Source organism: Marmota monax, unplaced genomic scaffold, assembly GCF_021218885.2.
Source record: "Marmota monax isolate L192 unplaced genomic scaffold, Marmota_monax_Labrador192_F-V1.1 WCK01_AAM20220418_F8-fsc00155, whole genome shotgun sequence".
In the NCBI taxonomy this organism is placed as follows: domain Eukaryota; kingdom Metazoa; phylum Chordata; class Mammalia; order Rodentia; family Sciuridae; genus Marmota; species Marmota monax.
Genome location: NW_026694554.1, coordinates 2,430,278 through 2,574,456, shown reverse-complemented (window position 1 = coordinate 2,574,456; position 144,179 = coordinate 2,430,278). Strand labels below are relative to the sequence as shown.

The 144,179-nt window shown below is 38.6% G+C and overlaps 2 protein-coding genes across 2 annotated transcripts; both read right to left on the bottom strand.

Moving 5' to 3' along the window:
- Positions 1 to 50,396: 50,396 nt before the first annotated feature.
- On the bottom strand, positions 50,397 to 53,559 carry Zcchc12 (zinc finger CCHC-type containing 12). The gene is made up of 4 exons (XM_046420929.2): positions 53,319 to 53,559; positions 52,922 to 52,978; positions 52,673 to 52,761; positions 50,397 to 52,246 (listed from the first exon to the last, which is right to left on the bottom strand). Exon 4 carries the CDS (start codon positions 52,136 to 52,138, stop codon positions 50,933 to 50,935), a length of 1,206 nt encoding a protein of 401 aa, XP_046276885.1. The 5' UTR covers positions 52,139 to 52,246; positions 52,673 to 52,761; positions 52,922 to 52,978; positions 53,319 to 53,559; the 3' UTR covers positions 50,397 to 50,932.
- A 25,563-nt stretch (positions 53,560 to 79,122) lies between these two features.
- Positions 79,123 to 137,531, bottom strand: Il13ra1 (interleukin 13 receptor subunit alpha 1). The gene is made up of 11 exons (XM_046420930.2): positions 137,379 to 137,531; positions 125,796 to 125,935; positions 120,429 to 120,567; positions 118,530 to 118,650; positions 108,736 to 108,923; positions 106,197 to 106,348; positions 100,785 to 100,832; positions 100,357 to 100,489; positions 97,113 to 97,209; positions 95,142 to 95,226; positions 79,123 to 81,614 (listed from the first exon to the last, which is right to left on the bottom strand). Exons 1-11 carry the CDS (start codon positions 137,455 to 137,457, stop codon positions 81,522 to 81,524), a joined length of 1,275 nt encoding a protein of 424 aa, XP_046276886.1. The 5' UTR covers positions 137,458 to 137,531; the 3' UTR covers positions 79,123 to 81,521.
- Positions 137,532 to 144,179: the final 6,648 nt, after the last annotated feature.

Genomic DNA, 144,179 nt, shown 5'->3' with positions numbered 1-144,179 from the left:
CCCTCATCCATAATGCCTGGCTCATTTGCCAAACAGTGGGCTTTTAATAAAGTCTGCCACTCATCTGGTATCCTTGCCAAAGTTTGCTACCACACCCTTTTCAGTATCTCCCCTGCTTTTTCTGGGCAGTGCTACTGAGAGGTGATGGGAGAATTATTCCCTCTGCTGTCACCCAGAGCACCTGCAAGAGAGTAAACTGAGACTAATATGTTTAGTCCTAAATCTCACTGCATTATGGATGCTTAGCTTGGCTGCTCTCCCTGGGATTTGGTGATTAAAATTCCAAATGAGACTATAATAACTCTTTTTTAAAATTTTTTACTTGTAGTTGGACACAATACCTTTATTTATTTATTTTTATATGATGCTGAGGATCTGACACAGTGCCTCTCACGTGCTAGGCAAGCACTCTACCGCTGAGCCACAGCCCCAGCCCTACAAAAACTCTTAATCTTGAGCCCCATAAGTCTGTCCCAAAATAAAAATTTCTAGAAGCTATGTACCTCTATCATTACCATCTTTTCCTATCCCCAGGGTGGCTTTCAAAAGAAATACATGAATAACTATTTCACCCAAGGAAAGGATCAGGTAAAAGGAGACACAGATAGAGGAAAATAAAACAATCTAGGAAATGGACCAAAATATTTCCATCTGTATGAACAGAATGGAAAGTTTAGCACTTAGACCTTACAGATCATCTAGGGTAATCTTGCCGCCCACCCACCTCACCTCTCTGGGCAGATTAGTGAGAGATTTCTCCAAGATTACACAGCAATGGACAGCTGACCCAGGACCAGAACCTGGGTTTTCTGACACCCATTCCAGTGCTCTACCACATTTTAGTGCCCTATTTAGTAATTCTATAGCTGTAAGAATTACTGCCATCGAAGGTGGATATAGTCAATTTCCCAATTAGCAGCCATCCCTTGGTGAAGCATGTTAAGGGCCAGAACAGGAAAGGGCAGTAAAAGGGAGAGCCAAAGCATTACAATTGCAAGGGCTAAGTGAGACGTGTTTGACTGCTTTATGAGCTCTGCAGCCTCCTTGCTTCTTTGCTAGGAGCCAAGTCAGTTATACTCTGTGTCATGGCATGGGGGTGGGGGGCATCAGTGAGAGGAGTGAATAAAGCAGACCTTCTTTCTGGCAGAGATGCGTGGCCAGACTATTAATCAGCAAGCAAAAGGAGGGAGGTAATTACAGATGCATGTGACGGCAGCAGAAGGCTCTGGCCCAACCAGCATTGCCCTATGCCCAGCGCCTGCCAGTTCACAGCAGCCGGTCAGAAAGCTCATAGCCATGTGAACAGAAAAGGCTGCAACAGTGGAATCTGAACACCAGCCTCTGTGCCCTGCCCAGGCTTCTGACTCAGAGGTGCTGACAAATGGGCCAGGCTAGTTCAACTACCAGCATAGTGAATGTGAATTTAGGCAACAATCTGGCAGGATCTTACCTAAGGATTGAAGCAGTTTCCTGCTTGGGGTCCCCAACCCTGAGCTGTACACCCCCACAACTTGGGCTTCCATAGAAGATCACAGTTGGCTCCTAGGCCAATGGAAGAAATATGATGAAAAGCCTATGGGTAACTGAGGATGCCTCTGAAGAAGTCTGACATGTGACAGTTCTAAGGGTGCCAAATCAGGGAATGAATGACTTCTGCACTCAAATCACATTTTTTTTTGTACTAGGGGTTGAACCCAGGGGGCATTTAACCTTTTATTGTGTTTTTGAGACAGGGTCTCACTAAGTTGCTTAGGGCCTTGCTAAATTGCTGAGGTGACTTGCAATCCTCCTGCCTCAGCCTTCCCAGTTGCTGGGATTACAGATTATGGGCATGGAGCACTGTGCCAGGTTCAAATCACATTCTAACACAATACCTTATCACTCTCACAAAACTAATTCATTCTAATTTTTATAATAAAAAATCATTATATTGACATTATATTAAACAGTCACAATTCTGGTTTAGATAAGTTATGATAGAGTTAGAGATACTTGTATTTGGACAGATAAGGAACTCATCCTTTAAACACTAAAATTTTAAAACACTATTTTGAGGAAATGTGAAATATGCATATTTATATTACTTGCTTCTCAGATTTCTTAACTGACTAAAAACTTTATCCAGCTAACTTAAGATAATCATAATCACATCCTTTATTATGTTATGCTCTTCTGGTTTTTCTGCCTTTTTTCAGGATAACAGGCCTTCAGCGGCAACTCTCCCTATCAGTTTGAGTGGGTATCTTCCCTCCAACCCTCACTACAGTATCTCTTCCTGTTGCTTCTAATCTGTACAGCTAGAAATCAGATTACAAAACTCTTTAGAGCTTTGTTATAAAAAAGACACTAGCAAACATCTGAAGAATAAAGTTTGTAACTTCAGTGATATTTCTGTATGTCTGAGGGAGTTTCTGATTGTTTCTTCCTTCCGTGTTTAAGGGCAAATCTTCAGAGAACAGAGGATGTCAGAAGCGTGGCCTACGGATAAGGGCTATGCTACTTAATATCTCCCTGATATCCAACCATGCCACCAGCTCCCTTCCCCATCCAACTCCCTGGCTCAGATAGCTATTTGTAATAGAAAATTGGGAAGAACAATTAAGAATAAACATTTGGCCAGACCAGATTCTTCTTCTTGCAGAAAATGAAGCAAGTTCTGACAAAGCAGGGGTGACATAGCTTGGGGAATTTCTATAACCTTCCACAGATGAGTATCTCTGTGCTGCTCCCAGGGGAACTATAAGTATTGAAAAAAATGTTTAAAAATATTTTTAGTTGTAGATGGTCACTGCCTTTATTTTATTTATTTATATGTGGTGCTGAGGATCAAATCCAGTGCTTCACAGATGCCAAGAAAACAATCTACCACTAAGCTACAACCCCAGCCAAGTGTTGAAGAAATTTAAAAGGAGATTTCTCAGGCAGACACTGAGGGAAACCCAATGACATAAAAAAATGCATTAACTGGAAGCTAAATTAGGTAAATTTTGAAGCTTCATGATTATAACAATATTTGAGATCTTTGAGGTCTTCCTTAAAAACCTTTGGGGAAAGCAACAGATAGCAGTGACCACCATGTGTCCCACTGTTTTAGAATTTAGAAGCCACTTTCAAAGTCACTGTGTAATATTTGATAAACTATGCATCTCATCCTCAGCCATCAGTTGCTACATTAAGAAGAATTATTTGAGAGCTGGGGTTGTGGCTCAGTGGTAGAATGCTTGCCTAGCACATGTGAGGCCCTGGGTTTGATCCTCAGCACTATATAAAAATAAAATAAAGGTATTGTGTCAAACTACAACTAAAATAGAAAATAAAAAAGAAGCAATACTTGAGCCCAGGTGCCCATCAACAGATGAATGGATAAAGAAAACATGGTATACATACACAATGAAGTATTACTCAGCCATAGAGAAGAATGACTATGGCATTTGCTGATAAATGGATGAAACTGGAGAAGATCATGCTAAGTGAAATAAGCCAGACGCAGAAAGTCAAAGGTTGAATGTTTTCTTTCCTATGTGGAAGCCAGAGAGAGAGGCAGATAAAAGGATTAAAGAGATCTCACAAAAATAAAAGGAAGACCAATAGAGTAGAAGAAGTGAATCCAGAAGGAGGAAGCAAAGAAGGGCATGAGGAAGTACTGGGGAATGAAATCCACCAAGTTACACTATGTCCATGTAGGAATAAACCACAATGAATCCTATTTAGATATATAATTAAAATGTATTAATTAAAATAATAATAATGATAATAATAATAATAGAAGGGAGATCAGTAGAATAGAGCAAGAGGATTGGCAAGAAGGAACAAGGGTGGGAATGGAATGATACTTGGGAATGAGGTTGATAAAATTATATTATGTGCTTGTACAAATATGGCATAATGAATCCCTGTACTATGTGTAATTATAATACACCAAAAATAAATAATAAAAAGCAACACTTAAATATTCCTATGCTTCTATTGTCAGTAACATTCTCTTTTTTAAATATTTATTTTTTAGTTGTAATTGGTCACATTATCTTTATTTCACTTATTTATTTTTTTTATGTGGTGCTGAGGATCAAACCCAGGGTCCTGCATATGCGAGGCAAGCACTCTACCGCTGAGCCACAATCCCAGCCCATATTGTCAGTAACATTCTGGGAAGCAAATGCCCACTATGTCCACATCCTCTGTAGGATTCTACTAGGAGAGCTGAGCCAGACCTCAGACCTCAAATGCCCAGCTATGCACAGGATATTAAAGGGAGTTTTCCCATATACAAGGGTCCCTGACTTCAAGGGATCTCTAATTACGAGCTTTCTGCCTCTTCCAGACCATTCACCCACATGCAATACACAGCAGTCTCCATCTACCTGTAAATGTCATTTTTAGCCCAAGAAGGAGGTAATAATGCAGAATTAACAGGCTATCACCTTATTATTTTGATCTGAACATCAAAAACTCAGCAGGGTGATGATTAGGAAAAAGTTATTTTTCTTCTCTGAATCTTGATTTGTCCTCTTGCTTTCAAACTTATTTATTTGACAGATAAAATTGTAGGTATGTATTGGGTACAACACAACATTTTGAAGTATATATACACTGTGTTCATTTTTTTAAATAGGAAGGATAAAACTGACCCTAACAGATTTTTGGAGATGATAAGTAACATACAATGGAGTATTTTAGTTTTCAAGGTGAATTACTAACTGAAAGTTAGCAAAACTTAAAAGTTTTCCTAGACAATTAGAGAAATGAAAATTTTTTTTTAAAATTTTTTTTATTGTTGGTTGTTCAAAACATTACATAGTTCTTGATATATCATATTTCACACTTTGATTCAAGTGGGTTATGAATTCCCATTTTTACCCCGTATACAGATTGCAGAATCACATCAGTTACACATCCATTGATTTACATATTGCCATACTAGTGTCTGTTGTATTCTGCTGCCTTTTCTATTCTCTACTATCCCCCCTCCCCTCCCCTCCCCTCCCCTCTTCTCTCTCTACCCCCTCTACTGTCATTCATTTCTCCCCCTTGTATTATTTTCCCCTTTCCCCTCACTTCCTCTTGTATGTAATTTTGTATAACCCTGAGGGTCTCCTTCCATTTCCATGCAATTTCCCTTCTCTCTCCCTTTCCCTCCCACCTCTCATCCCAGTTTAATGTTAATCTTCTTCTCATGCTCTTCGTCCCTACTCTGTTCTTAGTTACTCTCCTTATATCAAAGAAGACATTTGGCATTTGTTTTTTAGGGATTGCCTAGCTTCACTTAGCATAATCTGCTCTAATGCCATCCATTTCCCTGCAAATTCTATGATTTTGTCATTTTTTAATGCAGAGTAATACTCCATTGTGTATAAATGCCACATTTTTTTATCCATTCATCTATTGAAGGGCATCTAGGTTGGTTCCACAGTCTTGCTATTGTGAATTGTGCTGCTATGAACATCGATGTAGCAGTGTCCCTGTAGCATGCTCTTTTTAGGTCTTTAGGGAATAGACCGAGAAGGGGAATAGCTGTATCAAATGGTGGTTCCATTCCCAACTTTCCAAGAAATCTCCATACTGCTTTTCAAATTGGCTGCACCAATTTGCAGTCCCACCAGCAATGTACAAGTGTACCCTTTTCCCCACATCCTCGCCAGCACTTGTTGTTGTTTGACTTCAGAAAGGCTGCCAATCTTACTGGAATGAGATGGTATCTTAGGGTGGTTTTGATTTGCATTTCTCTGACTGCTAGAGATGGTGAGCATTTTTTCATGTACTTGTTGATTGATTGTATGTCCTCCTCTGAGAAGTGTCTGTTCAGGTCCTTGGCCCATTTGTTGATTGGGTTATTTGTTATCTTATTGTCTAATTTTTTGAGTTCTTTGTATACTCTGGATATTAGGGCTCTATCTGAAGTGTGAGGAGTAAAGATTTGTTCCCAGGATGTAGGCTCCCTATTTACCTCTCTTATTGTTTCTTTTGCTGAGAAAAAAAACTTTTTAGTTTGAGTAAGTCCCATTTGTTGATTCTAGTTATTAACTCTTGTGCTATGGGTGTCCTATTGAGGAATTTGGAGCCCGACCCCACAGTATGTAGATTGTAGCCAACTTTTTCTTCTATCAGACGGCATGTCTCTGATTTGATATCAAGCTCCTTGATCCATTTTGAATTAACTTTTGTGCATGGCGAGAGAAAGGGATTCAGTTTCATTTTGTTGCATATGGATTTCCAGTTTTCCCAGCATCATTTGTTGAAGATGCTATCCTTCCTCCATTGCATGCTTTTAGCCCCTTTATCAAATATAAGATAGTTGTAGTTTTGTGGATTGGTTTCTGTGTCCTCTATTCTGTACCATTGGTCCACCCGCCTGTTTTGGTATCAGTACCATGCTGTTTTTGTTACTATTGCTCTGTAGTATAGTTTGAAGTCTGGTATCGCTATACCGCCTGATTCACACTTCCTGCTTAGCATTGTTTGTGCTATTCTGGGTCTTTTATTTTTCCATATGAATTTCATGATTGCTTTCTCTATTTCTACAAGAAATGCCCTTGGGATTTTGATTGGCATTGCATTAAACCTATAGAGAACTTTTGGTAATATCGCCATTTTGATGATGTTAGTTCTGCCTATCCATGAACAGGGTATATTTTTCCATCTTCTAAGGTCTTCTTCTATTTCTCTCTTTAGGGTTCTGTAGTTTTCATTGTATAAGTCTTTCACCTCTTTTGTTAGGTTGATTCCCAAGTATTTTATTTTTTTTGAGGATATTGTGAATGGAGTGGTTGTCCTCATTTCCATTTCAGAGGATTTGTCGCTCATATACAGGAATGCCTTTGATATATGTGTGTTGATTTTATATCCTGACACTTTGCTGAATTCATTTATTAGCTCTAATAGTTTCTTTGTAGACCCTTTTGGGTCTGCTAGGTATAGAATCATGTCTTCTGCAAATAGTGATAATTTAAGTTCTTCTTTTCCTATTTTGATGCCTTTAATTTCTTTCGTCTAATTGCTCTGGCCAGTGTTTCGAGAACTATGTTGAACAGAAGTGGTGAGAGAGGGCATCCCTGTCTTGTTCCAGATTTTAGAGGGAATGCCTTCAATTTTTCTCCATTCAGAATGATGCTAGCCTGAGGCTTAGCATAGATTGCTTTTACAATATTGAGGTATGTTCCTGTTATCCCTAGTTTCTCTAGAGTTTTGAACATAAAGGGATGCTGTACTTTGTCAAATGCTTTTTCCGCATCTATCGAGATGATCATATGGTTCTTATTTTTAAGTCTATTGATGTGGTGAATAACATTTATTGATTTCCGTATATTGAACCAGCCTTGCATCCCAGGGATGAATCCTACTTGATCATGGTGCACAATTTTTTTGATATGTTTTTGTATCCAATTTGCCAGAATTTTATTGAGGATTTTTGCATCTAGGTTCATTAGAGATATTGGTCTGTAGTTTTCTTTCTTTGAAGTGTCTTTGTCTGGTTTAGTTATCAGGGTGATGTTGGCCTCGTAGAATGAATTTGGAAGTTCTCTCTCTTTTTCTATTTCCTGAAGTAGCTTGAAAAGTATTGGTATTAGTTCCTCTTTAAAGGTTTTGTAAAAATCTGCTATATACCCATCCGGTCCTGGGCTTTTCTTAGTTGGTAGTCTTTTGATGGTTTCTTCTATTTCCTCAATTGATATTGGTCTGTTTAGGTTGTCTATATCCTCCTGACTCAATCTGGGCAGATCATATGACTTAAGAAATTTATTGATGCCTTCACTATCTTCTAATTTATTGGAGTATAAGGATTCAAAATAATTTTTGATTATCTTCTGTATTTCTGAAGTGTCTGTTGTGATATTGCCTTTTTCATCCCGTATGAAGGGTCTGTCGATTTTATTTATTTTTTCAAAGAACCAACTTTTAGTTTTGTCAATTTTTTCAATTGTTTCTTTTGTTTCGATTTCATTAATTTCAGCTCTGATTTTAATTATTTCTTGCCTTCTACTTCTTTTGCTGTTGTTTTGCTCTTTTTTTTCAAGGATTTTGAGATGAAGTATGAGATCATTTATTTGTTGTTTTTTTCTTTTTTTAAGGAATGAACTCCAAGCAATGAATTTTCCTCTTAGAACTGCTTTCAATATGTCCCATAGATTCCGATATGTTGTGTCTGTGTTTTCATTTATCTCTAAGAATTTTTTAATTTCCTCCTTGATGTCTTCTATAACCCATTGATCATTCAGTAACCTATTGTTCATTCTCCAAGTGATGCATGATTTTTCCTTCCTTCTTTTATCGTTGATTTTCAGTTTCATTCCATTATGATCAGATAAGATGCATGGTGTTATCTCTACTCCTTTATATTGTCTAAGAGTTGCCCTGTGACATAATATATGATCTATTTTTGAGAAGGATCCATGTGCTGCTGAGAAAAAAGTGTAACTGCTTGATGTTGGGTGGTATGTTCTATATATGTCAATTAAGTCTAGGTTATTAATTGTGTTATTGAGTTCTATAGTTTCCTTATTCAACTTTGGTTGGAAGATCTGTCCAGTGGCGAGAGAGGTGTGTTAAAGTCTCCCATGATTATTGTATGGTGGTCTATTAGACTCTTGAACTTGAGAAGAGTTTGTTTGATGAACATAGCTGCACCATTGTTTGGGGCATATATATTTATGATTGTTATGTCTTGTTGGTGTATGGTTCCCTTGAGCAGTATGTAGTGTCCCTCTTTATCCCTTTTGATTAACTTTGGCTTGAAATCTATTTTATTTGATATAAGTATGGACACGCCTGCTTGTTTCCGAAGTCCATATGAGTGATATGATTTTTCCCAACCTTTAACCTTCAGCCTATGTATGTCTTTTCCTATCAAATGTGTCTCCTGTAGGCAGCATATTGTTGGGTCTTGTTTTGTGATCCATTCTACTAGCCTGTGTCTCTTAATTGGTGAGTTTAAGCCATTAACATTTAGGGTTATTATTGAGATATGGGTTGTTCTTCCAGCCATATTTGTTTATTTATGTTACTAAACATGGTTTGTTTTCCTCTTTGATTATTTTCCCCCCTTTACCGTCCTACCTCCCACTGTTGGTTTTCATTGTTATTTTCCATTTCCTCTTCCTGTAATGTTTTGCCCAGGATGTTTTGAAGAGATGGTTTTCTAGCTGCAAATTCTTTTAACTTTTGTTTATCGTGGAAGGTTTTAATTTCATCTTCCATCCTGAAGCTTAATTTCGCTGGATACACAATTCTTGGTTGGAACCCATTTTCTTTCAGTGTTTGAAATGTTATTCCAGGATCTTCTAGCTTTCAGAGTCTGTGTTGAAAGATCAGCTGTTATCCTGATTGGCTTACCCCTAAATGTAATCTGCTTCCTTTCTCTTGTAGCTTTTAAAATTCTCTCCTTATTCTGTATGTTGGGCATCTTCATTATAATGTGTCTAGGTGTGGATCTCTTATGATTTTGCACATTCGGCGTCCTGTGGGCTTCTAGGATTTGGGATTCTGTCTCATTCTTCAAGTCTGGGAAGTTTTCTCGTATTATTTCATTGAATAGTTGCTCATTCCTTTGGTTTGGACCTCTATACCTTCCTGTATCCCAATGACTCTTAAGTTTGGTCTCTTTATGTTATCCATATTTCTTGGATGTTCTGCTCATGGTTTCTTAACAGTCTTGCTGAGCTGTCTATGTTCTTTTCCAGTTGAAATACTTTGTCTTCATTGTCTGATGTTCTATCTTCTAAGTGTTCTACTCTGCTGGTAGTATTCTCAATTGAGTTTTTAAGTTGGTTTATTGCTTCCTGCATTTCTAGGATTTCTGTTTGTTTGTTTTTTATAACCTCTATCTCCCTGTATACTTGATCTTTTGCTTCCTGGATTTGTTTGTGTAATTCATTGTCGAAGTGATCTTTCATTGTCTGATTTTGCTGTCTAATGTCTTCCTTGAGACTGCAGATCATCTGAAGCATGTATATCCTGAATTCTTTATCTGACATTTCATCTGCTGCAGCTGTTACCTCTTCTAAAGTTGAGTTGACCTGCATTGCTTGTGGTCCTTTCTTTCCTTGTCTTTTCATACTGCTTGCGTTTCTTTCTGCTTGGTGAAACTGTTGTGTTTTTGAAAATTTTTCCCCCTATACATTTATATTGCTCTTGTATAGTTGAAAAGTCTCTCTTGCAGGGTCGGGTGGCGGTCTGCCTACCTTGCAGGCGCGGGCGGCGGCTCTGCTCTGCCCCTCCTCCAATTGGTGTGACGTGTCTACCAGGCCCGCGAACCCCTGGGCCTGTTCTGCCGGTCGGTCACAGGTCTGCCTACCTTGCAGGCGCGGGCGGCAGCTCTGCTCTGCCCTTACTCCAATTGGGGTGATGTGTCTACCACGCCGGCGGGTCGCTGGGCTTATTCCGGGCACGGGAGGTGGCTCTGCTCTGCCCCTACTCCAATTGGGGTGACGTGACTACCGCGCCGGCGGGCCGGTGGGCCTGATCCGCCGGTCGGCACTTGACCACTGAGCCACATCCTCAGCCCTATTTTGTGTTTTATTTAGAGACAGGGTCTCAATGAGTTGCTTAGCACCTCACAGTTACTGAGGCTGGCTTTGAACTCATGAACCTCCTGCCTCAGCCTCCCGAGCTGCTGGGATTACAGGCATGAGCCACCATGCCCAGCTTTGGCAGAACTTTTTCTTATTCATTTAATTTTTTTTTAATTTTTAGATATACATGAGAGTAGAATGTATTTTGACATATTATATATACATGGAGTATTGATCTCATTCTTATGGTTGTACATAATGTGGAGTTTCACTGTCGTGTATACATATATAAACATAGGAAATTTATGTCGGTCGGTTGCAGGTCTGCCTACCTTGCAGGCGCGGGCGGCGGCTCTGCTCTGCCCCTCCTCCAATTGGTGTGACTTGTCTACCACACCCGCGGACCGCTGGGCCTGTTCCGGGCGCGGGCGAAGGCTCTGCTCTGCTCCTACTCCAATTGGGGTGACATGCCTACCACCCCGGCCGGCCGCTTGGCCTGTTCCACCGGTCGGTCGCAGGTCTGCCTACCTTGCGGGCACGGGCGGCGGCTCTGCTCTGCCCCTACTCCAATTGGGGTGTCGTGACTACCACGCCAGCAGGTCGCTGGGCCTGTTCCGGGCGCGGGCGGTGGCTCTGCTCTGCCCCTACTCCAATTGGGGTGACGTGTGTACCACACTGGCAGGCCGAGAAATGCAAATTAAAACTACACTGAGGTTTCATCTCACTCCAGTCAGAATGGCAATTATCAAGAGTACAAGCAACAATAAATGTTCACAGATATGGGGGAAAAGGTACACTCAAACATTGCTAGTGGGACTGGAAATTGGTATAACCACTCTGGAAAGCAGTATGGAGATTCCTCATAAAACTTGGAATGGTACCACCATTTGACCCAGTTATCCCATTCCCTGGTATATACCCAAAGGATTAAAATCAGCATACTACAAAGATGCAGTCACATTAATGTTTATAGAAGCTCAATTCACAATAGCCAAGCTATAAAACCAACCTAGGTCCCTTTCAACAACGAACGGATAGATATTGTGGCATACATACACCACAATGGAATATTATTCAGCCATAAAGAAGAATGAAATTATGGCATTTGCTGGTAAATGGATGGAACTGGAGACTATCATATTAAGTGAAATAAGCCAATCTCCCAAAACTAAAGGCCAAATGTTCTCTCTGATATACAGATGCTAACACACAACAAGGCTGGGGGAGAACAGAAGTTCATTGGATTAGACAAAGGGGAATTAAGGGAAGGGATGGGGATGGGAATAGAAAGGACAGTAGAATGAATTGAACATAAATTTCCTATGTTTATATATGTATACACGACAGTGAAACTCCACATTATGTACAACCATAAGAATGAGATCAATACTCCATGTATATATAATATGTCAAAATACATTCTACTCTCATGTATATCTAAAAATTTTTAAAAAATTAAATGAATAAGAAAAAGTTCTTCCAAAGCTGGGCATGGTGGCTCATGCCTGTAATCCCAGCAGCTCGGGAGGCTGAGGCAGGAGGTTCATGAGTTCAAAGCCAGCCTCAGTAACTGTGAGGTGCTAAGCAACTCAATCCCCAGTAACAACAAAACAAAAAGTTTTGCTAGAAATCATACCCACCAACTCTAATCAAAAACAAGGGAAGGATGTTGAGGAAGGAAAGAAAACTCAGCAAGGAAAGTCTGACCATCAACAGTAGGGATATGAAATAGGAAGCACACAGCTAAGTTTAAAGGGCTGGGGTTGTGCTCAGTGGTAGAGCACTTGCCTAACACATGTGAGGTACTGGGTTTGATCCCTAGCAACACATTAAAAAACTAAATAAACAAAATAAAGATATTGTGTCCATCTACAACTAAAAATATTTTTAAAAACAACTAACTCAATTTCTTTTAGGCCCTGGCTCAACCCACTTTTTCCCCCCAATATTTTTTAGTTGTAGATGGACACAATATCTTTATTTTTTTTATGTGGTGCTGAGGATCAAACCCAGTGCCTGGTGCACATGCGAGACAAGCGCTCTACCACTGAGCTACAACCCCAGCCCCTCAACCTACTTTTAAAGTTTAGAATAGGAACAAGAAGAACTTTCCTCACTCATTGTTCTAAACTAAAATTAAGCTTCTGGATCTATCTCAGTAAGCCAACAAGCCCAGCATAAGAGAGGAGGTACAACACATTAAACCCTGAAACAAAAGTGCTGGGGACAACTTTGGCTTGGCACTCTTCCCAGAAGAGGAAAGACTTCTTGCCTATTTTTACTATAACCAGTTGAAAGCTCTACCTTTCAGAGTATCTACTTACTGAGATGACAGGGGCCCCATGACCGCTTGTTGCAAATGACAAAACTATGTCTTTAAAAACATTTCTTTCAAAAGCAGGTCACATTACCAGTGCAGGTTTGAAAACTTATATACACACAGAAATATTTTTCTTGGGATAGGGATTGGATGAAAATGTCAAAGTTTTCAACCCCAAAAGAAAGCAGTGAGGAAGCCTGACTAGTGGTTAGGGGGCCATCCAAGGGCCTTGGCCTGGGCCCTGTATACAAGCTTGCCCCTTACTCCACAGCTGGAAGCCAGTTCTGTTTGGAGGAAAGAGTCAGAGAAGCCCTTACATCTCTGACCCAGAAGGCCTCTTCTGAGCATTGCCCAATGCTCCTGTTATACAACATGCAAAATAAATAATCAACCTTAAAAGTCAGGCAGCCAAAGCTGTACTCAAATAATAAGCCCTTTTACACGCTGCTTATCATCTGCCAAAATCAGCTACAGAGGAACACCAGGAACTCTAAATTCTATTGTTCTCATTAACTACTTGGGGGAACTACACAAGCTTCAATGGCTTTATTGGTTTTCTGAGAGACAGAAGACATAAAGGTTTTCCTCTACCCACACCCTGTCCTTGAGCTCAATAATTTAAATATAGCTCTAGCTCCACCATTTCTGAGAGCCCCTATTAAAAGCATGAACTAGAAAAGGGCCCTGGCCTTTTCTTGGAAAACATGCCACTCTCTACTTCCCTCCTGCCTGATTGTTGGAGTAAGGATAGGAAGAATCTAAATGTCAATGTTTTTAGAAAATTTATTGAGAGGAAGGGAGTGGGCAGGATAGAGACATTTGAAATGGAGTCTTCTGCCTGTGAGGCTTCTCTGGTTAACTACAAAAGGAAATAGGAGCTTTGCCCAATGAAAACTATTTGAAACCATGTTTGCAACACTTAGGAAGGCCTAAAAGTGGGACGTTGGTTCAGAACAGCTTCTCTGGGTTTCAAAACACAGGATGAGGCCTCTTGTTAAGTGGTTTTGTTAAGGAAATCTGATGGGATAAATCTACTATAAAACTTATTGCTCATAAACCACAAAAGGGATTTTAATATTTACTCAATATTACATCCCAGAGCTGCCAACACATAGACACGAAGCTGAGAAACTCCCTCCTGTATAAAATCTTACTACTCTCTCCTATAAATTCAGTCTCTTCATATGATAAATTCTATACATACCAACTTAGTTATACTTGTTTCCTTCACTAGCTTATGAGTTTTCTCTCAGCAGAGACTATGCTCATTCATCTCTGCATGTCTATTGCTTAGCAAAGTCTTGGGAACATCGTAGGTGTTCATTAAGTCATTTAATTAATGATAGGATTGATAATAATTATTGTTAATATTCAAGAATTCAGCAACTCCATGCTGAACTTCCTAAATCTGTCCTAATTTTCCAGGTGAGGAAGCTGAGGCACTAAGAAATTAAATATCCTGCCTACTCTGATCCAACTAATAAGTGGTAAAGCCAGTATACAAAGTAGATAATTGGGCTCTAGAACTTTCATTCTTAACCATTAGAGAGTGGTATGCAATAATGAATGAATAATCTCATAAGAGGCCACACATATATGAAACCATTAAACACAGACTTAAGTTGGTTTGGTTTAGAAACCTGTTTTTTTTTTTCTCAAAGAAATTGAGTAAGCACCTAGTACTCTGTGTCAAGTCTAGTGCTAAGCATTAGTGGTACAAAGATAAAAATGTGGTCTTATTCCACAAGAAGAAGATAGATAGACAAATAATAAAAGCTTATTGAGCAATTACTCTGGGCTTGGCACTTTTCTAAATATTTGACATGTATTAATTTCTATCATCTTCATACATCTCCATTACAAAACTCCTTCAATGTTATTATTATTAAACTGAGATGAGACATGAAAAACCAAGGTACAGGGAGGTTAGAAACTTGCAAGAGCCACTGTTTGAACACAGAAGCTACATTAGTCAGTTTTCTAGCACTATGACAAAATATCTGAGATAATCAACTTAAAAGGATGAAAGTTTTATTTTGGCTCACAGTTTCAGAGGTTTCAGTCCATGATCAATTGGCCCCATTGTGTTGGGCTTGTGGTAGGGCAGTACATTGTGGCAGGAAGTACAAGATGGAGGAGGCTGCTCAATTAATGAAGGTAAGCAAAGAAAGAAGGAGTCAAAGTCCCAATTTCCCCTTAGAGGGCATGTTCATTTCTATGAGCTAACTCCCTGCAATCAAGCCCTGTCTCCTAAAGTTTCTACCTTCTTCAGCATTGGGGGGACATCTAAGATCTGAACCATAACAGCAGCCTAACTCCAGAACCCATGCTCTTACCCACTACACTGTACTGCCTCTTCAGTTCTCATCCACACACAACTCTAACACAATATGATATTTTCTAGGGAAAAAAAATGATATGGAAATGCAGGGAGGAAATTGTTTATTTTGCTTGAAAGGGGACTTTAAAAGATGGTTCTGCACAGCAGGTGACAGACACATAAGCTGGACCTTCAAAGCATGGGAATAGAAAAAAAAGTCATACAAAAACGCTACATGGAAAACAGGAAAAATGATTTATTTTCAAAGCCATCACTACTAAAACATAAAGCTAAAATATCTAATCTGGAATTACACTCTCTTCTACTGCTGAGGCCACTTCTTACCAAGTAATGGAAATAATTAGCAGAACTAGGACCTAAGTTTTTATGCCAGTTTTCCCACTTGGTTCACATGCTAGCTGGGATTTAGTCATCCTCACAGTGTCTATACAATTTTTTTTTTCCATTTTCCATACACCGATAATGTTTCTAGAAAGACTACCTTCTTTAATGTAATTGAGGCCAGAGGCAAAGGGGCTAGAATCTTTGTGGATGAGGATTACAGCTTCACCTCACTACTCCAATTTCTTAGCATGTGAAGATACTCTCTCTTGCTAAGTGCAGAGGTTCTGAGTTCAGTTTTATTAAAGGGTATCCATGGGTTTCCTTAGGGTCCATTCTACTCAAACCTGTTGATAATATCTCCTCCAGTTTCCAAGTTTTAGTTCTTGGTCCTCTACCCCCAAAACTGTATATGAATAAGGACAAGTGAATTCCAACTCCCCATGAGGACTCCTGGGGCAAACTTGTGATTGCCTCTCACATTCTAAAGGCCCCTCTTCATCCACATACCTGCCACTCAATTATTGACTTCTTTCTTTGCTTCTACTTACAGTAACATTCTTCAGAAGATTTGTGTAAACTAAGAAGATTTGACCAGAAGATTGAAAGAAAACCAGAAAAATGGTATCCTAAGCCAAATGAAGAAGTTGCTTGAAGGAGGAGGGAATGATCAACTGTGAAGAATACTTATGGGGGCTAGGGGTGTAGTTCCTTGGTAAGGCACTTATCTATCATGTGTGAGGCCCTGGATTCCATCCCTACCACTGCAAACTACAAAAAAGCAATCCTCCTAAATTATGATTGGCCAAGCAAAATGAGGGCTAATAATTATTTATAGAATTGGCAACATAGAGATCATCAGTTATCTTGATAAAAGCTGTTTCAATGGACAAAAGTTTGATTGGAATATTTCAAGAGGAAAAGAGAGGAGATAAATTGTGGACAGAGAATTCTTAGCCCTCATCTTGTTTGGCCAATCAGAAGTGTGGGAGGATTGTTTGTTTTTTTTTTTTAGTTTGCAGTGGTGGGGACAGAATCCAGGGCCTCACACATAATAGATAAGTGCCTTACCAAGGAACTACACCCCCCAGCCCCCGGAAGCATTCCCTCCTCCTTCAAGCAACTTCTTCATTTGGCTTCTGGGATACCATTTTTTTCTGGTTTTCTTTCTATCTTCTGGCCAAATCTTCTTAGTTTCTTTCATTTGTTCCTCCTTATCTTCCCACCTCTAACTGTTGGAGTGTCCCAGTATTTGGTCCTTGGTCCCCCTACTCTTCTCTAACTACAGTTATTGTCCTGATTTCATGCATATAATACTTTAAATACTGTCTAGATACCAATTACTCAGAAAGTTTTATCTCCAGCCCAGGCCACTCCTTTAAATACCAGGCTTATATATCCCATGAATTATTCAACATCTCCACTCAGATGTCTAATGGTGGAATCATCTTGGACAGAGATGCTGTGTTACACAATTTCAAGGGGCACCAGTCACATTTTCATCAATATGACTGGTGGTGTACAATATAGTGGCCCTGCTTTTCTTGATTTCTCTCATGTCCCATTTCTGAGTTGTTCATATATTCAGTTGACTTGTACCTTTGAAACAAATCCCAAAATTCACTAAATTCTCCCCAATTCCACTTACACAACCTGGCCCAAGCCAGTATTTACTTTCTACAAAATAATCCTGAAATATAAGTCAGATCACATCATTCCTTTACTCAAAATTCCCCAATGCTTTCCATCTCACTCTAAGTGAAAGTTAGACGTTCTTACACTGGCCTACAAGGTTCAGTATTTTTTTTATGTTTCAAGTTTATCCCTATCTAATAAGACTACATGTTTTGTTTATATATCTTACTTATTGACTATTATCTAAAAATGAGTATCAGTGTCATGATTTCAGGAAGCTAGCCTGTTTCATACACAGATAAAGCCTTAGCATCTACAAAAATACCTGACACTATGCACTCAATAGATAGATAGACAGACAGGCATAAATATATAGATATATTTGTAGATGAAATGAATGGAGTAGATTAGGAGGGGGAAAATCTTGACACACAGGCCAGAAGCACACCGAAAACAATATAAATGAAATAGCATTTGAATAAACAGCTAATGCTGAGGTCAAGTCAAGCTATAGGAGAGATGATCGGTTCCTACTTTTCTACTCTTTATTTTCCCCTTGCTTTCAACATCCTCTCTGGGGAAGTTATCCTTTCTTTTACTTTCTAAAGTGATAAATCTATATGTAGTAAGGAGCTCCCTCTAGTGGAAGAAACTCCACCAAATCAATGGAACACAAAGGAATAGGCAGTTGCTTGAAGTTACAAAGGAGATCACTGGAGACAAAGGAAGTGACCACAACATTTCATAGGAAAAGTCTCCAGTAAAAACAAGGCAAAGTAAAGATTTAATTTGAAGCACATGGGGGAGAATTTATAAACTTATTTTACTGTGGAATCTCTTTGGCATGTGATGTCAGGAAAAAAAAGTCATTTAAAATGTAACATGTATGTGTACCTACCCTCAAAGAATTTAAATCTGGTAGAAAATAAAAGTCATGAATATAAATAAGTTCAAAGCAATGAGTAGGACTGTAAATGGATTAATGTAGGCCAAATAAGAGAAATAAACTAAGAGGCATGACTTACCCAGGAAGGATGGATTACTTTAGGAAGAGTAAATCTGGGAAGGTGTCTTGGAGTGGGGTAGTTCTTGAGCTGTGCCTTAAAAGACAGAAAATATTTTAATTAGAGTGTATTCTAGGTAAATATTTAAATGTAGGAAAGGGCATATCACATGGAAAAAGAAGGAGACCAGAGGGTTTTGTGAAGTATTGGGAGCCGCTCTGAACAGGAGCTATGTATGTGGCAAACCAGCTATGGGCTGTGTGTATGAGCTGTGAGCATCTTGAGCACACAAAACAGACTGGACTGACAATGCTGCTCTGTCTGGCTGTGCACATTTGTATCCCTTTTGCTTGCTTTGCCTTTGATCATCACACAGCACATGAGATAGGCGTGGCCTTCCAAGACATCTGTCAACCTGCTGACCTGCATGACATCCTGAATCTAGACTTAACACCCTGAAACCTGACTCCTTGCCTCATTTGAATGGCTTCTCCCCAATAAAACCTGGGTTCAAGGTGTGCTCTTTCTCTTTTCTTGCCTGCCTTGCCTCCTTTGTCAGAGGGTCTGTCACAGAACCTAAAGAAAAAGGTATTTCTCTGTCTGTAAGCCATTATTTCGTGTCACCCCAGTTCTCCTGGAGTGACTCTGACCAGTTTAGTTGTGTGTCACGACAAAAGATGGCCCATACAGGGACTCCAGGGTGAATTTTAGAAACTTAGTGAGTCTGAAATTTCTTTCCAAAAGTTAAGCGTGCTTAGCTTTTCAGAGTATTGTGGTGAATTGTAGAAAGTAACTGAATTAGAAGAAAAGTTTGTGACGTTCAACTTACAGCATCTGGGAATTTTTTGTCTTTAGAAAGACCAAAAAATTTCATTTTTTGATATTCTAGAGACCTTAATTAAATGTAGAGAATCCTCTCCCATGGGAAAAGCGCTTTGATGGATCTTTTTTGGATTCCTTTTGTTAATTTTTGTATTTTGAAAAATTAGGTAAAGATTTTTGGGGGTTATATGCTAGGAATCCGTGCTTGGAGTGTGAGACAGCAAAGGCAAAGATTTTTTATGGTGAAATTTGATATGGAGGGTTTTTTCTACTTCTAGAGAGACATTTTTTTTTCTGCTGTTCTGGGACAGATGCAAGGCTCTAACCTGCCCCAGCAGTACTTTTCACCCTTAGGCAACCTAATCTATAACGCGACTACCTTAAGATTTGGTAACAGCATGGGTGTTGACCGCTAAAGCCACTTCTGGGGTTACCAGCATGCTTTGAGAGGGCCATAAGCGCAACTGCTCAGCACCACCTGCCAGGAACACGGGGAGGCAAACCAAAGCCGCAATGGTGCCAGCCACACCCACTGGCTCCTCTCTGCCTCCTGCTGACTGGGTGGGCGGAGAACCCTGGGACACAGAAGTTGCCAAGCACAAGCCCTGCCCCAGCAGGACAGACACAGGTGGGAGAAATGGCCAAGCGCTGTGTCAGCCGGACCAGGGACTTTCACCTGGGAACCAGGTGCCCTTGCTGGGCAGGCAAAGATGCAAACAACCAAAGGGGGCCTCCTGGCTTCCCTGGTTGCTAAGGCAACTGCTCGCGGAAAAGCAAAGTGAATGATGCAAGGCTATAGGCACATGCCACCTGGTGCTGCAAGATACAACCAGGACTGCTGTGATCAGAACAAGCAATGCACGAGATAAAAATCCCAAAATGTCAGGCAAAACCTTGGACTACAGAGAACCCAAAAGGATTCTCTAGCCACATGGCCAGGACGACAAGGCAGATAAATTCCACCTCCCACATTTTTGCAGGTTTCCTATTGGTCCTTCATCTGTCACTCAAACGGGCTTCTGGGCACTCCTTCCAATTACTAACCCCTACCTTCTGCCTCACATAGGCTGGCAACTGGAATTATGAAACCTGTGCCCAACTGTTAAAAAAAATTCTTCATGATTTTAATACATTCTCATAAAAAGACATCTTTTTCAGGCAAAATCGGGTTTTACAGGTTTCTATGTTGCTGCCCCGATCCTGCCATATTCTCAAAGCTAAGTAAATCTGATTTTTATCCCTCAACAGGTTCCCTTGGAAATTTTCTATGGCTATATTATTAAGAAAAATTGCAGAGGTAATATAACAATTATAAGAGCTACATATGCTTGCTTGTATTTTATTTTTAGAGATTATAAGAGTACATTCGATCATCATGAGATTAAAAAAAAGCCAGCAATCTGAGATAGTTTTCTCTCAACCTTTCATGACAATCAAATATCCTTATTCTTCTTGGTCTCTATGTAAATACAGAATATAGACAGATATATGCACAGAAATTTTGTGATGTCACCTAGAGAAAAGAGTGCACTGCTAGTTAAAAATAAGTTAAAATAGATTCAAATATTTTAACAACCATATGGTTTCATAAGATAATTATAAGCTATACCTTATTATTAATGCATATTTTTCCAGGTATTTAAATAATCTATAATCCATAATTCATAAAATAATTAACATATATATGTCTATTTGCTTCTAATTGTTTTTCCTCAACAGGAAGCACAAATTTATACTTTTACATATACATTTATCTAATGCTCTGCCTTTTATAGTTTTAAATATTTAAGAAAATGTAATTTACTATAAAATACCTATATAATTTTATAAACAGAGATGTCCAAAAGGCATTTCATTTAAAGTACCTCTTCTAATTAAAAAATAACAATTAGGGCTGGAGTTGTGGCTCAGCGGTAGAGCACTCACCTGGCACGTGTGAGGCCCTGGGTTTGTGGTGCTGGGGAGCACCACATAAAAATAAATAAATTAAATAAAGGTATGGTGTCCATGTACAACAAAAAAAATTAAAAACAATTATTAAAATTCTAATATTTACAGGAATTATCCCAAATATATCCCAGGAAGAATTCTAAAAGGAGAAGAAAATACTTCAACAGAGAGGAAACACACTTTGGAAAGTCATAAGAAAAAGAAGAAATCATCTTTGGGTAAAAGAAAAGGATCATTATATGTTTAAGACTTTTACAGTAAAAAAGATTTTCCTTAATAAAGAAATCTTTATATGATTATCTAGACAATGAGGTAAAAGGCCAAAGTAATTAAAAGACAGATTTATATGTAGCTGGATTGACTATAAATATATAAATGATCAGTTTTAAAGATGTTTCATGCTTTTTCCCCTGATTTTATTATACTGATACAAACCAAGATTTTATCCATATTTTGACATGATAAAAATCTATTGAAACATTATTTTCATTAAGTAAGGTCGTTATCTTTTAAATTTTTTTTTGGTTGTAGATGAACAAAATAACTTTATCTTATGTATTTGTTTATTTTGTGTGGTGCTGAGGATTGAACCCAGTACCTCACACATGCCAGGCAAGCACTCTACCACTGAACTACAACCTCATCCCATAAGGTCATTAATTGCCTAGTGATTCTTAATGTTTAAGACAAGGGCCAATTTTTAGTGAATCCAATTCACACACATCTTTGATTAAACAATAATTATCTTTGAATACTACCTTGAGTTCCAATTTTGATACTTCTCTCTAAAAATTAAAACTGACTAATTAAAAAATTTAATGATTATAATAATTTACTAATTCTTACATATTAATTTTATGTTTACTAGATATATGGGTTTTGGGGATATAAAATTTAAGAAAACTTTGTGTTAGAATCAAAGTACTCAAAACTAAAGTTATATATCAAATTCTGATCTATAAAGATTGCAAGGTTTGGGCTGGGATTGTGGCTCAGTGGTAGAGCACTCATCTAGCACGTGTGAGGCCCTGGGTTCAATCTTCAGCACCACAAAAAAATAATTAACAAAATTAAGGTATTCTATCCAACTACTTCTAAAAAAACAAATTTAAAAAAGATTGCAAGGTTTATTAAAAATTCATTTATATAATTTGGGATTCTCTGACTGAACCTATTATAAGACTTGTATGTCACTCCCTACACTGGGAAATAACCTTAATCATATTTTTTTAAAAGGACAATTAAGAGACACCTATTTAAGGGATAATATTCTAAAATACAGGGGTATTTTGAGGCCTTCTCTCAGGAAGGGATAAGTTCCTTAAATTTGTCCATTCACATATAATATCAAGATAAATTAGCTAGTCTATATACTAAAAAATTACAATGATTAATAAAAGATGTCTCAATTTTATATCTATCCTCAATTACTATCATCAAAGAAGGCCTTAAAAATTGCCCACTGGAAAGAAAGATCAAAGGGAACCTCTCAGACTTGATATAGACAAAAACAAATTCAGAGAAATTTTTTTAAAAGTCCAAATACATGTATTGTAGTGTTTAAAAATTTATGTCAAATGTCTGACCTCACCTAAAAAGATATTATGCTATTACTTAGCTAAACTTTAAGAGATCACCAAAAAAAACAATTTTGGGGAAATTTATTTTAACCATGTCCCAATAACACAGAATAAGGACAAGCCTTATAGTCTGTCTGGAGCACAGACAACTCCTCAAAACAGATATCCAACAGGTAAACAGAATGCCTAAAAATAATTTTAGTAAGCCTTTACAAAAATCCTATTGTTTTCATAGAGAGACTCAAAAAGACAGTACAACATCCTGGATTTATAGGGGGCCACCCATTTTCAAAAGATGAGTTTATCATCCAGTTAGCCCTAGACATTCCAAGGGATTTACAAAGGTTAACATAGTCCTAGCCAAGTTTGAATGTTACACCATAGTCAAATGGAGACCAAATGAAGAAAAGGAAAGACAAACATACAGGCAGAAAGAGATTAAAATGCTAATCTTACCCCAAGAAAAATAAGCTTCCTGGTTAAAAATTTTACTCCTCTTCTAAGTTATAAACAGATTTTGGAAGCTCTAAACATTGAAACAGGGCCTTACTTTGAGCCCCTGTCAACACTAAACTGTTTTCTCAGTGATAAATCACTGAGAAAAATGACTCTGGAAATAGTTATCCCTAAAACATTAGACAGACATCCATAAATAAAGCAGCTCAACAGCTGATAGCTTATTTCAATAAGAAATTTAACATGATAGACTTTTCCTCAACTTTAATAATATGAGACAATACCTACATACATTGATATTTTTTAAATTAGTAAAGTTATGGATTATGCATGGGTTTTGGAGCTAATTTTGCTACATTGAGTGAAGTTGTTAAGTATGTTCATGCAGCTGTTTCTTTATATGCAAAGATTGTTTTGACACAGATCCCTCAAAATGTCATTACTAGCTCAATATCATATAAAATTCTAAATTAGATCACTATCTTAAACCACACTGTTGACGTGTTTTTATTCATTAATATTTGAGATACAAACTCCCCCTACTTAGGTCAACACTAAGTTTGATAACAATAATAACAGTTTTTCATTGTTTGGTAAATAAAAAACTATTCATTTTTCTATTTCATTTTTTATTAATGGTAAAAAACAAAACATCTTCTCTAGGCTTATTTAACATATTTACTTCCTATTTTGGAAAGTTGTATATATTTCTCATGCCCCTAGTAAAGGCCACAACTCCTAAATTAAAAATTCTATCTCTAGCCTCATCCCAAATTAAGATAATTATTTAATATTATTTAAAATTATTTTATATTTCAAAATATAAAATATAAACTTTCTTATTATTTAAATACTTGTACTATTATCTATAATTTTAAACTAATGATATTATGACTTATACCAGTCTTTTAATCAATTTATTAAATAAAGAAAGGGGGGAAATAGGACCCTATATGCACACACTAGATCTTACAAATATTTCAAAAATTTTCTTAAATTGTACCATTAAGAGTCTTACTGCTGCTGAACATAATTCAGTAAGTTAAACCAGATTTCAAAGAAGAGTTTAAACCTGTAATTGTGAAAATGACTGAAAAATATGGCACAGGAAGGTAAATTTTCAGCTGCAGAGTTTACAGCCATGTAGCTTCACAAGCTTGACAGGTAAGGAAAAATTATGAAGAGACTTCTGTGGACCCATCTCTCAAGTCTATCTTTAATGTGCATTGCTGTGTGGACTAGAAAGTCCACCAATGTAACTAGATTAATTGTACTGACTGTAATGGCTATCTGGGAGTATCTTTTGAGAAAAAGATAGCATATGAGAAACTTAAACCAGCCAATCATGCTGGTCCTTAGAAATTAAGACTATATATCTGGACAGTTGTCAAAATAGAAAAATTGTTGAAATAAAGTTTTCCTATACAGGACAATTATTTACAGACTGGCTTCCTAGAGTTGAAAACAATTACATGAGGGTGCCATAACTCCTAGAAGCTTTCAACCTCAGTGAAATGGCACTCAGAAAGATGTTTGACTTCTGCCTCCAGAATTTTTACATTACTGACAGACCTAAAAGACACTTAAATGTGAGAATTGAGAGAAAGAATAAATACCCTGTAACCTATAAAAATGCAACTTGCCTAACTTCATCACTAGTTATAATAGAGAAAAAGGACACTGATCCTTCATCAGTGTTCCTTTGTCCTATTGCCAGCTAGCATGCTGAAGTTAACATTCAGGCTTTGAAACAGGTGCATGTCACTTAACAGACTTAGGCAAGGTCTCGATCTCATAATCCTTGAAGTGACTACATTAAAATTATTCGTTGTTTCTACAATTACAGCCTTTATGGCTGTCTTAAAACTTACAACATGTGAATTTTCTTAATAATTTGATTTTAATTACTTCCAACTCCATAGTCAGACAAGTGCTGATGGAAGGATTGGAATGAAGTTGAACACTCTAGAAGCCACTATAATGTGTAATGCAAATGAGCCCTCTGCTCTATGGTTTTAGGAAAGGTTTGAATGTCATGCTGACTATAAATATGTCTTTGTCACTGTGGCCAAACACAATGCTTCCGAATAAAATTGGGAAAAGATTAAAAAATTTCTGTTGAGTAATAATAATAACCTGGACCTTTTGAAGTTAATTAAATGACCTTAATCCTAAAAATATGTTGAAACATTATGTATGATATTTTATTGGAATAAAACGTTTTCTACTAATTCCTTTTCTGTCTCAATAGTAGGTCATGACTACCTGTGATCAAGAATCCAGTGACTGGAAGATATAATTCCCCAATTACCTTTTTATATTAAGAAAGGGGGAATATGTCAAGAGCTGCTCTGGACAGGAGCTACGTATGTGATGAATCAGCTATGGGCTGTTTGTGTGAGCTGTGAGCATCTTGAGCTCACAAAGCAGACTAGACTAAGGATGCTGCTCTGTCTGGGCTGTGCACATATGTGTCCCTTTTGCTTGCTTTGCCTTTGATCATCACATGAATGATCAACACATGAGATGGGCATGGCCTTCCAAAACATCAGTCAACCTGATGACCTGCAAGACATCCTGAAGCTAGATTCAACTCCCTGAAACCTGACTCCTTGCCTCATTTGAATGGGTTCTCCTCAGTGTGCTCCTTCTCTTTTCTTGCCTGCCTTGCCTCCATTGTAGGAGCTGGGTCAGAGGGGCCATCACAGAACCCAAAGAAAAAGGTATTTCTCTGTACATGTGTCATTATTTCATGTCAGCCCAGTTGTGCTGGAATGACCCTGACCGGTTTAGTTGTGTGTTGAGACAGTAAAGGTCACTATTTAGATGACAACACAGAACTCAACCCCCTCCTTGAAGAGAACAGAGGTGTATTAGCAAGAGAAGGTCCAAAGCAAAAGTAAATACAAGGGCTGGGGTTGTGGCTCAGTGGCAGAGCACTTGCCTAGCATGTGTGAGGCACTAGATTCGATCCTCAGCACCACATAGAAATAAATAAATTAAATAAAGGTTCATCAACATCTAAAAAATATATTTTTTAAAAAAGTAAATATAGGAGGAAACCAAAGAAAGTCTCTTTCCTTGTCTTACCCTGGATGAGAAAACACTACTAAAACTCTGAGGGGAAAAAAATAAAGAAAAGCCCAGTTGTAAACAGTCTAGCTTATATAATAGAGGATTCTGAATCCACAAATATCTAGCCATGTAGAATCTACTCTGTTCCATGTTTTATCAGAAAATAATTCATAGAGAACCAGCTTTCAAATAATTCTATTTTCCTTTCCATTCCTTCTGATATAATACCCTTCCTGAGGAAATGCCAAAATGCATCCTGAATCTATCTAACCCTCTCCATCTCCACTACCATCATTCCTATAGGTCAAGCCACCATCATCTGTCCCCTGGTGCAGTGAAATAGTCTTCTGACTGGTCTTCCAACTTATATTCTGGCCCTTTGCAACATTTCACAGAGAAATCAGATCAGCCAGGTATGCTTTGTGGGGAGGTAAATAATTCACATTTTCTTTTCAATTTTTCATTTTGAAATAATTAGAGACTCACCAAAAATTTGCAAAAGTAGTGCAAGGGATCCTCATCCATGATTCATCCAGATTCCCCAAATGCTAACATCCTCCATAAGCACAGTATGGCATTGTAAGCCAAGAAATTAATATTCAAGCTATAATGTAACCTAGTCTACAGATCACATACTATTTTCTCCAATCTCCCCACCAATGTCTTTTTTCTGGCCCAGGATCATACATGCCTCTTTAGGTTATTTAAACCTAGAGCAGTTCCTCAGTCTTTCCTTCCTTCCTTCCTTCCTTCCTTCCTTCCTTCCTTCCTTCCTTCCTTCCTTCCTTCCTTCCTTCTCTCTCTCTCTCTCTCTCTCTCTCTCTCTCTCTCTCTCTCTCTCTCTCTCTCTCTCTCTCTCTCTCATTGCTATAACATTTTTTTTAAATATTCACCAATTTGAATTTTGGATCTGTCTAATGGTTCTTCATAACTAAATTCAGGTTATGTGTTCTGGTAAGAATACTACAGATATGTGACAGGGTGTCTGCAATGCATCATATCAAAATGCACATGATGTCGGTTTGTTCCATTGCTAGTGATGTTTACTTTGATCACTTGATTAAGGTGGTATCTGCCAGCTTTCTCCAGAGTTACTATTTTCCCCTTTGTAATTAATATGCAGGGGCTGGGGATTTAGCTCAATTGGTAGAGTGCTTGCCTTGCATACACAAGGCCTTGGGTTCAATCCTTAGCACCACACAAAAAAAGAGGAATTAATACACATTATATGGGGAGATACTTTGAAATTATATAAATATTTGTTTCTCAATATACTTTTGTCCATTAATTTTAGCATCCATTGATTTTTTTTTTTTTTTGTATCAGGAATTGAATGCAGGGGCGCTTAAGCACTGGGCCAAATCCCCACTCCTTTTTTTTTTTTTTTTTTTTTGAGACAGGTCACACCAAATTGCTTAGGGCCTCGCTAAGTTGCTGAGGCTGGCTTTGAACTTATGATCCTCCTGCCTTAGCCTCCCAAGCTGCTGGGATTACAGGCATGCACCACCATGCCTGGCCATTGATGATTTGTGCCTAAAACAATTATTACTATGGTAATTGCAAAATGATAAATTTTTATTTCCATTATTTTTCTACATTAAATGGAATTCTCCCATAAAACCCTGCTTTCCCTTCTTCCCCATTTATTTATTCAGCTATTTCTTTATATTAGTATGGACTCATGGATTCTTATTTTATTCTGTGGTTTACAATTCATTACTATTATTTATTTTGTTATTTAAATTGTTTCATATTTCACCATCAGAAATCCTTTCAAGTTGACTTCTGTGTCTTTTTGATAGGTCTCCATTATTCCTTCAGCACTTTCTTACTTTCCAGCAGAAGATATTCCAAGTTCATCTTATACTGTCCCTCCCCCAGGCCTGGGATCAGACATTTCTCCAAGGAGCCCCAGTTCCATTTATTTGGAGAATGGTATTTTAAATCCAATATCGTGGAGGATGTAGCTCAGTGGTCAAGTGGTCAGTGCTCAGCACACATGAGGCCCAGGTTTCAATCCCAATAATGCAAAAAAATACAATAATAATGTATCTGGCATTTATATAGCAGACATGAGACTCTGGGTTCAATCCCCAGCACTATAAATAAAATAAAAATAATTAAATAATTAATTTTTAAAATTAAAACCCAAGATCTGAGCACTAGGTATGCTCATTGGTATTGGGATATCCTTGCTTCTAGACTTTCTCCACAAAATTAGGAAATATATGTATATACAGAAATGTATGTTTCTATTTCTGTATCTATCTCCATGAGAGTGTGGGAGAGAGTGGTATGTGTGTGCACATAAAACAATGTATTCATAGTCATACCTCTGATGACACAAGGTTCGTATCTACTCTTCTGTCTTACTTATAACTCCTTCCTCTGACAGAGTAAAAGCTGGCTCTCATTATTTGTAATATATTTACTTATTAGCTAAATATTAGAATATATGTAGATTCAGATTTGCTAACCCATACCCCCATGGAGAACAACCCTGTTAGTTGTAGTATGTAATTGATCCAGAGTCTAGACATATAGAAATAAAAATATACATTTGTTTATAGACATAGGTTTACTAATTCTGTCTGCCGAGAAAGCCTAGAAGTAAGAATATCCCGATACTAATTACAGTAGGTAATTAGGCTTTAATTCTGAAGTGTGGACCCAGACCAGCAGCATTAGTATCACTTGGGAACAAGTTAGAAATGCAAGTTTTTGGACCCCAACCCAGTCCTATGAAATCAGAAATTCTGGGAGCAGGAGCTAGAAATCTGTGTTCTAACAAGCCCTCTATATGACTCTTATGCATACCTTGGTTTAAGTACCACTATCTAATAGTTTATAGTCAAAACATTGTTCACCAAAATTACTTAGTATATTAGTCAGCCAGGGCTGCCATAATAAAATATCACATATGTTGGCTTAAACAACACAAATTTGCCAGGTGTAGTGGTGCATGCCTGTAATCCCAACAGCTTGGAATGCTGAGGCAGGAGGGTCAAAAGTTCAAGGCCAGCCTCAGCATCTTAGGGAGGCCCTCACCAACTTAGCAAGACCCTGTTCAAAATAAAAAATAAAAAGTTCTGGGGATGTGGCTCAATGGATAAGCACCCCTGGGTTCAATCCCTGGTACCAAAAACAAAAACAAAAGGCAGAAATTTATTTCTCACTGTTGGGACAGGCCCCAAATGGGTGTAGTTAGGCTCCCTCATCAAGATGTCCAGTGGGTTATGTTTTATTTTATGCTATTACTATGTGGCCAAGGCCATGTATTGGCTCTCATATGGTTAGTGTGTAGTCTAAGTCAGAAACACTATGATTCTGTGTACACGCTCAAGGTCATAAACATTTGCTTATGAGCATGCATCCACTAATATAACCTGTTGGGACTGTACATTCTTTGTTGTATAAAAAGGGCCTATGGTAAAGAATCAGGGCCTAAATGGGGGTAAAAATAAAACTGGCTGGGGGCTAAAGCTGAAACGGGATTCTGGAGGCCATTGTCACCTCTGAATAAATCATGTGTACTATCCTAACTGTGTCTTATATCTTCTTCCATCTGCCAACCCCTGAACTTTGTTTCCCAGGTCTGAGTCCCCAAACAACAGTTGGCATAGCCAGCAGGATCTTCCACAGGTGAAAGATGCCTCAACCCCAGTGGATGGGAGAGACCTGTGGTCACCAAGCAGCATGTAGCACTTGGTTGCCAAGGTCCTATTAACATAGACTCCTGTATAGAGTTGGGGTGTAGTGGATGGGTTCCCTGTGAGCATACAGAAGTCTTCTGATTGTCCTATGGGGAACATGGGCCTAGTAGAGCAAACTGAATTGAGCCACAGAGCCCAGTTGCCAGCCCACAGCCAAGGACAAAGATGATAATGGCAATGCAGATGAGATTAAAAAACAAAAAACAGCCTGATTAGCTACGTGCAGAGCCACTGGGCTGTGGGATGAATATTACTTTCAGCTTTGAGAGCAAAAACTGATGCAGCTTTACCAGAGATTGCCAAGATGAGGGAGTTGCAAGATAAGTAAGAGGCCTTGAAAGCCAGAGTACCCGTCACTGGAGGAGGACCTCTGTATCTTGAAAATACAGCTTGGCCTGCCCCCATAGAGCTCGTGGCATCCCAGGAAGAGGAAGATTATCGCTTGTAAGCCCAGTCAGTGGTAATGCAAAAAAAAAAAAAAAAAAAGAAAGAAACAGCAGTAGCTGATGGCTCCAATGAGTAATTGCTGGTAGGGTTAGCCCAGATGACCAAGTTCACCACAATCTACCAATAAAGCAGAGTTGGTGACTTGGGAAAATAATGTGGACAGAAGCCAAGAGAGCTCTAGCTGCTTTGTTGTTATGCCTGTGAGATTTAGGGGTTCTGGGAGCCAACAGTGGCAAAATACCCCATCTTCTACATGTTATTGATCCTGCACAACCTTGTGACTTAAGTGTGCCAGGAGCCAGCAGGAGCCAAGAGAGCCCAAGTGTGCTAGAGGCCAGCAGAGACAAGAGACTTCGGAAGGTGCTAGGGCCTGTTACCTATGTATGTGAACCAGAAACAAGCCCATACCTTGAAGGTAAATCACCTATACTGCTCAGTGTTTGATACACTGATGACTCCAGTTGTGGATAACTATCTGTTGGATGGCAATGGCTGTGGAGTCAGAAACAAACACTGGTTTGGGACCAGTTTAATACAAAATAGCCATTGGCTGAGCTGAATGGTGATAGCAAAATGAAGCATCACCCATAGTGATATGGGTGTAGTACACCCCTAGTGTACTACAGTATACAGTAGTGCTGTGTACTGGGGACAAGTTCTGTGCAAAGAGCTCTAGGAGCTGGTCCACCAAGAACAGGTGACTATCAGACATGTTACTGGCCATGGCCCCCTGACTAGCCCAGGGAATGATGAAGTAAATGCTTTGGCTAGGGTGTGGTGGTTAGAGCGGGTGTCTTCAACTTGGTGGCTTGGCTAAATCGCTGCGTACTGCATGCAAGTGTGAAAACTATGTGAAATGTAGTCAAACAAGGGAGTCTGCCTTTAACAATAGAATGTCCTGGTAGGGACCTAAATCAGAAAGTACCATATTTGCCTTGATGGCCATGGATATAATTATAGGCTTTTTGTTTGCCTAGTCCAGTGGTCAAGCAAATCAGCATACTATGATTCACACCATGACAGTGCCCATGACCTTGTACAGCCACCCTATCACAATAGAGAGTGACCAAGGTACTCATTTTACAGGTCAGTATGTGCAGTGATGGGCAACTCAGTTACAGATTCAATGGAAGCTACACATTCCATACCACCCACAGGCTGCAGGCTGTGGAATGAATGGTACTTTCAGCTTTGGCCTGCTTAAGCACTGATTTAGTGTGGAAGATTTCAGATGTATAAATTGTATGGCAAGGAATCCTAAAGGGGTGGATCATTTGGACAGGTCCAAAATGACTATGGTTAGGATCCCTCACCGAGACTTCCAATGGGCTACATTATGTTTAATGTTATGTTTTTAGTATGTAGCCAAGGCCATGAATTTGCTCTGTTATAGTGTGTAGTCAAAATCAGAAATACTGATTCAGTGTAAGTTCTGGAGGTTACAAACATTTGCTTGTGAGCATGTGCCCACTGATGTAACCTGTTGGGAATGTACCTTCTTTGTTTGGCCTGCATATAAAAGGGACCTGGAAAAGACTCAGGGTCTAAGTGGGGGCAAAATGGAACTGGTTGGGGGATGAAGGCCACTGCCACCTCTGAATAAATTCTACTATCCTAACTGTGTCTTGCATCTTCTTCCACCTGCCAAACCCCAAACTTTGTTTCCTGGGTCTGAGCACCCCCACATGACACCATTCTAGAGGCTAGAGGTCTAAAGATCAAGATGTCAGCAAAGCTTGTTTCTGGTGAGGCCTCTCTCCTGGGCTTGCAGATGGCTACCTTCTTGCTGTATCCTCACAATGTCTTTTTCTGGATGTATGCACCCCTCCTGTTTCCTCTTCTTCTTGTAAGGACCTTATGACGTCATTTAATTTTAATTACCTCCTTAGAGGTGCTATCTCCAAATACAGTCACACCGGGGATTAAGGCTTTAAGGAATTTCAAGGAAACACAATTTAGTCCATAATGCCTTGGTTATTTTCTACTACTCTTTCATTGTGGTTGTTATTCATGTCCATTATAGTTAAGTGACTTTGTTTCTGTTTGTGTTCTGTTTGTTTCTGTGTTTGCCCATATTGTTAGCAGATGAAATAAACATGATTTTAAAAATCAGTACTATACACTAAAAAAAAGTCCCTTCTCACACCCTTACTATTCCCTTATCCTTTTACCCTGTTCCCATCAACCCCAGTATTACTCTCATCAGTTTTTTATTTATCTCTCTCTCTCCCTGTAAATACTTGTCACAAAGTTAATGGCTTAAAATATTGTAGAATTATCATATTGCAATTCTAATGGTCAGAGGTCTGAAATGGGTCTTGCAGGTCCAAAGTCAAGATGTCAGCAAGGCTTTATTCACTCCCGAGGCTCTGGGGAAGACTGTTTCTGTACCTCTCTCAGCATCTAAAGACCACCTATATTCCTTAGCTTATGTCCTCTCCCTCCCCTTCTAGCATCTTCCATCCAGCATAGCATCTGCAAATTTGTCTCTATCTATAATCCCTGCTTCCATCATCCCATCTCCGTCCACTGACTTTGACTCTTGTGCTGTCTTCCTCTTATAAGGATCTTTGTCATTATATTGTACCCACCCAGATAATTCAGAACAATTTCCTTGTCCCAAGATCCTTAACTTAATCACATCTCCAAAATTCATTTTTTGTCATATAAGGTAACATATTAACAAATTCTGGGGGATTAGGACATGAACATCTTTGGAGGCCCCTTATTCTATCTACCAGGTTTTTTTAAAATTTTTATTTTTAGGTGAAGATGGATACAACACAATGCCTTTATTTTTATGTGGTCCTGAGAATCGAACCCAGGTCCCACTCATGCTAGGCAAGCACTATACTGCTGAGCCACAATCCCAGCCCTCTACCAGTTTTTTTTAATTGACATTTTTTTAAATTTTAAAAAAACAGTGACAGATCACGTCAGATCATGTCACTCCCTTAAAACAGTTAAATGGGGGCTGGGGTGATAGCTCAGAGGTAGAGCGCTCGCCTAGCACGTGTGAGACAATGGGTTCGATCCTCAGCACTACATATAAATAAATAAATAAATAAATAAATAAATAAATATGTCCATCTAAAACTAAAAAAAAAAAAAAATTAAAAGCCTGTTAAATAGCCTCCCTCTACTTCTAGAATGAGTCCAATTTGTTTACCCTTCTAGCTTCTCTGGCTGCTTCTGTTCCTGGACACACCACATCTTTTTTAACTTTGGGGCCTTTCCACTTACTATCTTTGTCTAGAATACTTTCCCCCAGATCTTTTCATGTTTGGTTCATTTTTCTACTCTCACCTTAATTCTAACCTCTTCAAAGAAGCTCACTTGTCACTAGTTATAAAACAATCTTCCTCAATTAGTGTAATTTAGCCTATTTGTTTTCTTTATCATTTATCACAATCTGTCACACATTATTATTTGCCAGTTTACTTGTTTATTAACCTGTCTTTTCCACCAGAATGAAAACACCAAGAGGGCAGAGACTGTGTATATCCTGTTGTGTCTGCCATCCCAAAGGTATTCGATAAGTGTTGACAGAAACCAGGCACAGTGGCATACACCTATAATCCCAGCAATTCTCTGGCTGAGGCAAGAAGATCACAAGTTGAAGGTCAACCTCAGCAACTTAGTAAGTTCCTAAGCAACTTTAAAAGACCATGTCTCAAAATAAAAATTAAAAAGGACTGGGTATGTAACTCAGTGGTAAAGCACCCTTGGGCTCAATCCCCAATACCAGGAAAAGAAAGAAAGAAAGAATAGTATGTGTTGACAAAACAAATGAAATAGGAGCTAGGGGTGTAGCTCAGTGGTACAGCATGTGCTTAGAATACACAAGACCCTGGGAGGAGGAGAAATAATGAATGATGCTCTAGTCTGGGTGGGAAATGAAAGAAAAGTATATTTCCAATCTAAAAAGGACAAACAAAACTACTGCACATTACTTTTGGTACTGCTGATGCAGATTTTCACAATTCCCAATACAATCCAACTTCCTGTATGTAAGTCATTCACTCATTCAACAATTGTTTACTGAATAGCTAACTAATATAGTCTTATTTAATTCTCACCAAAACAGTATGAGGGCTACTACTATTATCATTCCCATTTCACACATGAGAAAACTGAGGTTCAGAGAAATGACATGGCCAAGGATATACAGCTAGTAAGCTACTGTATGTGAGGCTTAGAGAGACATACTAAGGAACAAGTGAATATGGCCCTTGCTTCTTCAGTGGAAAGAAAGAAAGAATCTGTTACCAAGCATCATATTCAGTGTTATTATGATAGAGAGTCTGCAAGGGATGCAGACAGTGAAATCAGGATAAGGAATCAGAGGAGGCTTCATGACAGGAGGTGACACTTGAACTAAATTAGAAGGATAATCAGATCTTAGATGAATAGAACATCAGCTAACTAGCTATTGATAAGGCTCACAGGGGAGCAGTTACCTTAATGAATTTGTTCTGATGTGTCATGGTCTGGCATCACCTCAACTTTCAGGATAAGAAACGCAACCTGTATTCACCTGAAATTAAGAATACTGACACATGCTAATAAAGTGAATAAGGGTTATAAATCAGAACACCGATTTTTAAAATGTAATCATTAGTGGGCATTCTCTTCCCACAGAAATGCCTACTGAGACAGTTTTCTGCTGAGCTAGAACAAGGATCTGCAAACATTTTCTTTAAAGGACCAGCGAGTAATTATTTTCAGCTTTGTGGGTTATATACAGTCTCTGACACAACTATTAAACTCTGCCATTGTAGGGAAAACACAGTAATAGAAAATACACAAACAAGTAAGTGTGGCTGGGTCCCAGTAAACTTGGTTTATAAAGTTTTGTTTGTCCTTTTTAGATTGGAAATACACTTTTCTTACATTTCCCACCCAGACTAGAGCATCATTCATTATTTCTCCTCCTCCCAGGGTCTTGTGCATTCTAAGCACATGCTGTACCACTGAGCTACACCCCTAGATTTGGTCCACAGGCTATAGTTTGCAGACCCTTGCCTACAATAAAAATAAAAGGAGTAGTTGCATGATTCAAATAATTAATTGCACCAGGTTTTGGTGGCCTGATGTGTTCATTGGCGCAACAGAGATACATTTATCTCCAGCTGAATTAGTTCAGGCCGTTCTCAGGCAGGGGCCTCTTTCCAGAACAGTGCTTAGATGGACACTTTCAAGGATTGCCTCTAAAGTCCTTCTATTTAAACTGCTGGCCATCCTATAAACTCCCACCCCATTTGAAAGTCTTGGATACAAGAAAGATTACCAGGAACAATCCAAGGAATTGCCAGCAGTGTCAAGTTAACATTCTGCAACTGTTTCGCAGCAGATCCTTGATCATTCATTACTGGCAGTATAATTCTTGAGAAGAGAGAGAGAGAGAGAGAGAGAGAGAGAGAGAGAGAATTTTAATATTTATTTTTTAGTTTTCAGTGGACACAACATCTTTGTTTGTATGTGGTGCTGAGGATGGAACCCGGGCCGCACGCATGCCAGGCGAGTGCGCTAACGCTTGAGCCACATCCCTAGCCCACTGGCAGTATAATTCTTATATGCATTCCCCAGAAAATTGACAGATTTAACAATATTAATACCTACAAGAGGCAAACATGTAAAACTCCTTGAACAGATATTATTTTTTAAATTGCAAATCATTTATTTTTCTTACAAAAAGCAGCATATGCTCATTGTAGAAAATTAGAAAATAAAAAAGTCAACTGAAATATTGGAGTCTCACCACACAGAAATCACCACCATTCACAGCTTGGTATATGTCCTTCCACATTTTTTCCAGTACTAGAAATTAAACCCAGAGGTTCTTTACCACCAAGCTACATCCTCAGCCCCTGTTACTTTGAGACACAATCTTGCTAAATTGCTAAGGCTGCCTCCAACTTGTAAGCTGCCTGCCTTAGCCTCCTGAGTTTTGGGGATTATAGGTATTCACCACCCGTGTGTGTGTGTGTGTGTGTGTGTGTGTGTGTCACTGGAGATTGAACCTGGGGCCTTGTGCATGCAAAGAAAGCACTCTACCAACTGAGCTATATCCCCAGCCCTGGACCAGATCTTTTTCTAAGAATATATAATACTCATGTGCATTTTCTCCCAAATGAGATAATATTTTGCAAATACTTCCAAGTTAATGACCTTTAACATCCCATTTTAGGTAAGTTTTCATCTCATCTAATAACCATCCATATTAAAATTTCCCTAGTTTTCCCAAAAATGTTCTATAAACCTAGCTTTTTCAAAGTCAGGATCCAATATTAGACCACATGTTGCATTTAAGTCTCTTTTCATTTAGACTAGTATTCCTTTTTTCAGGACAGGAATTTTGTTTCCTGCTTTATTCCCAAAGACTATAACAGTTCTGGCACATAATAGTACCTCAAGAAATATTTGTATAATTAATTATTCAAAAATTTAGGGGATTGCATCTAGTGTTTATCTCATTGGTATATCACCCTTTATCTCCACTTTATAATGAAAATAAAAACCACAGAAGTGAAGCGGTTTCCCAAGGTCACACAGTAAGAATGTGGCAATTGCTTTCTGTTCTTTTGTTCTATTAAATTAGGAGTTGGTAAACATTTCTGTGAAGGCCAGATTGTTAATATTTTAGGGGGAAAATCAAGGGCATTATATAGGCATTTATATTATAAGAAAAATATATTTCCACAATTTTTATTAATAAAATTTAAAACATAACAATATTGACAAGGTTTTTAAATACAGGCCTATTGATGAAAGGAATGTAATTCGAGAATAATACTTCACTTACTGGGGTTGAAAGCTAGTGTTACCAATCAGCAAAACTATTGTAAATGTTCATCTGCAAAAAAAAGAAAAAGAAAAAAAAATCCATTCTTAGCCCACAGGTCATAGTTTGCCAATCGCTGGACTATATCATGCTGCTTGTTTTTCACTTTGCTTTTGTTTTAAGGGTTTGAATGAAGTCAGGTATGGTGGCACATGCCTGTAATCCTAGTGACTCAGGAGGCTGAGACAGGAGGATGGCAAGTTTGAGGCCAGTTCAGCAACTTAGTGAGACCCTGTCTTAAAAAAAAAAAAAAAAAAAAAACTTTAAAAAGGGCTGGGAATTTTCAGTGGTAGAGCACCCCTGGGTTCAATCCCCAGTACCATCACCCCCTCCCAAAAAAGTATGAATGAAAATAAAAACCCTCTTAGTTGACAGTTGCATATGGGTGCTGGATTATTGAAACTACATGATACTAAGTTACCAAGAATGAAAACAACTCCTCAGCCACTCCTTTAAAATGTGTACATTGTCTTGCTTCAGCTAGTGCCTAATTGCCAAGCATACCTGTCTTCTTTTCACTTAGATTGACAGAAGGTAGGTTTCATTGTGAAGTGATTTTCATAATTAACCAAGGGTTAATATTTACCAATTTAAAAAATCAGTGCATGTGAGAATGGTGACAGGCTTATTTCAGGGATGATTTTTTTTTGTCTCAAATAAAAATATAGTCTTTAAACATATAGAGGTAAATAACCAAAAAAGCTAAAAGAATAGAAAGTGTTTGCTTTTGGGGCACAGAAAATAGGGAGTAAATCAAAAGATTCCTTTAATTTAAAAAAAAATCTTGTAAAAGTATTTGACTTTTTATAACTATGTGCATGTATAATATTTATAAAAAATAAATGAAAGAGGGGCTGGGTTGTGGCTCAGGGGTAAAGCGCTTGCCTCACTCGTGTGAGGCCCTGGGTTCGATCCTCAGCACCACATAAAAAATAAATAAATAAGTGAAATAAAGGTATTGTGTCCAACTACAACTAAAAAATAAGTATTTTTAAAAAAAAATAAATGAAAGAAAAACAGGCACATTAAAACTCCGTCTAGAAAGGGCTTCTTTAATCCATTCCAGCATCTCCTGCCCAACTATATCTGAGCACTTAACACACTCCACTCTAATAATCTGTTTCTCTGTCTCTCTGAAAAAACCAAAAGCTCCAAATTTTTACAACATTAAAAAGGCATTCATTAAGGTGAAGTAAAACCAGATAAACCAAATACAACCAACACCCTCATTCTGGGCAAATTAACATCACAATGAGATGCGATTAAAAAGACAAAAAAGTATCAGTGTTGTTGGGAAGAAATTAGGACCCTTGACACAATTACCAGTGGGAATACAAGGTGGTGCCACTACTTTGGAAAATAATCTTTAAAAAGTTAAACATACTATTACCCTATGATCCAGCTATTCCACTCCTAGGTATACAACCGAGATCTCTGAAAACATATTTTCACACAAAAACTTATACAGGAATGTTCACAAGATTATCCATAATAACTGAAAAAAATGAATACAACTCAATCTTCTGACAACTGATTAATGGAAAAACAAAATGTAGTACATCCATTATATGGAATATTATTCAGCTAGAAAAAGGAATGGAGTACAATGAACATTGGAAATATCAAGTTGAGAGAAGCCAGTCACATATTGTATTATTTCACATGAAATATCCAGAAAAAGCAACTATATAGAGACAAAAGGCAAATAAGTGGTTGCTTAGGGCTAAAAGTGAAAGAAAAGATTGCCTGCAAATAGACGTAAGGGACTTGGGGAGGGGAATTAATAGAGATCCTTTAAACCTGGATTGTGGTTATGGCTTCACAACTTCAAAGATTTACTAAAAACAAATAACTGTATCCTTTAAATGAGTACATTTTATGATATGTAAAACATAAGGCTGGGGAGGGGGGTTTGGAAAGCCCTCAATTTATGACATTATTCAGTTTTTTTCTAAAGTAACATTTGCACCCAGATAGGTGACCCCTACAAAGAACTGTGATGAATGAAGTTTGAAGCTTTTTTTGTTGGGTGAGGCTTATGGTTGTGTCCACAAAATCATCAAAGTCTGCATCTCTGAAATTTTAAGTTGACTTGAGCTTCCATTTGGGTTCTCTTCATACTCTCTGGCCTGCCGGTTTAGGTCTTTGTGTGCCTGAAGTCCCCTACTCCCAGCAAAAAAAAAAAAAAGCTATATGGCATATCAGGGAAAGTGTTGATTGGCTTGGGGTGTGTGCCTATTGAACAAGGATGTGCCTTTTGAACAAGGATGTCCTGGCAGATCAGCCGAGATGTACAGAATACACCCGCGTCCCCCTCCACCCCGCCCAGGCTCCCACCGAGTCCTCCAGGGAAAGCTCATGTCTCCAAGGGCCGTGGGAAGGTGCAACCAGACATAGGGCAACTCTCGGAGTTAGGAGAAAGGCTGTGGCAAAGTCACTCATTCATTCATTATCTCGCGGGAAGGACAAAATGCGCCACGCGTCAGGGTGAAGTGTCTCCTCCTGTGCCTCCGGTGCCTCCGAGTGCCAGGGAAACACACATGGAGGCTCCGCTGCAGCCCCAACCTCTGGCCCCGACAGAGCTATGAGGGCCGGTGGTGAAGGAAACCAGCCTGAACCGGCAGGGCCTCGCCAAGTCACTTACATCCTTACAGCGATAGGGGTCTTCCCCCGCAGGCCTCTCGGCCCCCAACCCTGTGCGTGATAACAGAGGGCGTGGCAAGAGCCCCGCCCTCGATACGCCATTGCGCGGTAGCGCCCCCTGGTGGCCGAAAGCGGGCAAAGCTGGCGCCGCGGAAGCACGCAGAGCGCGAGCCGGGAGCGCCCCTGAGTGGATGGGAGACATGACCTCTGCCTCTGTGAAAGAAATGGCCACGAGGCTGGCGGGGTGGAATTAGGGCTGGCACCACAAGGCCCAGGGAAGCAGCCCCAAGCCCGAACTGGAGGCCCAATGTGTCCATCCTTTCCCTTCTTCTTCCCAGAGGGACGAAGACCACCCACGATGACAGAACTTCCATATAAGTATCTTGAACCAGGATCTCAGCTCCCTTGTGCCAAGAAAAAAAAAAATCACTACGGAAGAGATTAGGGACGTTTTGTGTTTTGTTGTTATTGTTGATGTTTCTGAAAACATGTATTTCTAGCTGAGATGACGTAAGCTGATTATTACTTCTCTGAGCCTCAATATCCAAAATATAGATAATAATAGTGCCTACTTCACAAGGTGATTATGGGGAGTAAATAAAATAACCCAAGGGTTTAACAGACTGATCAAAGGTAGATGTTTGATTTGTTTCTCAGGGCTTAGCAAACATCTAAGAATAGGTATCCTTCCTCAGGAATCAGGAAAATGAAAGTATTTTGACACCATAAAATACATACTTAAATCTATGTATATGAGAATTAAAACCATCTCTCCCCACATTCAGCCTAGACACTGAGAAACAAAACCACACCATAGCATTCACATACACAGAACTTTGCTAGTCCACTGTCCTCCTTTTCATTACTTTTTTCAGGACTTCACTGTTCAGGTAAATAGTTCCTTCATTACAGAACCCCCATCCCAAGCACATCGACTTTTCAATGAAAAAACATCAAGAACTTGCACCCGAAATTTCTTTGAATGCCTCTCCTTAAAATCTTCCTGTCTCTTTTTATCAGTAGTAGGCTGTTAGTGTCATGATCTTTGATTTAAAAGACACAAATCCCTGCTTTTAAAAGACCCACTACCTTAAACTAAACTGTCATTTCTCAATAAATTCTTTCCCTTCCTCCCTGAATCACTGTAAAGGCTTTCTGAAGTAGTGTTCTCGCTTACTGAGATTAGCAATGAACTCAGCTTTGTCATAGCAATAGGTGCATTGACAAGACTCAGAAGCCAGCAGGACAGTTCTGAAAGCCCCACAGAAATCTAGTGGAAGCATAGACTTCATTTACTACCTTGGCTCAAGACCATCAATTTGGAAATGATGTGTTTGCTTTTCTCCAGTCGCTTGAACCCCCAGCTTGAGGCTCTCTGCCACAATTGTAGGATATGTAAGTTTCACATTGGTTGGAGCTCTGATGGCTTTCCTTGAGCTCCCACTTGCTAAGGATAATAATGGGCCTGCAGCCCACATATCATCTATGAGAAGCCATTCATGATTCCCTGGATTATAGGGCTCTCCTCTGTGTTTCAACTGTTCCCTGGCTCACCCTTTCATAGTTCTCACCACACTTGATTCATTCTCAATGAATCACTGCACATACCAAGTCTAGTAGGGTAAGGGTCCCTTGTATTGTAACTGTGAGGTGGGCCAGCAGTATGGATGGTGCCCAGGTCATTCAAATCTTCAAATAGTGCAGTCAGAAGAGATTTTATTGTTTTCTTCTGTCATTCAGATTTTATATTGTCTCTCATTATTTTATTTTCAGATGTTGTCATCAGTTCTCTTGCTTTTTTTTAGGAAAATAATCATACAATTTATGATTGGTACTTTTCAACTTAATAACAACAGTGTTTATTTCTTGTATTTTTATTGGTATTACCCACTTAGTTCTCTTTTTGCCAAATAATCTTTGTTATTTGTTCTCAGAATTGTTATACTTATTGCTGAGTGTGATGATATATGCCTATACTCCCAGGATGAGGCAGGAGAACAGCAAGTTCAAGGCCAGACTCAGCAACTGAGCAAGACCTTGTGTCAAAATACAAAATAAAAACAGGTGAGATGTAGCTCAGTGGTGGAGTGTCCCTGAGCTCAATCTCCAGTACTGGAAAAGAAACAAATTATTACACTTATCATTAGAAAATGAACAAAACTTTTTAAATGTTTTGCCATATGTAAAATTATATAGAGAATACAATCTCAAAAAAGTAAAGTATGCATGTACCTACACTCACGGTTAGAAAAAAGCTTTAAAAGAAATAAGCCAAAATGTTCAGTGTTCACTTGTGGTTTTCTTTTCCCTTTCTGTATACCTTTATGACTGTTTAACTATTAACCATATATAATCTTTTACAAAGTTTTATGATATTGTAAATATTCTATGGTACAACAAGCCTACAATTATTTAACAAATAATTTAACAAAATATTCTAGCTGGGTGCGGTGGCACATGCCTGTAATCCCAGCACCTTGAGAGACTAAGGTAAGAGAATTGTGAGTTCAAAGCCAGCCTCAGCAACTTACAAGGCCCTAAGCAACTCAGTGAGACCTGTCTCTGAATAAAAATAAGAAAAAGGGCTGGGGATGTGGTTCAGTGCTTAAGTGCCCCTGAATTAAATCCCAGGTACAAAAAGTATATATATTCATATATAAGTATGTATATATATATACATATATATATATATGCGCGCGCGCACACACACACACATATCTATATCTATCTATATATATATATATATATATATATATATATATATATATTCTAGCATACATAGAAAAGTTATTTTGTAGGTTTTTGTGGTATTGGGTATGAAACCTCTGGGCTACATTCCCTGACTTATTTATTTATTTATTTATTTACTGGGGTACTGTGGTTTGAATGCAGGTATACTCCACGGTTGACCTATTTTCCAGCCCTTCTTATTATTATTTTGTTGTTTTTGTTGTTGTTATTAGTTTTTTTGAGACAGGATCTCATTAAGTTGCAGAGGCTGGCCTCAAACTTATAATTCTGTCTCAGCCTCTGGAATTTTTGGGATCAAAGGTGTGGGCCACTGCCCCCAGCTTTTGTTTTATTTTTGAGACTGTCTCACTAAGTTGCCCAGGCTAGCCTTGAACTTCTGAACTAACTGCATCCTCAGCCCTTCTGGTAGCTAGGACTTATAGGCACACATCACGCCCCCCAGCTACAAGGGAAAGGTGTATTTATTATTCCATGAGTTTCAAATATCAATGTTATATAACAGTTTATTTTCAAATATGTTTTCCTGGGCCAAAATTAGGTCTTGGTCCATCCAGAGCATTTAAAATCAACCTCCATCATGTTCCCACTAGTAAAATTTAATTTCCTTTACTCATAAGTTTTCAGATAGCTTTATTTTGTTCTTAATGAACAGGAAATTGGTCAAGTATTCGTATCTACCCATTACCCCTGCCCCAATAATGATCTTCCACTATGATTCAGTTTTTCTCAGCAACACCAATATTTTTACTTGAAATATAGGATAATTTACAGAATTTGAAGTCCAATTTATCTACATCTTCCTGGTTATATAACCTTAGTACTGTTAATATATCTTACTAAGACTCATTTCCCTCCTTTAAAATGGGATTAAGAATTCTTAGTATATTGTTGATATGTTTAATACATACCAATAGAAAAATCATATTACTACTCTTGATTATTTCTTAATAAAAGGAAAATAATAGAGTACCCTAAATATTCATTTTTTTCAGGGCAATTATTTTTAATATTTACAAATGCATGTGAGATGACTAGGAATTTCAAATAATTAAATTTCGATGATATGACATATAAACCTCTCTCCCACTTTCTGTATGGCAAGAATGAATGGCCCAACTAATAAGTAACAGGCTGGGGGAGAGAGATGCAAACAATTAATCTAGAGAATCTCCAAGGTTTCTGATCTCAACAAGTAGGTTCAGCGATGGCCACTGTTCTCTCATTGTCTTCTCCTCTCTAGCAGCACCATTTCCAGGTAGGCAGCAGTGACAAAGGCGGCCATTCAGTGAGCAACTACTGTGTGTCAGGCACTTCATTCATTCCAGCCACAAACATATGAACCAGCTATTTTCCAGGCAGTGTTTTATGAGATGAAGGTGCTCCAGCAAACTAAGCAGACTAGGATGTCTGCCTTTGTTGAGTTTATATTCTTGTGGGGAAAGACAGCAATATATAATATAATAAGTCAATAAATTATGTAGTACAGTATAGTAGAAGAGATGCATGAAATAGGAAAACAGAGAAGGGGGAAAGAGAAGGAAGGGAAATGAGAAGACCAGTGCCAGATATGCAGGGTTTTGGTTTTGGTTTATATTTTGTTTAGAGACAGGGTCTTGCTAAGTTGCTTAGCACCTCACTTTTGCTGAGGCTGGCTTTGAACTCATGATCCTCCTGCCTCAGCTTCTCAATCTGCTGGGATTATAGGCATGTGCCCCCATGCCCTGCCCCAGTCCTTTTTTAAATTTTATTTTTTAAATTTTGAGACATGGTCTCACTAAGTTGTTGAGGATCTCACTAAATTGCTTAGCTGGACTCAAACTTGGAATCCTACTGCTGCTACCATCTGAGCCACTGGGATTACAGGTAGGAACCACCATGCTGGGCCAGATATGTAATTTTAAATGGAGCAAGCCTCACTGAGAAGATTTGAGCAAATACTGGAATATCAATGAGGAATCAAGTCACAGAGCTATATGAAGGAGCAGTGAGAACAGCTGGCACACACATGTGAGGTGGGTGCATGAAGTATGTGTCAAGATACCCCAACAATACTGTGCTGGGCATGGGTAGTATGAATCCAGTGGGGAAGGCAGACGATTATATAAGCAATTGTAACAAAATTAAAATACTACCTATAGTATAGGGAAAGAGTTTTAGCAGAGTCAGGGAAAGTTGGCCCACAGGACTGCCAGGTAAAATGACAATTGAAGTTTGATGAGGGTTTTGTCATGTGAATGGGAGTGTTCAGAATGATGGTGCAGAACACTGAGGGTCAAAGAGAGCACAAGTGGCCTGGCAGAGTAGTGGTCTTGTAAGTCCTTTCCTAGAGAAGCCACACATCATTTTTCCAGTGAGACCCAATGATCTGAAGGCACACCCAGAGTTTTTAATGTGAAGCATTCCATTGCAAGCATGGAGCCAAATCTTACTCATGTTCTTTTAAGTTGTTTCCAATTTTCCACTGTTCCAAAAAAGAAAAGGCTAGGATAAATATTTTTGTTCATAAAATCTTTTACATGTGTCCAGCTATTTTCTCAGCATCAATTTCAGGAAGTTAGACTGCTGGATCTTGGGATTTTCATAATTCAACCTTTGAAATGTTTCCCAGTTGGCCTATCCGTAAAAATGTGTCAATCCTCAGTCTTACCAGCAGTGTAGGAGAAAGACTATTTGCCTACATCTTCACCAACAGTTTGTCATTTTTATTATCATATCCCATGTATATGAGAAAAAAGATGGTTCCAGACACTGAAAAGGAACTTGACTAAACTGATTGTTTTTTCAGTCTTAATTAATAAAACAAACATGACTGAGGCCATGCTACTGTACTGACCTGGCAATTATATAAGGTACCAGGATGTAGCCAGTAGAATGATCAAATATTTGTACCCATTACATTAGGAAAATATAGCACAACAGTAATGACTTCTGGCTCCTCTGGGAAGAAGCAGATCTGAAGTTCAAATTACAGCTTTAGCCCATAGTAGCTGTGTGATCTTAGACAAGTGCCTATACTGTGTGTGCCTTGATGTGCTTGTCTGTAAAGTGGGGATAGTGAACATGGTAGATATCTGAGGGTGCAATCCTGAGGGGCCACACTAAGTTGTCAGCTCTTTTCTGAGATGACCAGATGAACTGCTATAGCTGGGGATTCATGAATCCTGTTAGGATGAGAACACAAAAACCAGCCCTGCTAGGATAAATGTCTTTGTTCATAAAATCTTCTTTGTTCAGAAAATAGCTGATCAACACTCTACTTTTTAATATTTATTTTTTAGTTGTACACAATACTTTTATTTTTATTTATTTATTTTTATGTGGTGCTGAGGATCGAACCCAGGGCCTCGCATGTGCTAGACGAGCGCTCTACCGTTGAGCCACAACCCCCGCCCCACTCCACTTTTGATAATATAAAAGTTACAGTTTTATTTCTTTTGTATCAGTATAAAACATCACAGAAATTTTTTTATCAAAATAGGAAATAAGAACAATGACATTACTATAATTATCTTATATACTTTAACTGATAATGATTTCTTTCCTTTTTTTTTTTTTTTTTTTTTTTGGACTGGGGTATAAACCCAGGGGCACTTTACAACACTGAGCTACATTCGTAGCCCTTTTCATTTTTTGTATTTTGATGCAGTGTCTCCCTATGTTGCTTAAGCTGGCCTCAAACTTGTGATCCTACTGCCTCGGCTTTTCAAGTCTCTGAGATTATAGATGTGTGGCACCATCCCCAGCTACAATGACATTTTAATTGGCACCATCTTTCCTAGATGGACGTTAACCCTGACTTTAGGCCTGAGTTAATGAATTCATATGCTCACATACCTTTCACAATATTTACAAAACTATTTTCTTCCTCTGTTTTATTCCTTCTTGCTTCCTTAGTTAATGCCTAAACACAGAGAGTTCTTTCTGTACCACATCAAGTCATGTGAGCCTCCAAAATATTTTGGTCACACTATGCCTAGGCTAGCTAGGACTCTGTGCCTTTTTATCCTATCCAGGACATATCTAATAATGGCAGAATTATAAGGTTACCTGCATTTTAAAGGATTCCTCAGACCTCAATCATGCCTTTTCCCATGATGCACAGAGGCCTGTTACACCGAGATCAGCTTCCCTCACCCCTGTTACTAAGAGAAATGGTTTGGCTCGTCTTGGGCTATCTGAAAGGATAGGGGTGCCTTTAACATGTAGGGGAAAGACAAATTCTCTGGGGACACACAAACCATGCATAGGGGCTGGCATTAGTGCTAGGGTCATTTGTGCCCACAGGCTACACTGTGGCATTCAACATGTGTTCCCTTATCAGCTGAACATCATCATTAAACTTTCAGGCCTTTTAAAATCCACCCTTATGCCTGTCAGAAGCCACGCTCAGTGTAGCTCAAGGAGGCAGACTGTCACATCCTCAGATTAATGTTAAATAAGCACTGTATGCATGGTAACAGACAGCATTATTTTTTCCTTTCCTTCCTTTTGTAGCAGAACATTGCAGTCTAGCCTAGTACCTGCCATTTCTTTTTTTATTTTTATTTTTTAATTTGTTCTTTTTAGTTATACATGACAGTAGAGTATATTTTGACAGATTTATACAAACACGTAGTACATCTTATTTTAATTAGGACCCCAGTCTTGTTGAGATTCACTGTGGTGCATTCATATATGTACATAGGAAAATTACATCAGATTCATTCCACTATCTTTCCTTTTCCTATCCCCTGCCCTTCCCTACATTCTCCTTTGTCTAATCACTGAACTTCTATCCTTCCCCTGCTCCCTTGTTGTGTGTTAGTATCCACATATCAGAACATTCAACCTTTGCTTTTTGAGGATTGGCTAATTTTACACAGCATGATAATCTCCAAATCCATCCATTCACCAGTGAGTGTCTTAAGTCATTCTTCTTTATGGTTTAATAATATTCCATTGTGTGTGTACAATTTCTTTATCTATTCATCTGTTGATGGCCATCTAGGTCAGTTCCATAGCTTAGCTATTGTGGATTGTGCTGCCATTTCTTGAGAGCCTGCAGTGGAATTCCCTGTGCTAATCACTCATACATAGGATACATACACCTGCAAAAGGCAGGCCTTATTCTATATTTACAAACATCAGTTTCCTTGCACGTCATATGTGAAGAGTAGCACTGCATGATAGGGTTCCATGAACACATGAGAACTAAGACATAGAAGGAGTATAAAGGCTCTGGAGTCATCCACCCACTAACTAGCTGCACAACCTTAACATGAGTCTCTTCTTTTTCAGTCCATTTCCTCATCTGAAATATATGATAATAGTAATGCCTACCTTATGGGGCTGAAATGAGGATTAAAGGTGTTAATGTGTTTAAAGGGCTTGATACAGGGTGCTTGGCACACAAGCTCTTAAGGATAACAGTCGTGATGATTTGTATTTTTATTACAATGATGCAAAGATCAGAAAGTGGGAGAAAATAGAGCAACAGAGGCTGAGAAGTAAGAATCAAAAATGACATGGAGGGGGGAACCCTGAGAGAAGGGTGTCATGGAAACCAAAGGAAAAGAATCCAGAAAGGAGGAAGTAATGCAAAAGGGCACTCAGAAGCCAATTTCCTCTGACGAATGATTTTCATCCCTTAGTGACCAATGAGAATGGAGCAATAAGGAAGAAAATAAGCTCAGAGCCTGAAATGAAAGATATCAGACATAAAATTTTCTAGAAGCTGCCTTTTGGCTAATCCAATTAGTCTGATCTGTATATCTAGGTACCTGATTAGAGAAAATACATATTTCTTCAGTAAAGGAAAAGCCACTGTCATACAAAATTAAGTAAAAAAGAAATGTCAGTTCACATCAGGTTAGTGAAATAAAATTTTTGATAATTTCAAATGTACACAACAGAGAAGGAGGACGTAGAGGAAACATCACAGAACATGTTTTCCAAGTAGTAGTCAATACTGATCACCCCAGCAAACCCCAGTGAAAAGGAGGTGGTGGTATGAACAGGATTTATTTATTTTTCCATTCTCTTTTCTTATCTACCTGGTGCCAGAAAGAAATGATGGCAGCATAATCTATGTTTTTTGGGTAAAATATTCAACAAGCATTTATAGAGTGGAATCAAGAAAAGGTGAGTTTGAAATAGAATAATTTTCTAACCTGGGCTAAATATGGGGGTAGATACCCACCAAGAGTAGATTTGAGGAGGGGTAGGGAGGAATTAATGGTTAGAAACTATGCAAGCTGGGGGGAAATGTTGGTGGCTCCTGGGGCTCTGGGAGCCTGAGAAGAGCTGCCTTCTTCCTGGGGTTCTGACATGTGTCGCCATTGGCTTAAGAGTCCCAACCAGGGACTCAAAGGTGCCCTGGAGGAATGCAAGGAGTGGTCCTCTTGAGTCTTTGTGTCTGACCCAGTTCTTGGCTAAAGCGTCAGGGGCACAGGAGTCTCCCAGTTTCTTTATGACCCTGAGGGTTTAGGAGACTGAGGCTTAAAGTAAACATTGAATGCTGGGGGAGGAAGGGCTAGAAGGCACAGAGTACAGGAAGCTAAATCTTCACACCTGTCACCAAAAGGTGTGGCTCCAGGGGATGGGATGGGGATGGGGAAGATTGTAAAATCAGATTGTGGGGATATGCATAGAGCAGGAGCAAGGAGCCAAGGAAGCGCTGAGGGCGTGTTCTGTAAAGAAACACTCCCAAGTTCAAGGCAGGTTCTGGGTGTGACAACCCAGGGAAGGCTTCACTTCCAGTAGCCTGTCTCCCATTCCTACCTCATGGCCTCAGTGTGTGCCCCGTTTGTCCTTACTGAGCATGTCATTGGCTGCTAACATAATTAGAACCCTAATCACTTTTCTTGAGACCCCCAAACTGTGCCATACCTAATACAACACAAACCAGGGTTCTGCACAAAAACCCCGCAGTCTCTTGATTCCTACCTGTCTCCTTGTCCCTGTCAATCTCCATGTAAGCCTCCCTGGTTAGAATGCCCTCACACCTCCTCCCTGACCCATGTGGCTCTATCCTTTTCCCCTGACACACCAGCCCCATGGCTGCACACTGTGTCCCTGTTCTGTGGAGCCTGTCTCCTCCATGAAAAATCCCCTCGGGGCCTCAGATGTGAGCCTGCAATTTGCTTTCTACCTTACACAGGATCATCTTCACCCCCACTACCAAGCCTGTCCAGCTTGCAAAAATGGGAACATAAGGACTCTCAGGTCTGAGATCACACATGTCCTCTTTTATCACCCTTCAATTTGAGGCCAGATGGGACAGCTCCTGAGAGGCAGGTTCCTGGAGAGCTCCCTTTTTAATCTCTCCCATGAATGTCCTCCACTCTGCTAAAATGGTGTGTAGGGCTTAGTGGCTTTCTGATTGCCACGTTCTATTGTGTGCCCTGGTGACTTGATTGCTGCTCATCCCTCTCTACAAAGGGGTGGGAGTGGAGGTGAGCAGGAGTTGGAATGGGGTTAGTTTTGGAGTCCTTGGGCTACCTGTGCTCTACAGCTGTAGCATGAGCTTACAGAATGAGGTTTGGGTGCTGAGCTCCCAAGAGTAGCTGCTCTCTCCTTTCCTTAATCAGGGAGTGGGCACAGGGTGTTTAGGTCACAGAAGAGAGTCCTTGTTATGACCAGAATGTTGTCTGGAAGCAGCAACAGCAACTTAAGGAATCCACCCAGGAAGGAATACTGCCCCTCTCCAAAATGAACAGGGATGGAGCCCCTGGAGTCCTCATGTTGGGCTGTAACCTCAGCATACATTAGAGAAGAAAGCATTGTGATGTTGTCAAATAATACAGGCTAAAATTGGCTCAATGAGGTAGGAGACAGTTCCGTTGTGATCAAACGACCCTTTACCTTTGAGCAATATTTCAGCCCTTCTTCCCTTTTCCTCCTCTGCAAAATAAGGACGATAAAAACACAACCTCAAAATGACTCCCCCACTTTATACTTTTTCACTACATTTTACTTTTTCCCTTTACTTCTTAAAATACCACAGAGATATTAAAGTAGATGCTGATATATTTATTGACATAGAAGCTCACAACATATATTGTTTGGTGAAAAAATACAGCATATAGAACAGCACTTATATTTGGTCACTTTTATCTATACATATATCTATCTGGGTTCATAGGTACAGGAAAATATCCAGAAAGACATTCACCACAAGGGCTGACAATGGTTAAATAAGGGTGGTGAGTTCGGGGGTAACATACTTTACTTTTTGAACTTTTATCATTTAAAGATTTAGCAATGAATTATACAACTTTCACAAAGAGCATAAAGCCATCAAAGAAATGGGCACACACAGAAAATAGACTCTTAGGCAGTGGGAAAAGGAAGCAAGCCTAAAGGTCAGGACATCCCCTTCCACTATACTGGTAATATGAGATCCCTTCTCCTCCGTGACAAAAGAAAGCCGCTTTGTAGATTAACTCATGCAATTAGAACTCCCCCTCTCCTAATTTTCCCATCATCAAACTCTGAATATGGGAAAAGGTTCATTTAAGGATTGGGGGGGGGGGGGGGCTAGCACCTTACTGTGGCTCAGAGGAATCACTGGATTCACCACGGGCCTCTCTTGACCCCTCCTCCTCTGTATGTGTCAACTCCTGCAGGGTGATGATCAGATTCTCAAAAACCTGGGTCTTGTTGCTCTCATTATCACAGGTTTCTTTTGAGTGTCCTTCCTCCCCACAAAAGGAACAGCGAGTTGTGTGTTTTCGCTTTCTGGCTCTGCGCATATCCCTAGGACCATTAATCTTATGTCCAGAACCACTGCTGGTGGAAGGAGCCTCGGTTCCAAAATTACTGGGGGGATCAATGACCAACACTTGGTCCTGAGATCTGGCCCTGCCCCTGAAGGGAGGAGCACCTGAGGATGACAGTGGAGGGTCCCCAGACTCCACTAGGATCACATCCTCATCTGAGTCATCAAGGGTATCATCTATTTCTATCACACTGCAGTCGTCACTGCCAATTGCTACAGGCAGGGAGCCCTGAAATGCTCCGGGGCTGTCTGCCCCCTCCACCACTGACTCAGATCTCTTGGGCCGCTTCCGTTTAATAAAAGTGTCATCCCAATCCTCTTCCTCCCTTATCATCCTGATTAACTCCAGGAAATTGGGAAGCTGCTCCTGCTCATTTGCATACATCCTGAGAAGACCCTGAAGCCTGAAGCGCAGATTTCTATTCAGCTCAGCTCCTATGAGGAGCTGGTGCAGGCGAGTCTGGTTGGCATCCTTCTCAGCTAAGATGCCTGCCTGAATAGCATTCTGGAGCTGCACCTCCAAACGGATCACGTAAAGGGAGGCTTTCTCCCCTTGGGCCTGCAAGGTGTTAAAAAAATTACCATGCGCGGTCACACTGCTCTCAGATTCCCCAAACACCAGTTTCATTGCTCGCAAAAAATCTGCCACACTTAGGTTGGGGTTGGCAGCTTGGAGCAAACGCATGACCTCTCGAGCAGGGCCCCTAAGGGTTTTCATCAAGCGCTTCAGCTTTTCCTCCTCAGACATATTCCAGTCTGGCAGGACCCCATTGACTTGGGTCAGCCAGTTTTCAAAGGTTTCTTCCCCCTGTGCTGGCACCGCCCTCCCTGAGAAAAACTTCATATTTCTGTCTGCCATGCTGGCCATCAAAGGCCCAAGACTCCTGCCCAGGGACCTCAGCATGGAATGGGCCCAAGGCGGCAACGGCGCATTCTGCCGACGGCTACCCACACGTGCAATAATACTAGCCATGCCTAGCAATGATAGGGTATCTGAATATACGATGCTCAGGCTTTTTAGAAATAAAAGCCTAATCTGCAGATGTTGCGGTACTCTTCCTTCTTCCGATTTCAGTGGAGGCTGTAAAAAAGGAAAAGGGGGGATTAAACAGAGAGCAGGCTGCAGCTATAGACTCTCCCTACCTCAGTAGCGTGCATTACAGTTTATATCTATCCACTACCCTAAAAACATCCTGCAGGAGACTGGCGATTACAGGTTCTCAGGGCTGGCTGGTGTCCCCACGCTACCAGGGTGCTTTCTGCAGCCACACAGACCCCCTCCCGCCAAGTTCTTCGAGAGGAACTGCAACTTGCTTCGAATTCCAGGTTTTACAGCATAATGCAGCTGATGCTGGGCTCTCAACAGAGCACAGTGCTTAAGGATTTGTGGAAATAAAATAAGATCTAATTAACTTCATGATCTAGCCTCAACCACCCGCCCTTCTCAAAATCCTCCCCCCTCTCTCATTTTTTTGATTCTTACAGGGGCTCAGAAAATAATGCTCACCTTTTTTCAGGTTCAAGCTCTGCAACCGGTGCCCTCTATGAGAAAGCTCACCTCCGGGTTTGTAGAACCCTGTGCTCAGGGCGTCAAGACTGCGCCACAGCAGGGGGAAGGTAAGGGTCAGAAGCAGCCTCAGCCTCAATCTCATCCCGCCACTCCCCGCCCCCACTCCCCGCACCACGCCGCTTCTCCCACCTTCTGAATACAAGCCAAAATGCACCCCTGTAACCCCCCGGGAGACCACTGACCTACCAGCTTATCAGTCAACTGCGCAGAATTAAAGTTCAGGTTTTCGTCTTTGATGAGCTGCTATGGAGAAAAAAAAAACACAGGAGTTGGACACACCCACCCACGTATTCCTCCCCAGGAAGAGGTGAGGATATGCAAAGAGGGTTAGGAGCGAACACTACTCTTTACCCCTCGTCCTGCGCATACCACCCCCCACTCCCCTCTCCCCAATCCAGGCAAATCCTACCCGGTCGGAAGCATCCAGGTTGAGCCCTACCTCCTTCCTCCGCGTGGCCGGGCCTTGGGTGCTCCTTCCCCTGCCTCGAAGTTACCAATTCTCCACACTGGGAGCCGCCCAGTACTGGGGACGATGTCCCCCACCCCTCTTCGAAAGAGGGAATCTTGCCCCCATGTATTTTACCTGCAACCCGCTGCTAACGGTGTGCTCCGGCGTCCACAGCTATGGATTCCGCCTTCCAATCTCCGCAGCCCTGTAAAGGAAAAAGACGAGCGCCTCTTCCGCAGCTAAGCGGCCCAGAGATGCCCGATGGAACTGCCTCGCACGGCCACCCAACGAGGGGAAGCCGAGACGCGGCAGCGCAGTTCCCGAGGCAGCTGCGGCTGCTTTTATCCTCTGCGGGCTGAGACAAAAGAGCGTGAGGAGCGAGCCGACGCAGCCAATCAGTGGAGCGCGGGGGCGGGTGCCGGCGCGGAGTCGGCCGGGAGAACCTGTGTCCCAGGGGCAGGTCCGTAGGGCGTCACGTGCAACTCCGCAGGTCTCAGAGACCGGTTTGCGTTTTACCCGTGAGTCGGCTTCTTTCTCCCTCCGCTCTTTCTTTCCTCACCCCTGGCTCAATTCCACGTCTTCAGGGCAGGTGTATTATAAACCTGAGGCAGGACCAAAATCAAAACAATAGAGGCTCGTCACTTTGTGTTAGGGGAATGGGAGGAAGCATTAGTGCTTCCTTTGTGGAAAACAGTTTCCTTCAGATGTTTCCTCTTTTATTGTGAAGGAGGTGGCAGTATGTCCACTTAATGGAAGATTTGGAGCACCATAGCTCCCTAACCAACACTCAAGAATAGGTTCAAAGTGGACTGCATGAGAATCATTTTTTTTTTAATATTTTAGTTGTTGATAGATCTTTTTTAATTTATTTATCGTGGTGCTGAGAATCGAACCCAGTGCCTCACACATGCCAGACAAGTGTGTCTACCACTGAGCCACAGCCACAGCCCCGTATGAGAATCATTTTGAGGAGCTTGTTGGGAATGCAGATTTCTGGACCCCAGCTCTAGGGGATTCTGGTTTACTAGAGTAGGGGTTTGCAGTATAGTTTTGTATTTTTAACCAACGATGTTAGTTGATTTTGTGGTGTAGAGAGGTTTGTGAATAGGTAAATGGGCCTGACTCCTATGTTACCTATGCATAGCATATTGGCGGTGAACTGCAACTCCAGGGCATGTTCCTGTTCCTGCCTGGGGGACATGATCTTCCTGAAACTGTATGCAAAAATCTGGGACTATGAAGAAGGCTGAGTAATGGCCACCCCAATATATCAAGCCCTAATCCCTAGAATCTGTAAATATTACCTCATGAAGTAAAATGGTCTTTTGCAGATGCGATTTAAGGATGTCGACTTGGGAAGATTAGCCAGATGGGCCCTAAATCCAATTGTAAGTGTCCTTATAAGAGAGAGGCAAAGGGAAAGTTTATGCACACGAAAGAGGACAAGAAGATGAGAATACAGAGCAGAGACTGCAGCAGAGCAATGGGGCCACAAGCCGAGGAAAGCGAGTAGCTACCAGAAACTGGAAGAGGCATGAAAAATATCTGGCTTCCAGGGCTATGAGAAAATGCATTTCTTTTGTTTTAAGGCACACATTTTGAGGTAGTATGTTATGGCAACATATTAGTTTGTTCAGGCTGTTCTAAAAAATGCCACAGACTGGTTTTTAAACAATAGAAATTGATTTATCATAGACCCTGGAGGCTAGAAATTACAAGATCAAGGTGCTGGCAAATTCTGTATCTGTTGAAGACCTGTTTCCTGGTTTATAGATGGCACCTTCTTACTGTGTCCTCATGTGGTGGAAGGGACAAGCTACTGTCCAGCTTCTCTTATGTTAGTATATTAATCCTAATCATGATTGCTTTTCCCTTGTGATCAAATCAAAGGTCTCACTACCTAATGTGAGAAAGAAAAGTCTGGTTGTCCATTTTCAGAATATAGTATTCAGCTTTAATTGGAACAAATTGGATCCATTTTAATTATAGCTCTTCCCCTTGCCTGCCCCAATTTTAAAATTAGCCAATCCCATAGATCATTAGGCCAAGTTCCTCCAATCAGGGTGGTGAACCCACTTTCCCGCTAGTGTTTGATTTCTTATGGCACCTCAGTAATACCATCACTTTGGGGATTGAATTTCAACATATGAATGGGGGTGGGGTACACAAACATTTAGACCATAGCAGACAGCCACAGAAAACTAATACAAACTGTATTTTTCTAAAATCCACAGCTTTGTAGATTTTTAAATGGGTCCTTGGGCCAGTAATGATTAAAAACCACTCCCCTTCAACTTTTCTTCATTAATATCTTCCCACCCTCACTGGTACTTGAGAAAGTACATGAAATGAAACTCAGTATGAACTAAACCCCTTGATGACAGCTCTCTGCCACTGATACAGACAGTACTTCCATTTCTTGGCTTGAGGACAGGTTGCTAGGTTGCTCTTCCTAGAGCTCTGGAGGGGACTTCTCTTTTGCTGGATTTGGCATCGCTGGCCCCAGAGAATAAGCTACTTGCTGGTGAAGGTTGGTGGAAGTACAGAGAAGAGGCAGGTTGCTCACCTTGCACAGTCAGGGATGAGGCTGACAATGGTTTATGGACTTTCTTCAGACTTTTGATTCTGCTCCCCAGTACTAGGATATCTGATCCTGACTTCTAAACATTTAAATTGACTTCATCACCAAATCCCATAATCTGCAGTGGGATCTAGTGGCATAAAAAAAAGACAAAGACTTAATCCCAGTGACTTGGGCTGAAGCAGGAGGATGTTGCATTCAAGGCCAGCCTTAGCAACTTAGTGAGACTCCATCTCAAAAAATAAAAAGAACTGGGGATGTAACTCAGTGTTAGAGTGTTCCTGGGTTCAATCCTCAGTGGTGGGGGTGGGGGTAGAGACAAGGACTAAATCTTAGAACTCTGACAAAAAGTTCAATTATATAAGCCCAGTGCTGGGTTGAATCATCAGAACAAAATCAAGGTCTATTTATGTAGGGCTAAGAGGCATATTTGCTAAACTGCCTCAAGTTGGATAAAGTGTATATTATCTCTGGCCTCATGTTGTAGGAAAAGGATTGGGGGTGAAAGAGTATCTAATTTCAAGAATTCCAGCACTGATGGCTCTAAAGAGGCCATATTTTATTTTTCAAATGTAAAAATTAAACCTTAAAATCCTGAAGGTTAAGAGCTAAAGCTTCCAGTTGAAACATTAACTACCTTTGACTGCTTTCCTCCTCTATGTCAGTTTTCCATACCTTACCCCATTTAAGGATCCCAGCAACCCTAGTGAGATAGGCATTGTTATCCCACCAAAGGAACTGAATATAAAGGGGCACTTCACACTAGGAGTTTCACCCATCCAAAGTGAAAGCCTGGATGGGGATGCTTATAGTAGCCCTGCTTATGTTAATTTGACATATCCAAAAAGAGAGTAAAGCCCTGTGCAGTGCCCCACACCTATAATTCCAGTGGTTTAGGAGGCTGAGGCAGGAGGATCTTAGCCCAAAGCCAGCCTCAGCAACTAAGCCAAGCCTTAAGCACTTTAGCAAGACCCTGTCTCAAAATAAAAAATAATAAAAATATATTTTTAGCTGAACAATTATGAAAATGCTCATATCATAACTTGTGAGATACAGCTAAAGCAGTGCTTAGAAAGAAAGAACATCTATTAGCAATAATGAAAGGTCAAAAGTTAAAGAGTTAAGCCTCCATACCAAGATGTAAGAAAAAATAAAGCAAAAAAATATATTTTTTGGTACCAGGAATTGAACCCAGGGACACTTAATCACTGAGCAACATCCCTAGCCTTTTTTTTTTTTTTTGAGACATGGTCTCAGTATATATGTGTAATAAGAACTGTAATGCATTCCGCTGTCATTTTTTTAAAATCAATTTTTAAAAGAGAAAGGTTCTCCTTTGGCTGTGGGACACCCAAAGGCCCACACTCTTACTGATGGCGTATTTATAGGAAAATTTGCCTTCCTTTAAATGTCTTGAATCCATGGGGCTGGGGATGTGGCTCAAGCGGTAGCGCACTTGCCTGGCATGCGCGCAGCACTGGGTTTGATCCTCAGCACCACATAAAAATAAAATAAAGATGTTGTGTCCACCCAAACTGAAAAATAAATATTAAAAAATTCTCTCTCTCTCTCTTTCACTCTCTCTCTCTCTCTTTAAAAAGATGTCTTTTTTGAGTCCTAACGAATAAGTATTTCATCATCTGCTCATGAAAAAAAAAAGAGACAGGGTCTCATTGAGTTGCCTAGGGCCTCACTAAGTTGCTGAGGCTAGCTTTGAACTTGTGAACCTCCTGCCTCAGCCTCCTGAGCCCCTAGGACTACAGGAATGTGTTAGCAAGCCCAACATTTTTTTAAAAATGATATAAGAATAAAAATTAATGAAATACAAAAACATTAATGAACTATAAAGCAAGCAAATAATAAGTCAAGAATGCCCCCTCTTGCCACTTCTATTTAACATCATATTGGAGGCTCTAGCCAAGATAATTATGGAAGAAAAAGAAATCAATGGCATCCAGATTGGAAAGGAAGAAGTAAAAACATCTCCCATAAGTAGGTGATATGATTTTTTTTTTATATAGAAAATCTTAGGGATGTCATTAAAAATCTACTGTAACGGGTAAATGAATTACCAAGAGTGTAAGATACAAGATCAATATACAAAAATCAGTTGTATTTCTATATACTAGCTATATATGATCAAAATATGAAATTAGGACATTTATTTTTACAACAGCACCAAAACCCAGACATTTATGAACAAATTTAACAAGAGAAGTACAAAGCTCATAAACTGAAAAATCACAAAACAGTGTTGAAAGGAACTGAAGATTTAAATAAATGGAAAGACATTTCATGTTCATGGGTTAAACACTAATTATTATTACTAAAAAAATGATCTACAGATGGATGTATAGGTTTAATGTAATTTCTACCATAATTGTAGTGGGCTTCTTTGTAGAAATTGGCAACGTGATCCTAAAATTCATATGGAAATGCAGGAGACATAGAATAACCAAAACAATCTTCAAAAGGAAGAACAAAGTTGTAGGACTCATACTTCCCAACATGAAGTCCTACTCCAAAGCTATGGTAATCAAGACTCTGTGGTCCTGGCATAGGGATAGATATACATATCAATGGAAGAGAATTGAGAGTCCACAAAAAAAAACACATACATTTATGGTCAATTGCTTTTTTTTTTTTTTTTTTTTTTTTTTTTGCAAATGGACACAATACCTTTAATATGTTTATTTTATTTATCTATTTTTATGTGGTTCTGAGGGTCAAACCCAGTCCCTCATACCTGCCAGCAAGCACTCTATCACGGAACCATAACCCCAGCCCCTGGTCAATTGCTTTTTGAGAAGGGTAACAAGACCATTCAATAGGGAAAGAGTAATCTATTCAACAAATGGTACAGGGACAACTGAATATCCACATGCAAAATAATTGATTTGGACTGCTACCTCACACTGTGAAAAATTAACTCATGATGGATCATAGACCCAAATATAAGAGCTAAAATTATAAACTTCTTAAAAGAAATAACAAATATAAATCTTTGTGTCCTCAAATTAGGGAAAACATTCTTAGGTATGACACTAAAGCATAAGTAATAAAGTAAAACATAGATAAATTGGACTTCATCAAAATTTATAGCTTTTCTGTATCAGATGACACTATCAAGAAAAACAAAAGGCAATTCATAGAGCCTGTTTTGGTGACATCCACCTGTAATCCCAGCTACTGGAGAGGCTGAGGCAGGAGGATGCAAATTCAAGGCCAGCCTGGGCTACTTAGAGAGACCCTGTCTCAAAGTAAAATTTTATAAAGGGCTAGGGATATAGCACAGTGGTAAACACCCCTAGGTTCAATACCCAGTACCACAGGGGGAAAAGAGTCCACAAATGAGACAAAATATGTGCAAATCAGGTATCTGATATGAGACTTTTATCTAGAATACATAAAGTGTTTTTATAACTTGATGATAAAAAGAAAACCCAATTTAAAAAATGGCAAAGGATCTGAATAGACATGTCTCCAGGGATAGTACATGAATGGCCAGCAAACACATGAAAGGATGCTCCACATCATTAACCATTGGGAAAATGAAAATTAAAACCAAAATTAAATACCATTTTATACCTACTAGGATGGCTCTAATAAATAAAATAACAAGTTTTTTGCAAGGATATTGAAAAATTAGAATCCTCAAATATTGCTGCTGGGAATCTAAAGTTGTATAGCTTTTTTGGAAAACAGTATGGAATAGCCTCAAAAGGTTAAATATAGAATTACAATATGATTCAGCAGTTGCACTCCTAGATGGACACCCAAAAGAAATGAAAACAAATATCTGTACAAAACTTGTACACTGAAATTCATAGCAACATATTATTAATAATAATAGCCCTCAAATAGAAACAAACTAAATGTCCATCAGTTGATGAATGGATAGAAGGAAATGAGTACTGATTGATGCTGCCACATAAATAAGCCTTGAAAGCATGAAAGAGGACAGGCACAAAAGGCCACATATTGTATTATTTTGTTTACATGGAGTGTTCAGAAGAGGCAAATCCATAGAGACAGAAAATAGATTAGTGTTTGCCAGGGACTGAGAGAGGAAAGAAAAGGAAAAGAGAACCACTGCTAATGTATAGGGTTTCTTTTTATGGAGATGAAAACATTCTAAAATTGATTGTAACGATACAACTCTGAATATATTTTAAAAACATTAAATTATAAAATTTACAAGGATGAATTTATGGATATGCACTGTATCAAGATAAAGCTTGTTTTTAAAAAAGGAAGACATTTGTATAAAGCTTACACACAGATAGAGTCTATATTGTTTAGACATGCACATAGAGATGATAAAACTAAAACAAAGCAAGATTTATTACCATAAAAATCAGGATAGGGGCTGGGGCTGCGCTTGCCTAGCACATGTGAGGTCCTAGGTTTGATCTTCAGCACTAATAACCAAATAAAATAAAGGCATGCTGTCCATCTACAACTACAATTTTTTTAAAGTCAGGATAGTTGGGAGTAGGGTTGGGAGTATAGCTCAGTGATAGATTTGATGTGTTAGCTTTTCGTCACTGGGACAAAATACCCAAGCAAAACATCACAAAGGAGAAAAGATTGATTTTGGTTCACAGTTTCAAAGGTTTCAGTCCATGATTGGCTCACTGCATTGCTGTGGATGAAGCAGAAAATTATGGCAAAGAAAGTTTGGTTGAGAGGAGCTGCTCACTTCATGGTGGCTTGGAAGCAGGGGCGTCCAGGGAGAGGAAGGGGATAAGGACAAGTTTTACCTTCCAGAGCATGGCCTCAGTCACCTACTTCCTCCAACTAAGCCCTACCTCCTACAGTTTTTACAACCTCCCAATAATGCCATCAAACTATTAATCCACTAATGGGTTAATCCACTGATGAGGTCAGAGCCCTCATGATCCAGTCACTTCCTAAGAGCCCCACCTCTGAACACTCTTTGCATTGGAGACAAAGATTTCAACACATGAGTCTTTGGGGGAACACATCATATCCAAACCATAACATTTGCTTAGCATGTTTGAGGCCTTGGTTTCAATGCAAAGAATTTTTACATACATATATATGTATATACATATACATATATGTATATATAAATCATTAGCCATTTGGGAAATGCAAATTAATATATATGCAAATTAATATATGTATGTATATATGTATACGTATGTATATATATGATCAGATAAATTGGACTTTATCAAAATTTAATATACGTATATACAAATATGTTATATATACATATACAAATATGTATTATATACAAATATATGTATATAAAATTTTGATAAAGTCCAATTTATACATATATATATATATATATATATATATATATAAATTTCTAAACAAATTTATAAAATTTATAAAATAAATTTATTTTTACTTTTCTGGGGCTGGGGATTGAACCCAGGGCCTCACACATGCCAGGCAAGCACTCTACCACTAAGCCATATCCCCAGTCCCTTATTCTAGATATTTAAAGAAAAGGATTGCTAAATTAAGTGTCCCTTGGATTAAAATTGGGAATTGAGGTGGGAAGGGATTTGAGTAGAGAGGAAGGAAAAAGTAACCTTCGAAAAAGAAGTACTTCTTTGGTTCCTGAACAAAATATTGTAAAGTATGCGGGTTTTGTAGCCAAACCCACCAGGTTTAAATTTTGCATTGACCACTTAGTTTTCAGTTTTTTGATCCTTCTGTACCTCAGTTTCCACATATGTAAATGGAGATTACAATCATACCCAGCTGAAATGTTATTGTGAGGATTTAAGAAGATTATCCTTATAATCTTTGAGAATGTTATATGACACAAGTGCTCTCTATCTGGCATCTGTTATTATTTCTTCTTAAAGCTCTGTACATTTGTTAAATTAATTCTGAGTCCCTATTGCAGGACTGTTATTGTCCTATTTTCCATTTATTTTAGATAAACAAAAATATTACAATTGCATTTTTAAAACATTTATATTTCTTTCTCTTTTTTTCTTTCTTTGCTGTGGCCCTGGTGATTGAATCCAGGGCTGTGCACATGTTAAGCACTCATACCACTGAGCTAAACCACAAACCCCAAACCTCAACATTTACATTTCTGTTGATTCACTCTTCAAGTTCAGTTCTGCCTCTTCAGTTAGTCCAAAGGAGGTTAAAATGAATAAATATCTATTGACCATTTTAATGTGGCAGGCATTATGTAAGGTGCTTTCTTTACATATGCCAAATTCCTTATTCCTCAAACTGAGCTTGTGATTTGGCAGACTTAATAGAAACCAAGATGCAGAGAGGATAAGTGAGAAGCCTAAAGTTATACAGCTTGTAAGAGGTAAAGTCATATTTTGAAAACAGGTCCATCTAATTCCAAAGCTGCTGTGTTTTCCACTGCACCATGTTTTCTTGTTGTTCAACATAACTTTCATCAATGGGAAATTAAGATAATATTCTAAACAAACACAGTTTTATTATTTTGTGTTAGCTTTCCATCACTGTGACAAAAGACATGAGAGAATCAACTCAAAAGGAAGAAAGACTTATTTTAGCTCATGGTTCCAAAAGTTTCAGTCCAAGATCAATTTGCCCATCACCTTGGGTCTGTGGCAAGGCTGAATATCATGGTGGGAGCCCATGGTAGAACAAGCTATTCACCTCATGGCAGCTGGGAAGACAGAGAAGGGAAGGGGGGGGGGTTCCCTCCAAAATCACACCTCCATAATCTAAGATCCTTCCAACTAGGCTCTATCTACTAAAGATTCCACCACTTAGTGGCCTGGGCTGGGGACCAAATTTTCAGCACCTGGGACTTTGGGGTCCATTAAAGATCCACACTATAGCATATTTATATGAACTTAATTAAATAGAAAAATTATGCCCCAAAGCCTGAGTTTTCTATATACTGAGAAAGTCTGTACCTAAATCTCTTGTTCTCTGTACTCTTGTAAATAGGTATTCCTCGAAGTTGCTTAAGTTCTAATAATCTATCAGGTTTTTAAAGTCTGGAAAAACTCCAGGAATACAGTAATAGGATTTCCAGGTCAGAGGAAGTGTATTACCAACAGGAGAGCACAGGCCACTGAGTCTGAGGGAGCTCAGTGCCAATCTCCTGATGAGAGATCTGGCATCCAAAACTGTTATTTCACCACTTCCTCTTCTTCTGGTCCAGGTTTCTGAACACAGGAGAGCACCATCCAGAGCACCACTAGAGAAGGGCTCAGACACAGGTACACCAAGATCTGCACAGTTGACATCTCAGAAAATGTAGACCAGCCCTCTCCCTGCTGGTCTGGATTGTCTGAGATGACTAAGGCCTAAGTCGCCCTTTGAGACTTATCTACTGTGAAGTCATAGAACCAGGTACTTCAAAAACTCCCCTGACAGATTGACTGGACCCCTTGACAGAGATGAGATCTAGTTGAGCCCAGAGCAGAAGGCAGGCTAGAAAACCCTGGGTGTCCACTGGCATAAGGGAGGCTGGCAAGAAGTAGATAAGACTGGTGGCCATTTTGAATTAAGTGAAACTAGAATTAACCTGGAGGTCTGGGCTCAAATACTAGCCTTGCCACTCATGTGCAGATTAATTGATCTCCTCTGGATATGTCAGTTTTATAATCTATAAAATGGAGACAACATCAGTAGCATCTATCACATTGGATTGTCCTGAGGATCAAATGAAATCTTGCAGATTAAAGTACTATGAAAACTTTCATGGTATATAGAACTATGAGGTTATGTTTACTTGTTTTGTTTGCTTGTATATCCTTAGCACCTAGGACAGTGTCTGGCACATAGCAGGCACTCAATACACATCTCTTTAATGAATCAATGAATGAACAAAAAAGATATATTCTAGATTTCTAGTAATGACTGTTTAGAATACTAGGTGATTGTGATAAGCAAAACTATGAAATAGGCAAAAGTAAGTTCTTGCAGTCTTCCATTTACAGCTCTGTCCCTTGTCCCTCGACAGTGCCCTAGAAGTATATCAAATATCCAGACTCCTCACGCTAGTACATTTTTCCTCACCCAACCCACTTGTTATTAATGAATACAAGAACCACTGCCATTCATCGAAAGCTTATTATGTTCCAGACCCTAGGCTTCACAAGCTCACCCTCAGCTTGATCTTCTAATCCATCCCACATTTAATGGCTATTTTTCTTGGGAAAAAAAATATACACTGGTGGGTCTAATGCTTATGTTTTTTCACCTAAGCTGTAAAGACAAGTCCTTCATTTGAAGCTGGCATGATTCCTGTTGGATTTTCTGTTTTTAGGACTCCTCTAAGCCCAAATCCTACTCAAATTTGAAATTGTGCAGGAAGGGGTAAACTACCATATCTATGCCATTAGCATAATTGTGACTGATGGAGGATAAGCCAGGGTAGATCTGGGGTCCTGGTTTTTGAGGTAGTTCCCCAATGTCTGAGGAGTTGGCTGGACTTTTGCTTGTTGATTGGTCTTGACCTGCACCATGGCACCAAGGCTATTCTATCCTCTTTTCCAATTACATCACCAGGACACAGCACCTGCCATTCAAATCCACGTAATCTCTTTTCAACACTATGACATTTAAGAGAGCAGGACAGAGCAACTTGTCAAATGCTTGTCCAGAGCTGCTCACTTGGCCTCACAAATCCTTCCTCATGGCCAATAGATTTTTTTATAAAGGAGTGCTAATCTCTTTGCCTCACTGCCCTTTGCATCCCTACAACCTTAGATGCTGAGGTCACTTGGCACATTCAGAACCTTCTAGTAGGTTCTCTCACATCATCTCCCTCCACCCCAATTCTTCCTTCATAGTCCTATCACAGAAAGAATGGAACTGTTTGTTGAGTAGTTTGATTTCCTTCAATCATCTACAAGTTCCCTCAAGTTCCATAAGAGCAGGTAGAGTTGATTTTCCTCTCTGGTGTATCCATACTGCCCAACTCTAGACATGCACAAAGTAGATGCTCAATCAGTATTTGTTGAAGAATGAATTAGGAGAAAACAAGTGAATGGGAGAGACTAGAATAACTGTGGTAAATTATTCTCAATCTTTGAAGATCTGTCATATGAAGAAGATTCTTTTCACACCAATTTTTGACTTTTAAATACTCTCAATTCGGGCTGGGGATGTGGCTCAAGTGGTAGCGCGCTCGCCTGGCATGCGTGCGGCCCGGGTTCGATCCTCAGCACCACATACAAACAAAGATATTGTGTCCGCTGAAAAACTAAAAAATTAATATTAAAAAATTCTCTCTCTCTCTCTCTTTAAAAAAATAATCTCAATACTACAGAAGAATTGTAAGAATAAAACAAAGAATTCCTATAAATCATCTATTTAGATCTCACCAATTTTAAATATTTTTACTTTTTATCATTCTCACTACTTAATATAATATTTTTTTCCTGAACTTTTTATAGGTAGGTTGCATACATTGTGTGACTTTACTCCTTAACATTCAGTGCATTATTTCCCAAGGATAAGGGCATTCTTGGAGATGACCCCAGTACCTTCATGAAATTCAGGAAATTGAACAGTGGCACAACATTGTAATCTACAGTGCTTATTCCAATTTCATCAGTTATGAAGGAGAACACGTTCTGTTTTGTTCTCCACTGCAGAAGGAAGATTAATGGACAGATAGATGCGGAATACAATTTCTGACTACAGAATGTGATGTTTGATCTAAAAAATTAGAACTGTCTAAAATGAATGAAATAACCTTTCTTTAAAAACACAGAATTCCTTGTTGTTGGAGGTATTTAGGCAGAGACTACATGACTTCTTGTTAGAAATAAAGGAGGGAAAAATCTTCTATGAACTTGAGATACCGAGTAAGTCTGAGTGTGTGTGTACTTCTGAAAACCAGGTGATTTATATGTAATGTCCCAGGCTTGAGTTTTCTTTTTACTTACTATTTCTAGTATCAGGCTTGACCCTTGTGTAGCTGGAGTAGCTAGTCTCTTTAATGACTCAGTTGTAGTAACCTCAGTGTTTTAGCCTGAAAGCATTTTCCTCTAACATATTCTATAAAGAGGTCGGCCCTGAAATAAGACAACTAACATGCATTATGTGATTATGGACCAGGGTACTGATTTAAGTATTTTGCAAGTGTTAACTCATTAAGTCTCAAAAAAAAAAAAAAAAAAAACACCCTCTGGATATACCTGTTGTTAGTATCTCTATTTTACTGATAAGAAATCTGAAGCTCAGGTGGGTTAAGAAATCTTAAGCTCAGGTGGGTTTTGATATCTCAGTTTGGTCCAGGTCTGATATATTAAAAGATTTAAGAGATTATGATCAAGTTGTTCAGATACTGTCATGTTCTCTACTGTCATGTTCAATACATTTTTAATAATTGTTTCAATTCTTGAAGATGAAAACAAAAACAAATAACACATAGTTATTTCAAGACCTCAAGAACATTAGCATTTCTTTATCTATGTGTACTTATTCCTTTCCAAACAGGGCAGTCTAATTTGAAAGGGCTTTTAGTGGGGGAGGTTTCATCTATTTCTACATTTGCTAATTTTCAGATTCTTGATGTTCTAATTATTATTTTTATTTTAAACATAGACTTTTCACTTAAGTAGGTGTACCAAATCTAGATTAAAGATTCTCCTAGAATCATGCTAAGTGAAATAAGCCAATCCCCAAAAACCAAAGGCCAAATGTTCTCTGTGATATGGGGATGCTAACACACAACAAGGGAGGGAGGGAAGAATAAAAGTTCATCGAACTAGACAAAAGGGAATGAAGGGAAGGGAGGAGGCATGGAAATAAGAAAGACAGTAGAATGAATGGGACATAACTTTCCTATGTTCATATATGAGTATACAATCATCGTAATTGCCCATCATGTATGATAAGAAAAAATACTCTACTGTCATGTATATTTAAAAAAACAAATAAATAAATATAAATCTCCTAGAGACTATCCTGTGTCTCTACTGTCATGTATATTTAAAATATACTGTCATGTATATTTAAAAAAACAAATAAATATAAATCTCCTAGAGACTATCCTGTGTGAAGCTGTTGATTCTCCCTGCTGCATTATCATCTTAGAAGACAGAGGAACCGGGATGGCTCCTTCTTTTCCCAGCCTTGTGGGTTTCATATTTTTCAAAACAGTTTATTTTGGAACTAATTCTTGCCAATTCTTCAAATTTCAACTTAAATATCACATCCTTAGAAATGTTTTTGCCACCCTCCAAGCCATTCAGATCCCCTTACTACCTGCTCCAATTGCATCATCCACCTTTCCTTCATAGCAATTGCCTTATCTAAAAATGATTATTTTCTGTCTTTCCAGTGAGACTGCAATATAGCTTGTTGAAGGGCTCCATCTGTGTGTGTGTGTGTGTGTGTGTGTGGTTTTTTTTTTAGGTACTGGAGATTGAACCCAGGGGTGTGTAACCACTGAGTGTTGCTGAATTACATAGGGCCTCACTAAGTTGCTGAGGCTGGCTTTGAACTCACGATCCTCCTGCCTCAGCCTACTGAGTCACTAGGATTACAGGCGTGCACCACCGTGCTCACCTTCCAACTTCTTTTGCTTCATAATTTATCCTCAGTACCTGGCACACCAGAGCCATTCCATAAATGTTTGTTGAATAAATGAATGAACAAATGAAGAGTTCTACTTCAGAAAATGGTGTTAGCAAAAGGAAACGTAAATGAGGCCAAAATTCAGCATTCTAGTAGCAAAGGTCAGAGCCAGGCAGTGACCCGGACAGTCAATGAGGGATTTGGTGATCCAACAGGGACTTATGGCCCAGGCCAGAACTTTGGTCAGTAGTACAGGGCAACATTAGCAGCACAGAGGATCTCCATTCAGTGGTAGGATGTTGCTAACTGAAGTAGTCAGCTTTCTGGAGTTAAACCTTTTTGGAAAGTAAGAATGCTACAGAAAACGTGCCTCCACGGTTTTCTTCATTGTGGGCAGAGAAGTAAACCTAGGCTGAAAAGAGTTCAAAAAAGTACTATAAAAGCCATTTGAGGGGCTGGGTTTGCAGCTCAGTCATAGAGCATTGGTCTAGCATGCGTGAGGCACTGGGTTCGGTTCTCAGTGCCGATTATAAATACATAAATGAATAAATGTCTATTGACAATTAAATTTAAAAAAAATCCATTTGAGAGGAGAGTTCTTGCTGGCTCCAAAATTGTATTCCCTCTCATTAAGTGATTTCACAAAGCTGCCATTACAATTCCTACACATGGCCCCCAGGTGGCGGCAGTGTGCTACTCTTGAGCTGCAAGTGCCAAGGAAGTGCTCTGCTTTGGTAACATCTAACCTGCCATCCCATGACTGACCCCATGGGAAGCTTAGAATTGGGTTTTTTCTCGTCCTGTCCTGAAAGTGCTTGCAAAGTGTTTTCTGTGAGTGATCCCATTGGTCCTTCTCTGGTGGCAGGCTTCTATGACCCTGACTCCTGAAGCTACTCTCTTCTCATTGCTATCCCTCAGTGCCTCCAAACTCCACTGGAAATTATTACCCTCCCTCTAGCACTCCAAGGTCAACATGTCCAAAAATGGAATTCATATTCATCATTCACTTCCACCCCTTCTGACCCAAGCCCATGCTTCTCTATATCATTTTGAACATCTCTCCTATTCATCAAGTCCTGGCGAGTCCACCTCTACACTATTTCAAATGTGCCCTCCTCTCCACTTTTCCATGCACAAAGAACATTTCTTATCTAATTTCCTAGCTCTTCTGCTTATCTCCATCATCTTCACTTCACAATCTATCATACCATCATAATCTGTGCCTTTTCTCCAGCTTCTTCCAAGGACAGAAATGCCCTCCTTTTATTAATCTATTCAGATTCTATCCATGTATCAAGGTGCAGCTCAACTAGTTTCTCATTTCAAGAACATTTTCTGGGACTTCCCTGGTCCAAAAAACATCCCCATTTCCACTGTCTGTCCATAGCACTTTACTTGGACCCTCTTTTATAACTTTAAATTTTAATATTCTATCTTATAGATTATTAATTATTTATATATGTGAATATCTCCATCAAGCCCTTAGTCCAAGATGGTGATGGGGGGGGCACAAATGCTTCAGCTCAACCCACCCATCAGTACCCAATAAGAGACATCACTAATAGATCTTAGCTGTCCTCCCACTGAGCCCAAATTCAATCTCCAAATTCTTCTCAAAACAATGCTCCAGCCAATGCAGTGGCGCAAGCAAGCCGGTAATCCCAGTGGCTCAGGAGGCTGAAGCAGTAGGATTGCAAGTTCAAAGCCAGCCTCAGCAACAGGAGGTGCTAAGCAACTCAGTGAGACCATCTCTTAATAAAATACAAAATAGGCTGGGGATGTGGCTCAGTGGTTAAGGCCCCTGGGTTCAATCCCCAGTACAAAAGCAAAACAAAACAAAAAAACAAAGGGGGGATAGTAGAGGATAGGAAAGGCAGCAGAATACAACAGACACTAGTATGGCAATATGTAAATCAGTGGATGTGTAACCGATGTGATTCTGCAATCTGTATACAGGGTAAAAATGGGAGTTCATAACCCACTTGAATCAAAGTGTGAAATATGATATGTCAAGAACTATGTAATGTTTTGAACAACCAACAATAAAAATTAAAAAAAAAAAACAGTATTCCAGGCAGAATCCATCCTCAAGATTAAATAAATCTGCCATCTGTGCCCTGGAGTATAAGCAAACAACAGAAAGCATGTCCTATTCTTTTTAATCCACCATATCATCTTGCACATAATCTATACTCTTACAAAGGTTTCTTGAATGAATGAATAAAAAAGTGGAATAGAGCATCCCCTGACAATAGGATCCTGCTCCCAGACTCTATGGCTCAGTTCATCAGTATTTTTCACTCCAACATATCCATATACCTTGCTGGTGATAGTCACAAGGTTTGTACCATTTCCCAGTGGCATTCAAGGCAGCAACTTACCGAAAACTTCATGATCAAGTATAAACTCAGCAGATTTAAGAAGCACACACTTAACCACATATAGTTTTTCTCAACCTGCTTTTCCATCCTGCTTTCAAATTTTTGGTGTACTTTAAAATATCAAAAAGAAGGGTTGCATCATTTGGGTCTTAATTAGTCCATGCCGAAGTGCTCTCTTTTCATATCACATTTCCAACATGCTTATATTGGTCCTTATCCTGTGGGGGGAAATGATACAAGACAGATGTCCTCTGTACTGCTATTTGCAAAACATTCCCTAGACATTTTAGAAGTTGGCATTTATATGTGTGGGTGGGTGCTCACTGGGGTGTTGTTTTGTTTGTTTTTGGTTTTGAACCTGGGGATTGAACCTAGGCCCTCACACTACACCACTGAGCTACACCCCAGCCCAGTTTTTGTTTTTGTTTTTTTAATGAAGACTGTGTTGGTTGTGTAAAAAAAAACGGTAACAGTTCAAGGTCACACTTGAATTTTCTTTCACATTCACTTTCACAGATGTCTTATTGTGCTTATAAAGAATTTCTGGGATACTAAACAAATGTTTAGTCACAGCAATCTAGAAGGGGAAAGAAGGAGCCATGTTATGGTGACAGGGCCATATTCATCATTCGATGCAGATATATTATGGTATAGTAATGTCCAAACAATCGTTATTTGGGGGAGGTACCAGGGATTGAACCCAGGGTGCTTAACCACTGAGCCACATCTCCAGCCCTTTTTGTATTTTATTTAGGGACAGGGTCTCATTGAGTTGCTTAGGGCCTCACTAAATTGCTAAGACTGGCTTTGAACTCGCAGTCCTTCTGTCTCAGCCTCCAAAGCCACTGAGATTACAGGTGTGTGCCACCATGCTTGACTCCAAACAATCCTTTATCCCCAAATTCTTGCCCTTGTATATCACAAAGTGTATCATATCAGTATTTTAAAAGTCTCCATGAACCTTGTTGGATCCTCATTTAAGTGAATTCTAGAAAAAAACGTTTATGAGACAATTGGGGAAATCTGAACACTGACTGGATATTTGATAATATTAAGGAACTATTGTTCATTTTTATTTTTTTTAGTTTTAGGTAGACACAATATCTTTATTTTATTTTTATGTGATGTTGAGGATCGAATCCAGTGCCTCATGTATGCTAGGCGAGCACTATACCATTGAGCCACAACCTAGCCCTATTGTTCATCTTTAAAGGTGCGGTAATATTATTGCAGTAATGACTTTTTTAGACTGGGTCTTGCTATGTTGCTCAGGCTGGCCTCAAACTCCTGAGCTCAAGAAATCTTCCTGCCTTAGCCACTGAGTAGGTAGGACTACAGGTATATACTTTCGTGAACCTGGCTTTGGCTTGTTTAATAAAAATGGTTCTTAGTACATTATGTACAACTATAATGCACCAATAAAAATGTGGGAGGCAAAAAGGATTATATTACACTCCTACCCTGAGAAAATAGTCTGGGCTCCAAACTACTTATTTTATTATCAAAGAGCAGATCCAGCCTTATTTTTCCAGTTTGCACCTACCCCAGGAGTGATGGGAAAGTGGAAAGAAATAAAAAGAAGTTGGGTGCCATGGCACAGACCTGTAATTCCAGAGGCTTGGGAGCCCAAGGCAGGAGGATTGTGAGTTCAAAGTTAAGTGGATTTATACCGTAGATTTTTTTTCTAAAAACAGTGTAATTTGAAAATGTTCTCATTACAAATTGAGTTCAATAAAGGCAAATATTATAGCATAATATGATATTATAAGAGGATCAAATGACAAACTGGTTCCTTTTTCCTTTACATGAAAACAAATGACAATCCTGTCCTGTTTTCATCAGGATTGTCATTTGTTTTCATGTAAAGGAAAAAGGAACCAGTTCTGGCATAACAGTATGTGCAATCACATTTACCATTTATTATTATAATTATTAATGTTGTTGTTATTTGTGGTCTGGGGATCAAACCCAGGGCCTTGTGCTTACTATGCAAGCTCTTTACCACTGAGCTACATCTCTAGCCCCACAACTACCATTTATTGAACTCACTATGCTAAGCATTCTACATGTTTTATTTCAATAGCTCACAACAACACGATGAGATCGGACTTCTATCAAATTTTACAGATAAGGGCAGAGGCTCAGATCAATTTAAGGATATCTCCCCCCAAAAAAAGCAGAACCAAAAGACAAAATTATTAGAACATGGGAGAAAAAGACACATAAGTTCATCAGTCTAGTCTATCCAATATCCAACTAATAGGAGTTCTAGAAATAGAGAAAATATAAGAGACTATGTGAGAAGTGATATAATATCTCAAAAATGAAGAGTGAGTTTTAGATTGAAAGGGCTCATAAAAACCCAGCCTAGTAAATGAAAGAAGGTCTCTAATAAGGCATAAGGTTAGATTTAAAAACACTAGGTGCCAGATATGGTGGCACATACCTGTAATCCCAGCGACTCAGGAGGCTGAGGCAGGAGGATTGCAAGTTCAAAGCCAGCCTCAGCAACTTAGTGATGCCCTAAGCAATTTAGTGAGACCCTGTCTCTAAATGAAATATAAAAAGGGCTGGGATGTGTTCAGTGGTTAAGTGCCCCTGAGATAAGCCCCTGAGTTAAGTAGTTAAATGCCCCTGGGTTAAATCCCTGGTATAATAATAATAATAATAATAATAATAATAATAATAATAATAATGGCTGGGATGTGGTTCAGTGGTTAAGTGCCCCTGAGTTAAGTGGTTAAACGCCCCTGGAATAATAATAATAATAACAACAACAACAACTATGACAATAATACATGTTTAAAAATAAAACACTAGGGTCCAAAAGAAAACCATAAAGAGAAAAAAAAATACATATAGAAAGCTGGAAATCATTAGAGAATCACTTTTCCAAAGCAATACTAGAAGCCAGAACATACTGAAATAATCCCTTCAACATTCTGAAATTGCTTCCAATGAGGAATTCTTCCTTCACCTAGTGAACATTTAAATTATGATTGAAGATATATTCCGACACAGAAGGATTTTATTAAAATCATCTCCAATGAACCTTTCTAAGGAAGTCAGTAAAGGGTGTGGTGCAGCAAAACTACCACGAAATCCCACAAAAGAAAATTATTTAGCATCTAAGGAACAGAAGCTAACACAGAAGGGAAGCAAAAGGAATTCCCAGATGAAAGTTGGGTGACAAGCCTAGAGAACAACCATTCCAGAATGAATCAGGAGAGCAACAAACTCCAAGGGCCACTCTCCAAGAAAAAAATAAATGAAAATAATAGATTTCCTAATATGTTTGGCCATACTAAGTGAAGTTTTATGTGTCTGCCAGAGAGTTTATGGCTGAACTCATGACAGGTACCTAGAAAAATAAATTGAAAAACAAAAAAAGAAAAGGAAATTTGGAAAAAAACAAAAAGAAAAATAATATTCTACACACATCAAATGTGAACAATATAGCACAAATACTGAATATTGTAACCAATTTTTTTATGTTTGTGGAAGAGAAGTGTGTGTGTATATGTTGGGCAGCATATAAGAAATTTAGCATGAGGCTTTGGGTTTGATCCCCAGCACTCCCTTCACAAAAAGAAAGCTAATTCCTCATCTTACATAACAGAAATTTAGAAATGGTTCATCCCTACACCTAAATAAGACATAGCATTGGGCTGGGGCTGGGGCTGGGGCTAGGGCTCAGTGGTAGAGCACTTGCCTAGCATGTGTGAGGCACTTGGTTTGATTCTCAGCACCACATATAAGCAATTAAATAAATAATAAAGGTTCATCAGTAACTAATAAAATATTTTTTAAAAGACATAGCATTAAGTATTAGAGTGATATTCAGAAGTAGGTACACTCTAGACCAAAAAGAAATAGCTAAAACATATAAAACATTATAAAATTGCTGGATGCGGTGGCACATGCCTGTAATCCCAGTGGCTCAGGAGGCTGAGACAGGAGGATCACAAGTTCAAAGCCAGCCTCAGTAATAGTGAAGCATTAAGTAACTCAGTGAGACCCTATTTCTAAATAAAATACAAAATAGGCTGGGGATGTGGCTCAGTGGTCAAGTGCCCCCGAGTTCAATCTCTGGTACCAAAAAATAAATAAATTACAAAATCATTTAAGCCAACACAAATTTATTAGCTCACACTTTTGTAGGTCAGAAGTCCAGTGCCAAGTAGCTGAAATCACTGCTTAGGGTCCCATAAGGCCAAAAGCATAGCATTAGCTAGTCTTTACTACTATATAGAGGCTCTGGGGGGAGATTCTGTTTCCAGGCTTATTCAAATTATTGATAGTATCCAGTTCCTTCTCACACTTTGCAAAAGGCCCCTTACATCCTTAAGCCAGCAATTACACTTTGATTTGAATCTTTCTTCCTCTTCTATTTCTAGGAAAGAGATTTCTCTGTTTCTAAGGGTTCAAGTTTGGACCTAACCTGGTGAGGTGGCCACGCCTATGAATCTCAGTGCCCCTGGAGGTTGAGGCTGGAGAAACATACATTCTAGAGTAGCCTGGGCAACTTGGAGAGAACTTGTCTTAAAATTTAAAAATTCTTGGGATGTAGCTCAGTGATAGAACACCTTTTGGTTCAATTCTGAGTACCACAAAAAAGTAAAATCAGATCCAATCAGATAATTCAGGAAGAACTCCCTATTTGAAATTCTATAGCCTTAATCACATCTACAATGTCCCTATCCCTGTGTAAGATGACATATTCACAGTTTCTAGGAATTAGGGTGTGGACATCTTTTCTGAAAGCAGGAATGTGAAGTAAGAAGGGATGGGACCAGAGAGCTATTTCTTAAGCTCTCTGTGAGTCAGTTTTCCATTTCTGTAACAGATCCCTGACAGTCAACTTATAAAGAGAAAGGGCTTGTTTTGGTTCACAGTTTTAGAGGTTTCAGTCCAGGATTGGTTGGCCCCATTGCTTTGGGCTTGTGGCAGCACATCATGGTGGAAGAGCATGACTAGGAAGCAAAAGAGGGGCAGGAGTTCTAACCTCCCTTCTGAGGGCATGCCCCCAAGAACCAAAAGACCTCCTTCTAGGCCCCACTCTTTTTTTTTAAAGAAAGAGTGAGAGAGAGTGAGAGAGAATTTTTTAATATTTTAATTTTTATTTTTTGATGGACACAACATCTTTGTTTGTATGTGGTGCTGAGGATCGAACCTGGGCCGCACGCATGCCAGGCGAGCGCACTACCGCTTGAGCCACATCCCCAGCCTCTAGGCTCCAATCTTAAAAAGACTCCCTCCATCTCCTAATAGTGCCATACTGGAGACTAAGCCTTTACTATGTGTACCTTTGCAGGACACTTAAGATCTATACTATAGCAAGTCCTATAATCTTTTTTTTGAAAATTATGTGCATATATTCTCTTGATCAAATAAAAGTTAAATTCAATTACCAAATTGGCACATAATGGACTCAATTTTAGGCAATATATCCAATGTAATTATTATACAAGCAATCTACCTTATACATAGTTCATTTTTGTGTTTATATGCAAAACTCCCTAGGGTCTTCCAAGTATGTTAAGAAATATTTGTTAGGGGCTGGGATTGTTGCTCAGCAGCAGAGTGCTCGCCTAGCACGTGCAAGGCCCTGGGTTCAATCCTCAGCACCACATAAAAATAAATAAAATAAAGGTATTGTGTCCAACTACAACTAAAAAATAAGTATTAAAAACAGAAATATTTGTTAGTCACAACCACAGCTGGGCCCTTTTGGAAATCCTGATTTTGGAGGACTACAGGATTCATCCAATGTACCAATTCCTTTCTTATTCCCATTGTATTAAAGTCCTGTGGTTACTTTTGGCAGTTACTGCTAATAGCTAGCTACTTCCTGTAGCAAGAGTAGGAAGTGACTCTTAGCCTTAGGCTTGATTGTATGTCACAATTTAGAAGCAAGTGTAGCCCAATCTCTTCATTTTACAGATAAGAACACCCAGAGAGGGAAAGAGACCTATCTGTGGTCATAGACCTAGTATTCCCATTTGCAAATGAACCCCATAGTTTAGGGCCACTGTTAAGAGATATGGATGGTATTAAAATGACTAAAATTGACATCATTTTACAAATAGGGAGACAGACCCAGACAGAGAGAGATACCTACCCAAGGTCCTTTGCAGCTCCTAGTTTTGTAAGTTTTCTTAAGCACTTTTTATTAGTGCATTACAGTATACATAATATTGAGGTTCATATTGACATATTAACAAAAGCATGAAATATAATTTTCTCCAATTCAGTCTCCAATACTTCCCCTTTCCCTTCCCTCCTTCCTCTTCCTGTTCCCCTTCCTCTACAGGTCTTCCTTCTATTTACTTATAATTTTCAAATTTAGGGCATTATAGATATACATAAAGGTGAAATTCACTGTGGTATATTCATATATGTACATAGGATAGTTTGGTCAGATTCATTCCATCATTCTTCCTTTTTTTCTGTCCCTCCTCCTTCCCCCTCAATCCTTTTCCTCTACTCCACTGATCTCTCTTCTATTTCCATGGGATCCCTGCCCTGGCTTTTTTTTTCTTTATTTTGATCTAGCTTCTGCATGACAGAAAACATTCAACCCTTGACTTGGGTGCGACTTATTGCGACTTATTTCACTTAGCATGATGTTCTCCAGTTCCATCCATTTACCAGCAAATGCTATAAGTAAAACTTCATTATATATATATATATATATATATATATATATATATATATATATATATATATATATATAATGTATGTATGTATGTGTGTGTGTGTGTGTGTGTACCACATTTTCTTTATCCATTCACCTGTTGATGGCATCTGGGCTGGTTCCATGACTTGGATATTGTATGACTGTGTTGCTTCAGCATGCTAATTTTAGTTCTCCTGAATATATGCTGGGAAGTGGGATAGCTGGGTCATAGTGGTTACATTCCTAGTTTTTTGAGGAATCACCATACTGTTTTCCAGAGTGGTTGTACTAATTTGCAGATCCAACAATGTATGAGCGCCTTTTTCCCACATTTTTGCCAGCATTTATTATTGTTTGTATTCCTTATAATTGCCATTCTGACAGCAATGAGATGAAATCTCATTGTAGCTGTTAATTTCATTTCCCTGATTGCTAGAGATGCTGAACTTTGTTTTATATATTTATTGGCCATTTGTATTTCTTCTTCTGAAAAGTGTCTCTTTAGTCCTTTGGAACTATTAGATTTGAATCCTGATTTCTTTCTCCTATACAAAAGAGCCTCTCCTTGACTAATATAATACATCTTGATACTAAGCCAAAACGTACTCACTACTAAATCCCTTTTAGCCAGCACTCTGCCTGGCACATAGATGAATGAAGACACAAATAAATCTTAAGACATTGTAAAAAGCTCACTTTACAATTAAATGATTTAAATTTTGAGTCTTCCAGTTGATAAACCATTTGACAACAATGTGATATAAGACATTTCTTTTTTTCAATAGCTGCTGCATTGGGACAAATAAATACATGACTAAATACATTATACATGTTTTAAAGTTAGGCTGACTCGTTTTCCAGTTTTGTCTCAGTCAATTACTAGGTGTGTGATTTTTGCAATATAACTTAATCATTTTATATCTGTTTCTTAGTCTGTAAAATGAAGATAATGCAATTTATTGCATGACATAGGGAATAATTGAAATAACACATGTATCTTGGTACATGGTAGCCCCATGATAACTTGATTTTCTCTTTGCATATGATACTCGACCTAATACATGTTGAAAACTGCAGTGAAATATTTTCCTGTTGCTAATGGTAAACTAAAAATGTGATCAATGGGAAAGGCATTTAAAGGCTAAAGCAGCTTCAGTAAGAAATCATCTTGGGGATTGAGGTCAAAAATATCTACCATGTCCAAATGTCAATACAACTCCTCCCTTGCTTAAAGTAAAAGCATATCAAGATTTACAGTATTTACAAAAAAAAAAAAAAATCATTGCTTGGCCAAATCATTAGGGTTTGAAAGAAGATTGAGTTCTGAAATCAATGTTTTTGTTTCCTTGCTTCCCCCCCTCCCCCCAGTGCTGGGCATTGAACCCAGGACCTTGCTCATGCTAGGCAAGTGCTCTACCATTGAGCTACATCCCCAGATATCTTCCATCCTTTGGTTTCTTCTAAAACTATTAACATATAGCCAGGCATGGTAGTGGCACAGACCTGTTATCCCTGCTACTCAGGAGGCTGGGGCAGGAGGATTGCAAGTATGAGGCCAGTCTCAGCAATTAAGCAAGACTCTGTGTCAAAATAAAATTTAACAAGGGCTGGCAATGTAGTTCAGTAGTAGAGTATCCCTGGATTCAATCCCTAGTACTGCAAAAAGAGACAGACAGATAGATAAAACTACAGTATCCCAGTAGCATAATGTGCTATTTGTGTGAGCATAAAGTTGCATTTCTAAAGGAGCAGGAGTTCATGGTAATGACAAAATGGTAAATCACTCTGGAAAGCAAATGTGCGTAGGTTATTCATGGTAAATCACTCTGGAAAGCAAATGTGCGTGGGTTATTCTGGCCCTTCTTCCCTGAGATGAAGTGAACATGTTTGTAGCTACAGGAATTAGTTTTCCATGGATCCCATACAGATTTACAACTTCAAGTGTTCCCAGTTAAATGCTTTGTATCATAAAACTCAGTGTAGATTGTTAAGAATTAGAGGCCTTTGATTTAAGCAGATAATCATACTTACCTGGAAATGGATTTCCAGAATCTTCTGGACACTTACAGAAATAACCTTACTAGGATCAGCACCCCCACCCTTATTCTAGAATTTGGATCCTGTAGAGATTCAGGGTAATTAACAAACATGTTGTTGTAGTTATGGAAAATACAAAACTATATCACTGTCTCTTAAGAAGACAGCTATTGAAAACTAATTTTCTCAGTCTCAAATATATCTTGCTAACTTGATTGTTAACTAGAAGTGTCCCATCACATACCATGAGTCTTGTATACTGTGTATGCCATGGATACCACAATAGTAAGCATACTGCAATCTAATCTAAGTTGAACATTAGAAAGAACTAACTTCTCACTTCCATTAATTATTATAACTAAAATTTATCAAATATGTAAGTCATTTTAGGTGTTATGTGCAAAGATTGTACTAATATTATGTTTTTTATATCTTTGTTTTATTTATTTTATAAATAAATGGTGGTGAGGATCAAACCCAGTGCCTCACACATGAGGCTAGCGCTCAACCACTGAGCCACAAACCCAGCCCCAAAGACTGTACTAATATTAAACTAAGTACATGCATGTCCTTATATTAGAAAACATTGGCACAGCAAAACAGCAAGGAAGCTTATGATAAATGATTATAAAATAGCTTCCTTGGAATTTTTTTACAATATTTATTCTTTTAACTCCAATTTTTTTCCTTCACCAATGCCTCACAATGCTTTCCCCAAAATAAAACCAAAGGAAAACATTTAATTAATATACAAAAAGACAATGAATATTTATTTTACTCAAATTTTCCTATAAGAGGTTAAACAAAAATGACTTCTAGTTGAAGATATTACCCAAAATGTTAACAATGGTTCATGTATCCATTTAGTGCCCAGATACAGAAAAAAAAAAAAAAAAACTATCTGAATGAAAGAAGGCAAATGACCATCTTAACAATGAGTTTACTTAGGTCTGTCTATAGGGAAAAAAATCCATAGAGGTGAGACAAAATAGTAAATGAACCTACTAGTTTCCTGCTGGTGAAATACTGATGTCTCCAAGAGCTCCTAAGATCTAGGGATCATTATTTAGCCACTGCAAAACTCTAGGTGTTCCCATAATTTAGTGTCCCCTCCTGCCTCAACTATTTTACTGTTAACAGGGAAGGATGGAAACAAAATACATTTTCCCCACTCCCAGGCTGCATGACTATCAGCACCAGTAGTTCTTTGGTTATTTCAAGGCATCCTCCTCATTGCCATCAAAATAGGCTACCAGTAAAGTAGGCTTTGGGTGAGGCATTTAAGTGTTTTGCATCCCTGAATTACAAAGACCTAGCTAGGAAGTCATCTCATTCATATATGACAACACCAAATATTCTTTCTAGTGTATAGTAGGAGAAAGTGAATGATCTACCATACCTGTGTCCCAGCATCAATCTGAATTCCAAAAAAAAAAAAATCATAGGGAGGAAACACCTTCATATCTACCAGTGCTATGTACCCCAGTTTCCTGAAAGATGCCAGGGCACAGTTCTCCTCCACTACCATGGACACAGATTACTACTTTTGCCCAAACCTGTGGAGAGAAGGGGTCTTTTATGTCCCTGCCCTAAGAGCAGGAATCCCAAAAAGTTTCGTCTTATTAACACGAAATGGCAAATGTTTGGGGAATTTGTGATATAAAGTTCATAAGTTCCTACCAATAATCTGAGTCTGTATGTTTGAGAGAAAAGAGAGGAATATCTATCATTTCCCAAAATTCTTCAAATTTGGAGGAAGTAGGAAGAGTACATATGCATATGTTGTGGGAATGGGGGGAAATGGAACCCTAACATACGCAAAAAAAAAAAAAAAGTGAGTATATACACTGAAGCCTTGGATGGCTGGCTATCAATACAGCACACAAATTCTACTTTATTATTTGTGTCAGGGAAAAGAAATCCTAGGGTCCATCTTGTAAAGAAACAGAGACAGATATAACTATGTTTTTCTCAAGCCAAGTTCTAAGTGAAAATACTATCTCATCTCTGTTTAGAAAATGCATAAACATCAAATGCTGAAAATCCTCAAACTGCAAACTCACATAAAATTTACAAAATATATAAGAACTACTCATTATTTCTCAGTCAACTCACACTGCACCTGAGATTCAAATTGTTCCCTTCTCCTCTAGGTGTTTTGAGCAGATGTATATCCAAATTTCCAATGAACATCAAAAGGCTACAAGGAAGGGAATGAGGGAGAAGGAAAAAGGGAAATTGGCCTGGGAGCTGGGGAATTGAAAAGTCTCAGAAATGACTGGTGGGAGATAAAGAAAGTGGCAAAAACTAAGGATTCCCAACTAGATTGTAAACTTATTGGGGGGTACATCCCTCACAGCTAAGCTAGAGGCATAGTTAATACTCGATTTGGGCAGCAGAAGTAAAGAAAAAATACATCATAAGAGACTTCTTGGTTCAGACTAATATGCCATGGGTCATTCTGCCTCCACTGCCCTTAAAAGCCTGAATGATCTTGGTAAAGAAGTCGCGTCTACTTTTTTGTCATTGTCATCGTCATGGCCAACACTCCTTTCTGGGGCTTTCAAAGTAGAGGGAAATGCTATTGAAGTGGATGATGATTCTAGACTGTTAGGAGTTTTAATAGTCACAAACATTACTCAATGGGATCTCAAAAAAAAAAAAAAAAAAAAAACAGATGCCAGATTGTAAGGATTTTGTTTGTTAGCTGTTCTCTGTGAGTCAAGTTCAACATTATTAGCACTTATACCCAAAATGAGTTCCCTCACAAATAAAATTTCTCAGGGTTATCTGACACAAAAAAAATACAAGGCAAGCTAGATCCTTAGGAAGTTGTCCCAACTCTTCATAAGGTTAATTCTACTGCCATCATGACTTTTTGCTTTGTCCCCTAGTTTGAAGACTTTGCAAAGGATGTCTGCTTTTATCATTCAATGACTCCATTCTTTTCTCCAAAGGGCCTATTATTTTTAGTTTTTCGGTGCATGACACACACAAAGACCTGTGGCTCTTATGAGCTGCCTGTTTTTAAAGGATCCAGTAGTTTCAGTTTCCATTTAGCAAGTCCCCAGATAAGAAAGGGAGAATGTGATGAATCCTCACAAGGTCACATTGAAGGTAAAAATAAATTATCCCCATCACTGAGGAGCTTTCTTCAGGTTTTCAATCAGCACTACAGAGTCAGTTTCTTCTTTGGATTGCTTCTCATAGATGTCATACTTCTTCCAATGCTGCAAGAAAGGAAAAAACATACAGGATGACTTTTCTAAACAATGTCCTTTCCCTGAGTAGTCATAGCCAATGCCTATTTTTAGGTTTGCGTGCAAGGAACCATGAGTATAATGTTTTCCTTGTTTTTGTTTGTCAACCTAAGAATATTCATCTATTTAAACAATTAGTGAAAAAAAACCAATCAACTAACATTAAAGATGGGAAAAGCATGGGATTGTTACATCATATTCAATTGCTGTCTCAAGAGACAAAGAAATGTGGATCTTTCCAAATTGGAAACAGTCTTTTGAGGATGAATAAAATGGTGCATGCTTTTCTTACTTAAACTGTTTCACTTGGACCTTTATCACCTTTTTTTTTTTTAATTTTACCATTGCTCCAGAGATATGACAGGCTCAAAAAGTTAACATCTTTGGCTGGGGTTATGGCTCAGTGGTAGAATGCTCACCTAGCACATGAGAGACATTGGGTGCGATCTTCAGCACCACATAAAAATAATATAAATAAAATAAAATAAAGGTATTGTGTCCAACTACAACTAAAAAAATATTTTTAAGTTAACATCTCAGTGAATGGCAATACATCAGGCTGTCTCAAAAGTCTTAGCTCAATTAAAACTTTAGAAAGCCTCTTTGATTAATGGCTTTATCTACATCATTATGGTGAAAACCAATATCTTGGTGCTTGCCTCTTTATAAATCTGAGGAAAGGAAGAAATATGAGCTCAGTACTCTTGAATGTGAAATAAAGTTGTTAAGACTAAACCAGGGGTGGGAAAACTATAATCCAGGCCAATCTGGCTAGCTGCCTGTTTTTATAAGTAAAGTTTTATTTGGAAAATGCCCATTTTTTTCTGTACTGCCTGTGACTTCTTTTATGTTGTACTAGTAGAGTTGTAAGAAAGATTGAAATGGCTTAATGGCTTGCAAAGCCAAAAATATTTACTATCTGGCCCTTTACAGAAAAAGCTTGCCAAACCTTGTACTAGATTATATCTAAGCTCTTTTTCTACTTTGATATGCTATAGTTTTTAAGTTTGGGGGAAGAAATGGAATTTTAAAAAACAACAACGACAACAACAAAAAACCAGAAGTGAGCAACTATGATTATTAGGCAGCCTCAGGTTAGACAATTAGAGATGGATGGAGCAATTTAGGAGTATCCAGTCTTAGAAAGTGTATAAAAATGAGTTGGGAAACACAACTTAAAATATCCAAATTATTCTTGCAGCTTGGGAAGCTGAGGCAGGAGGATTGTTAGTTCAAAGCCAGCCTCAGCAACTTAGCGAGGCACTAAAAAACTCAGCAAGACCCTGACTCTAAATAAAATACAAAATAGGGCTGGGGTTGTGGCTCAGTGGTTGAGTGGCCCTGAGTTCAATCCCTGGTACCAAAAAATATATCTAAATTATTCTAAATAAACAATTTAATCTTGAAAACTTAGTAGAATAACTAGTTAAAATACTGACAATTCCAAGTGCTGCTGAGGATGCAGAGTAACTGGATCTTTCACATTATTGTTCGCTGAAGTGTAAAAGCATCCAGTCACTCTGGAAAACAGGCTAAAAATTTCTTTAAGAACTAAATATATACTTAGCATATGACCCTGAAATCCCACTCCTAGATATTTATCCAGAAGAAATGAAAACATGCCCACACAAAGACATGAATGTTTCTATCAGCTTTATTCATAATGGCCCCAAATAACAAAACCCTGATGTCCCCGAACAATTCAATGGCTAAATAAACAATGGTATAACCATTTACTGTTTAGCAATAAAGTGGCTCAGTGGTAGAATGCTTGCCTACTATGTGTGAGGCACTGGGTTCGATCCTCAGCACCACATAAAAAAATAAATAAGGTCATTTCTCACTTATCTTTTAAAAAATGAAATACTGATGTATGCAACAATTTTGCTATATCTTAAGTATATTATGCTAAGTGAAAGACACCAGACTCAAAAAGCTATGTATTATATGGTTCTATTTATATGACATTCTGGAAATGGCAGAACTGTAGGGTCAGAAAACAGATCAACTGTTGCAAGAGTCTAAGGTCAGGAGGATTAACTGCAAAGAGGCACAAGGAAACTTGGGGGAATGAGAAATATTCCATATATGTTTGCTAAGACTCTTCTCATTGAACACTTAAAAAGAATAAATTTTATCGTTTGTAAATTACATACCAACAAACCTTATGTTTTAAAAATTTGAAATGTGCATACTTCTCATAAAAGCTATCTCAAAAATTATATAAACTTGAAATAATGACTTATTCAATAAATGGCATTAAGACAACTGGCTAAACATTTGCAAAACAAAGTTAAACCCTATCTCATAGACTACTCAAATAAATTCCTGATGGATTAAAGAACTAAAAGTAAAAAAAAAAAAAAATCAAGTAAGTACTACAAAAGTATACAGGGGAACAGTAGATAAATCTGAAGTGGAAAGGGCTTTCTACACATCAACATTGTAATCATCATCATCATCATCATCATCATGGAAAAGAAAGATTTTACTGCAGGGAAAAAATTCTTTTTTTTTTTTTTTTGCATTGAGGATTGAACACACGAATACTCTAACACTGAGCTACATCTCTAGCTCCTTTTATTTTTTATTTTGAGACACAGTGTTGCTAAATTGCTAAGGCTGGCCTCCAACTTGTAATCCTCCAGCCTCAGCCTCCCGGGTCACTGGGATTACTGAGCAAAACAAAACAATCTTTTTTACATAATTAATCACCCTACATGAAATAAAGAGGCAAACGTAGATGACAAGCCAAAGGATTACTATCTAATATATTAAGAACTTTTTGAACCTTCAAGAAAAAAAATATCACACAGGGAAAAAGGACAAGGAACAATAATTTCACAAAAGAGTTGTAATTCAAGCTTATGCAAAAATATGAAGCCTATTACATAATACTAAGATAAGATGCCTTTTTCTCCTCTATCAGCTTGACAATAATTTTTTTAAATTAGATAACACAATGTTGGCAATAGTATGGTCAAACAATCATTTGGATATACTACTGATAAATATATAAATTAGCATATCTTAGTTGTAATCTATGCTTCTTGTGAAAAAAATAATTTTGTGTATTCTAATGCTTTTGTTTCCTTAACACGAAGAAATACTACTCTACCTTTGAAACCCAGGTGTTTCATTAACAGCATGTCATATATTTTTATATATCAGTAAAATAGATCAACCTCCTTTTCTTTAACCTGTGTATAATATTTCATTGCATAAATTGCACCATAACTTATCTAACTGGTATCCTTACTGGATATTTAACTTGTATACCTCTCGGGATGATAATCTGTCAATACCAATCAAAGAATTTAAAGTAGGGCTGGTGGGATACATGTACAACTCATTGTTAAAGTACTTTTGCCTAGTATGTGTGAGGTCCTGGATTTGATCCCCAACATGACACATACACATAAAAAGATGAAACACTACCAAAAACCATGTTAGGTCAAAAACTGTACGAAAACAGGTAGCAGGTGACAGGTTTCGGCCAATGATCTGTAGTTTGCAGAGAAATTCTTAGGGGAAGGTGGTGGTGACAGCCTAGTTTTTTAATGTCTCAAAATGCTGCCATAAAAAACACAAACAGAGCTGGGCATGGTGGCATACACCTGTAATCCCAGAAGCTCAAGAGGCTAAGGCAGGGATTGCAAGTTTGAAGGCAGACTCAGCAACTCAGTGAGGCTCTAAGCAACTTAGTGAGACCCTGTCTCAAAATAAAAAATAAAAAGGGCTGAGGATGTGGCTCAGTGGTTAAGCATCCCTGGGTTCAATCCCCGGTACCAAAAACACAAATAGGAAAGATAAGTAGGGTAAATAGGAAAGCAAAACCAAAATTCACTGACACAATCTACAGATAAACTACATGAAAACAACTTCTCCTTGTACTCCAAATAAGAGAGGGTGGGGGCATACCAGACCAAATGGTATCAGCTATGGAAAAGTACACAGAGGGAATCAACCTAGCCTCTGAGAGATCCGAGAACTCTGAAATAATTCAGAGACATCAGTGAACTAATTTATGAACAAGAGCTGAAAATGAAAGGAAGGGGTCTGCCCCTTCAAATAGTGGTTGAGCGGAAGTCCATGGTGTAGAATGGGAACAGCCTGAGCCCCCATGAACTCTTAAAACTAATCATCCAATGTTCCCTTACAAGGCAAAGCTGCACTCTGACAAGAAAAGAGTGGAAACAGACTCCAAACTGGACAGGACTGGGACAAGAGGAATGGAAACTATGATAATTGTGGATAAGACACAAAAGGCAGCAGGCTTAGGGAGGGAGGAAGGAAAAATGGATGAGGAAGAGAAGAAATGATGAAAAGTTTAAAAAGATTTTAGAGAGAAAGAAAAAAGTACAGGAGTCAAGAAGCAGAGCAAGGAGATTTCAGAAGGCATTCACATTTCAGAAGTAACTGTTTGCCACAACAATTCTCAAAAGCAATAATATATGGAGTTTGATAGTCATGAAATTAAAAACAATTCCTGAAACTGAGCCTCCATACAAAAGTTCAGAAGCTAATTTCATGTAAAATTGAGCATAAGAATAATATTTTCACATAATTAAAACATACCAGAAAGATATGCCCACAAAAATTAATGAAAACTACAATATAACATTTCAAAACTAGCTGAACTTGCTAAGAAAAAGTTACATGATATGAAAAACAATGTAGGGGCTGGGGCTGTAGCTCAGTGGTAGAGCACTTGCCTTGCAGGTGTGAGACCCTGGGTTCGATCCTCAGTACCACATAAAAATAAATAAATAAAGATATTGTGTCCATCTACAACTAAAAAATAAAAATAAAAGTAAAAATAAAACAATTTAATGACATGGAATCATATATGAAATGTCAGAATAAGAACAACTCTGAACCTGGGTGTGGTGGTGCACACCTATAACTCCAGTGGCTCAGGAGGCTGAAGTAGGAGGACTGCAAGTTCAAAGCCAGCAAATTAGTGAGGCTCTGCCTCAAAATAAAATATATAAACAAAACAGGACTGAGGATGTGACCCAGTGGTTAAGTGCCCCTGGGTTCAATCTCTGGCACCACACCAAACAAACAAACAAAAACTCAGAAATGAGATGACAAGATTCATGAAAGAACTAAAAGTAAAAAGAAATAATCATTTCATTTCAGAAATGGAGACTAACCAAGAGGGAACATGAGGTGAATAAACACAACAGATATTAGACAAAACTGAAAGAAAAAGAGAAAATGAAAGGTGATTTTTTTAATAAAAAGGATATGAAAATTATTCAACAGGATGTGACAAATATAAAAGGCAAAGGGAATAGAAATAGAATAGGTTGAATACCCCTTATTGAAATGTTTGGAACAAGAAAGAAAGTAGGATGAATTGGACAGAACTTTCCTATGTTCATACATGAATACACAACCAGTGTAACTCCACCTCATGTTCAACCACAAGAATGGGATCCTAATTAGAATAAGTTATACTCCATGTTTGTATAATAGGTCAAAATACACTCTACTGTCATGTATATCTAAAAAGAAAAATTTAAAAATTTAATTTTTAAAAAAAATCAGGAAAAAAAATGCTCGGAATCAGAAGTGTTTTGAATTTGGGAGGTTTTTGCATATTTGCATATATATAATGAGATATCTCGGGGATGAGACCCAAGCCTAAACATAAATTCACTTATGTTGCTTATGCACAGAGCCCGAATGGTAAAAATTACCCTTCATATACAAAATATATAGTGTTTTTAGTAATTGTGTGAATAAAATAAAGTTTCATGATGCAGAATTTTGTGCTAGGTGGCAGCATGTTAGTGCTCCAAACACTTCAGATGTTGGAGCATTACGCATTTTGTTCCTCAACCTGTACTTCAGAGAGTCAACCCAGAATAATCAACAACACTAAGGTATCTTCTGGCAAAATTATTGGATTTTGAAGGAAAAACATCTTGACAACTAGGCAAAAAGGCCAAGTGTTTTCATGTGGAAAGGAAAACAATATTGTCAGTTGTCTTTGACAACATTTTAGGTCAGAAGAAAATGGATGATACATTTAAGATACCAAAGGCAGGACATATGACAATATATTGCCAAAATGACTTGCAATTATAAGTGCAGTGAACTCTATCAACATTTAAATAATTCAGGACAAGCCAGTCCCATGAAACCTTCCTAAGAAAATGTTAAGAGCTTCAAATATCTAAAATGACAGGAGAGATATTAATACAAAACCCTGTAGTGAGCATCAAATATATATTCATACACAGAAGTAACACTAAACGAGGGCTCTATATGAGGCCACTTATATAAGTTTGGATCCCAGTTCTGTTGGATAACAGCAGTGTAACCTTGAGCAGTTCACATTATTCTGGTATGTCATTTTCTTCATCTGTATAATGAAGATAATACATATCTACCTCAGGATAGGGACGGATTAATGGGGGACATGTTTAGAAAAGTATATGACAGGTAGTAAAGGTTCAGTGAGTATAAACTATTGCTGTTGTTGCTATTATTCTATTCATCATTAGGTGTATTTCTATATTTTTGTGCAGTCAGTCAAGTAAGTCATGTCTAGGTGATAGGATTAAGAGTGATTTTATTTTTCTCTTTTTTTTCGGGGGCGGGGGGTACTGGGGATTGAACTCAGGGGCACTCGACCACTGAGCCACATCCCCAGACCTATTTTGTATTTTTTTTTTTTTTTTTTTTTTTAGAGACAGGGGCTCACTTAGTTGCTTAGCACCTCGCCATTGCTGAGGCTGGTTTTGAACTCAGGAACTTCCTGTCTCAGCCTCCGGAGCTGCTGGGATTACAGACGTGAGCCACCAAGTCCGGCCTTTATTTTTCTTTTGATTATCTGCAGTTCTCATTTTCTACAATAAGTAAGTAATTCTTTTAAAAGAAAGTATTTTAATTACAAATATTCCCTGAAAATGACAGTTTCTTTGGTTTCTGGTAGTTAGACCCAATGCTTGACTGTGCTGGACAAGAAAAAAAGTGATATGTTTCAATAAGGTGAACACTAAAGCAGACTGGCCTCTAAGAATACATTAATCTTTTCAACTGCCTTTCTTCACTCCTAGAACTTAGATTACTCTCATTTTTACCCTTTATCAGTACTGTGGTCTTTGCCTGGGCACTGCATGGAATATGTTATGTGAGGGAATACAAATAAATATAAAAATATAATCTAGCATTCAATTTTATAAATTCTATGCCAGTCTAATTTTAAAGTCACTTGTAGAAAAAAAAAATAAAGCCATCTACAAAATTACCAGTCTATAATTCAATCCTTATGCTGCCATTTATTTATTTATTCACCTGGTAATAAGGATTGAACTCAGAGGTGCTTAACCACTGAGCTACATCCACAGCCCTTTTTATATTTTATTTTGAGACAGGGTCACACTGCTACTTAGGGCCTTGCTAAGTTGCTGAGGCTGGCCCCAAACTTGTGACCCTCCTGCCTCAACCTCCTAAGTTTTTAGGATTATAGGCATACAAGAACACGCCCAGTAATTTAAAAAAAAAAATAAGGTCTTAAACAATAAAATAATGACCAAATAGGTAAAATATCATATGTGAAAAAATCAATGTTTATGAGAATAATATAACTGGTGTTTAGTTGCTAGTCATCCAAGCCTAGAAAAATAACGCATGTGTTTATATATTAAAAAGAAATAAATTCAGTAGTATAATGGGATATCATGTTTGAATTTAACATTATTTTCAAGATTTGGTTAAGATATTTTTCACAGTGAATTTTCTATAGAAGTCAAGTGGGTTTTTATACCCAAGTACCACACAAAATCACTGGTATTCTGTATAGGAATCAACCTATTTCATGCCCCAGTCCTCTTCAGATCAACAGTCAAAATAGAAAGTTGTACAATAAAAATTGTACATCCCCACATGTTAAGAGTACTACTGCTTGAAAGAGGATGAGTTGAATATGGTAGATGGGTCTCATTTGGTACCACTTGAAATGGTTATTAATTCAACTCCTCACTTTAAAATTTTGTAAATAAGGGAAAGAATTAAACTTGCATCCTGGCTTTTTAGCAGAGACTGAATTTCTGACCTATCAATCAGTCAGCTGATGATTGAAAGCAGTGCTTCATAGGAAAGTGCCAGCTTATAAATGTAGCTGAAATGATAGAATGAGAAACTCATCATTTTATGGCACCTACAGAAATTACTGATTCAAGCGAGACAGTCACTGGCTTAAAAGCATTCGCTGAAGGGTTGACAGGATGCTAGCATAATACCACCCTGAATACTCCAGGTGGCAAGGGAGGGTAAGAAGTGCAGATAGCAGGAAGGAGCATGCTGTTATCACTACTGTTAGTAGTGGGACAACTGGAAGATATTTGCCCCCAGACAATTGGGAGAGTTGGACAAATTTGAATATGAACTGAGTATTAGATGACACGAAGGAATTAATAATTTTAAAACTGTGACAATGCTATTTTGGCTATGGAAGGAAGCATTCTTAGTTTTTAAGGATAACCATTAGAGGAAAAAAATATTTGGGAGTTAAAAAGCTGTTTTCGGATCAGGAATGTAAAATTGGCACAGTATTGAAATTTTAATTGGTTTCCAAGAAGTAGGGGAAGAACAGATATTTTTTATAGATGAAAGAAATGAAGATACAGAGGAGAAGCAATTCCCTCTGCAGTCCCCCTCTCCCACCCCCAATATGGCTAGCAGCCCAATTAGTCATAAGGAAAAGGCAAATAGCAAAGCAAGAGGAAGAAATGCTGTTGGCCAAAACGTTACTACAGTGATGAACAAAAACATCATCAAAACACTAGAAATCTTAAGAAAAACTATAGTGCTGATTTAATTTGTAGCCACATCCAAATAAATTTCTTTAAAGAAGTATTATTGAGCCATGCTCAGTGACACATGCCTGTAATCCCAGCACCTCTGGAGGCTGAAGCAGGAGGATCACAAGTTCAAAGCCAGCCTCAACAACTAAGTGAAGCTCTAAGCAACTTAGTGAGACTCTGACTGAAAAATAAAAAGAGCTGGGGATATGGCTCAGTGGTTAAGCACCCCTGGGTTAAATCCCTGGTACCTACCCGCCCCAAAAAAGAAGCATTATTCATGGTGTGGTATAGAATTAAAGAATGTTTTAAAAGGATATGGATTATTTCTTTGGATTAGGAGTTGGTAACTTTAGGCTACCTGGTAATAATCCAAGTTCTACAATTGCATCTCTATATGATAGTTCTTGAGAAACTTCTCTATGGCCCCAAAAGTCCTAAAGTGAGGAAGTTGAATGAGAATCTAGAGTTTTGAAAACTGCAATTAAAGGGAAATAACAAAACATGTAAACATCTATTTCATTAGATGATCTCTAGGGTCTTGTTCATTCTGTAACTTGATTATAGAAATAAAAGGTTAGTCCTTGTGCTCTATGTGCAGATCAATTTGAGAGAATTGCTTCCATGTGAAGAAAGCAGATTATTCATTTGGTTAAAAGCAGACAGAAAAATCTGTTCCTTTGCCCTTTCCCATGTCTGGCATTTTTATTATACTTTTAGTTTTAAAGAACTGATTTTGTTTAATGGTCTGCAACCACCATGAACAAAAACATCTCATGCTTTTAGTGGTCCATCTTGTTGGTATATCTGCTTCACTAAATTACAGAATTATCTGACTCATCGGGACAAAAACAACATATTATCCTCTAGACAGAAAATTGAAAAAAAGCAATTTTCCCATCTCTGAGAAAGATAATTGATCTGATTTTGCTGTCAATGTTACCATCGTTCACTCTATTGCCCAGACTTGAAAACTTGAAATTATTTTTTATTCTCCACACCTTTTATCATCCACACAGAGTCACCAAGCCACAATGAGTTTGCTTTAATAATGTCTCTTACATCAATCTCCTCTGTTACCATCTAAGTTCAAGTCCCTATTATCTCTCAGACTGGATGACTACAATATTCTTTCTTTTTATTAATGACTTATACAGGGGTTCTTTTATTATAAAACTAATACATGCTCATTATAGGCAATTTGGAAATTTCATAAAGGTAGACAGAATATTATTAGTTACCCACAATCCCTCTGCCTGGAGATGATCATTCATTCTGACCCATTTCCTTCCACTCATTGTTTGTTCTACATATATATTAATACTTGTCTAATAAAAATTAGGATTGTAATATACTCAGGTTTCTAGTCTTTCTTACTCTTGTATTTTTAAGACATTAAATGCATAGAAAAACTAAATTTTAAAACTAATTCTAGATTTTTTATTTCTCATTGGTTTCTAATTTTTCATGTTAGATGAAAAATGATGCCCCAGGCTTGGAGGCACATACTTATAATCCCAACTTCGGCCTCTGGCAGAAGGATCGTAAATTTGAGGCTAGCCTCAGCAATTAGTAAGACCCTGCTCAAAATAAACTAAAAAAGGCTGGGGTAAAAAGGGCTCAGTGGTAAAGCACTTGTGCAGCATGTGTGAGGCCTTGGGTTCAATCCCCAATGCAGAAAAAAAAGAGGAGGAAAAAAAGAAATCAAATGATACATTGATCATCCTTATGCCATTGATTGATTTTTTTTTCCCTTAAAATCTATTCCTAGGGATGGGGATGCTGTTCAGTTGGTAGAGCATTTGCATGGCATGCATGAGGACCCAGGTTCAATCCCCAGCACCACAAAAAAAATCTATTCCTAAAAATATAATTATAGGACCAAAGATTTTTGTTATAGTTTGCCAAGTTGTCCTCCAGAAAAGATATATATGGATATATATAGGGTGAGTATCTCTAATTCAAAAATTTAAAATCTAAAATGCTCTGAAATCTGAAAATTTTTGAGTGCTAACATGATACTTACTAAGTTTTAAATTTTGGAGCATTTTGTATTTCATATTTTTGGATTGGGGGTGCTTGACCAATGAAGTCTAAGAAAATATTCCAAAATCTGAAATCTGGAAATACTTCTGGTCCCAAGCATTGGTGATAAGGGATATTCAACCTGGATACCTTCTTTTATAGGACCACCAGTAACGCATGAAAACTGCCACTTTCCCACTACTTATTAAAAACTAGATATTAAGCTGAAAATATATGTCTCATCAATGCTTTGGTTGGAATGTCTTAGATATATTATATTAGGAGACCATAAGGTCCTTGAGGGCCTTGTTATACCTGACAAGAGGCAATAGCACATTAGTAGAAAAATCAAGAGAACTGTAGAATCAGACAGTTTTGGGTCAAATCTTACCTTATCACCAACTAGTTGTGTAATCACAACTAAGTTATTTAACCTCATGGATGTTCTACTTCCTTATCTGTAAAATGATACTAAAAACACATACTCTATAGGTTGGTTGAGGATTCAATAAAATAATATAAGCAAAGCATATATTATACTCTCTGGCACATAGCAAACTTTCAATAACTGCTTACAGTTGTTACAGTACTTGCACAATTTCCAACTTCTAGTATCTATCACAGTAGCTATTGAAATGAAAAAAGAGAGAGTGGTAATTCTAAGGAAAATATCTATAACTGATTTTTTAAAAACAATTTTTTAGTAGTCAATGGACCTGTACTTTATTTATTTATTTTATATTTATTTATATCTTATTTATTTATTTTTTGTGGTGCTGGGGATTGAACTCAGGGCCTTGTGCATGCGAGATAAGCACTCTACCAACTGAACTATATCCCCAGCCCTATTTTATTTATTTATATATGGTACTGAGAATCGAACTCAGTGCTTCACACATGCTAGGCAAGCACTCTACCGCCGAGTTACAATTCTAGCCCTATAACTGTGATTTTTGAAGTGTGGTTTACAGACCATCTTATCAGGAGCAGAATCATCTGTAAGCTCCTGTTTAATATGCATATTCCTGAGACTCACCCTTAACCTGCCAATTCAGAATTTCTGGAGGCAGGACCCAGGAATCCATATTTCTTACAAGTATTCCAGTTGACTTTAACTCAACTAAAGTTAAAGAACCAGTGGTTGCCATAGACAACCCCACTTATGGTTTACAATCAATCTCCTAATCAGGTATCAGATTTTTGGACCTGATTGCTTATTGGCACCCTATCCTCCAGGGTCTGGCAGTCACCCACCATTTGTGCAGTTGACTTGGTGAAAAAGTGATCCAGAGAGATCCTTATCTGATGGCTTGCCTGTAATGGCTTGTCTTCCTTCCCTAGTCAAATGTCATTCAAATTGCCCTTGGTGAATTATTTGGGTATTAAAGATAATTGGAAATTATTACCAATAGTAAAACTCATCACTAACACTTATTAAGCACTTACAATGTTCCAGACATGCTAACCAGTTGCTATAGAATTAACTATTTGTATTAAGTTAATTGAATCCACATAACAGCACTGTAAGGCAGGTGCTGTTGTTACTTCCAACTTGACAAATGGGAAGACCAAGTCACAGAGAGGCTAAGGAAGTTACCTAAGGTCAAAAAGACAGTAAATGACATAGCAGAAATTTGAATCCAGACAATTTGACTCCAGAGCCCAGGCTATTATCTAGTATGATATGCTACTTCTAAAAATTAATTGCCCTATGCCTCTTATTACTAATTTAAGATATATACAGTGATGATATTTATTTCATTTAGTGTCTCTATTATTTCATTAGAGTGAATGTATTTATCACAGAACCTCAACATCTTTTGTCCCCATGATGTCTTAGGTTTCTAGCCACAAATTCTATCATGAGAGTCTCCTAGAAATCAACTTCTAGAAATCTCCTAGCAGTTGGGGTGGGTCTCTTCTATTTCCTTGTGTTTGCAGTTCAGTTTTCCATGCAATAGCATGAACAAAGTGCATTTCCATTGATTACTCCATCTTTATATTTCCCTGCACCAAATTTTAAAAATTACCCAAGATTCAGGCAGCCTATTAGGCCAGCTTCATAATGGAGCCTCCTCCTTGAACATGTGTCAATAAAATATATCCCCTATCTCAGAAAGAATATGAAGCCCAGTGATGGGCAAAGTGGTCTGAGGCCTTTTTAGTTGGTATGCTTGACCTTAAACCCAATATATGCAATCTGTTCTTCTTTAATCTTTTAGACAAACTGTAATTTAAAATGACCAATTTCAAAATGAAATTCTGACACATGAAAACTTTGAAAATATGATGCTAAGTGAGGTGAGTCAGACACAAAAAGGCCAATATTGTATGATACACATATATTAGGTACCTAGAAAAGGAAAATTCCCAGAGACAGAAAGTAGACTAGTGGTTACTAGAGGTAGGGAGATGGGGAAATGGGAAGTTATTATTTAATGAACACAGTTTCTGTTTGGGAGATGAACAAGTTTGGGGTATAAACAGTGGTGATTGTTGCATAACCTTGTAAATGTACTTAATGACTCTGAACTGTATGGTTAAAATTATTGAAATGGTAACTTTTATGTTATGCCTGTTTTACCACAATTATTAAAAAATCTCACAGCTAGCCTCAAAAAAATTTTCAAACCCCCATGGATTCAGTGCTTACCAGGGTATCATCATTCTGGTCTCCAAACATTTCTTTAAAAATCTTTCCAGGATCAGGAATTGGAGGGAATATAATGATCTTTAGCCTTTAAGAAAACAGAAACATTTCAGATCAAATCTTCCATTGTATAGGAGCATTCCACTTAAATACAGACATATTAAAAGAAAGTGTGGGTAAAAGTCATAGTACACAATTCATTTTTTGAAGAAACAATTGTGAAAAAATCCCTTAAAAAGGTTATAGGAGGGACTGGGGTTGTGGCTCAGCAGCAGAGCACCCGCCTAGTGTGTGTGAGGCACTGGGTTTGATCCTCAGCACCACATATGAATTAAAAATAAAGGTATGTCCACCTACATCTAAAAAAAATATTTTTAAAAAAAGGTTATGGGAAATCAATGTCCTAAGAGCCATCAAGTTTGGGTGAAGCACATGGACTGATAGAATAAGCAATTTACTTATATTCTATCATTTAAATAATATGGTACTGTACTTTGAATAGATCATATGAGAGCTTGATTTTTATAATTTTGAAAACAAAATCCTGCTAACAGTATGTGTGTGTCCCCAACTAGAACGTAAAAACAGACTTTGTGCTGTTCCCTGCTATAATCCCAACATTTAGTATAGTGCCTGGCAAATAAGTAGGCATTCAATAACAATAATATGCATATTGAAATATTGGTTCTGAGCTGGGTACAGTGGTACATGGATATAATCCTAGCAACTCAGAAAGCTAAGGCAGAGGATTGCAAGTTCAAGGCCAGCCTCAGCAATTTAGCAAACCCATGTCTCAAAATAAACAATAAAAAGGGCTGGGGTGGGCCAGGCATGGTGGCACATGCCTGTAATCCCAGCTGCTTGGGAGGCTGAGTCAGGAGGATCATGAGTTCAAAGCCAGCTTCAGCAAAAGCAAGGTGCTGAGTAAGTCAGTGAGACCCTGTCTCTAAATAAAATACAAAATAGGGATGGGGATGTGGCTCAGTAGTGGAGTGTCCCTGAGTGCAATCCTTGATCTCCTCCCCCCCAAAAACTGCTGAGGTGGGGATGTAACTCAGTGGTAGAGCACCCCTAGCTTCAATCCCTGATATTGCAAAGAAAAAAAAAAACTGGTTCTGGACCCACCTTAACAGCCGTATTCCAATCTTAAGTATTTATTGCAAGAGCAAATAACAGTCCATATAGTGAGATAGAGAAAATAAAACATTCTTGGGTATTTTTTTCAGCACTGGCAATTGAACCATGGCCTCATGGACACTATACAAGTGCTCTAACACTAATCCATATCCCCAGCCCAAGAAAATGAAATATTCTGAAGAAGTGAATGGCAGATATGAGTGACAACCTGGTGAAGTCTCATTCCTATAGCATTAGCAACAGCCTGCTTCATATTAAAACTATTCAAGTCATTTCTGTAGCAATGGTCTTCACTTCGTTTTTTTTTTTTTTTTCTTTTTTGGCACTGGGAATGAATCTAAGGTCTCACACTTGCTAAACACATGCTCTACCACTGAGCTATATCCCTAGCCTCTTCTTTAAAATTCCATTCCAAAAGCTAACAACTAACTATTGATACATTAGGCATTTGGAAGAAAAATTACTAGAAGACCCATTCAATGATGCTAAACACATGCAAAAGGATCAGTGCTTGAACAGGCCCAAAGAAACTAAGCCAATGCTTTCCTTATCAGAAAACGGGCACAATCGTGTTTATTTGCAATGTCATATCACCAAAAAATGTCTATAGGCCAAATTCTTCTAATACGTGGACAAATATAAAACACCAGCACAAACAGTAGTAACCATAGCAACCGGAATAGCAGAAACTAAAACCTGCCTGGTGGGCCTAGGGTTGTGGCTCAGTGGCAGAGCTCTTGCCTAGCATGTGTGAGGCAATGGGTTCAATCCTCAGCACCACTTAAAAATAAATAAACAAACAACAACAAAAAACCCCTGCCTGGGCAGGTATCTCACCTTTTCAGGTAAAGCAGAAGTATTATGATGGCGCCTGCAACGATTACTGGAATGAGGAGTAACATTGTTATATAGAATGTGGAATTGGGCTGCTTACCTAGAGATAAGAAAGCAAACAACGATGTGAGAATGAAAATCCTTTTAGTAAGAGATAAGACAACAATTCTATTAGTTTGTGAGACCACAGATATTTCTGTCCCCTTACCCCAACCTATTGTCCCAAACTGTTGACTTATCTTGTCTTCTGTTACCTTAATAGTTACAAAAGGCAGGCACAGTGGTGCATGCCTGTGATCCCAGCGGCTCAGGAGGCTGAGGCAGGAGGATTTCAAATTCAAAGCCAGCCTCAGCAACTTAGCTGAGGCCCTAAGGAACTTAATGAGACCCTATCTCTAAGTAAAATATAAAAAGGGCTGGGGATGTGTCTCAGTGGTTAAGCACCCCTGAGGTCACTCTCTGGCACCAGAAACAAAAAAGTTACAAAAATGTCTGGTTCTGGTGCCAGAAATTTCCTGGAGAAGTAAACACCCTAAAGATTATCTGCAATCAGGATATCTTAACTAGTTCCAGACACTATTCACAAAGATGTCATATCTATTAAACGTATCATTTCATTAACGGTGATATCTTTTCTTACTGCTTACTTGCAGTACTAGAAAACTTAAAACAGTCCTAACAACTACTACTACTCTTCTTAAATGAGCAACCTACTATACATCTGGTACCACATAAGGTGCTTTGACATGCTTAATCTCCTATCTCCACTATATAGTATTATCTCTAATTTATATAGTCAAGAAGAACAAGGTTCAGAGAAGTTTAGTAACTCATCAGAAGGGTTTAGTAAATGATGGCACCAGGTCTCAAATCTAACACTACAATTCCAAAGCCTGTCTTGCTACAACTAACACGTGGAATTCCATTTGCCTATTTATATGTTCATTTTTTTCCCACAAGGGCATAGACATCTAGAAAGCATCATTAGGGCCTAGCAGAATCACTTTAGGCAGCCTTTAGAGGACTGGGCTCCACATAATTCCTGCCTGTTGCTAATTACACTCTTGTGTAATCCCCTGCCCTTGAGCATGAGCTGCACTACTTGACTTGCTTCTAAACAGAAGAGCAGTGGTAATGGGATGTCACTTCCAATATTAGATGATAAAAGACCATGGTTTCCACACTGGGTGTCCTCTCATATGTCCATTCTTGCTTGGCTCACTCATTTGGGGAAGCCAGCTTCCATATCAAAAGGTAATCCTGAGGGGTGGTCCAAGTAGCAAGGAACTAAGGGAAGCTTCTGAATCAGTTTATTAAAGTTGTTGCAACAAATTACTACAAACTAGGGGGCTTAAAACAACAGAAATTCATTCTCTCATAGTTTTGGAGGCTAGAAGTTCAAAATCAAGGTATTGGCAAAAGCATTCTCCCTCTGAAGGCCCTAAGAAGAATCACTCCTTGACTCTTAAATGTGGCTCCTGGAATTCCTTGATGTTCCATCACTCCACTTGCCGCCTCCTTCTTCAATGACCTTTGTCCCTGTTTGTCTATCTATATCTCTAAATGCCCTCTCTTCTTTTTTAAAAAATAATTTGTAGTTTTAGATGTTCAAAATGCCTTTATTTTATTTGTTTATTTTTATATGGTGCTAAGGATCAAACCCAGTGCTTCACACATGCTAGACAAGCACTCTATCACTGAGCCCCAGCCCCAGCCCCCTGTCCTCTTCTTATAACTAGTCATTAGATTTAGGGCCCACTCTGATCCAGTATGATCTCATCTTAAGTTGATTATATCTGCCAAAACCCAATTTACAAATAAGGTCATGTTCATAGGGGCTGAGAATTAAACATACCTTTTTTTTCGGGGGGTGTAAATGATTCACCATGCCAGTTTCTATCCAGCAACCAGCTAGTTACTAAGACTTTCCAACAATCACACGAGTAAGACTGTAGTCCTTATTACAGTCTGACTGCCACTTCATGAGGCTTCTAGCTAATCCATGCCTAGATTTCTGAACCACAGAAACTATAAGATGGTAAATGTGTGTTGTTTTGAGCCACTAACCTTTAGGGGTCATATCATGCCTGGCACACAGCTTGTTCAGTATCTCAATAAATAGGGAACTGACTTCTTCCACAGCAACCCATCTCTCTGACTCTTAGCTGTTTCAAAGTTCTTAAATTGGTTCTATATTGCCCCATAGAGCTGCAAAAAGGAAAGCCTATTTCTTCTGATGATGATACCTCAAATATTAGAATTCAGCAATTATGATTTCTCGAGGCTACTTTATCAGTTGTTTTTCATTGAGTTTCAAGGTCCTTCAACATCCTGATTACCCAGAGTGTCCAGTCTGACAAAGGATCTCCTACAATGTATGGCTTCAAATAGGATACTGCACACTCCTGAAGTAGTGGACCACCATGTCCCACCTTGCAGCATTCCCGTGTTCTGGGGACTTCACTGATACTGCTGCCCAAGACCACACATGCGTGTTAGGACTATTTAAGGTTCCATTGTTGAGTTCCTTTGAGCTTACTGTCAAATAAAACCCTGTATAACACTCTACAACATACAGACATAAAGCCTAGGTCTTTCCAATTGTATATTTGAGCCTGGCTTACTCAGAATCTCCACTAATAAATGATTTTTTCAAGTTTAGATATAAGTTTATTTCTATTAAATTCCATTAGGTCATGTCACCTTTCCTAATTCTGTCAACCAGTATATAGCACAGTCCTCTAACATGGTAAATCCTGAAGATTTGATCATCTCTGCCTTCTATGCCTTTGTTCAGATTATTAATAAAAACTGGAAATGGGACAGAGATAAGGACAACACCACTTGGGTTGTGGTTTTACAAAGAGGTTTTTATTGTCAATTAACCCTGGGTGATTTGACAGTAATTACAGAGAAGATAAATTTCATTTTTAAGTACACTTTGGCTTACATCAAGAAAACATGATAACCGGGTGTGGTGGCACATGCCTGTAATCCCAGTGGCTTGGGAGGCTGAGGCAGGAGGATTGTGAGTTCAAAGTTAGCCTCAGAAACTTAGCAAGACCCTGTCTCAAAATAAAAATGAAAAGGGCTGGGAATGGGGCTCCGTAATTAAGCACCTCTGAATTCAATCCCTAATATCCCCCAAAATTAAAGCATGATATTCCCTTTCCCCAATATTCTTCCTGCTTCACCTTAGTTCCCACACATCAATGTTTTAAATTATAATTAAATTCTGTTCTCTTACCTATACTCATTGCTTGACTCCAATTACTCCAAAGTTTATCATCTTCATAGCATAACTTATTTGTTTTGACTCTTATTCTGACTGTGTAAAAAGTATCAGGAAGAACACCAGGAACCATGAAACAAATTGTATCCTTAAATATAAAATAAAAATACACAAAGAATTTATTTTTAAATAAATTTACCAGTTTATTCTGCCTCTGCTATTGAATCATAATATAATTATCTGCCAAATTCTGTATATGATTAAGACTTGGATTGCAACTCAAATTATCTGATTTGTGTCCTGAAAAAAAAAACTGGCAATAACCCACAGAACAAAGTAGTTTGTTTTTCCCAAATCAGTTCAAAGTTCTGCTGTGCTAGGCCTGCCCCACCCCCGATAATATGGGAGTCTAAGCCCAAATAACTCAAGTTGAATCTACTGACCTCCATGTTTCTCTGAAATTCTAAATTCTGACATTTGTCCTCTTCAACCTTGAAAAATAAAAAAGTGAATTTCCAATGTTTAATAACACACTTTATATCTTTTAGTCATTTCTTACAAGCTTCTCTTATCTTCCATTAAAAGAGGATCAGATACACTGAAAAAAGTTTGGCCTTTTAAAAATGTAGTGTTGGGCCAATTACATATCTATGTAGGAAACAAAGAATCTTGATCCCTACCTCACACTATTTGCAAGATTAATTGCAAATATTTTTCAGAAAATATTACAAATATTTTCTAGGCACAGTGGCATGTGCCTGTAATCCCAATGTCTCAGAAGACTGAGACCGCAAGTTCAAGGCCAGCCTCAGTAACTTACAGAGGAGCAACTTAGCAAGACCCTTTCTTAAAATAAAATCAATTCATACAACTATAAAACACCAATAAAAAATGAAAAAAAAAGGGCTGGGGATGTAGCTCATTGGTAAAGTACCCTTGGTTTAATGCCCATATACCCTGCAAAAAAAGCTAAACAACAAATAAATTGCGGATCTAATATGCAAAGTAAAATAAGTGAACACATAAATATAATAAGCTTTTAGATGAGCAATAGAATATTTTCATAACCTTGAAAAAGTGAAAGATTTCTTAACATCACCAAAACCCCCACATTAATCATAAGTATGAAACTTTTATAAAGTGACCTATATTAAAATTAAAAACTTTCATTTATCAAATGATACCCTATTTGGGAAATAAACAGGCAATGCATAGAAGGGGAAAACATACTTGCAGTTTCCAAAGGACTTGCATAAAGTTTTTTCTCAACAAATTAGTAAGAAAAAAAAATGCAACTCAATAGAAAAACTGGCAAAAGACTTGAACAAGCACTGCACAAGAGGATATGCAAACTACCAATAAACATGAAAAACTGCTCAACTGAATTGGTGATCAGGGAAATGCAAACTGAATCCATGGTTAACAAAACACGCACCTACTACATTATACCAAGTAGAAGTTACCTAAGCATCTAGGATTCTCAATTTCTGCTTAATAAAGTAAATTGGCACAATGATTTGGGAAAACTATTATTATCTACTACAGACAATCAGACGTAACCTTAGGACCCATATATGCCTATACACAACAGAAATGTATGCACATGTGCACCAAGAGACAAGTAGGCAAATGCTCATGGGAAACTATCCAAATCAATGAGAGAACAGATAAATAAAAGTGGTATATTCATAAAATGGAATGCGTGGAATGGGAATGACTCATCCACAATTATGGGAAACAATGCTGGAGAAGCTCATAAACATAATGAATGCTGAGTGAAAGAAGTCAGACACACAAAAAAGTACATTCGGTATGATTCCATTTATAGAAAGTATTTAAAGTAGCAATAAATCAAATCTATGGAATTAGCAGTCAGGATAGTAGTTGCTCTTTGGGAGAGTAGCAATGAGAGGGGTCATGAGGAGGTTTTGTGGGGCTGATTACATGGGTGAAAAATCATTTTGTGAAAATCATTTATGAAAAATCATTGAGCTGTATGTTATAGTTTGTGTAATTTTTCTATAGTGTATTATACATCAATTTAAAAGTTGGGTTTTTTTGTGTTTGTTGGGTGCTGGGGATGGAACTCAGGGCCTTGCACATGCTAGGCAAGTGTTCTACCACTGAGCTATACCCTCAGCCAAATAAAAAACTTTGAGAGACATTAGTTTCCCTTGTTGAGAATATAAGATACAAAAAAAAAAAAAAACTAGGTAGAAGAAAAGAAAGTTTGATGTACAATTCTCTTCCACATAAGTAAGTCACTTACTAGCTGATATAAAGAAAATAGTTCATTCAATGTAAGTTTTTTAAAAGTGGACTGAAAACTCAATGCATGAAATTCTTTTTTATTTATTTATTTATTTATTTATTATTTATTTTTTTTTTTAGTTTTCGGCGGACACAACATCTTTGTTTGTATGTGGTGCTGAGGATCGAACCCGGGCGGCCCGCATGCCAGGCGAGCACGCTACCGCTTGAGCCACATCCCCAGCCCCAATGCATGAAATTCTGTTGCTTAGTTTAGCCAACTTCTATCAAAGAGATTTTTATTTTTTTATTTTTTTTAAGACATGAGATTTTTTTCCTAATTCATTTTTAGTTGTAGATGGACAAAATATTTTTCTTTTTATGTGGTGCTGAGGATTGAACTCAGTGCCTCACCCTTGTGAAGTGGGCGCTTTACAAAACACTGAGCTACAGCCACAGCCCTCAAAGAGATTTTTAAACATGGAACAAAGACCAGAACACATAGTCATTAATTTGAGCCATTCAGTGTCATTCACTAAGTGCTTCATGTCAATATGTATGAAGAGCTGAAAGTCCAATGGAATGATGAAGGACAATCTTTTCAAAATTTCATACAAGTGAGTAAAGGAAAAGCTCAGGGGCTACTGTGTCCCATTACTGGCCATTTAAAACCACAGGCCTGCTGGGGAATCACAAGTGTCCACTTGAGGGATCAGGTTGTAGACTGATGTCCCTCTGCCCCTAACCATCTCACAAATATGTAAATTCTAAAGTCAGCAAATCATTCTGGGCATAAGAGTCTTTAGCTCTTATCCAAATGTAAACTCCCTTGCATTGTTTATCAGCTAATTAGATACCTCTCAGAGGAGAAAATCGAGGGCACAGAGTACCAAGTAGATGGTTTGCAGGGATGCAGGGAGGGGGTGGTTTAAAAAAAAAAGTTGTTCTTTATTTCATGATTGTGTCATGAGCTACCTCTAACTACAGAATATTCTTGTGATGGTACCAGTTCATGTTCCAGCTCACTTCCCCTCTTAATGTAACACCAGGCAAAATAATAATAATAATAATAATAATCCCTTAGAGTCTTATAAAAAGAAAAAAAAATCTAACCGCGAAGCTCAAAATCAGTAAGCACACAAAGAACTGATGACATTCTAGAGAGGAAGCAGCTGGTGAACATCTGCTAGGAGAGAGACTATCAAGCTCAAATATATAAACAGAACTAATTCTAAAGAGACTATAGTTCTAACTTAGGTAGATAGCTTCCATAGTGTATGTGTTTTCTTTAATTTGGAAGTTAGTGTTAAAAAAAGTAATTTAACTCGGTAAGATTTCATTAAATAATGATTATGCGCATGGTGGTACACTAAGTATTCTTGGTCAAAGTTTAATACATGGAGACTAACCAACCTTTGAGTAATTACTGACTTATTAGCTGTGTGGACTGCAGCAAGTTACCAAGCCTCTCTGAGCCTTACTTTCTCAAAACTACATAGATTACAACAGTACCTATTTAATGGATTGTTATAAACTACTATAGAAAAAGCACATAGAGGGTTGGGGATGTGGCTCAGTGGTAGAGCACTTGCCTAGCATGCATGAGGCCCTGAATTCAATCCCCAGTACTGCCAAAAGGAAAAAAAAAAAAAAAAGCACACAGGAGATTTTTTCTTCATGGCACATTATTAATACCTAATAAGTGATATCTATTACTATTACAAGAAGTACTGACATGGTTTCCAGTGGTTAAGAATACAAGCTTGGGAGTTACATCTTTGCTTAAATCTTGATTCTACCATTTACTAGAAAAAATGATCTTAGGAATAATTAAGTTTCCTCACTTATAAAATAAAGACTAAATAATGGGACCTAGATCCTTAGAGTTATTGTGAGCTCTAAACTAGATGATTCAGATACAGTACTTACTGATATACCTAGTACACAGTGATCGGTTCAGTACATGTTAGCTACTATTAGAAGCGAGAACAGCACAAAGCAGACACCATCTGACTTCTTCCTACAGTAGTTGATATTTTCAGTGAAAAGGAATACATGTGATCAGGTTTTAAATATCAGGAATTAACTGGGGACAAAATGAGTTAATACAAGTAGCATGTGTCTCAGGATTTCACACAGTAAAAGGTTGGAGTAATCAAGAATATTTCATCCTTCTGATAAATCGCTTTGCTATAAATCTGTGTATCACACTCCTCCCCACGTGCAAGCCCTCTGCTTTTGCCTTTTGTGGTATTTCATGAGATCACCATGGGTTCTGGTAGTAATAATGATTATATTTCAGCAGGCAGATTTCATTTGCAAATGCCCAGAATTCTGTTCTGCTGCAGACCTGGTCACTCCCTGTGGAGTTACAGCCTGTCAACACTGGCTTATTTTAGCAAGCATTTTGAAAGATCCATGATGAGCTAAAACAATTGCACCAAGGAATTTACCCATGTGAAATATACTGGGCTCCTTTAAAAACCAGTATGAAACATTTTGCATCTAATTTCTAAAACCCAAATGCACAAAGGGCCTAGGCAGGTAGCAAACAAATGAGTGGTAATAGTTAGTCCCTGTGGTCTTGAGTGCCACCTTATGGAAATACATCCATAGGGTAGCATGATTTTAAATCTGGGCCAAAAGTTACAATTTAATAAACAAAGAAACAAACCAGCCCCCACTTTGTTTGTGGTTCAAGCACAAATGTATAAGAACCTATTTTGTGAACTCTACATAAATATAATAGTGGGGCTAATGCCCTGAGGTTATACTACATTCTGGTCAAGGTTCCAAAGAAATCTTGAATTAGTATGTACTGCATTTAATTCTGAACAACACAACTATATATAATCCAACAAATATTGACTACTCAAATCTGACTACTTTCTCTGCACAAACTCCAAGAAATGGAATGGCCTTATCAGAGCTTCCAAATATGCAGGCCACCTAATTTCTACCTACTGCTCTGACATCTTTTCCTACTATATTTTGGCCACACCAGTCTCCTTTTTGTTTTCTCACACATCGAGCTCATTCTTGCTTCTGATTTGTATTTGGTACCCTCTCTAACCCTAGATCTTCATATAGCTAGTTCCTGCTCAGCATTCTGGTTTCATTTCCAAGGTCATTATTTTGGATAATTTCCCTATTTAATATACCCTCAGATATAACCAGTCACTACATTATATCACCCCACTTTATCATTTTCTTCGTAGCGCTCATGGTCTGAAATTAGCTTGCTCATTTACATACTTATTTTCTAAAATGTAACGTTCATGAAGAAAAAAAAAACCTGTTTTTCAGGTTTGTTGCCTTATCACTAGTACATAAAAGTGCCTGGCACATGGTAAACACTTAATATAAATTTGTCAAACAAATAAATCAATGAATAGCTTGAACCTGTCAGCCAATACTACCATAAACCCTCCAACTTTCCACAATGCCCTATTTCAGATAAGAAATTTCACTATTCTCATCCTCCTCATCATCATCTAGTAACAAATGTAAGACCTACATTTCATTGATATTTCAACATTAAGACATTCAAATGAAAGCCATGTATCCAAAGAAAAAGAATCATCTAAAAAAAAAAAAAAACTTACGTAGAAAATATCATGTGTCTCGGTTTGGCTGTTATTGACTTCTACTTCATAAGATAAGCATGAGCTAAAAAAATTCTGTGGATTCTTCCACTGCACATATAAGGCACCATTTTGGAAGGAGAGATTTTTAATATGTGGAGGATCAGGTTTCACTGAAAGTGAAAAGAAAGTAAATTAGCTTCCAAAGTTGATTTGATTATATACATATATTTATGGACACATCTGGATAATGAAGGTTCACAAAGTTAAATCAAAATAGGGGTGATGCTTTTAATGACTTTATATGATCAAATCTGTAGTTTCACAATTTATGATTAGCCACAATTAATGGAGGAAGTTTATTTAAAACTGCCTAGTAAAATAGAATTAAGGAAAATTTGGGGGGGTGCCTGGTAGATACCACAAATTCCGACATACATCTGGTTTGAAAATGGTCAGGTTATAATTAGGGAAAATTTATGGTTACAACATATAGAATAAAGAAAAATGCTTAGATCCAAATAGGCTTCTACCTCATAGGCAACAAAGTTCCAGGTACAAGGGTCTTCCCTAGCTGTCACTCACTCATGCAATTAAGGACCACAGTTAAAATATTAGCCTAATCTCCATCACAAACCAAAATATGGATGAATCTTGCGGACATTATGCTAAGTGAAATAAATTAAACACAAAAGATATATACTGTATAATTCCATTCATGAGGTATCTAAAGTAGTCAATTCACAGAATAGAAGAAAAGTGGTTGCTCAGGGCTTGGGGGAAGGAAATCAATGTTTAATAGACATAGTTTCAGTTTTGCAGGATGAAAAAGTTCTAGAAAGCTGTTGCACAACAATGTGAATATACTTAACACTACTGAACTAAACACTTAAAATGATTATGATAGTAAATTTAATGTTATCTGATTACAATAAAAAATAAAGTTGTTTTTTTTTTTTTTTTTAAAGCATTAGTCAGGGCTGGGCACCATGGAGCATGCCTGTAATCCCAGCAGCTCAGGAGTCTGAGACAGGAGGATCATGAGTCAAAGCCAGCCTCAGTAACTTAGCCAGACCCTAAGCATTATCATCTAGTGACAAATGTAAGGCCTATATTTCATTGATATTTCAATGTTAAGACATTCAAATGAAAGATAAGTATCCAAAGAAAAAGAACAAGACCCTGTCTCTAAGTAAAATATAAAATATAAAAATAGGCTGAGGATGTGGCTCAATGGTTAATTGCTCCTAGGTTCAATCACTGGTAGCAAAAATTTTAAAAAATAAAGCATTAACCAGGTCAATTTACTTTTGCAGAAGTCAGGAATTCATTAATACCAAGTCACAGAAGATAATGGATAATTAACAGAAAACAACTTGTAGATGTCATCTTCTGGCTGAAAAGTATTTTCTTTATATCACCATTAATTCCAGGAAGAACAACAGTAAAATAAGCCTTAAAAAGTCCATTTAGGATGTAATCCACCAAATGAGGGGAAAGAAAAAGGAGAGCTTTACTTTAGCCTACTCTATTTGTCAAACTACTCCAGCCTCACTCCCATAGCCTGCAGCCTAGGTTGCCTTGTCCCCTGCTATAATTACTCTCATGACTACCTGAAGGAGTGGGAAGTAGTGCTCTGCTCACAGGCTTGGGACCCTTTGTCAAATGATGGCTCCTTACCTATGAATCATCCATATACCATTTAGCCAACTTAGAGCTCCCTGCTAGGGTGTCAGAAACAAATTAATCAGTATGTGGATGCTATTTTGCTGTAGAGAGTCACAAAACACATTTTATATACCTTATATCATCAGAACCTTATGACAATTCTTTGTGGTCAAAAGGGACTACATACACCATGTCATAGATAAGAAAATACTTATAAAGGGTGTATATGTCTATCCAAGGTACAGGAGTTAGGAATTCAACGAGATATTTTGTTTTCAAGTCTTTCTAATAGGCAAACACTCAACTGGTACACCCAGGCACAGCTATCCTGGTTGTTCTGATTAATCAGTGCCTGTGCCACACAAAGTGTCAAATATTTTTGCAACTTCAAGACCAGTCTTGGACTGGGAATATAGTTCAGTGGTAGAACATTTGCCTAGCATGCTGAAGTCCTGGGTTTAACCCCCAGCATCAAAAAAATTAAATATTAATCTTAATATTACCACCCTCAATCTAAGCTTTTTCTAACCAAGAAAGATTATTCCGAAACTATATGATCATATGAGCACCATCTTCTCAAGTTTCATAAGTGAAGAGAAAAGATCCTAGATTCAGACAACGTGGGTTCCAATATTGGTTCTACAACCAATTGCTCTAAGTTTCAGTGTACACCTAAGTAAACAAGAATAATGCATTTGGCACATGAGCTCTTGATTAATAGAATTTCCAAACTTGCTTCATCAAAAAGAATCTATCAAAGAAAGGTCTACATAAATGTAGTCTCTTGTTTCAAGAAGATCTTAAGACCAAAATTATCATTATTTTTATTATTTGAGTTGATTGTTCAAAAGATATAACATACCCATAGTCATAGTGGATTTCTAAAACTTACCACGGGAAGCTAAAGGCACTATATTGAAGGATGGCCTAATTTTTCCTGCATTATCTTTGACCATTATTTGAACACTGTGTTGTTCAGAACTGGAATCCTTCACTTTAGTCAGATCAAAGGAACAACCAATGTGTTGACCTTCTCTATAGATGTTTTCACATTGAAGAATTTTCCCCAGGCTGCTGTGCCTACAAAATAAGAGAAAACCTTCTGTATTATTTTGAACAAAGTATTCAAGAAACAAGAGTAGAATTTTTAAACATTGAAGGAGAAGTCCATGAAAAGCAATATTTGCAATAAGGCAAGATAGTTTTTTTTAAACTCTATTTTATAATATGGCTCATTTCATGCCCTAAGAAAAAATGCTATTCTTTGATAGACATTAGTATAGTCAATAGCTATGAAAGCTATAGGAGTCATCTTCTGTATGAATGAAGATATTCTGAAGCCAGGAAGAGAAGTAGTTTTATACTTCTTAAAAAGCTGATATGCTGAGGCTGGGGTTGTGGCTCTGCAGTGGAGTGATTGCCTGGCATGTGCAAGGCCCTGGGTTGGATCTTTGGCACCACATAATAAATAAATAAATAAATAAATGTATTGTGTCTATCTACAACTAGAAAATAAATATTTAAAAAAAATTTTAAAAAGCTGATATGCTGAAACCCATGGTTCCTCTGGGGTCCCCTCTGCCTGCTCCTTCTTCTCTATTTCTGACTCCCTCATCCACTCAACCTCACTTTGTCACTCCCATCCTTCCACTAGAATTTCTATTATATAGATTCCTATTCCTGACCTCTCACCACAGAGGTAGTCCCAGATTCTAACTGCCCCATCTGAGTGTTCTACTCTTACCTCACAGTGAGTGTTCAACACAGCATGTACTCTCTTCCCCACCAAACTGCCTTTTCCTATCTTCCCATTTCCATCACTCTAAGCTCATTCTCTCTAGGCTCTTTATATACTTTGAAATCATCTCTTTTTTCTCATTTCCCTATATTCTATCACCAAATTTTGCTTGCAAAGCATCTTGGATTCTTGTCTTCTGTGATACTCTCATTGCCTACACCCTGATTCATGACCTCACTGCCTCAGATTTCATGAACTTCTCCAGATTGACCTCCATGACCTTCATTATTAGTGTCCTTCCATTGCTGCCAGAACAACATTCCAGAACACAATGGCTTTTTAAGTGCCCTACTCCACAAGGAGGCTTCAAGTGCCTTCAATAAATTATGCTGCTGATATCTTATTTCCCACTTCACCTCTATGCATGACTTCCTCAATGATCATTAGCACCTAGCATAGTGCAGGTAGACAAAATGCACTCCTTACATGTTTTACTGTAGGAATTGTTTTGTTTTTTTTGTTAAGAGAGAGAGAGAATTTTTTAATATTTATTTTTTAGTTTTCGGTGCACACAACATCTTTATTTTTATTTTATGTGGTGCTGAGGATTGAACCCAGCGCCCTGCGCATGCCAGGCGAGCGCATCACTGCTTGAGCCACATCCCCAGCCCGGGAACTGTTTTTTTAATAATGAGCAGAAGACACAGACTCAGGCTTTCTATCATTAGCCATAATAGGAGCTGTGCCAACATTCTGCAGAAAAGAAAGACAATTTTTAAAAAACAAATGAAGAGTAAAGAGTCCCAAACTCTTAGTCTGCTATCTCAAAACCATCTGTAGTTTTTTTAGTTAGTTAGTTTTGGTCCTGGGGATAGAACCCTGGGCCTCCAGCATGCTAGACAAGCTAAACAAGCTCTCTACTACTGAGCTATATCCTCAGCTCATGTAGTAATTTAAAATGCTGATTCCTTCAATAAATGGAATGAATTCAAACTAAAAAGCTTTTTCTCAGCAAAGGAAACAATAACATGATGAGAGAGCCTACAGAATGGGAAAAAAAATCTTTACCACATGCACCTCAGATAGACCACTAATCTACAGAATATATAAAGAACTCAAAAAACTTAACACCAAAAAAACAAATAACCCAATGGGATAAGGAACTGAACAGACACTTCACAGAAGAAAAAAATACAATCAATCAACAAACAGGGCTGGGATTGTGGCTCAGTGGTAGAGTGCTCGACTAGCATGCACGAGGCACTGGGTTCGATCCTCAGAATCACATACATGTGAAATAAAGATACTGTGTCCACCTAAAACTAAGAAATAAAATAAATATTTTAAAAAATCAATAAACATATGAAAAAATGTTCAACATCTCTAGCAATTAGAGAAATGCAAATCAAAACTACTCTAAGATTTCATCTCACTCCAATCAGAATGGCAATTATCAAGAATACAAGCAATAATAAGTGTTGGCGAGGATGTGGGGGAAAAGGTACACTCATACATTGGCTGGTGGGACTGCAAATTGATGCAACCGCTATGGAAAGCAGTATGGAGATTCCTCAGAAAAATTGGAATGGAACCACCATTTGATCCAACTATCCCACTCCTTGGTCTATACCCAAAGGACTTAAAATCAGCATACTATAGTGATGCAGCCACATCAATGTTTATAGCAGCACAATTCACAATAGCTTAACTATAGAACCAACCTAGGTGCCCTTCAACAGATGAATGGATAAAGAAACTGTGGTACATATACACAATAAAATATTACTCAGCATTAAAAGAGAATAAAATTATGGCATTTGCAGGTAAATGGATAGAAATAGAGAATATCATGCTAAATGAAATAAGCCAATCCCCCCCCCCCAAAAAAAAAGCTGAATGTTTTCTCTGATAAGCAGATGCTGATTCATAGTGGAGTGGGGGAGTAGGTTAGAATGAAGGAACTTTGGTTTGTGTAGAGGGGAGGGAAAGAAGGGGTGGGTCTGTGAGGATGGGAATGATGGTAGAATAAGACAGAGATTATTACCTTATATACATGTATGAACACATTACTAGAGTGACTCTGCATCATGTACAGCCAGAGGAAAGAGAAGTTGTGCTCCATTTGTGTACAATATGTCAAGATATATTTTACTGTCATGTATAACTAATTAGAACAAATAAAAAATAAATAAATAAAATGCTGATTCCTCAAATCCTCTCTCAGACTTAGAAGGGGATCACCTGGGCCTAGGAATCATGCATTCCAACAGAAATTCTCCAGGAGGTTCTGTTGCAAATCCTTTTTAAAAATTCAGATCTAACATATTTACTCCTACAAAGACTGTGTAAAGAATGCTTCAACATACAGAATATTCTTATTCTTCAAGAGATAGTACAAGACTCTTTCTCCAAGTTGTAGGTCCCTGTAGTTTATGAAAGAAAACAATGTTTTAAAAATTAAGTTATTATCATGGCTAGTTCTTGGATCAGACCATCCTAGAATGTTTTCCACCCACAACTAGAAACAGAAACCAAAGATATTTTTCTTACATAACTAGAGAAAACTACATACAAAATTATTTTTAATAATGAAAGGAACTCCTCTAATAAGCAATCTTTTAGATCTCTTTTTCATTTTTGTACCTTGAGTATTTCACATATATGCAGGACCCCAGATATGAAATTTTAAAATAATTTTGTTGTAACTTAGAAAAATAATAATAAAAGAGAAAATACTGGTTTTAAATATACAACCCTTTTGGACTTTTCATGAAAGACTAGATAATAAATAGCAAGTGCTTTCTGTAGAAATACACAGAATTCCTCTGCAGAATTACATTGCAGACATAAGGGATGATGGACAAATTAGAGATTATTTTCCAACTTTAAAGATGATTAATGTAGTAAGAAATTCCCTAAAATTCATTGTTCTGGTTAGTCTGTAGGCTATTTAGGGCCTTTGAATGCCAGACTATCTCTGTAAGGACATAAGTCATTACCCTAGAGTTTCAAAGATCTATTTTAAATTAAAAAATGACTCCACATTTTCTGATTGGAGATTAGGGAAAAACAGTCTTTGGCAGTGTATGTGATGTGATTTACATGGGTAGCTAAATCATTTCTGGGTACTTGCTAATGAGCACTATCTTGACTCCCTTGCTTTTGTGATTTTGTTTGGGAAAGAATCAATCTAGGGAAATAAGAGGTAGGAGATTGGTGCCAAATCTCCAAGGCAGAGGGGAGGAGGCCAGCACTGTGCAATGACTCTACCTGCAAGGGACTGGAGATGAATAACACACACCAATAATGACAGCTATCAGGGATTCAGTGCTTACTCTATACTTGCCAGCAGTTAGTCATGGCTCCAAACACTTTTCATACAATAACATCCCTCAACAACCTTAAAAAGTAAGTGCTATTATCACTACCCCCCATTTTACTGATTATAAAACTCAGGCTCAGAAAGAAGAGGCTTGCCCCAAATCATCTTGCTAGTAAGGAAGAGAGCCAGGATTTGAATCCAAGCAGTTTGACTCTAGAAAGAATAAGTTATGGGGTACTGAGGGCGGAGGATATAGAATCTTTACCAACAATGTTCTAAAGAACTTTCCAAGATCATGGAAATGTTACATATCTGTGCTGCCCAATACAAGAACCACTGTGAAACTGGCTAGTGAGATTGGGCAACTCAAGAAAGTAGGATCTTTGATACCTACTCCACTTGAGTGCCAATAAACTACCACTCTCTTGAGCCACCTTCGATCATTGTATAGATTGTGTCCTGCAAAAAAGCATCAACTAAGAGCTGAAAGCCAGCTCAAGCACCATCTTCTTTCAGCTTTGGCAAGAGCCCACATAAGCACAGAGGAAGGAGAATGCTTTTTCAAAATTGGTCAGTCCAATTTTTTCTAATTCATTCATTCAGAGAAGACACTCAGCGTGATTTGAACTGAAACTTACTTTGTGCTAATATATTCTCAAGACACTTCCTAATTTTTATCTTATCAGAAACCCTAGGATTAAGCCATCCACCTGCAGTACCACCCAATTCTATTAGCTATGTTATTTTTCCACACAGTCTGCCACAGAATGAGACATGATTTTTAAGACTTCTTTCCTTCCCCTTATAGATACAGACTCTTTAAAGGTTTCCCTGTGGTTTTATCCATAATTCCTCCAGGAAGAGCAAGAGAGATGAAATAGCATAATAAACTCAGGATGCTACCAACTCCTAGGGCATTGTTAAAAGTCTGTAGTAGGGCTGGGGTTGTAGCTCAGTGGTAGAGCACTTGCCTGGCATGTGGGAGGCACTGGGTTTGATTCTCAGCACCACATATAAATAAATAAATAATAAAGGTCCTTTGATAACTAAAATAAATAAATAATACATAATTTTTTTTAAAAAGTCTTTGGTAACAGCTCTCCCTAGACTTCACCGCAACATCAACAGAGCCAGGCCAGTGCTTCTATTCTTTATTTGTTCTTTTTAGATTTACATGACAGAAGAGTTTATTTCGACACATTATACATACATGGAATATAATTTATTCTAATTAGGATCCCATTCTTGTGGTTGTGCCTGATGTGGAGTTTCACTGGTCGTGTATTCATATATGAACATAGGAAAGTTATGTCCAAATCATTCTACTGTCTTTCCTATTCCCATTCCTCTCCCTTCCCTCCATTCTCCTTTCTCCAATCCAATGAACTTCTATCCTTTCTTCCCACCCTTTTGGTGTGTTAGCATTCAGGTATCAGAGAGAATATTCACAGGCCAGTGATTCTTAGGCTTAGTTCTTTGGCCTCTTTACTAGCAAGTCTTCAGAAAGCCAGATGTACTTCATCCTTTTCTCTTTTGATTCCCATACTATAATGCTTCTGAGTCACTTACACTTCATAAGTTCTCACCCCAACACTGAATGTTCTTTAGTTTTGGATCCTACCAAACATTCACAAGTGATTTGTAGAATACCTACCATGGTGAGGCACTGGGGAAAACAAGACACAGCCCCTGCTTTCAAAGGAGATTGTAGCCTGGGGCAGGCTACCACCAAGTAAACAGGAAATAATAACACAATGTGCTGAATGCTTTGGCATGCAAAAGTACAAGGTGCCAGGGGACGTGAGGAAAGCACATGTATCTAGACTTGAGAGGTCAAGGAAAGCTTTCTGGAGAGGAGATGGTGTCTGAGCTGAGATGAAGACAAATGAGAGGCATTAGGCAAAAGGGCAAAATTCGAGGGGCAAAAGAACAGAATGTTTCTACTATTCTATATGAATATTTTGTTTGAATTCCAGTCTTCTGAGTGCTTGAAAAGTCAGTCTGAGGATATGAAAGAAGCTTAGTGTAAACCAAATGATAGGCTGCAAGAGGGCAGGGCTGGAGGGAAGGAGATGAGACCAGGGCTAGGGAAGTTGATGGGGGCCAGGTCATGGAAGGTCTTTGTCATGTTCAAGAGTTTGTATTTTAACTCCAAAACACCAAGGAGCCACAAAGCATTTTAAGAAAAGGAGAAACAAGCCAGGCATGGTGGCACATGCCTATAATCCCAGCAGCTTGGGAGGCTAAGGCAAAAGGATCACAAGTTCAAAGCCAGCCTCAGCAACTTGGTGAGACTTGTCTCAGAATAAAAAATAAAAGGGCCAAGAAGAGACTCAGTGGCAAAGCACCCCGGGTTAAACCTCCAGAAAGAAATGTACAATATTAGTGCCATCTGGTTTCACCTGCAATGCTGCTCAATTTTGCCAGGAGGAGCCTTCTACATGACATGTGAGTGAATTTGACTTTAGAGGTTTTCATTCTAAAAGTCATGCGGTTTGAGGAGGTAGAAATGTTTAACATGATTTAAACATTATACACTATATAATGTATTGAAATATATAGTTCAATTGTATACACTATATATGTATTGAAATGTCACAAGAATGATACATAAATATGCATGATTTTTTATGTATCAGTTAAAAATAAATTTAAACCAAAAAATTGTGGGTTTTTTTTTTTTTTGCATTCTATAGCCATGAGTTTTTTTTTTTTTTTCATGAGTGTTTTTATATACCAAAAATACTTTTTGTGGGGTCATCAAGCAAAATAGGCACACCAGGATTTTTTTTCTTTTTCTTTCTTTCTTTTTTATTTTCTTCTTTTTTGTGATGCTGGGGCTCAAACTCAGGACTTCATGCAAGTGCTCTGTCACTGAACTCTACCCTCAGCTCAACACTCCAGGATGAAAGTGCTTATTTGGTAGCTTTAGAACTCCTGGACACAGCCCTTTACACCCCATTCTCTCAGATCCACTTTAACAAATAATAGTGAGGGAACAAGTCCATGTACAAGATAGAGTGTCAAGGCTGGATTCTCCCTTCTCCATCTGCTATTAAACTAACTCAATATCCCCATTTCTGAAGGATAAAAGGGATAATGGGAGTTTGGATAATGTACCAATACACAGTTGGGGAACAGGGAAGCAGTTCTAATATTCTAGAGCACAATAAGGCAACAGTAGTCCATAATTAATTGTACATTTCAAAATAAGTAGAGAAGAGTTTGAAGGTCCCAAAACAGAAACAATAATATTTGAGGAGATGAAAATGTTAATTACCTTGATTTGCTCATTACCCATTGTATACATGTATCAAATTATAATATTCTATTTCATAAATACGCATAAATATTATATGTTGATTTTAAAAAGAGTCAATGCATTCATGATATTTTCAGGGCCTTGGAAAGAGTAAATAAACCTACTTTTAAAAAATTCTCCATTCTTCAGAACACTCTTCCCCAGAGGCCAACCTGTAAGAAATTCTCCCACCTGTTCAGTCTGTCCCCTATTTGAAGCCTTCAGCTTCCCCCTCCCACCAGTTCCCATTCCACCCTAGCTTCCTACAAGAATCCTTCCGTCCCTCAGCAACAGCCTATGGCATATACTGCCTTATAGTGACAAAGATAACTGTGTTGGACTCTATCTCCCCTTGTCTATTTTAGGCTTTAGAAGCCAAGGGACAAGTTTCTTGTCTGCTGCCCATTCAGTGCTTTACCTACAATGTGTGCTAAATAAAGGCTTATTGAATTGAATTGGATTGCTGGCAGCAATGTAATATGGTCCAACTGCCCTAGGTAAGTAATACTTTAGCAATTTTTTAAAAATATTAACAAGTAATTACCATATGACTCAGTAATTTGCACTCCTGTGTACTTATTCAAGAGAAGTAAAAAGTCATGCTCACATAAAAATCTATACATAAATATTTATAGAAGTTTTATTTGTAATAGCAACAAACAGGAAACAACCGAAATGCCTTTCAATGAATGAATGGTTAAACATACAGATGCATCCAGTCAGGCATGGTGGCACACAACTGTTTTCCTAGCAACTCGGGAGGCTGAGGTAATAGGCTCACAATTTTGAGGTCAGCCTCAGCAACTTAGTGAAAATGTCTCAAAATAAAAACTAAAATGAGCTGGGAATTTACCTCAGTGGTAAAGCATCCCTGGGTTCAATCCTTAGTATCAAAAAATTAAAAACAAAAATCAGGTGTACATCAATATTATGGAATACCACAATGAAAAGGAACAAACTCTTGATACATGTAACAACGTGCATGAAGTTTAAGACCATTTTGTGTGTGTAAAAAAAAAAGAGGCCAGTTTTAAGTGGTATACATTGTAGTATTCCATTCCAGTAACATTGTTGAACAAACTCTTGATATATGTAACAACTTGCATAAGCTTTAAGGGCATTTGTGTGTAAAAAAAAATGGCCAGTTTTAAGTAGTATACACTATAGGATTCCATTCCAGTGACATTGTTGAACTGACAAAATTATAGAGATAGAGAATAGATTAGTAGATGCCAGTGGCTAGACACCTGGGAGAGAGGAATGCAGAGAAGAGCAGGTACAGAAGGAAAGTATGGCTATAAAAGGGCAACTCAAGGCATCTTTGTAGCAATAGAACCATTCTATATTTCGAATGTGATAAAATTGCATGTGAGCACACACAAGCACATGTAAAACCGGTGAGCTGTGAATACGGTTGTGGATGATACCAATGCCAATTTTCTAGTTTTGATATTGCATTACAGTTACCCAAGAGGTTTCCAATGGGAAAAATAGGGTGAAAAGTATGTGGGGATACACACACACACACACACACACACACACACACACACCAATACCCTATGCATCTATAGTTAAAAGTAGAAAGGTGTTTTTTTTTTTTTTTGACTTGTTGATATTTTCAATAATGTCAAGAAAAATCAGCCTTCATTAAAGAATTAAACATAGTTAGCATTCAGTTCGGCAATTCTACTCATGGGTACTCCTAAAGAAGTGAAAACATAGGTTCACATAAATAGTTGTGCATGAATGTTTATAGCAACATTATTCACAACAGCAAACAGCAGAAAACAACCCAATGTCCATCAACTGATGAACAGATAAAGAAAACATAGTATATCCCTACAATAGCATATTATTTAGCAATAAAATGTGATGATATTCTGATACATCCTACAACACAGATGAACCTTGAAAACACTGTGCCTAGTGAAAGAAGCCAGTCTCAAAAGTCCCCACATTACATGATTCCATTTGTATTAAATGTCCAGAATAGACAAATCTATAGAGACAGAAAATAGATGAGTAGTTCCCAGGGGTTGGGAGGGGTGAGAAGAAAGAGAGTCGAGTACTCATGGGATCAGGTAGAAAGTACTTTAAAATTGATTAAGGTGATGAATATACAGCTATGTGAACATACTAGGAAGCATTTTTTTAAAGAAGACACACAAAGCAGATGCATTTTCCACTGAAGTAAAGTGCCCTCCTCCTTGCCTTTGTAGAGAATAATAGGCTGTTCCTTTTTTTAAAAAAACTAGGTTGAATCAAAAGGTTCCCTATGCAATCATAGTCAGTCCTCCAGTAACTCTACTGTATATACATACTCACCAATAGTAAAGAGTATAGTTAGTGTCAGGACTTGTATTCCTTCCAGGAAGCCATGAACACTTCATGTAGCTCAGGTTGTGCCAAACGCATTGGAGCTCCGTTACAGCAGACTCAGGATCACCTAGAAAAACCAGGTAAGAATTTAGGACCCTGCTTGCCAATTGTTCTGTAGCATGGTGGTTGGCGGAGGATGTTCAAGCTGCTTTACCAGAATCTCTCATCCCATTTTACCCAGAAATCATCCAGATGGCCAAAATCCAAATCTAAGGTTTGCAACCTTGTTTTTCACCTCCTGACACAAAGAAAACTCTTCTACCTCTAACTGGAGAGAGAGGTTTAAAGGCCAAATAATATTTCAATCATACGCAAAGACTATTCGTAAATTAATATAAAAATACAACAGTCCTTATTTATTTATTTACTTACTTATTTATTAATTATTTATTAATTATTTGTGTGCTCAGGATGGAACCCTGGGTCTTACGCATGCTAACCACATGCTGTACCACTGAGTTACATCCCTAGCCCCAACCCTACATTGAAAAACACTTTACTGAGGTATAGTATACCTTCCTGCTTTTTGATCAATACTATTTTTAAAAGTAAAGAATATTCCTCCTGAAATAGTTCTGAATAGATAAACAATCTTTAACAGTTACTTATGTTGTGTTATGCCTTTAGGAGCACAAAAATCTTTCTGAACTGAAATCTCTATCTTCATTAAGTTATTTTAGTTAAAGTATAAATCTGTAGCTGAGTGTGGTGGTGCATGCCTATAATCCCAGCAACACAGGATGCTAAGGCAGGAGGATCACAGGTTTAAGGCCAGCCTCAGCAACTTAGCAAGACCCTGTCTCTAAATAAAATACAAAAAAGGGCTGGGGATATGGCTCAGTAGTTAAGCACCCCTGGGTTCAATCCCCAGTACCCCCAAAAAATAAATAAATAAACTTGTTTCCCTTAATAATCCTTGAAGGAGTACTGCACCAAGCCATCATCAACCATTTTATGTCATAATATAACTTTTTCTCAGATTATTAAACTCCTAAAGAAATGTGAACAGAGCAAGTAAGTTATCTTAAACCATGCTTCCAATCTCTTGGCAGTCCTGAATTTTATAACTTTATAAATAGCATTTCATAGGTTTTGATCAATGCAAGGCAGGTAGGATATGCAGTGCTAAGGTTTGGAGGTGGAAAATAAGGCCCTTCCCTACCCAACCAAAGGACAACATAATATTAAGAAATAACATTTGGCCAGGCATGGTGGTGCATATCTGTAATCCCAGAGGCTTGGGAGGCTCAGATAGGAGGATTACAAATTCAAGGCCAGCCTCAGCAAGCAAATTAGCAAGAGACTGTCTCAAAATAAAAAATAAAAGGGGCTGGAGATGTAGCTCATGGTTAAGTGCCCCTGGGTTCAATCCCAGGTATAAAAAAAAAGAAAAGGAAGATCATATATGTATAGCATTTGCTCTTGCCAGGGATCATTCTAAGTACCTTATGTATATTGACTTAGATAATCCCCTCAATAATCTTAAGAGACAGCTACCACCATCATCCCCATTTTACAGATGAAAAAATTGAGGTGTAGAGGGGCTAAGGAATCTGCCTCAGATCATACTTTTACTGTGATAAGTGACAGTTGGGATTTAAACCTAAGACAGCTAGTATCCCGTAGCCCTGCTCTTATCAGTAAGCAACATAAGAGCTGGAAGAATATTAGGTAATGTGAGAGTGGGGGACAATGATCAACCTCATTACTTAACAGTTTTTCCTAGGGCTAGTATGTACTGAAGCTAAGCCAACATGCTTATTTTTCCTTTTTAACATTCTTCCCTTAAAACATCCTGAATTTGGATTTAATCTCTAAACACAGAGAGAGTGCTTTTTCAGTTACCTTCAGGGGGTGAAATGCACTTTTCCACCAAAATGCTGGGCTTCTCACTTTCATTGGTGCTACACTGGGACCCCACTTGCAGACAAATCCTCTCATTTAGGGGTACTTCCTTTGAACGATGTGTTTCTGGAGCAATAATCTAAGGTTAGAAAGTTAAAAAAAAAAGCATTGATGAAGCAAATACACAAAAATGCGCTTAAAAAATTAAACGAGCATGCCCAAATGTTTTTGAAATGGTAAGTTGTCAAATGGTGTAGATCAGTGATCCTCAATTGGGAATAGTTTTGTTTTCTTGCCATCCCTGGAGAAAGTCAGTAATATCTAGACATTCATAACTTGGAAGGTAGGGAACTACTAGCATCTAGAGGATAGAGGTTAAGGTTAAATATCCTGCAAGACACACGACAGCCATCCATCCCACAACAAACAATCCGGCACCAAATGTAAGTTGTGCCACCAGTGACAAAGCCTGGTGTGGATTAAAGACAATTTTCCACATTTTACAAGTGTCAACATCATGATGTTTATTCACAAACCTACCATGCTAACACATCAGCTGCCAAAAACCACTTTAAAGGAAACACAATATGATTATCAAAATTCAATTTCAAGAAGATACCATCAAGATCAGTAAAAAAGGATCACTTTAAGAATCTGGTAATTTTGGTTATCTCTAGGGGTTGAAAGCCAAAGAAATGGTTTTCATTAAACCCTTTTCTGTACTGTTTGATTATTGTGACCATCCTCCACATGCATATAAATTTCAAGAGTCACTATGTGCACTGAGTATATACACTCTTACTCTAAAAAGTAGATGAGATTTGTGGAACCACAAAAGTCAACTTATAGATATCTTAAAGACATAAGTCACAAGTTCAGTTATTATGATTAAGAATAATGAAATTAAATGACTCTGGAAAATTAACATTTCCAAAGGTGACGGAGTTGGATTAAGAATGGAGCTGCTTTTAATCAGAGCTCCAAGGAGCGAGCTTCCTGTTTTGCAAGTTTCTGACTCAAGTTTCAGATAGTATTTCCTTTTATAATGTGTTGATGACCATGAAGGGGAAAATTGGTTCCAACTAGCTCAATCTACCACCCCAAACAGCTATTCTAACATTTCACATGCTTGATGCCAGCTAAGCAAGAAAGGAACTGCAGACACCTCCAAAACCTGGACATAAGGATACCTGCTAAGAAGTAGCTGGTAAATCAACAAGAAATAAACCATAGCAAAGACATGAGAAACATCATTTTACAGAGACAGAATAGTTCTTAGGCTCAGTCAAGACAGCACTATAAACAGGGAAGTTGGTCCGCCTGGAAAAAGAAGTATCTTTGAGCAAAATTCTGGCTGGGAGGAAAGAGAGGGTGACTTTGCTATGTGGACATCGAGTAGCCAGCAAAGCTCTGCTTACCCTCAGTGGGGCCTCAAGCTATTCTTAGCAAAGTACATTTTCACAACAAATTCCTGATTCCTTGCCAAGAAACCTACTTATCATTTGGCTTCCCATATAGGCTCTGCCTACCAGGATGGAACACACCAGTTATGCTGACAGAAGTCTTTCTAGAATGCTTCATCATTTTAGTTTTCAAAGCAAAGTAAGGAATTGTACCTTGAGAGATGAATGGGTGCTGAGGAAATGAGGTTTCTGGGCTTGTGAAACTGAAGACCAACTCCCAGCATCACGGTAAGGTAACAGGAAGGCTTTGCATGAAAATTTCACTAACCTCACAATTTACTGAACACAAGTCCTATCTACCCCTAAATGAATCACAGTGACTCAATGATCCTTGATAATTCTTGTTTGGAATCTGTATTTGCCCTTTGAGGATACCAGGGGAAAATGTACCATCAGATACCATAAATTAGAACTGGGGTGTAGCTCAGTGGTAGAGTGCTTGTCTAGCAGGTGTGAAGCCCTGGGTTCAAGCTCCTGCGTCACAAAAAAAAAAAAAAAAATTTCCAGGAATTTAAAAACACCATAAATTAGAATCATCATTAAAAAATCACCGTTCTCTTATTATATTAGATATTGTTTCAGTTAGAGGGCTGAGGAGTTTTATTACACAGAGATTTTTATTATAATGAAATTTAGATTTTTTAAAAATGCTTTAGTACCTATATCTGAATCTTATCTTTTAGGCATATGAATAATAAGATAATTTAGAAAATGGATACTAGGAGGAAACATTTTTTTAAAAAATAATAATGTTTTTAAAGCATTTGAGAGTTCAAGGTAAATAATGTTAAATTGATATGAATAATGTAGGAACTGTGGCTGGGCACTGTGGTGCACACCTGTAATCTCAGCCATTCAGGAGGCTGAGGCAGGAATATGACAAGTTCAAGGCCAGACTGGAGAACTCAGCAAGACCCTGTCTCAAAATAAAAATAAAAAGGGCTGGAAGTGTAGCTCAGTGATAAAGCACCCCTGTGATTGATCCATAGTATTACCAAAAAAAATAGGAACTCTGATTATTAATTATTGCCAAGTCAGGCATATCTCTCTTCATTACAGGACTAGATTCCTCCCATCAGATCTTAATGAGATATGTGTGAGTGCTCCCACGTGACTTTCGGCTTTGGTGAATCATTCCACTGGTAGCTGCTGTATTATTCTCCACCCCTCAGGGAATCTGGCATCCTTTGAAAATTTATCAAAAACCAAGACCAGAGTCCTGAACTCATTTGTCTGGACCAATGTTCACTTGGCTAGATTGCATCTTCTCAACTCCAAATTTCCTTTCTCAGAAAGAAATGGAGTCAGTTGCAGCTTCTGCCTCTCTAGATGCCTGGACAGAAGGGACTTTTTGATTAACTCACCCAGTGGGACTTGCCTATCTCTTAGTGATGAAAGATAACTAAAATCTGATGCCAGATGCCTCTTCTACTTTTCAGATTAGGGAATTAATAGACATTGACTGATAAGCCTACTATCTGAAGATTGAAAATGACCTCCAGAGTTTATCTCACTTAACAACTTGGGACCACTGGACACTGCATAAGCCCCCTAACCCATGTACTAACCATGCTAATGCCACTGCTTCAATGTTTCAAAGGTATATACACCCATCTCTTATCTATGATATTAATGCTGTATACAAATGACAGAAAGGAGAGAGGAAAATTACCCCTGCCATTCATTTTCAGCTTTGGCACAGTAAACTTCAATAGGTAGACAGGAAATCCCCCATTACTGATTGGAAAGAATAATCTGCATTTATCACAACTAAAGGATTGATAAATATTAAACTTTCAAATGGTTAAAATAAACAAGGACTCAGGCAGAGGTCACCCTTTATGGTCTCCATCTTGTGTCTTCAGAAGTGAAGTAGAAGGAACAAAATTAAATGATAATATTAGGCTGAATTATATAATACTGTCAACATTCAACCATTTTTGTGCTATAATAGTAGCAATTTTGCACGTTTCAACCTAACAATAGTAATAATAATAGCTAACAATTACTTGAACACAAACTGTGTCCCATACATGACAAACCTATTTTCCTTTAATGAACATGAAATCCTCAGCCACACCTCATATTTAAAACAAAACAAAACAAAAAAAAGGAAATGAAGACTCAGGGAGGTGAAGTGACTTCCCAAGGTCACACAGCTTGAAAGGGAAAGAGACAAATTTTCAAACTCAATTCTGTTTAATTGCACTGTCTCTTAAAGCTTAGACTTTCAAGTCTAAATTTTTCTAAGTACACTTAATTTCTGGGCTAGAATATCAGCATATTTACCTAACTGATCCTTGACAAGTTAACAAAAGGGACCTGACTCTCCTCAGAGTGCCACTTAGATACTTATGTGACCATGGGTTCACACACAAAGGCAATTCTTTTCCTGAATTTCTCAAGGCTGAACTACCAAAACAAGCACTAAGATTTCAAATGTTTAAGGCTCTTTCTTAAGAATAAGAAGAAGTCAATGGGAACTTGAGTTTCACTACTAGAATTATCACCAGGCTTTAAGCCTATTAGAGGACCTCTTCTAAAATGCAAATACTGCCAGGCACAGTGGCACACACCTGTAATCCCAATGACACAGGAAGCTGAGGCAAGGATCACAAGTTCAAGCAACTTAGTGAGGCTCTAAGCAATTTAGTGAAGCTCTAAGCAACTTAGCAAGACCCTGACTCAAAAGTGGGGTAGGCAGCTAAGGATAAGGCTCAGTGGTAAAGTACCTCTGGATTCAATATCCAATATAAAAAAAAAAGCAGAAAGCAATATTTCTAGCCAGGTGAGATGGCTGCATGTATCTCAAAATAAAATTAAAAGGGCTGGTGAAAGTACCCCTGAGTTCATTCCACTTAATCAATCATACATAAATACTCCTGACAAGCCTCAATTAATACCTAAGCCATAATTAACACCTCAGCAGAGAAGGGAGAGGAAAGCAAATTTCCCTCTGGAAACTTCCCTGTTCCAATCACTATTCAACTTTCACATACATTATTTGTTACAAGCCAACAAGCCAGGGAAGTGAGTGGGGTCCCCTTTGACACACAGGATACTAAGGCTCAGAGAGGTTAAATCACTTACCAGCTAAGTCAGTTAAGAGTAGTGTGCCAACTAAATTTAGTTTGACTCATCCCACCACCAAAGCTGCTTCAGAATAATGATTTCATAACTCACTATATCAGCCTCCTCAAAATCCTGGACAAATATAACCCCGAATACCCTTTTCCCATTACAAACATATACATACTGAAAGAAGGTATAAAGAAGGGCTGGGATTGTAGCTCAGCGGTGGAGCATTTATTTGCCTTCCACATGTGAGGCATTGGGTTCGATCCTCAGCACCACATAAAAATAAATAAATAAAATAAAGGTATTGTGTCCATCTACAATTAAAATAGCTATAGATATAGTTTGATGTAACAATTGAATAAGATTATCATAAAGACCCTGTAATTATCCAACCATGTTAATACCAATTTACTTAAATCAGTTGACTACATTTGACTGGAAAAGTGTAAAGTTTTCTTCAAACATCAAGAAACTTTCTGCTCAAACACACTTGACATCGTAAATTTTCACGTTCTATATGGCCACCTACTGTAGACCACAAAGTTCTTGCATATCTATCTGTACTGGATGGTAAATATGAAAGTTCCTGGAAAAACTGAAAGTGTTACATAGATGCAAGTTGACAGGTAAAAACAAATTTTAATAATAACATAAATAGTTTTTAAAAGTTCAGTTTTGTCAATAGCTGGTTAAAATTCTTGAAATTTGGCTACAACCCAAAATAAAGCTCCCAGTTTGAAGTAAGATTAGAATTTGACTTATTCTTGGCTCCCAATACATAGTGTTCACTTTACCTCAATAATGCAGTATGTTCCAGGAAACTTACCTTGTCCTGTTTGTCACCAAAATGACTGAAATACCTTAGACTACAATTTGGACTGGCTCCCTCTGGAGGATTCCATGTCCATATTACTGTGCAGAGGTTTTCAACAGAGACACTCAAATTCGTCACAGGTGGCTGAGTTTCTGTTCAAATCAAGCACATAAAAGAAATGTATCAATACCAGTATTTTTAATGGTTCATGTGGTCTGTTCTCCCACTTCCTAAAAGCCAAAAATAATAACAGCTGAGTTAACAATATCTAGCATTTACTGACTTAGGCATTGTTGGAAACACTGCACACACAGTTAATCCATTTAATCCTCATAACAACCTTTGAGATAGGGACTTCTATTAGCTTAATGTTAAAAACGACATGACTGGGGGCTGGGGCTGTAGCTCAGTGGTAGAGTACCTGCCTTGCATGTGTGAGGCACTGGGTTTGATCCTCAGCACCACATAAAAATAAATAAAGATATTGTGTCCATTTACAACTAAAAAAATTAAAAAAAAAAAAAGATGACATGACTGCTGGGCACGGTGGTGCACTCCTGTATTCCCAGACTCAGCAAAAGCAAGGTGCTAAGCAACTTGGTGAGACCCTGTCTCTAAATAAAATACAAAATAGGACTAGGGATGTGGCTCACTGGTCCAGTACCCCTGAGTTCACATCCCACTAACCCCTTCCCTCCCAAAAAGATGACATGACTGAGGCACAGGGAGGTTTAGTCACTTGTCCCATAGCCCACGGTTAGTAAATGGCAGAGCTGGGATTGCAACCTGGAAAACGTGGTTCCATCATGTTCTTAACTACAGTCCTCCCTTAGTATCCAAGGGAATTTGGTTCCACCTGTGGAAACCAAAAATCTTTAGATGCTCAAGTCCCTTACACAAAATGGAGTAGTATTTGCCTATAACCTATGCACATCCTTACTTCTGCTTTAAATGATCTCTGGATTACTTATAATACCTAATACAATGTAACTGATACATAGATAGTTGTTATACTCTATTGTTTAGGGAATAATACAAGAAAGAGAGTCTGTAAATGTTCAGCAGACACAATTTTTTTCAAATATTTTCAATTTATGGTTGTTTGACCCACAAATACGGGACCCTTTGAGAAAAGAGGGCCAATTGTACTTGACATAAAGAAGTGTATATTCTTTTTTTTATTGTTATTGGGGACTGAACTCAGGAGCACTCAACCACTGAGCCACATCCCCAGCCCTATTTTGTATTTTATTTAGAGACAGGGTCTCACTGAGTTGCTTAGCACCTTGCTTTTGCTGAGGCTGGCTTTGAACTCATGAACTTCCTGCCTCAGCCTCCTGAGCTGCTGGGATTACAGGTGTGCACCACTGTGCCTGGCTGAGCATATTCTTAAATACTAGCATTTCTGAATTGTTCTCATGCAGAGATTTGGGGTTCCCTGAACTTGGGATTTATATCTCACTTAGTAATAGTTCAGTCTCAGCATTTCTGCCAGTGGATTTAAGAAGTTTGTCTTCAATTGTGCTCTCTAACATGATCTGTTTATTGTTTTTTGTTGTTTTTATAGCTTTTCCAAAGAAGTACTGAGAAAAAGATTTAGCAGCCCTACTTGTTCCCCTGAGGTCTGACACTAAGCAGCTGGAACTAGAGCTTTGACTAATCTGAAGAGGGAAAGAGAAGAAGCCATGAAACACATTTTCAAACATTCCTGAGAACTCCTAAAACCAGGGCTATCAATGTCATTCCCCCAAAACTGGGTGGAATGTTCTGTCCAATCTTTCCAACTCTTGTGTAAATCAAAAATTATTCCAAAATATGGTTGGAGTGCAGGTCAATGGTGGAGCACTTGCCCAGCATGAGCAAGAGTCTGGGTTCCACCTCCAGAACTACCAAAAAAGGATCCAAAATAAAATTTGTTAGACTCATTAAAAAAAATCCTCCCAAATTTTCTAAAGTGGTAAATTGAATTATAATTAATTAAGGACTATAGTTACAATACTTTATCAAACTGAATCCAGACTTATGAAGAGGAAGAAAATGATGAAGATTACAGCAGACACAAATGAAAGAAGGAATAGAAAAATAAGAAAAAGCCAAGCACGGTGGCACATGCCTGTAATCCAGTGGGTCAGGAGGCTGAGACAGGAGGATTGTGAGTTCAAAGCCAGCCTCAGCAATTTAGCGAGCCCCTAAGCAACTTAGTGAGACCCTGTCTCTAAATAAAAAATAAAAACTCCTGGATAGATGGCTCAGCTGTTGAGCACCCCTGGATTCAATACCCAGTACCTCCCCCAAAAAAACTTTCATTATAAAAATACTCAACAAGCTACGAATACAAAGAAAGTACTTCACAATAATAAAGCTACATATGAAAAAACTGAAGCAAACATTACATTCGCTGGTGAAAGACTGAAAGCTTTTTCTAAGACCAGGAAGAAGACAAAGATGCCACTTTTATTCAACATATTCCTGGAATTTCTAACCAGAGCAATTAGAAACAAAGTAAATAAATAAATAATTTCCTGTTGTGAAAAGGCAAAATATGCCTTTGAAGATGGCATGATCTTACATGTGGAAAACCTTAGAGATATCAAAAAAACTGTTAGAACTGATAAATTAATTCCACTATGTATCAGGATACAAAGTCACCACACAAAAATCAGTCATATTTCTATAAACTAACAATAAACCTCAGGAAAAGGAAATTACAAAAACAGTTCCATGTACAATAGCATCAGAATGAATAAAATACTTAGTAATTAACTTAATAAACTAGGTCAAAGGTTTGTATAATAAAAACTATAAAACATTTATGAAAGAAATTGTAGAAGATGCAAATTAATAGAAACATATCTCATGTCCATGTATTACAAAACTTAATATTATTAAGATGTCAATTCTATCTAAAGTGACCTCAAGATTCAATGCAATATTTCTCAAAATTCCATATGGCATGGGCTGGGTAGGTGACTCAGTGGTAGAGCTCTGCCCAGTGCTATTTTCTGCAAAAATAGAAAAACCCATCCTAGAATTCATACAGTTTTAATTTGCATTTCTCTGACTGCTAGAGATGGTGAGCATTTTTTCATGTACTTGTTGATTGATTGTATATCCTCTTCTGAGAAGTTTCTGTTTAGGTCCTTGGCCCATTTGTTGATTGGGTTATTTGCTTTTTTGTTGTTTAACTTTTTGAGTTCTTTGTATACTCTGGAGATTAGAGCTCTATCTGAAGTGTGAGGGGTAAATATTTGTTCCCAGGATGTAGGCTCCCTATTTACCTCTCTTATTGTTTCTCTTGCTGAGAAAAAAACTTTTTAGTTTGAATTCGTCCCATTTGTTGATTCTTGATTTTAACTCTTGTGCTTTAGGTGTCTTATGAAGGAATTTGGGGCCTGCCCCCATGTGATGGAGATTAGGGCCAACTTTTTCTTCTATTAGACGCAGAGTCTCTGGTTTGATTCCTAGCTCCTTGATCCATTTTGAGTTAACTTTTGTGCAAGGTGAGAGAAAGGGATTCAATTTCATTTTGTTGCATATGGATTTCCAGTTTTCCCAGCACCATTTGTTGAAGATGCTATCCTTTCTCCATTGCATGTTTTTAGCACCTTTGTCTAATATAAGGTAGTTGTCATTTCGTGGGTTGGTCTCTGTGTCCTCTATTCTGTACCATTGGTCTACCCGCCTGTTTTGGTGTCAGTACCATGCTGTTTTTGTTACTATTGCTCTGTAGTATAGTTTAAAATCTGGTATAGTGATACCACCTGTTTCACTCTTCCTGCTTAGAATTGCTTTAGCTATTCTGGGTCTCTTATTTTTCCAGATGAATTTCATAATTGCTTTTTCTATTTCTGGGAGGAACGTCATGGAGATTTTGATTGGAATTGCATTGAATTTGTAAAGTGCTTTTGGTAATATGGCCAAGATACCATCTCACTCCAGTAAGAATGGCAGCCATTATGAAGTAAAACAATAACAAGTGCTGGCGAGGATGCAGGGAAAAAGGTACACTCATACATTGCTGGTGGGACTGCAAAATGGTGCGGCCGATTTGGAAAGCAATATGGAGATTCCTTGGAAATCTGGGAATGGAACCACCATTTGACCCAGCTATTCCTCTTCTCAGACTATACCCAAAAGACCTAAAAACAGCATACTACAGGGACATAGCCACATCAATGTTTATAGCAGCACAATTCACAATAGCTAGACTGTGGAACCAACCTAGATGCTGATCAATGGATAAATGGATTAAAAAAATGTGTCATATATACTCAATGGAATATTACTCAACACTAAAAAATAACAAGATCATGGCATTTGCAGGGAAATGGATGGCATTAGAGCAGATTATGCTAAGTGAAGTTTGCCAATCCCTAAAAAGCAAATGCCAAATGTCTTCCTGATATAAGGGGGGGGGGTGTGACTCAAAATGGGGTAGGGAGGAAGAGCATGAGAAGAAGATTATCACTAAATAGGGAAGAGAGGTGGGAGGGAAAGGGTGGGAGAAGGGGAATTGCACGGAAGATGGAAGGAGACCCTCATCATTATACAGAATACATGTTTGACGATGTGAAGAAAAAGAAAAAAAAAAAGAAGTGTGTCACATTAGATTGGGTAGAGAGAAGTGATGGGAGGGGAGGGGAGGGGAAGGGGCGATAGGAAAGACAGTAGAATGAAATAGACATTATTATTGCTGTGTGTATATACGTGACTGCATGACCAATGTGATTCTGCAACCTGTACACACAGAAAAAATGAGAAATTATATCTCATCTGATTCAAATGTATGATATGTCAAGGTCATTGTACTGTCATGTGTAACTAATTAAAACAAATTTGAAAAAAAGAATTCATACAGGACCTCAAGAGAACCTGAATAGCCAGAATGATTTTGAAAAGGAAGAACAAAGCTGGAAGACTCATACTTCTGATTTCAAAACTTATTAAAAAGCTATAATAATCAATAATCAGCATGGTCCTTTCAAAAAGACATACAGAACAATCGAATAAAATAGAAAACATGAAAATAAACTATCACATATATGTCCAAATGATTTTTAACAAGGGTGCCAAATGAACACTCCTCGGAAAGGGCAGTCTTAACAAATGATGCTGGGAATACTGGATATCCACATGTGAAAGAAAGAAGGTAGATCTTACGTACAAAATGAACTCACAATGGATCAAAGACCTAAATATGATATCTAAAACTCTCAGAAGAAAATGTGAGACAAAAGCTTCATGTCACTGGATCTGGCACTGATTTCTTTGATAGGACACTAAGGACACAGATAACAAAAATAATTAACAAGCTGAAATTTGTGAAAATTTTTTAAAAATTGTGTATAGAATGGCAATATCAACATAGTCTAAAAGCAACACAAAGAATGGGGGAAAATAGTTATCAATCTTATATGATAAGGGGTTCATATCCAGAATATAGAGAGAATTCTAAAAACTCAACAACAAAGAAAAAAAAAAAAACCTCAATAAAAGAGGCAAAGACTGGGTGTGGTGGTGCAAGCCTGGAATCCCAGAAGCTCAGGAGGCTGAGGCAGGAGGATCGCAAGTTCAAAGCCAGCCTCAGCAAAAGAGAGGTGTTAAGTAAGTAACTTATTGAGACCTTGTCTTTAAATAAAATACAAAATAGGGCTGGGTATGTGGCTAAGTGATCAAGTGCCCCTGAGTTCAATCCTCGGTACCCGCCCCTTCCCCCCCAAAAAAGAGGCAGAGGACCTGAATAGACATTTCACCAAACAGGATATAGAAATGGTCAAAAGCACATGAAAATGCTCACAATATCTAACATTTAGGGAAATGCCATTCAAAACTATAATGAGATACCACTTTGTACCCATTAGGATGACTAGTGTAAAAATAATAATAATAATAAAAACAGAAAACAAGCTGGGCACTTGCATTGGTAGTCCTAGTCACTTGGAAGGCTGAGGCAGGAGCATTACTTGAACCCAAAAGATCAAGACCAGTCTGGGCAAAATAGCAAAAACCTGACTCTTATTTTTTAAAAAAAGGAAAGAAAATGTGTTTAAATACACCTAACCTGCCAAATATCATAGTTTAGATTAGTTTACCTTAAAAGTGCTCAGCAATCTTACATTAGTCTATAGTTAGGACAAAATCAGCTGACACAAAATCTATTTTATAATAAAATATTAAATATCTCATGTAATTTATTAAAAAGATCAAAATTCAAAACTTGAAATACAGTTTCTTTTTAATATGTATTGATTTCACACCATTGTAAAGTTGAAAATTTCAGGCAAGATCATCATTAAGTAGGGGACCACTTCTATTTTACCCAATAAAAAAATTGAGCTGGGTTCAATGGTGCACACCTGCAATCCCAGCAACTTTGGAGGCTGAGGCAAAAGGATCACAAGTTCAAGGCCAGCCATAGCAACTTAGTGAGGCCCTAAAGCAACTGAGTATAACTCTACTTCAAAATAAAAAATAAAAAAAGGCTTGGGAGATTGGGATTGTATCTTAGTGGTAGAGCACTTGCCCAGCACATGTGAGGCACTGTGTTCAATCGTCAGCACCACATAAATAAATAAATGTATTGTGTCCCTCTCTACAGCTAAAAAAATTAACTAAATAAAAATAAAAAAGGGCTGGGATGTCACTCAGTGGTAAAGCCTCCCTGGGTTAAACCCCAGTATAAAAAAATAAATCTTAAAATACAATCAAATATTTAAACGTATATGAATCCATGTGAACTGTGTGTATATGTGTATGTGTGTATAACACACTCAGACATATACATAAATAAGTGGTAATGATACTGAAGCCAGATTTAAAGATAGGTAGTTAGTGTAGTTAGGTAAATCGGGTCTAATATCCAGTAAGAAATAAAGCAGAGGCTATTATAGAGACTGGAGTCCCAGAAACCAGAGCAGCACTTGGGAAAATTGAAATGTTAATGTCCCCAAAGCCCAGAGCCCATCCTAAGGAACTGTTAATGAAACAACTCCCAGCAAACAGGGAACTGCTAATCAAAAAGCTGCCCCAGGCCCTTCCTGCCCAGATTACTCCTTCAGTCCACCTAACTCCTACATTTTGGGCCTTTCCACCTGCATTCTATCACTGCAAGATAAAGGAAAACAAAGGACAGGAGTGTGGGAAAGCTGAAAGAAGACCTTAGCTCTAAAAAAGGGAAGCCCTCCCCCTTCCATGGATCCCGCCTTTTGGGTCCCCTTCTTCCTCCTGGAGAAGTCTTTCTGCTGTCCTTTAATAAAGCCTTCCACTTTCCACTCTACACTTGCCCCAGCGTGCTTCTCTGGTGTTATACTTCAGCATTGGGGAAGCAAGGAATTGGTACCAGTAACAATACTCTTTGTAAAGATCTCTAATTGTTCTTTCACTATAGTGCAGTAATTAGAAGGAAAGACTTGAAAGAGCCAGACTGCCCAAGTTCATATCCCCGCTCTGCAACTTAGTAAATGGCAAGTTACTTAACCTCTCTATTCCTCAGTTTTCTTATCTATTTGATAATGATAATAGTAACATATTGCAAAAGGGCTTCTGAAGGATTAAATGAGTTAATATAGGTAAAATGCTGAGAACAATTCTTGCATAGAGCAAGTACTATGTGTTAGCTACTTGATTGCTTGCTTTTTGTACCACAAACTGAATCCAGGGGCACTTAACTATGGAGCCACATCCCCAGCATTTTTTTTTTTTTTTTAGGTACTGGGGATTGAACTCAGGGGCACTCAACCACTGAGCCACATCCCCAGCCCCATTTTGTGTTTTATTTAGAGACAGGGTCTCACTGAGTTGCTTAGCACCTTACCATTGCTGAGGCTGGCTTTGAACTCATGATCCTCCTGCCTTAGCCTCCTGAGCTGCTGGGATTACAGGCATGCGCCAATGCACGTGGCTGTCTGCCTTTTTTAAATATTTTACTTAGAGAAAGGGTCTTGCTAAGTTGCTCAGGGCCTCACTAAGTTGCTGAGGCTGGCCTTGAACTCACAATTCTCCTGCCTCAGCCTCCAGAGCCACTGGGATTACAGGCATGCACCACATGCCCAGCCCTGCTTTCTTTTTGACTAGACATAATGGTTCTAAATAGTTGCTTCAGTTTTCTGTGAAATTATTATGTACCCATGGCCTTTGAGACATAAGAAGTATCCCTTGTACCTTCCTTAGGCATCTACTCTCTCTCAATTATTTCTTGAAGATTGATCACTGAAATCAGAAACGGAAGAGGGAAGGAAGAAGCGACCCTTGTATCTCCTCCTGGTAAATTGAAAACCCCAAGTGAGTCTACAGTCATCTAGCACCACATCCTATGTGAAGTAAGAGTTAACAGAATCAATACTTTTTTAAGCTTTAATGCATTTTGCTTAGCTGGTAGCTTTGACTTTCTCCTGTCCAGACACAGGAGCTGGCACATTTTGGGAAAAGTTAAGGACATCACAAGAATCATATATGAGTCATTCATCTCCTTTCCTCACATACACTCAGTCATCAATTCCTGTCCATTTTTTTTTTCTTGAACATCTTTCTTAATCACCCCAACCACAATAACATGCTCTGTTGAGCCCCACCAGGTAGGGGAAGACACCAGGAAATCATGTTCTGCACTGGACGTGTACAGAGCACATCTTTCCAATGGAGACCTGCAAACCCCAATTGCCACAGAGCTTACATTCCAGTGGCTCCCCTAACTAGTCAAGTCTTCCAGCTTGCTTTTCCTCCAGGGTCATTTCCCTTGGGCTGTGTCCAGTTCAGGGCCTTTAGGAGCAAACAAAGCAGGGCACAGTGGCACGCACTTGTAATCCCAGTGGTTCAGGATGCTGAGGCAGGAGGATTGTGAATTTAAAACCAGCAACTTAGCGAGACCCTGACTCAAAATGAAAAGGGCTGGGGGTGTGGTTCAGTGGTTAAGTGCCCCTGGGTTCAATCTCCAGTACCCCCCCCCCAAAAAAAAGGCAAATAAAGCTCTTCTGTCTGGACTGACCTTGCCAATACCCTCTCCTGCCAACTTAGGCTCCTTACTGACCACAAAGGAACACTCTTACCTTCACCTCTGGGTCTGCTCCTGCTAACCACCTCCTACTGGGAATCACTTCTCACATACTCAAATTCCACCTATCTTTGAGGTCTAGCTTAAATATTACCTCTTCCATAAAACTATCGACCCTCACAGTTTCCTCTGTTCTGAATGCCTATAGTATTTATTGTTTGGATTACACAGTTCAGCCTTAATAAAAAGCAGTCTCATATATATATATATATATATATATATATATATATATATATATATATCATTTGCTTCTTAATGAATAGTCTGCATATACTTCCACGGGTCCCAACTGGTTCTGCCCTGCTGCCCTGTAAAGCAACCAGCTCCTCTGCCAACTAAGGATTACCCTCGCTTCTATTGAAAAGGACACTAAGTACAAGGGTTAAGGGCATGGCCTCTAGAATCAGGCTGCTTGGGTTAGAGGCCTCACTTCTCCACTTTTTTTGGGCAAGGGTCTTAGCCTCACTGTGCCTCAGCTTCCTCACATACAAAATGGAACTAGTAACAACACCTACGGTTTAGGCAGTAAAGATGAAATGGAATAGAAAACACTTAGAAAATTGCTGGGCATACAGTAAATATTATATAAATGCTGCCTCTTATTAGGACTTGCCACAAAGTGGGCTATTGAGCTAACCAGACTAAAACTAAGCTGGTAACCTAATCATGTTTAAACACTCAAAGGCTCAGAGATGCAAGAACTGTTCGAACTTATGGACTTCAACCTTGGCATTTCACTGATGAGAAAACTATGATTCAAGGGAAGGGGAAATGACTAACTCAGAGTCTCACAGCTGGTAAATGTCATAACTACCAAAATCCAAGTCTCATGACTGGAGATATTTAATGTTTTTGCCACCATACCTCAATGCAAATTCTACTGATATTTCTAATGGAGAGAAAAAGTTTCTGTATTCTAAGTAAACAAGTTACCAACAAATCACCGTGACAAAATTAATTTGGGGGTTGCCAGTATTGTCTAGAAGGCCAGGTGTTGTTTCAGGTGTGTGTGGGAAGGGCTCTGTAGGAGGGAGGGTGCTGCAGTGGCAAGGTTGAATATCAGGAAACTAATAATATGGGTGACCTTAGACAAGTCCCTTCCCTTCTCTGACCTGCAATTTCCTCACCTGTTTGTGGAAACCTGTTCCCAGTTGAACTAGAAACACTCTGGAGGAAAAGATTATGCTTGTTCCTCTAAGGTTCTAAGTCAATTTTCAGAGCCTGGCTCATCACTAAATAAGGCAGAAAGTTCAATAATTATTAAAGGTTGAGGATGTAGCTCAGTGGTAGAGCACTTGCTTGGCATCCATGAGGCCCTGGGTTCTACCCCTAGCATCACAAGAAAAACACACACACTGTCATACTTCAAGCCTCCCTCAGGTCTCTACTCAAATGCTGCTTTTTCAATAAAGTCTGAAAAATTTACAATGGCAAACCTGTGACCTGTCTTGTTTTTCCCCCACAGTATTTAGTGTCATCTGACATACCATATATTTTACTTTCCCCCCCTTCTCAGAGCAAAAATTAGCTCTGCAGGGCAAAAATTCGATCTATTTCGCTCACTGTGGCATCTTTAGCCCCTTAGAACATTGCCTGGCACAAAGCAGACTCATTTTTACTTGAGTTTCAAAGCATAGCACATTTGTAAAAATGCAATAAGCAAATTCTTGATGTTTGTGTCAATATAATAATAAAATCCATAAAATTTGGAGCTACCATTGCTACCCAAAATGTCCCAAAGGCCACTCATACCAGGAATAGTCCGTGAATACATCATTAATCTTTAATTTTCATAGCGACTCTGCAGTGTTGATTATTCTAAAGTTTCTGCAAAGGGTTGAGAAGGATAGGGGAACTTTCTGAACAATCTTTGCAACTTTTCCATATATCTAGATCATCCCAAAACATAAATTTATTAAAGGGAGAAGGATCTGCCCAGATAGGGCTCCAGGTTTCCCCTACGGATATTTCAGATGCCAGAGAAGGCTGACTCTCACGTCCTTTTCTACAGGGATCGGGATCTTGAGAGCTTCCCGTCAACTTCCACCCCCCAAAAGCCACGTTCCCATAGTAAGGATCTGCGCCGCCCTGGGCAGATCCTGGGAAGTTCCGGGCTCGCCCGGACTTGGATCGCAGTCCCTGCCATCTCCGGCTTCCTCAACCCCTCCTGGGCTCACTTGGAAAGCCACAGGCATGTTTAGGTACCGCCCCCGGGAGCTAGCCTCCTGGGCTCTTCTCGAAGGCTCAAGGGAAGTGAGACTGCCTGCCGTCGTCCCCCTGCTCTGCCGCTGCCGCTGCCACAGCAACCGCGCCCAGGAAAACCCCGACACTTCTGGGTCTCCCACCTCGAACTGAGTGTGAGCGACGGACCCCAGACGGCCGTCGCGGGGAGTTGCGGTCGCCGAAAGCGGGGCGACGCGAGGGCAGCTCCCAGCGCCTGCCTCGACGCACCCCTCGGCCCCGCGGTGCCCTCGCGGAACTTTCGGCCGCGACCCCTACGACCCCCAGCCCTCCAGCCTCCATCCCGGGCCAGGGGCCCCACTCACCTGTGGGCGCGGCGCCCCTGCCGCCACCGGCGCAGAGCAGCAGCGCCCACAGCCCGTACAGCCGCGCCGGCCGCTCCATGCAGCCCCTTGCTTCGGAGCCCGGCGGGGCTGGAGCCTCGGCAGTCTCCGCCTACTTAGCTCCCTCTCCCACTTCCCGGCTCCGCCGCCCTGGAGGCTGAGGGCCGGCGCAGACGGGAAGGGCCGCCCCGCCCACGGCCGCAGGTAACCCGAGCCGGCGAGGGCGGGCGGAGGGGGCGGGGCGCCGGCGGCTCCAGAGGCTCCCACTGCGCTCCAGACACCTGGCCTTGTTGCAGGCCACAGCCCGCCGTCTCCGAGGTCCTATCTCTGACCAAGCACAACTTCTTCGACCACGTCGCGGTCCAGCTCAAGAGCCTGCGAGCCCCCGCCCTCCGCGCCGTGGATTCAGTGCCGGCTGGCGTAGCCGCTGGGTGCGCACTTGCGGGGCCTCAGAAGTGCCAAGGGCTGTGCCCTGCTGGACACTAGGGCACTGTCATCTGTGGAAAGAACCTTGGCCTGGGAGTAGGGAAACCTGCCTGCCAGCCCTTGTTTCTTAAACTCTGACTCCAGGGTTACTAACACCAGCCCTACTTCACTGGGTGGACTTGAAAGTCCAAATAGGAGATTTGGTAGCACCTGTGCTTTATGAGAAGGATAAACTGTATATCTGAAAGCTGGTGATGTAGTATATTGAGTTGCATTTTTATAAAAAAAGCAACATTCCAAATATGAAGGACAGTACCATACAATGTACTTGTATTTTTGAAAGCACACAACCAACATATATATATATATATATATATATATATTCAAGGACATACAATTGAGAGCATGGGATGAGTTGGAAGGCTACCATTGAATACATTGAAATTAGGTGCCTGTGAGAGGTTGAGGAAGAAGGAGAAAGAGAACCCTTATGAGTTTCCCACTGCTGCTACAACAAATCACAAATTTGGTCTCTTCTGGAGGTCTGAAGTCTCACTAACCTAAAATCAAAGTGCATTTCTTTTCAAGATTGTAGAAGAGAATCTGTTTCCTGACTTTTCCAGTTTCTAGGCTGCCCACATTCCTTGGTTTGTTGCTGTACCACTCAGACCTCTGTTTGCTTCCCTTTCTGTTCCTGCCTCCATTTTTTCCCTTATAAAGACCCTTGGATTAGACAGGGCTTTCCAGATAATCCACAATAATCTTTCCAGCATAAAAGCCTTGATTTAATCACATTTGCAGTCATTTTTACAATGTAAGACAATACATCCTCAGGTGCTAGGGATCAGAGTATGTTGTAGGAAGCATTATTTTATCATCATCCCCTCTAGGAAAGAGTCATGTCTGGATGGATTATGAGACTCATTAAGTTAGGTGCATTGGGGGCAAATTAAGTCAACGTATATACCTGAAAAGCAGTTGCAAAAAATATAGCAATAAAACAGCTGATAGTGTACCTAGTATCAACCTCACCCAAAGGGCATTGGGATGTTTAACCCAGTCAAAACAAATGATCCACTCTTGGAATGAAGGCCTTCAGGTTCAATAAATATTTATGAAGTGTTCTTCCAGGAACTGTGGAAGACAATCTTTATAACCAGACCTTGGCTGGGGGTGTCAGTGATAGAGTTCATGCTTAACATGCACAAGTCCCTGGGTTCCATCTTCAGCACCATGCACACACACACACACACACACACAAACAGCAGATGGTGCCAACAAAGAGCTGCAGCCAGTTTAAGAGTCTATTATAAGGGCAAGAACATGGAATTATGGGACACAAAGAAGGGTGTATTATGAGAGCGAAGGCTTCTAGGAGGAGGGCCTGCCTGCATTGTCTCTTAGGGTGTTGATTCTTCTTGCAATTAAAGGTTCAGTATAAATCCTTGATATATATTTGAGTAAAGTCATATTTATGAAAACACTCCATAAATTATCAAAGCATATAGAACTGACAGATATTACTATTATTTTTAAATCCCTCTGCAAATAGGTTGGCCATTCTCTAACCCAAGGCCTCCCCTCCCCTATCACCACAGACATACACACTTGTTAACATTTGCTATAAACATTAATATAATGCGTTTATAATAACATTTACAAAATGATATGTCATCTGCCTTTTAAGGAGTCTCCAGTTGGAAGAGGAGGCCCTGGGGACTGGCTGAGTGCCATTATGGGTACTCCCTGGCATAGATCAAGCGGTGTTTTTAAAATAAAATAAACCATAATGCCAGCAAATGATTAGAAAAATAAGGTTTGTGACTTGTCATTAACCTCCATAAAAGGCCCTGAGAATTTGAGCATTGTGAGGAAAAAGAGAAACCGTGGCACGGGGATGGAAGGAACCTGATTTCCTTCCACCAAGATAATTCAGGCCTATTGTCCATGACTAAGAACCTGGAGTAGGTTCCCTTTCTTGCTGATCCTTACACATCCAGTAATAATTTTTTTAAAAATTCTTTTTGAAGGTGGTAGAGAGGGTTAGGAACGCTATTTCTTCAACATAAAACCTTTCTTTGTAAATTCTGTTTAATTTATTCAAAGGGTATCTTGGATTGAATTAGGCCACTGTCCTGGTCTGCAGAAGAATGCAGATAAATGGAAAGCTTTCCAGGAACTGTATAAACAAGAAACTCTCATCAGTTTGGCTTTGAGTAATCAAAATCATGATGAGGAAACATGAAGTTTAGCTTTAACCCTTAGAGCCCTGATGACTTGGGCATGAGACTACCAGTCACCTGTCCTGCCTTACCTTGGGGTGGCTTAGAGTCCTGGGCTGACCTGTGCCCCTCAGCTGCTCCAGTGAGCTGTTTTGATCTTTTTGATTTTGACCCTTCTCACTGAGGATCTCCCTTTATCTGTAAGTGGAAGTGGAAGAGGATAGAGACAAGAAAACATCTGACAGGAAAGAATGATGTCCTTTTTTGCAAAAGTGTGTGTCTCTCTAGCCAGTGAGAAATATCCTCATGAGTTCAAAAAGGACATAGGCACTAACATACACAACGGTTTAGCAGAAAATGCTGGTCTCTTAAGTAAAAATCTCACAAAGGCTCTTCTACCATTTATCAAACAAAATCCAGACAGATCCTCACACCACTGCAATGCAATGAGAAAGGGGAAGTCACAGAAAGGGAATTTCCCTACTTCTGACTTTAGAGCAATGGTCCCAAGAAGAGGTGAAATTTTGCCCCCCTCCCCCAGGGGACATCTGGCAATGTCTGGGGATATTTTGGGTTGTCATGACTGGGAGAGGGGCCTGCTTTTGAAATCCAGTGGGTAGAGGACAGGTATACTATTAGTATTCTAAAATGTATAGGATAGCCTCCACAACAAAGGCTTATCCTGCTTAAAATGACAATAGTGCCAAAGTTGAGAAATCTTGAACTAGAATACTTTTTGTTGTCTTTTGTTCATTGGTCTCTACCCATTGATTGTCCACTTGCTTGACAAAAATCAGTGGAAGATAAATGCTAAAATTACTTAGTCTTGAGGGGCTAGAGTTGTGGCTCAGTGGTAGAGCGCTTGCCTAGCATGTGTGAGACCCTGGGTTTGATCCTCAGCACCACATATAAATAAAGGTATTGTGTGAAACTACAACTAAAAAAATAAATGTTTAAAAAATAAAATTTAAAAAAACTACTTAGTCTTGAGGCTTTCCTTTCTTGTAACTAGCACTCCCAGTGCCTCCATCCTGCTATCTAGCCATGTAGATGTAGTCACTTCCTAGACTGTAAACCATCCCATGGGTCTGTTCTCCCCACTCCTCACCTCCATGATCCTATTTCCGGTCTTTATCTCCAGTCCTGTAGACCGTTTATAGCAAAGGTCTTCAAACTGGTCCTGAAGATTCACCCTCTCCACAAGACAGATGTTCCCCATGTGAAAATCTGATAACTTCATTCCCCAGCTTATGCTTTTTAAATGACACCCCTCTCCTGAAATGCCACAAAAGGAAGTCCCAACTCCTTTACCCATAGGATTGCCTCTTCATGACTGATTGGATTCCTCAGACTTTTCCCAGCTTTATTTCCAGCTGGGCTCCCAGGCCACTCAGAACTCTAGCACTACTAGCTGACTGGCCACCTTCAGGCTGAATGTCCCTTGTGGACAATTTTGCTTATTTGTATATGTGTGTGTGTATTGGGGCAGGGGAGGGGACTGGGGATTGAACCCAAGGCCTCCAGCATGTTAAGCAAGTACTTTGAAACTGAACTACACCCCCAACCTTCTTGTGAGCACTTTTCTTTGGCCCATAACTGTTTAAATTTACTTGACTTTAGATGCCAAAATGAAAAAAAAATCACATTTTGCCTAAGGCCCCAGATCTCTAGGTTCTTTAAAGAAACCAAAAGTTCTGTAATTGTATTCGACCTTAGTTCCAGTGTGCAACAGTCATGAGAGGCCAAGAAGTAGCTGCCACTGTGTCTACAGAGCATGTGTTCCCTGTCTGCACTGGCTCTATGGCCTCCTACAGCTCCTAGGCCTGGCTTGTTAGGACTTCCCTTTGTGGCATTTCAGGAGAGGGGTATCATTTAAAAAGCATAAGCTGGGGAATGAAGTGATCAGATTTTCACATGGAGAATATCTGTCTTGTGAAGGGTGAATCTTCAGGACCAGTTTGAAGACCTTTGCTATAAATAGTCTACAGGACCAGTGATGAGGACCGGAAATAGGACCAGCTCATTTACTACTTTCCTTGATCCTGTTTGACACTTCTGATATTTTTGTCACTACAAACCTTTTGCTTCAAAAGCTTTTCCATCACATATCACATTTTTGGTAGTTCTCTTAACCCCCAAATGCAAAATTCTGTTTCCTCCTGTGTGTAGGCTCACGACACTCAACAAGTTCCACTGTCATAGCAAATAATAGAGATTTGTGTGCATTCTATTTTTGTTACTGGAGCCAACTCCTTGGAGGTCAAGGACTCTGTCTGTCAAGAGTAACTCCAGAATTTTCACCCATAAGAAGCTTAGGGGCAGGATTGGAAAGGACATACATCCTTATCTTGAGGCCATGTATGCACAGAAACACGCTGCTCTTAGATTCTAACTTTATTCAAAGTGGCTTGGGGACAACAGAGAATAAAATGATGACTGTAACTTGGTTAGGGACACATGTCCTTCCCTTAGTGTTGAGGATTAATTGAATTGAAGGTCTCTAGTCTTCAGCAAGTGGTTTTATTCTATAGGTTTATTCGAATTCATTCAAGGAAGTGCTTTTTTATAAGAAACCTCTGGCCTCTGGTGGAAAGCTTTGGGTTTAGTTTGAGACAGAGTAGGCATGCCGCTGAGGTGGCTGCTCAAGATCTGAAGTCCATAGACCTGTAGGCTTCCTACAGTGTTCATTAGATGAAATTTGCTGTTGTTTTTTGTAGTACTGGGAATCCATGCCAGGGCCTCACACATGCTAGGCAAAAATTCTACCAGTGGGCTATACCCCCAGTACTAAACTATTTATTTTTTGGCAGTACTGGAGATTGAGCCTAAGGGTGCCTTACCACTGAGTTACATCCTCAGCCCTTCTTCTTTTTTTATTTTTTTAATTTTGAAACAGTGTCTTACTAAATTGCTGAGACTAGCCTCAATCCTCCTGTCTTAGCCTCCTGAGTCACTGGGATTACAGGCACGCACCACCATGCCCTAACTTTTTAATTCAATAAGATGTTCCTCTGCCCAGAATTCTCCAATATCAAAGTCATCACAATGACCTCCAAGGCCCTATCCTACCTGACCCCATTACCTCTCTAACATCTCCTACCCAACTCCCTTACTCTCTTCCAGCCACACTGACCTCCTGGCTGTTCCTCACACATGCCAAGCACAATGCTGCCTCAGCTCCTTTTCTGTGCCTATTTGCTCTGCTATTTGCTTCCTCTCCCCAAAATATCCATGTCTCACTCCCTCACCTCATTCAGATTTCCCATTGAGGCCTGTCTTGGCCACCCCATCAAAAATGGCAAGCTCCACAAACACCTTCCTCCTCCCCATTCCTGGATCAATATCTCTCCAAGCTAGAATGTAAGCTGAATGAGGGCAGAATTGTTTTTCCTGTTTATTCCCAGCTGTATCTCCAGCAACCAGAATTGTGCCTGCCATGTAGTACATGCTCAAAAAATATAATTAATGAATAAATAAATTATGCTTTGTTAAGTACTATGAGGGATAGCAACCAACAAACAAAAGGCAAGTTTCTGACCTTGGGAAACTCCCAGTCTAAACTGTGGAAAAGTATACACAACAATGAGAGAAAATGCAACAAACAAACAAAAGTGGCAAAAAGTTCATCTGTGGTATAGGTTCAGAGAAAGGCAACACAAACAATTGTGATTGGAATTGCTTTAGAAGGCTTCTTGTTGAAGACAGAGTTAAACCAGACCTCAAAGGATAACCAGGGTATGAGAGACACAAGAAAAAAGGAGGAGGAAGGGGGAAGAGGAGGTCAGTTTGTAGCTTGCTCATAAACAACAAGGAGACAAGTAAGGCTTTCACAAACAAGGTGGTAACGTAATAAAAATGGCATTTGGGACAGCTGACTTTCTAATATGAATTACCATGTCTTCATTCTTTTTTTTTTTCCTGTCCTGGGGATGAAACCTAGGGCCCCATGTATTCTAGGCAAATGCCCCACCTCAGAGCTACATCCCCAGTCCTTTTTATTTTTGGACAGGGCCTCACTTAGTTGCTGAGGCTGGCCTTAAACTTGCCATCTTCCTGCCTCAGCCTCCAGAGTCGTTGGGATTACAGGTGTGCAAAACTGCACTCCACAAGACTTCTTAATTCTTGCATGGAGGCA

Excerpts from the sequence above, each read along its gene's own strand:
- Zcchc12 (XM_046420929.2), bottom strand. The coding sequence starts at position 52,138 with ATGGCTAGTATTATTGCACGTGTGGGTAGCCGTCGGCAGAATGCGCCG.
- Il13ra1 (XM_046420930.2), bottom strand. The coding sequence starts at position 137,457 with ATGGAGCGGCCGGCGCGGCTGTACGGGCTGTGGGCGCTGCTGCTCTGC. Across the intron at positions 120,568-125,795 it reads TTGGTGACAAACAGGACAAG|ATTATTGCTCCAGAAACACA; the intron begins GTAAGTTTCCTG and ends TTCTAACCTTAG. Across the intron at positions 97,210-100,356 it reads GAGTCAAGCAATGAGTATAG|GTAAGCAGCCCAATTCCACA; the intron begins GTAAGAGAACAG and ends TCTTATCTCTAG.